Source organism: Musa acuminata, chromosome BXJ1-10 (assembly GCF_036884655.1).
Source record: "Musa acuminata AAA Group cultivar baxijiao chromosome BXJ1-10, Cavendish_Baxijiao_AAA, whole genome shotgun sequence".
NCBI lineage: Eukaryota > Viridiplantae > Streptophyta > Magnoliopsida > Zingiberales > Musaceae > Musa > Musa acuminata.
In genome coordinates, this window is record NC_088336.1 from 17,882,787 (window position 1) to 18,001,442 (window position 118,656).

The 118,656-nt window shown below is 39.5% G+C and overlaps 4 protein-coding genes and 3 pseudogenes across 4 annotated transcripts; 3 read left to right on the forward strand and 4 right to left on the reverse strand.

Moving 5' to 3' along the window:
* The first annotated feature begins 5,470 nt into the window (after positions 1 to 5,470).
* LOC135595129 (glutamyl-tRNA(Gln) amidotransferase subunit B, chloroplastic/mitochondrial-like) lies at positions 5,471 to 20,606 on the forward strand (annotated as a pseudogene).
* Positions 20,607 to 27,966: 7,360 nt separating this feature from the next.
* LOC135594918 (polygalacturonase-like) lies at positions 27,967 to 29,921 on the reverse strand. The gene is made up of 4 exons (XM_065085424.1): positions 29,242 to 29,921; positions 28,872 to 29,161; positions 28,570 to 28,798; positions 27,967 to 28,426 (listed from the first exon to the last, which is right to left on the reverse strand). The coding sequence occupies exons 1-4, from the start codon at positions 29,845 to 29,847 to the stop codon at positions 28,208 to 28,210; spliced, it is 1,344 nt and encodes a 447-aa protein (XP_064941496.1). The 5' UTR covers positions 29,848 to 29,921; the 3' UTR covers positions 27,967 to 28,207.
* A 3,092-nt stretch (positions 29,922 to 33,013) lies between these two features.
* On the forward strand, positions 33,014 to 83,002 carry LOC135595130 (glutamyl-tRNA(Gln) amidotransferase subunit B, chloroplastic/mitochondrial-like; annotated as a pseudogene).
* Positions 67,107 to 69,030, reverse strand: LOC135594919 (polygalacturonase-like). The gene is made up of 4 exons (XM_065085425.1): positions 68,351 to 69,030; positions 67,981 to 68,270; positions 67,679 to 67,907; positions 67,107 to 67,541 (listed from the first exon to the last, which is right to left on the reverse strand). The coding sequence occupies exons 1-4, from the start codon at positions 68,954 to 68,956 to the stop codon at positions 67,323 to 67,325; spliced, it is 1,344 nt and encodes a 447-aa protein (XP_064941497.1). The 5' UTR covers positions 68,957 to 69,030; the 3' UTR covers positions 67,107 to 67,322.
* Positions 83,003 to 86,170: 3,168 nt separating the features above from the next.
* On the reverse strand, positions 86,171 to 88,049 carry LOC135594920 (polygalacturonase-like). Its single transcript, XM_065085426.1, has 4 exons — positions 87,370 to 88,049; positions 87,000 to 87,289; positions 86,698 to 86,926; positions 86,171 to 86,560 (listed from the first exon to the last, which is right to left on the reverse strand). Exons 1-4 carry the CDS (start codon positions 87,973 to 87,975, stop codon positions 86,342 to 86,344), a joined length of 1,344 nt encoding a protein of 447 aa, XP_064941498.1. The 5' UTR covers positions 87,976 to 88,049; the 3' UTR covers positions 86,171 to 86,341.
* A 3,092-nt stretch (positions 88,050 to 91,141) lies between these two features.
* Positions 91,142 to 115,942, forward strand: LOC135595132 (glutamyl-tRNA(Gln) amidotransferase subunit B, chloroplastic/mitochondrial-like; annotated as a pseudogene).
* A 113-nt stretch (positions 115,943 to 116,055) lies between these two features.
* On the reverse strand, positions 116,056 to 117,893 carry LOC135595277 (polygalacturonase-like). The gene is made up of 4 exons (XM_065085998.1): positions 117,219 to 117,893; positions 116,849 to 117,138; positions 116,547 to 116,775; positions 116,056 to 116,409 (listed from the first exon to the last, which is right to left on the reverse strand). Exons 1-4 carry the CDS (start codon positions 117,822 to 117,824, stop codon positions 116,191 to 116,193), a joined length of 1,344 nt encoding a protein of 447 aa, XP_064942070.1. The 5' UTR covers positions 117,825 to 117,893; the 3' UTR covers positions 116,056 to 116,190.
* Between the last annotated feature and the right edge of the window lie 763 nt (positions 117,894 to 118,656).

Here is a 118,656-nt window from a genome sequence, read left to right on the forward strand (position 1 = left end):
AGATTTTCCATTCTTGGTTTTCATATCATCCAATTGTTTCCATTCATTCTAATCATGCGAGAAACATTACTGGCCTCCATGTTCAAATACAAAAATAAAATCACCAAAACTCTTACTTTGATACCAATTGATGCGGATATAAACAGGAATAACCTTTGTATATGAACAAATACTAGAAGACCATAATACGCAGCGGAATTAAATGGAAGCACAATCAAACAGAATACCAAGATATACGTTAAAAACCCCTCCAATGTGAAGGGTAAAAATCACGGGGCAAACTAGAGATAATCCACTATGAGAATAATGAATATACAAATCTCAATCTCTTGCCCTAAACCCTAGTAACAATCTCAAGAGAATAACTGGGATATAAGGATCACGTCACTGCCCACAATATCTAAAACCTCCCTAAGTAATCACAGCAAGAGTCTACTGTAGATTTGATCTAACCTGAGATAGAACACTGCTAGATGATTGAAAACAGCCTCTCTGTGTTGTCCTTGTCTTCTTCCCTTTCTTTCTCTTCCTTTTCTGTCTTGTTTTCCTCCTTTTCTTTGGAATCCCGTGGTTGTTCTCTTCTCCCACGTTGCTGCCCTATTTGTGTCTTTTTCTGCCTCCAAAATGCAGCCTCCACACTCCCCCTAATGTTAATTAGGGTTAGGTTAAGAGGGAGTGAGCTGTGGGCTGCCCAAGCCCACTATGGGTTGAATTTGTGGGCTACCAGCCTAACAACCTCCCCCTTCAGCCCATAAGGGAGGATGTCCCATGACTCCTCAATGTGACGCCATGCCGACCAGTTATCGGCATATCTCCTGTCCTTCTTTTGGTAAAGTTTTTGTCAACATGTCTGCTCCGTTGTCATCTGTGTGAATTTTCTGAAGCTGCAACTACTTCTTTTCAAATACATTTCGAATCCAATGGTATCTGACATCTATATGCTTTGACTTGGAATGAAACATTGGGTTCTTACACAAATGGATGACACTCTGGCTGTCACAATGCACCACATAATTTTTTTGTTTCAGCTCCAATTCTTGTAAGAATTATTTCATCCATAACATTTCTTTGCATACCTCTGTAGCAGTAATATATTCTACTTTTGTGGTGGAGAGAGCAATACACCTTTGCAACCTGGATTGCCATGACACAGCTCCCCCTACAAAAGTAAGTATATAACCTGAAGTAGACTTTCTCGTATCTATATCTCTTGCCATATCTGCATCTGTGTAACCTGTCAACATATGTGGTCCATCTCTAAAGCTTAAACAAACCTTAGAGCTCCCTTTGAGATATCTAAAAATCCACTTCACTGCTGCCTAGTGCTCTTTGCCTGGATTTGCAAGAAATCTGCTAGTAACACCCACTGCATATGCGATGTCTGGCCTCGTACATACCATTGCATACATTAAACTTTCAACTGCTGAAGCATAAGAAACCTTTTGCGTTTTTTCCTTCTCCTCATCACTCGATGGACTCTATTCTGAGCACAACTTGAAGTGACCTGCAAGAGGAGAACCAACTGGATTTGCATTGCTCATACTGAATCTTTCCAATATCTTCTCGATGTATTTCTCCTGTGACAACTAAATCTTCTTATTTTTCTTGTTACGGAAAATCTGCATACCTAGTATTTGCTTTGCTGGCCGCATGTCCTTCATTGTAAAAGACTCACTTAGTTCCTTCTTCAACCTGTCAATTTTAGACATATTTTTCCCAAGAATAAACATATCATCAACATAAAGTAAGAGAATAATAAAATACTCACCAAACCATTTGATATATACACAATGATCTAAAGCCGGTTTTTTGTATCCATTTTCTATCATAAATGAATCAAACTTTCTGTACCACTGTCTTGGAGCTTGCTTTAGCCCATACAAGCTCTTCTTCAACTTGCAGACAAAATTATCTTTACCTTTGACTTTGAAGCCTTCTGGTTGCTTCATATAAATTTCCTCCTCCAAATCACCATGAAGGAAAGCTGTCTTCACATCTAACAGCTCAACCTCCAAGTCCTGTCTAGCAGCAATACCAAGAGCAACACGAATAGAAGACATTTTAACAACAAGAGAGAAAATCTCTTCAAAGTCAATACATTTCTTTTGACCAAAGCCTTTCACAATCAATCTAGCTTTGTACTTCGGTTGAGAACAATATTCTTGAGTCTTCAACCTAAAAATCCACTTGTTCTTTAAGGCCTTGATTCCATTTGGTAGCAGCACCAAATCATAAGTGTGGTTCTTCTGAAGAGCATCCATCTCTTCCTGCATAGCAAGTAAACACTACTCTTTCTACTCACTTTCAAATGCTTCCTGGTAACTCTCTGGTTCACCTGCATCAGTAAGCATCACATACTTATCTGTAGAGTATCTTCTGGAAGGTTGACATTGTCTAGAAGATTTTCTCAACTGAGGTTCTGTTGGAACTTGCTCTCCTACTTCTTCTTGCTCAACATGTCCTGTAGGTATATCAATATCAGGCTCTACACTATCTTCCTGCACACCTCCCCCATCACCGTGATATACTGGAGGAATAACTGGGTCATAATTTATTAATCCTTTGCAGAAGTCTTGGCCGGTGTCTTCTTCTTCAAATCTTCAAAGGTTTGATCCTCAAAGAAGACTATATCTCTGCTTCTGAACACCTTCTGCTTTTCTGGATCGCAAAACCTGTAACCAAAATGATCATATAAGTAGCCAAGAAAAATACATTCTTTAGTCTTACCATCCAGCTTGGACCTCTCATTGTCTGGAATATGTGCAAATGCGCGACAACCAAACACTCTTAAATGCTTGTAGGAAACATCTTTCCCTGACCATACATGCTCTGCAATATCACCATCTAGGGCTGTACATAGTGATAAGTTGATCACATCAACTGTAGTCCTCAAAGCCTCATCCCAAAACCTTTTGGGTAGCTTGACCTGTGAAAGTATACATCTAATCTTTTCCATGATGGTGCGGTTCATCCTCTCTGCAATTGCATTATGCTGAGGTGTACCAGGAACTGTCATCTCATGTTGGATCCCATGTGACCTGCAATAGTCATTAAACAATCCTGTATACTCACCACCATTATATGATCTTATGCATTTCAATTTCCTTTCTGTCTCCCTTTCAACCCTGGCATAAAACTCTTTGAAGACATTAATCACATGATCTTTAGTCTTCAAAGCATAGGCCCAAACTTTCTTGAAAAATCATCTATAAAAGTGACAAAATAAAGTGCACCACTTATACCAAGAACATTAACAGATTCACTAGGAGTTTTTTTCCTCAAAGGACCACATACATCTGTATAAACACGGTCTAAGGCATGCATTTTTCTAGATAAAGCAGCACTAGCAAATGAAACTCTATGTTGTTTACCAGCCAAACAATCAATACAAGGGTTCAGATGTATACCTCTGAGGTCTGGTAATACCTCTCTCTTGGAAAGAGCTTGCAGCCCCTTCTCGCTCATGTGTCTCAATCGCCTATGCCACAACTCCATACTGAAGTCTTTCTCTGTAGCATTTAACTGCTCACCATAAGCTTTAGCCTGCAACCTGTACAAAGTATGACATTTCTTTCCACTAGCTATAACAAGAGAACCCTTACTGAGCTTCCATTGCCCTTTGTGAAATCAGCTTTCATAGTCTTCATCATCTAGTCTTCCAACTGAAATAAAATTCAGCCTCAAGTCAATCACATGCCTCACATCCTTAAGCACCAACTTGCAGTCAATGTTGGTCTTTAAATGGATATCACTCATGCCTATGATGTCTATTGTGCCATAGTTGCCCATCTTGACAACACCGAAATTTTCAGACCTGTATGTAGCAAAAAACTCTCTCTGTGGTGTAGCATGATAAGAAGCACCTGTGTCAATCACCCACTCAAGATCCTGACACACACAAGAAAAAATATCATTAGAAGGAGACAAAATCAAATAATCACCACCCTGCATTATAGCTATGATATTATCTTTAGACTCTATAGACTCCACTTCTTTTCCCTTTTTCTTACTCTTCTTAGGTTGTTTACATTGGTTCTTGTAATGTCCTTTTTCACCACAATTATAGCAAACAATATCTTTTCTTGATCTTGACTTGCTTCTACCCATGCGTGAACTACTTCTAGACTTTGACCTTCCTTTGTTCACTGTGATAAGTGTCTGTGAATCATTCTGAGATGTTGCAGAACTCTTTCTTCTCAACTCCTCATTCAACAAACTGCTTGTTACTTGACTCATAGTGACAACACCATCTGGTGCAGAATTACTGAGGGAAACCACAAGTGTCTCCCAACTTTCTGGTAATGAACTGAGAAGTAACAATGCCTGCAACTCATCATCAAGAGATATTTTCATAGAGGATAACTGGTTAGTAATACTCTGCATTTAATTCAAATGCTCAGCAATAGAAGCACCCTCTCTATATTTTAGGTTCACAAATTTTCAGATCAAAAAAGCTTTGTTGCCAGCTGTTTTTCTTTCATAGAGACTTTCCAAGTTTTTCCAAAGAGAATATATAGAAATTTCAGTAGAAACATAGTGAAAGACACTATCATCAAGCCACTGTCTAATAAACCCAATTGTTTTTCGATCTAACCTCTCCCACTCATCATCTGTCATAGTTGTCGGTTTTGCACTATCCCCCTGTAAAGGTCCATACAAATCTTTGAAATACAAGAGATCTTCCATTCTTGGTTTCCATATCATCCAATTGTTTCCATTCAAACTAATCATGCGAGAAACATTACTGGCCTCCATGTTCAAATACAAAAATTAAATCACCAAAACCCCCTGCTCTGATACCAATTGATGGGGATATAAACAGGAATAACCTTTGTATATGAACAAATACTAGAAGACTATAATACGCAGCGGAATTAAATGGAAGCATAATCAAACAGAACACCAAGATATACATGGAAAACCCCTCCAATGTGAAGGGTAAAAACCACGGGGCAAACAAGAGATAATCCACTATGAGAATAATGCATATACAAATCTCAATCTCTTGCCCTAAACCCTAGCAACAATCTCAAGAGAATAACTGGGATACAAGGATCACGTCACTACCCACAATATCTAAAACCTCCCCAAGTAATCACAGCAAGAGTCTACTGTAGATTTGATCTAACCTGAGATATAACACTGCTAGATGATTGAGAACAACCTCTCTGCGTTGTCCTTGTCTTCTTCCCTTTCTTTCTCTTCCTTTTCTACCTTGTTTTCCTCATTTTCTTTGAAATCTCATGGTTGTTCTCTTCTCCCACGTTGCTACCCTATTTATGTCTTTTTCTGCCTCCAAAACACAGCCTCCATATCCCCCCTAATGTTAATTAGGGTTAGGTTAAGAGGGGGTGAGCTGTGGGCTGCCCAAGCCCACTATGGACTGAATTTGTGGGCTGCCAGCCTAACAATTCCCAGGTCAGTTTCTCTTGTTATACTTGGAACTATTTGTAGTTTGCTAACATGATATATGCATGGTGATATCAAATGCTTTGTGGGGCTGTTTTGGCAGGTGGATTTGAATAGGGCAGGGGTGCCTTTACTGGAGATTGTCTCTGAGCCCGATATGAGGAGTGGACTTACGTCTGCAGAATATGCTGCAGAGATAGAGAGGCTGGTTAGGTATCTTGGAATAAGCATTGGAAATATGCAGGAAGGTTCACTTCGTTGTGATGTAAATATTTTTGTCCGTCCAGTAGGACAATCAATTTTTGGAACAAAGGTACTATTTGCTTATTTCATAATCCACATGGTCTACTGTTAGTCTTTCATATAAATAAAACATAGAGTCCTTGTCATCTAGTGTTGACCGGGGTTTTTCTTCTCTTTCATCGGTAGATAAAAGTAGTTGTAACCTTGCAACATGTCAACATTTCACCATGCAGGAGCATTTTTTTTTGCCAATTTAACTCCTGTTAGTTTAATACTGGTTACCTACTCTTTCACCAGCATTAATCCAGCCTTAACACTCTTTTAAGTCTCACACTGACCGAGTAATTCAAGGGCAATGGTACAGTAACATGGTTTTTGACTTTGTAGGGATATATATAATATATGCAATTTTACATTGGTATATAGAATATGTCATGAAGTTACAGGGTTACACTAGAAAATTTTTCTAAACAAAATTAATATACTGTAATAAAGAAAGATAAACAGAGAAACATAACAATTTATATGTGCTTACAAGCTAACATATGTATAGGTTGCTAAAATGGCTTGTGATATTTATTTTTGAACCCTCATTATTCCATGAAATCCCATGAAAAGTGATTTTGAAACCCTCTAAAATATATGTACTGGTAGTAAAATGTTTTGTCTAACCTATATCATGCCATAGGAAGACCACTGGACGCTAGTTGGGCTTATAATAAGATCGCAAATACTTCCTAAAATAACTACTAAAATGATAAAATTATTCCAAAAATTACAGGAAAAATACTATAAGTATCACCAAGAGTCATTACAATGTAAATATACCTTCTGCTTTCCTAATTTTATTAGGAGTGCAATTTGAAGGTCTTTCCCATCCTGACTTATACTAGGATTGGGCTTCTCTTTTCTATCTTTGTCTGTTTCTTCTAATCTCTGTAAACGTTCTTTTTTTTTTAATTAATAGGCTCTATTGGGCTATAACATGCTGAACCAACCAAAAATGTTGGCCCCTTCAATGATCAAGAAGGCTGATCCATGGCCAATTAGGCCCAGGTTATGCATAAACTTGATTTAAACTGGTCCTCGATAGGGTTCCAGGGTCAATTAACAGTGTATCAGTTTATTATTTCATTTATTAAAGATTTATTATTTGGCCATTCTTAGTGCTTCTATTTGGTTATAACTGTTGCTTGATATAGCACAAATGATCTTAAATTTTTATCACAGAGATTGATGGTTAGCACACTTTTGCTTGTTGCATTCACAGGTTGAAATAAAGAACATGAATTCATTTTCTGCAATGAATAGGGCCATAGATTATGAGATCTCAAGACAGGTTCTTCTTCATAGCCGAGGTCAAAGTGATCAAATTGTACAAGAAACTCGTTTTTGGGAAGAAGGTGCTCAGGTTGTCATCTTCCTTCTAGTACGTAACTCCATCTCCATCAGTTGTACATGTAATTTTTTATATTTAATCGTGACTTTTTCTGTTTGCAGAAAACTTTTACAATGAGGAAAAAGGAAGGACTAGCAGATTACAGATATTTTCCTGAGCTTGACCTACCAGAAGTTATTCTGACAAAAGACTATGTTGACAAAATTCAACAAGTTTTGCCTGAGCTCCCAGAAGCAAAACGCAGACGTTATGAAAAATTGGGTGTCAACATGCAAGATGTTCTCTTTCTTGCCAATGACAATCATGTAAGTATCAATTATGAATGGTAAGTAACTTTAGAAATAGTAGCTATTTTTTGTTAAGCTGGTAAAAGATGGCCACACTGAGCATATAAACTTCTCAGGTTGCTGAATTTTTTGATGCTTCTGTTGAGAATGGAGCTGATGCAAAGTTGGCTACCAACTGGATTATGGGCGACATTGCAGCTTTTCTGAAGAATGAATGACTTTCAATGAATGAAATCAAATTAACACCAGTAGAACTTTTTGAGTTAATAACTTTCAATGAATGGCACATCTGATGTAAATGAAACTGTCGACCTGTAAAGATCACTAACTAGCTACTTGTCTCATCAAGAAAAATGGTTGTGGTCTCCTAATTTTTTTCTTTATTGTCACATTTTCACTACCTGGTGTGTTAAGCTAATTGTTACTTGTTGGCATTCTCACTGGGAATCTGACTTTAATTAAGCATACTATGTTTCTTTTCGGAGAAACAATCAATCGTTGGTTATTTCTCTTTTGCCTTGTGCTTTGACCTTAAATCTTATGTGATATCAAATTTTTAATTGTGTTAAATGCTCTTTCTGATAAGTTTTCTAAGAACATGATAATATCATAAAAGTCATTATATTGATAAATAACTTATATATGATAAAGTCGTTTGGCTTTATATCTGTTGATCACACTGAGTAGCTCTCTCATATATCCTCCTACCAAATAACTCACAAACTACAACCAAACCAACATGACTGCAATTTATTTATTTATGCTCTTACTGTGGTGGCTTTTATATGAAAGGATGCTAGTGTTGTTCCTATGTATGCATTCATGTGTCACATGCTAAAACATCCATACATGGAGTTCAAATAACACATTGTGTGCATCACAAAAGTTTAGTGCTGTCTCATTTTACCCCTTTTTTTCATTTGTTTTATTGATTCAATGTCCGCAGATACTTTTTGAGCTTTATCAAAAGGTGGAACGGTAAAGTCATTGATAGAAGAGAAGGAATGAGGTTGGTGATACTTATAGTATTTTTCCTGTAATTTTTGGAATAATTTTATCATTTTAGTAGTTATTTTAGGAAGTATTTGCGATCTTATTATAAGCCCAACTAGCGTCCAGTGGTCTTCCTATGGCATAATATAGGTTAGACAAAACATTTTACTAATAGTACATATATTTTAGAGGGTTTCAAAATCACTTTTTATGGGATTTCATGGAATAATGAGGGTTCAAAAATAAATATCACAAGCCATTTTAGCAACCTATACATATGTTAGCTTGTAAGCACATATAAATTGTTTTGTTTCTCTGTTTATCTTTCTTTATTACAGTATATTAATTTTGTTTAGAAAAATTTTCTAGTGTAACCCGGTAACTTCATGAAATATCCTATATACCCATGTAAAATTACATATATTTTATATATCCCTACAATGTCAAAAACCATGTTACTGTACCACTGCCCTTGAATTACTCGGTCAGTGTGAGACTTAAAAGATGTTGAATCTCGTATTTTGATTATGAAACTACTTGATATATGTTTATGATTTAATATGCGTTTTGAGTGACGCAGGGTGCTTCGATCAGGATGAGACAATTAAAGCAGGAACATCATGTTGTGCCGGAGGAACATGTCAGAAGATTGGACGTCGGGCCGGTGGATCGGTCGACGTATCGACAGAAGGCTTCGGGTCGTGGACTCGGGCATCGGGCCAAGAAGAGCGGGTATTGTGCCAAGGATATCGGAGTTGCGGAGTCAACTGGCCGATTGGGCAATAGGCTGCAGGAAAGGACGATGCGCCGAAGAATCGGACAAAGCATCGAGGGACCAATGACATGCCGGACAACGTGATTAATGCTTAGTATTAATTGTCTCGATCGAAGTGTTTGTTTTGAGTGTGTAGGATTAACTACGATGGAAGAAAGACATGCAGCAGGAGTTGTGCCGGAGTCAAGTTCATGATCACGTTGGGAGTTCGAGAGTACGATGGAAGTTCGGACGGTCGTCGGAGGTTCTGCGAGAACAAATCCGAGAAGTCCAGAAGCTTGCCAAGCGAAGCTTGTCGGAACTCGCCAAATGGATCGTCGCAAAGTCCAGGAGTTTGCCGGAAGTCCGCAGGAGCATCACCGAGGGTTCATCGGATGATCGACGGAAGTTCACCGGAAACTCGCCGGAAGAAGCGATTGACGCACCGAAGCAAAGCTGCAGAAATTGTCTTAGATCTAATCGTAGTTAGCACGTTGATTAAGTTGGAAAATGGGAGGTGATCCCATTAGCTTAATCTTGGGGCAATTGGGCCCCTGAAAGACTGAAATTGGGCCGAATGGAGCTAACCATTCGGACCCTGATTGCACCAGGAGGTGCAACCACCTAGGCCAGGAGGTGGCACCGCCTGGGCTAAGCCTCCCAGCGAGACTGGGCGGTGCAACCTTCCCAGCCAGGAGGTGGCACCGCCTGAGCTAAGTCTTTGAGCTAGACTGGGCGGTGCAACCTCCCTGACAGAGAGGTGGCACCGCCTGAGCTCAGTCTTCGAGCAAGACTGGGCGGTGCAACCTCCCTGACAGAGAGGTGGCACCGCCTGAGCTCGGTCTTCGAGCTCTGGCAGAGAGGTGCAACCACCTCAGTCAAGAGGTGGCACCGCCTGGGCTCGGTCTTCGAGCTCTGCCAGGCGGTGCAACCTCTCCAGTCAGGAGGTGCAACCGACTGATCCCGGAATTCCGGGATTTGATCGTTTTGAGCTCCAAATTTGAATTGGGTTGGGGCCTATAAATACCCCACCCATTCAGCACTGAAAAGATATAGACCTACACCGAATTCTTGATCTTTTCTGTGATTCTAAGAGCTCAAATTTGTGTAAAATCCTAAAGTTCTCCTCTTTCTGTTCTTCAAGTTTTGAGTTGTAAAGAGAGGAGAGAAAGGTCCTGTAAGGGTTGTCTCCTGAGCCCATCAAAAGGAGTGAATCTGTAAAAGGGCAGTTGGCCTTCGCCTATTGAAGGAAGGCCTCTAGTTGACGTTGGTGAACTATTTATATCTATTTTGATATAAACGGTAAACTCGCATTACGATAAATACAAAAAGCAATGAGGTTGACTCATTTCTTGTCCACAAATAGGTGAGAGTACATCCATCAACTATTTATATCTATTTTGTTAGTATAAATGGTGGCCCAAAATCTTCTTTTTCCTTTTGAAGCCTCAGCGCTGTAAATGTTTAGACGACCAACGCATCGACAGATGCATTTTCATGGTCTATGTTTATAATAGTCTGATGTTTACCCCGGGCATTGCCTCAACACGTTTTCCTTTTGAAGTCTTACGACATGCATTTTCTTAGAATTTACATGTTAATGTCTTGCTAATTGGTGAGGTCTTACGATGATTTGGCAAGCTCATATTGGTTTAATGCAAACTGTTTAACCTTAATTTCAGATTTCTTCTACTGTGGATCCAGGAGTATGCTTCAGAAACAATTAGATGCCGAATCCGAGCTTAATGTACCCTCCTTTTTTTTTGCTTTTTTTGCTTTCATAGGAGAATATTTTCATAGGAGAAGACAAGTAGGCACTAGAAAACGGGTTCTTCGATCCGTCAAAGGAGAAGAAATCCAAGAATACCATGTGCACTTGGTGTTGAAAGTCAACCGAGGTAGGAACACGGTGAGACCATTTCGGTTGCTGCAATCAAGATCTCGATGGCAACTGCTGCTGCCATTCTTGAACTCGGGTTTAGCTTGCAAGTCATCTGATTGGGTTCTGCATTCTTGTTGGAAGAGCTAATCGAGTTTGAGTGGCACGAACTGGTTGATAAGAAAGGCATCAAACCTCGTCATGCACTGTGACAAATTTAGATGAGTGGAGATGAAGGCGGCATTTATTTGAGATGTTAAAGTCAAAGAAGTAACATTTCCGTCAACCATAGGAAATATTGGCCTCTAAGTGTGGTTTTTTGTTCCTTGGTTAATCGGTATACCCCAAAGTCACAAGCCACCAAATGTTAAAGTCAAAGAAGTAACATTTCTCGTAAACCATAGGAAATGTTCCTTTCTTGGCTTAATTGTCATTCACAATTTTGCATGATATCATCATTTACCATCTCATTCTTTTATAAATCATGATACATGTGTGCTATCAAAATGTCTCTCGCCCACAAGATATTCAATTAGTAGACTTCCTCAACAAAGTCTCTCACCCATAACTGATGTGTGATTTAGGTGATTAATCGAGGGAAATCTCTCTATCAAAACTTGTATAAATACTTATTACCTCAATGAATAAAATTCATCTCTTTCACAATCTATTCTTCGATTCTATATTAAACACATATATAACATTGAGGGATGCTCGACATTTTTCTGAAGCTATTCTCTGTCTAAGAAACCCAATTATTTTTCGATCTAACCTCTTCCACTCATCATCTGTCATAGTTGTGGGTTTTGCACTATCCCCATACAAAGGTCAATACAAATCTTTGCAATACAAGAGATCTTTCATTCTTGGTTTCCCTTTCAACCCTGGCATAAAACTCTTTGAAGACATTAATCACATGATATTTAGTCTTCAAAGCATAGGCCCAAACTTTTCTGAGAAAATCATCTATAAAAGTGACAAAATAAAGTGCACCACTTATACCAAGAACATCAACAGATCCACTAGGAGTTTTTGTCCTCAAAGGACCACATACATCTGTATAAACACGGTCTAAGGCATGCATTTTTCTAGATAAAGCAGCACTAGCAAATGAAACTCTATGTTGTTTACCAACCAAACAATCAATACAAGGGTTCAGATGTATACCTCTGAGGTCTGATAATACCTCTCTCTTGGAAAGAGCTTGCAGCCCCTTCTCGCTCATGTGTCTCAATCGCCTATGCCCCAACTCCATACTGAAGTCTTTCTCTGTAGCATTTAACTGCTCACCATAAGCTTTAGCTTGCAACATGTAAAAAGTATGACATTTCTTTCCACTAGCTATAACAAGAGAACCCTTACTGAGCTTCCATTGCCCTTTGTGAAATCTGCTTTCATAGTCTTCATCATCTAGTCTTCCAATTGAAATAAAATTCAGCCTCAAGTCAATCACATGCCTCACATCCTTAAGCACCAACTTGCAGTCAATGTTGGTCTTTAAATGGATATCACCCATTCCTATGATGTCTGTTGTGCCATAGTTGCCCATCTTGACAACACCGAAATTTCCAAACCTGTATGTAGCAAAAAACTCCCTCCGTGGTGTAGCATGATAAGAAGCACCTGTGTCAATCACCCACTCAAGATCCTGACACACACAAGAAAAAATATCATCAGAAGGAGACAAAATCAAATAATCACCACCCTGCATTATAGCTATGATATTATCTTTAGACTCTATAGACTCCATTCTTTTCTCTTTTTCTTGCTCTTCTTAGGTTGTTTACATTGGTTCTTGTAATATCCTTTCTCACCATAATTATAGCAAACAATATCTTTTCTTGATCTTGACTTGCTTCTACCCATGCGTGAACTGCTTCTAGACTTTGACCTTCCTCTGTTCTCTGAGATAAGTGCCTGTGAATCATTCTGAGATGTTGCCGAACTCTTTCTTGTCAACTCCTCATTCAACAAACTGCTTGTTACTTGACTCATAGTGACAACACCATCTGGTGCAGAATTACTAAGGGAAACCACCAGTGTCTCCCAACTTTCTGGTAATGAACTGAGAAGTAACAATGCTTGCAACTCATCATTAAGAGATATTTTCATAGAGGATAACTGGTTAGTAATACTCTGCATTTCATTCAAATGCTCAGCAATAGAAGCACCCTCTCTATATTTTAGGTTCACAAGTTTTCAGATCAAAAAAGCTTTGTTGCTAGTTGTTTTTCTTTTATAGAGACTTTCCAACTTTTTCCAAAGAGAATATGTAGATATTTCAATAGAAACATAGCGAAAGACACTATCATCAAGCCACTGTCTAATAAATCCAATTGTTTTTCGATCTAACCTCTTCCACTCATCATCTGTCATAATTGTGGGTTTTGCACTATCCCCCTACAAAGGTCCATACAAATCTTTCCAATACAAGAGATCTTTCATTCTTGGTTTCCATATCATCCAATTGTTTCCATTCAAACTAATCATGCGAGAAACATTATTGGCCTTCATGTTCAAATACAAAAATTAAATCACCAAAACCCCCTGCTCTGATACCAATTGATGGGGATATAAACAGGAATAACCTTTGTATATGAACAATTACTAGAAGACTATAATACACAGCGGAATTAAATGGAAGCATAATCAAATAGAACACCAAGATATATGTGGAAAAATCCCTCCAATGTGAAGGGTAAAAACCACAGGACAAACTAGAGATAATCCACTATGAGAATAATGAATATACAAATCTCAATCTCTTGCCCTAAACCCTAGCAACAATCTCAAGAGAATAAGTGGGATACAAGGATCACGTCACTGCCCACAATATCTAAAACCTCCCCAAGTAATCACAGCAAGAGTCTACTGTAGATTTGATCTAATCTGAGATAGAACACTGCTAGATGATTAAGAACAGCCTCTCCATGTTGTCCTTGTCTTCTTCTCTTTCTTTCTCTTCCTTTTCTGCCTTGTTTTCCTCCTTTTCTTTGGAATCTCGTGGTTGTTCTCTTCTCCCACGTTGCTGCCTCCAAAATGCAGCCTCCACACTCCCCCTAATGTTAATTAGGGTTAGGTTAAGAGGGAGTGAGCTGTGGGCTACCCAAGCCCGCTATGGGCTGAATTTGTGGGCTGTCAGCCTAACAACCTCCCCCTTCAGCCCATAAGGGAGGCTATCCCATGACTCCTCAATGTGACGCCATGCCGACCAGTTGTCTGCATATCCCCTGTCTTTCTTTTGGTAAAGTTTTTGTCAACATGTCTGCTCCGTTGTCATCAGTGTGAATTTTCTGAAGCTGCAACTGCTTCTCTTAAAATTAATTTCGAATCCAGTGGTATCTGACATCTATATGCTTTGACTTGGAATGAACTTTGGGTTCTTACACAAATGGATGACACTCTGGCTATCACAATGCACTATATAATTTTTCTGTTTCAGCCCCAATTCTTGTAAGAATTATTTCATCCATAACATTTCTATGCATACCTCTGTAGCAGCAATATATTCTGCTTATGTGGTGGAGAGAGCAATACACCTTTGCAACCTGGATTTCCATAACACAGCTCCCCCTACAAAAGTAAGTACATAACCTGAAGTAGACTTTCTCGTATCTATATCTCTTGCCATATCTACATCTGTGTAACCTGTCAACACATGTGGTCCATCTCCAAAGCTTAAACAAACCTTAGAGCTCCCTTTGAGATATCTAAAAATCCACTTCACTGCTGCCTAGTGCTCTTTGCCTGGATTTGCAAGAAATCTACTAGTGACACCCACTGCATATGCGATGTCTGGCCTCGTACATACCATTGCATAGATTAAACTTCCAACTGCTGAAGCATAAGGAACCTTTTGCATTTTCTCCTTCTCCTCATCACTCGATGGACTCTATTCTGAGCACAACTTGAAGTGACCTGCAAGAGGAGAACCAACTGGTTTTGTATTGCTCATACTGAATCTTTCCAATATCTTCTCGATATATTTCTCCTGTGACAACCAAATCTTCTTATTTTTCCTGTTATTGGAAATCTGCATGCCAAGTATTTGCTATGCTGGCCCCATGTCCTTCATTGCAAAAGACTCACTCAGTTCCTTCTTCAACCTGTCAATTTTAGACATATTTTTCCCAAGAATAAGCATATCATCAATATAAAGTAAGAGAATAATAAAATCCTCACCAAACCATTTGATGTATACACAATGATCTAAAGTCGTTCATTTGTATCCATTTTCTATCATAAATGAATCAAACTTTCTGTACCACTGTCTTGGAGCTTGCTTTAGCCTATACAAGCTCTTCTTTAACTTGCAGACAAAATTATCTTTATCTTTGACTTTGAAGCCTTCTGGTTGCTCCATATAAATTTCCTCCTCCAAATCACCATGAAAGAAAGTTGTCTTCACATCTAACTGCTCAACCTCCAAGTCCTATCTAGCAGCAATACCAAGAGCAACACGAATAGAAGACATTTTTACAACAGGAGAGAAAATCTCTTCAAAGTCAATACCTTTCTTTTGACCAAAGCCTTTCACAATCAATCTAGCTTTGTACTTAGGTTGAGAACAATATTCTTGAGTCTTCAACCTAAAAACCCACTTGTTCTTTAAGGCCTTCATTCCATTTGGTAGCAGCACCAAATCATAAGTGTGGTTCTTCTGAAGAGCATCCATTTCTTCCTGCATAGCAAGTAACCACTTTCAACTGCTTCCTGGTAACTCTCTGGTTCACCTATATCAGTAAGCATCACATACTCATCTGTAGAGTATCTTCTGGAAGGTTGACGTTGTCTAGAAGATCTTCTCAACTAGTGTTCTGTTGGAACTTGCTCTCCTACTTCTTCTTGCTCAACATGTCCTGTAGGTAGATCAATATCATGCTCTAAACTATCTTCCTGCACATCTCCCCCATCACCGTGATATACTGGAGGAATAACTGGGTCACAATCTGCTAATCCTTCTACAGAAGTCTTGGCCGGTGTCTTCTTCTTCAAATCTTCAAAGGTTTGATCATCAAAGAAGACTACATCTCTGCTTCTGAACACCTTCTGCTTTTCTGGATCCCAAAGCCTGTAACCAAAATGATCATGTGAGTAGCCAAGAAAAATACATTCTTTAGTCTTACCATCCAGCTTGGACCTCTCATTGTTTGGAATATGTGCAAATGCGCGATAACCAAACACTCTTAAATGCTTATAGGAAACATCTTTCCCTGACCATACATGCTCTACAATATCACCATCTAGGGTTGTACATGGTGATAAGTTGATCACATCAACTGCAGTCCCCAAAGCCTCATCCCAAAACCTTTTGGGTAGCTTGGCTTGTGAAAGCATACATATGATCTTTTCCATGATAGTGCGGTTCATCCTCTCTGCAATTGCATTATGCTGAGGTGTACCAAGAACTGTCATCTCATATTGGATCCCTTGTGACCTGCAATAGTCATTAAACAATCCTGTATACTCACCACCATTATCTGATCTTATGCATTTCAATTTTCTTTCTGTCTCCCTTTCAACCCTAGCATAAAACTCTTTGAAGACATTAATCACATGATCTTTAGTCTTCAAAGCATAGGCCCAAACTTTTCTAGAAAAATAATCTATAAAATTGACAAAATAAAGTGCACCACTTATACCAAGAACATCAACAGATCCACTAGGAGTTTTTGTCCTCAAAGGACCACATACATTTGTATAAACACGGTATAAGGCATGCATTTTTCTAGATAAAGCAGCATTAGCAAATGAAACTCTATGTTGTTTACCAGCCAAACAATCAATACAAGGGTTCAGATGTATACCTCTGAGGTCTGGTAATACCTCTCTCTTAGAAAGAGCTTGCAGCCCCTTCTCGCTCATGTGTCTCAATCGCCTATGCCACAACTCCATACTGAAGTCTTTCTCTGTAGCATTTAACTGCTCACCATAAGCTTTAGCCTGCAACCTGTACAAAGTATGACATTTCTTTCCACTAGCTATAACAAGAGAACCCTTACTGAGCTTCCATTGCCCTTTGTGAAATCAGCTTTCATAGTCTTCATCATCTAGTCTTCCAACTGAAATAAAATTCAACCTCAAGTCAATCACATGCCTCACATCCTTAAGCACCAACTTGCGGTCAAGGTTGGTCTTTAAATGGATATCACCCATGCCTATGATGTCTGTTGTGCCATAGTTACCTATCTTGACAACACCGAAATTTTCAGACCTGTATGTAGCAAAAAACTCTCTCCGTGGTGTAGCATGATAAGAAGCACATGTGTCAATCACCCACTCAAGATCCTGACACACACAAGAAAAAATATCATCAGAAGGAGACAAAATCAAATAATCACCACCCTGCATTATAGCTATGATATTATCTTTAGACTCTATAGACTCCACTTCTTTTCCCTTTTTCTTGCTCTTCTTAGGTTGTTTACATTGGTTCTTGTAATGTCCTTTCTCACCACAATTATAGCAAACAATATCTTTTCTTGATCTTGACTTGCTTCTACCCATGCGTGAACTACTTCTAGACTTTGACCTTCCTATATTCTCTGAAATAAGTGTCTGTGAATCATTTTGAGATGTTGCCGAACTCTTTCTTCTCAACTTCTCATTCAACAAACTACTTGTTACTTGGCTCATAGTGACAACACCATCTGGCGCAGAATTACTGAGGGAAACCACCAGTGTCTCCCAACTTTCTGGTAATGAACTGAGAAGTAACAATGCCTGCAACTCATCATTAAGAGATATTTTTATAGAGGATAACTAGTTAGTAATACTCTGTATTTCATTCAAATGCTCAGCAATAGAAGCACCCTCTTTATATTTTAGGTTCACAAGTTTTCAGATCAAAAAAGCTTTGTTGCCAGCTGAACAAATACTAGAAGACTATAATACGCAGCGGAATTAAATGGAAGCATAATCAAACAGAACACCAAGATATACGTGGAAAACCCCTCCAATGTGAAGGGTAAAAATCACGGGGCAAATAAGAGATAATCCACTATGAGAATAATGAATATACAAATCTCAATCTCTTGCCCTAAACCCTAGCAACAATCTCAAGAGAATAACTGGGATACAAGGATCACGTCACTGTCCGCAATATCTAAAACCTCCCCAAGTAATCACAGCAGGAGTCTACTGTAGATTTGATCTAACCTGAGATAGAACACTACTAGATGATTGAGAACAGCCTCTCTGCGTTGTCCTTGTCTTCTTCCCTTTCTTTCTCTTCCTTTACTACCTTGTTTTCCTCATTTTCTTTGAAATCTCATGGCTGTTCTCTTCTCCCACGTTGCTGCTCTATTTATGTCTTTTTCTGCCTCCAAAACACAGCCTTCATACCCCCCCTAATGTTAATTAGGGTTAGGTTAAGAGGGGGTGAGCTGTGGGCAGCCCAAGCCCACTATTGACTGAATTTGTGGGCTGCCAGCCTAACAATTCCCAGGTCAGTTTCTCTTGTTATACTTGGAACTATTTGTAGTTTGCTAACATGATATATGCATGGTGATATCAAATGCTTTGTGGTGCTTTTTTGGCAGGTGGATCTGAATAGGGCAGGGGTGCCTTTACTGGAGATTGTCTCTGAGCCCGATATGAGGAGTTGTCTTGAGGCTGCAGAATATGCTGCAGAGATACATAGGCTGGTTAGGTATCTTGGAATAAGCAAAGGAAATATGCAGGAAGGTTCACTTCGTTGTGATGTAAATATTTCTGTTCGTCCAGTAGGACAATCAAATTTTGGAACAAAGGTACTATTTGCTTATTTCATAATCCACATGGTCTACTGTTAGTCTTTTATATAAATAAAACACCGAGTCCTTGTCTTCTAGTGTTGATCGGGGTTTTTCTTCTCTTTCATCGGTAGATAAAAGTAGTTGTAACCTTGCAACAGGTCAACATTTGACCATGCAGATGCATTTTTTTTTGCCAATTTAACTCCTGTTAGTTTAATACTGGTTACCTACTCTTTTACTAGCATTAATCTAGCCTTAACACTCTTTTAAGTCTCACACTGATCGTGTAATTCAAGGGCAGTGGTACAGTAACATGGTTTTTGACATTGTAGGGATATATATAATATATGCAATTTTACATGGGTATATAGGATATTTCATGAAGTTACCGGGTTACACTAGAAAATTTTTCTTAACAAAATTAATATACTGTAATAAAGAAAGATAAACAGAGAAACATAACAATTTATATGTGCTTACAAGCTAACATATGTATAGGTTGCTAAAATGGCTTGTGATATTTATTTTTGAACCCTCATTATTCCATGAAATCCCAAAAAAGTGATTTTGAAACCCTCTAAAATATATGTACTATTAGTAAAATGTTTTGTCTAACCTATATTATGCCATAGGAAGACCACTGGATGCTAGTTGGGCTTATAATAAGATCGCAAATACTTCCTAAAATAACTACTAAAATGACAAAATTATTCCAAAAATTACAGGAAAAATACTATAAGTATCACCAAGATTCGTTACAATGTAAATCTGCCTTTTCTTTCCTAATTTTATTAGGAGTGCAATTTGAAGGTCTTTCCCATCTTGACTTATACTAGGATTGGGCTTCTCTTTCCTATTTTTGTCTGCTTCTTCTAATCTCTGTAAACGCCCTATTTTTTTAATTATTAGGCTCTATTGGGCTGTAACATGCTGAACCAACAAAAAATGTTGGCCCCTTCAATGATTAAGAAGGCTGATCCATGGTCAATTAGGCCCAGGTTATGCATAAACTTGATTTAAACTAGTCCTCGATAGGGTTCCAGGGTCAATTAACAGTGTATCAGTTTATTATTTCATTTATTAAAGATTTATTATTTGACCATTCTTAGTGCTTCTATTTGGTTATAACTGTTGCTTGATATAGCACAAATGATCTTAAATTTTTATCACAGAGAATTGATGGTTAGCACACTTTTGCTTGTTGCATTCACAGGTTGAAATAAAGAACATGAATTCATTTTCTGCAATGAATAGGGCCATGGATTATGAGATCTCATGACAGGTTCTTCTTCATAGCCAAGGTCAAAGTGATCAAATTGTACAAGAAACTCCATCTCCATCAGTTGTACATGTAATTTTTTATATTTAATCGTGACTTTTTCTGTTTGCAGAAAACTTTTACAATGAGGAAAAAGGAAGGACTAGCAGATTACAGATATTTTCCTGAGCTTGACCTAACAGAAGTTATTCTGACAAAAGACTATGTTGACAAAATTCAACAAGTTTTGCCTGAGCTCTCCCAGAAGCAAAACGCAGACGATATGAAAAATTGGGTGTCAACATGCAAGATGTTCTCTTTCTTGCCAATGACAATCATGTAAGTATCACTTATGAATGGTAAGTAACTTTAGAAATAGTAGCTATTTTTTGTTAAGCTGGTAAAAGATGGCCACACTGAGCATATAAATTTCTCAGGTTGCTGAATTTTTTGATGCTTCTGTTGAGAATGGTGCTGATGCAAAGTTGGCTGCCAACTGGATTATGGGCGACATTGCAGCTTTTCTGAAGAATGAATGACTTTCAATGAATGAAATCAAATTAACACCAGTAGAACTTTTTGAGTTAATAACTTAAATAAAAAAATGGAACCATTAGTGGGAAGATTGGGAAGGAGGTAAAAGTGTGATCTTTTGCACTTCCTTGGTATGAACATTTTATTCAATACTTTTATTATGGCACATCTGATGTAAATGGAAGATTGAGAAAGTCTACTTCAGGTTATGTACTTATTTTTGTAGGGGGAGCTGTGTCATGGTAATCCAGGTTGCAAAGGTGTATTGCTCTCTCCACCACATAAGCAGAATATATTGCTGTAACAGAGGTATGCAAAGAAATGTTATGGATGAAATAATTCTTACAAGAATTAGGGCTGAAACAGAAAAATTATATGGTGCATTGTGACAGCCAAAGTATCATCCATTTGTGTAAGAACCCAATTATTCATTCCAAGTCAAAGCATATAGATATCAGATACCAATTGATTCAAAATGTATTTGAAGAGAAGCAGTTGCAGCTTCAGAAAATTCACATAGATGACAACGGAGCAGACATGTTGACAAAAACTTTACCAAAAGAAGGACAGGAGATATGCCGACAACTGGTCGGCATGGCGTCACATTGAGGAGTCATGGGACATCCTCCCTTATGGATTGAAGGGGGAGGTTGTTAGGCTGGCAGCCCACAAATTCGGCCCACAGTGAGCTTGGGCAGCCCACAGCTCACCCCCTTTTAACCTAACCCTAATTAACATTAGGGGGGGTGGTGGCTGAGTTTTGGAGGCAGAAAAAGGCATAAATAGGGCAGCAACGTGGGAGAAGGAAACAACCACGAGATTCCAAAGAAAATGAGGAAAACAAGGCAGAAAAGGAAGAGAAATAAAGGGAAGAAGACAAGGACAACACAGAGAGGCTATTCTAAATCATCTAGTAGTGTTCTATCTCAGGTTAGATCAAATCTACAGTAGACTCTTGCTGTGATTACTTGGGGAGGTTTTAGATATTGTGGGCAGTGACGTGATCCTTGTATCCCAGTTGTTCTCTTGAGATTATTGCTAGAGTTTAGGGCAAGAGATTGAGATTTGTATATTCATTATTTTCATAGTGGATTATCTCTAGTTTGCCCCGTGATTTTTACCCTTCACATTGGAGGGGTTTTCCACATATATCTTGGTGTTCTGTTTGATTGTGTTTCCATTTAATTCCGTTGCGTATTATGGTCTTCTAATATTTGTTCATATACAAAGGTTATTCTTGTTTATATCCCTATCAACTGGTATTAGAGCAAAAAGGGGTTTTGGTGATTTAATTTTTGTATTTGAACATTAGGCTAGTAATGTTTCTTGTATGATTAGTTTGAATGGAAATAATTGGATGATATGGAAACCAAGAATGGAAGATCTCTTGTACTGTAAAGATTTGTATGGACCTTTGCAGGGGGATATTGCAAAACCCACAACTATGACAGATGATGAGTGGAAGAGGTTAGATCGAAAAACAATTAGATTTATTCGAAATGGCTTGATGATTGTGTCTTTCACCATGTTTCCACTGAAATTTCTGCATATTCTTTTTGGAAAAAGTTGGAAAGTCTCTATAAAAGAAAAACAGCTAGCAACAAAGCTTTTTTGATCAGAAAACTTGTGAACCTAAAATATAGAGAAGGTGCTTCTATTGTTGAACATTTGAATGAAATGTAAAATATTACTAATCAGTTATCCTCTATGAAAATGTCTCTTGATGATGAGTTGCAGGCATTGTTACTTCTCAGTTCATTACCAGAAAGTTGGGAGACACTGGTGGTTTCCCTCAGTAATTCTGCGCCAGATGGTATTGTCACTATGAGTCAAGTAACAAGCAGTTTGTTGAGAAGAAAGAGTTCGGCTACATCTCAGAATGATTCACAGGCACTTATCTTAGAGAACAGAGGAAGGTCAAAGTCTAGAAGCAGTTCACGCATGGATAGAAGCAAGTCAAGATCAAGAAAAGATATTTTTGCTATAATTGTGGTGAGAAAGGACATTACAAGAACCAATGTAAGGAACCTAAGAAGAGCAAGAAAAAGGGAAAAGAAGTGGAGTCTATAGATTCAAAAGATAATATCACAACTACAATGCAGGCTGGTGATTATTTGATTTTATCTCCTTCTGATGATATTTTTTCTTGTGTGTGTCAAGATCTTGAGTGGGTGTTTGACACAGGTGCTTCTTATCATGCTACACTACAGAGAGAGTTTTTTGCTACATATAGGTCTGGAAACTTTGGTGTTGTCAAGAAGGGCAACTATGGTACAGCAGACATCATAGGCATGGGTGATATCCATTTAAAGACCAACCTTGGCTGCAAGTTGGTGCTTAAAGATGTGAGGCATGTGGTTGACTTGAGGCTGAATCTAATTTCAGTTAGAAGGATAGATGATGAAGACTATGATAGCAGATTTCACAAAAGGCAATGGAAGATCAGTAAGGGTTCTCTTATTATAACTAATGGAAAGAAATGTCATACTTTGTACAAGTTACAGGCTAAAGCTTATGGTGAGCAGTTAAATGCTACAGAAAAAGACTTCAGCATAGAGTTATGGCATAGGCGACTGGGACACATGAGCGAGAAGGGCTGCAAGCTCTTTCTAAGAGAGAGGTATTACCAGACCTCAGAGGTATACATCTGAACCCTTGTAATGATTGTTTAGCAGGTAAACAACATAGAGTTTCATTTGCTAGTACTGCTTTGTCTAGAAAAATGCATGCCTTAGACCGTGTTTATACAGATGTATGTGGTCCTTTGAGAACAAAAACTCCTAGTGGATCTGTTAATATTCTTGGTATAAGTGGTGCACTTTATTTTGTCACTTTTATAGATGATTTTTTCAGAAAAGTTTGGGCCTATGCTTTGAAGACTAAAGATCATGTGATTAATGTCTTCAAAGAGTTTTATGCCAGGGTTGAAAGGGAGACAGAAAGGAAATTGAAATGCATAAGATCATATAATGGTGGTGAGTATACAGGATTGTTTAATGACTATTGGAGGTCACATGGGATCCAACATGAGATGACAGTTCCTGGTACACCTCAGTATAATGCAATTGCAGAGAGGATGAACCGCACCATCATGGAAAAGATCAGATGTATGCTTTCACAGACCAAGCTACCCAAAAGGTTCTAGGATGAGGCTTTGAGGACTGTAGTTGATGTGATCAACTTATCACCATGTACAACCCTAGATGGTGATATTGCAGAGCATGTATGGTCAGGGAAAGATGTTTCCTACAAGCATTTAAGAGTGTTTGGTTATCGCGCATTTGCACATATTCCAGACAATGAGAGGTCCAAGCTGGATGGTAAGACTAAAGAATGTATTTTTCTTGGCTACTCACATGATCATTTTGGTTACAGGCTTTGGGATCCAGAAAAGCAAAAGGTGTTTAGAAGCAGAGATGTAGTCTTCTTTGAGGATCAAACCTTTGAAGATTTGAAGAAGAAGACACCGGCCAAGACTTTTGTAGAAGGATTAGCAGATTGTGACCCAGTTATTCCTCCAGTATATCACGGTGATGGGGGAGATGTATAGGAAGATAGTGTAGAGCCTGATATTGATCTACCTACAGGACATGTTGAGCAAGAAGAAGTAGGAGAGCAAGTTCCAATAGAACCTCAGTTGAGAAGATCTTCTAGACAACGTCAACCTTCCAGAAAATACTCTACAGATGAGTATGTGATGCTTACTGATGCAGGTGAACCAGAGAGTTACCAGGAAGTAGTTGAAAGTGAGCAGAAAGAGAAATGGTTACTTGCTATGCAAGAAGAGATGGATGCTCTTCAAAAGAACCACACTTATGATTTGGTGCTGCTACCAAATGGAATGAAGGCCTTGAAGAACAAGTGGGTTTTTAGGTTGAAGACTCAAGAATATTGTTCTCAATTGAAGTACAAAGCTAGATTGATTATGAAAGGCTTTGGTCAAAAGAAAGGTATTGACTTTGAAGAGATTTTCTCTCATGTTGTTAAAATGTCTTCTATTCGTGTTGCTCTTGGTATTGCTGCTAGACAGGACTTGGAGGTTGAGCAGTTAGATGTGAAGACAGCTTTCCTTCATGGTGATTTGGAGGAGGAAATTTATATGGAGCAACCAGAAGGCTTCAAAGTCAAAGGTAAAGATAATTATGTCTGCAAGTTGAAGAAGAGCTTGTATGGGCTAAAGCAAGCTCTAAGATAGTGGTACAGAAAGTTTGATTCATTTATGATAGAAAATGGATACAAAAAACGGCTTTAGATCATTGTGTATACATCAAATGGTTTGGTGAGGATTTTATTATTCTCTTAGTTTATGTTGATGATATGCTTATTCTTGGGAAAAATATGTCTAAAATTGACAGGTTGAAGAAGGAACTGAATGAGTCTTTTGCAATGAAAGACATGGGGCCAGCAAAGCAAATACTAGGTATGCATATTTCCCGTAATAGGAAAAATAAGAAGATTTGGTTGTCACAGGAGAAATATATCGAGAAGATATTGGAAAGATTCAGTATGAGCAATGCAAAACCAGTTGGTTCTCCTCTTATAAGTCACTTCAAGTTGTGCTCAGAATAGAGTCCATCGAGTGATGAGGAGAAGGAGAAAATGCAAAAGGTTCCTTATGCTTCAGTAGTTGGAAGTTTAATGTATGCAATGGTATGTACGAGGCCAGACATCGCATATGCAGTGGGTGTTACTAGCAGATTTCTTGCAAATCCAGGCAAAGAGCACTGGGCAGCAGTGAAGTGGATTTTTAGATATCTCAAAGGGAGCTCTAAGTTTTGTTTAAGCTTTGGAGATTGACCACATGTGTGACAGGTTACACGGATGCAGATATGGCAAGAGATATAGATACGAGAAAGTCTACTTCAGGTTATGTACTTACTTTTGTAGGGGGAGCTGTGTCATGGCAATCCAAGTTGCAAAGGTGTATTGCTCTCTCCACCATAGAAGCAGAATATATTGCTGCTACAGATATATGCAAGGAAATGTTATGAATGAAAGAATTCTTACAAAAATTGGGGTTGAAACAGAAAAATTATGTGGTGTATTGTGAAAGCCAGAGTGCCATCCATTTGTGTAAGAACCCAATGTTTCATTCTAAGTCAAAGCATATATATGTCAAATACCACTGGATTCGAAATGTATTTGAAGAGAAGTAGTTGCAGTTTCAGAAAATTCACACTGATGAAAACGGAGCAGATATGTTGACAAAAACTTTACCAAAAGAAAGACAGGAGATATGCCGAAAGCTGGTCGGCATGGCTTCACATTGAGGAGTCATGGGATAGCCTCCCTTATGGGCTGAAGGGAGAGGTTGTTGGGTTGGCAGCCCACAAATTCAGCCCATAGTGGGCTTGGGCAGCCCACAGCTCACCCCCTCTTAACCTAACCCTAATTAACATTAAGGGGGGTGTGGTGGCTACGTTTTGGAGTCAGAAAAATGCATAAATAGGGTAGCAACATGGGAGAAGGAAACAACCATGAGATTCCAAAGAAAAGGAGGAAAATAAGGCAAAAAAGGAAGAGAAAGAAAGGGAAGAAGACGAGGACAACGCAGAGAGGCTATTCTCAATCATCTAATAGTGTTCTATCTTAGGTTAGATCAAATCTACAGTAGACTCTTATTGTGATTACTTGGGGAGGTTTTAGATATTGTGGGCAGTGACGTGATCCTTGTATCCCAGTTGTTCTCTTGAGATTGTTGCTAGGGTTTAGGGCAAGAGATTGAGATTTGTATATTCATTATTCTCATAGTGGATTATCTCTAGTTTGCCCTGTGGTTTTTACCCTTCACATTGGAGGGGTTTTCCACGTATATCTTGGTGTTCTGTTTGATTGTGCTTCCATTTAATTCCGCTGTATATTATGATCTTCTAGTATTTGTTCATATACAAAGGTTATTCCTGTTTATATCCCCATCACAAACGACAACTAAAACAAGTGTAGAACAAAAAATTCATGGATATGAAACTATTATTGGTATAGAGACCCATGTGCAACTATTAACCCTTACTAAAGCATTCTGCAGCTGCCCTTACCTCTATGGATAATAACCAAACACTACTGTTTGTCCTGTCTGCATGGGACATCCTGGAACTCTACCAGTTTTGAACTCCAAGGTCATTGAATTTGCTATGAAACTTGGCCTTGCACTCAACTACCGATTGTCCATGACCTCCAAGATTCTCCCTAAAGGATACCAAATATCACAATTTGACATCCCGATAGCAATTAAAGGGTTCATTGATTTGGATCTTCCAGTTGAGTTTGGTGGTGGTCATAGAAGGTTTGGGATAACTAGAGTTCATATGGAAGAAGATGCAGGAAAACTAATTTACTCAGAAACGGGGAGTTATTCCCATGTCAGTTTCTCTCATTATACTTGGAACTATTTGTAGTTTGCTAACATGATATTTGCATGGTGATATCAAATGCTTTGTGGGGCTGTTTTGGCAGGTGGATCTGAATAGGGCAGGGGTGCCTTTACTGGAGATTGTCTCTGAGCCCGATATGAGGAGTGGACTTGAGGCTGTAGAATATGTTGTAGAGATAGAGAGGCTGGTTAGGTATCTTGGAATAAGCATTGGAAATATACATCAAATTCTGACATGTACGTCTTCAACTCTGTTTAAGAGTTTTTTTTTTTTTTTTGTTAAATAACAAGTGATAACTTACGATTTGTGATTATACACGAAACAACTTTTTGATTTGAAAAATAAATGCTAAAATACTAGCACTGCTGAAACATTAAAAAACAAGATAGATGTGTACCTTGCGAAACTTTGTATATCATTTGTGATTTCTTGTTCAAATTACTGTAATTCTCGGTTGAAAACCTCTGTCTTGAATATGGTTTTAAAGTTTTAACCTCGATTTTGAACAAAATCCTCGCTGATAAATTAAATGAAGGGAATCGACAAAAGTTGAAAAGCTTGATGAATTAGTATTTATCTGTCATGCCCATCATCTCGCATTAGTTTTGTGACACAAGTGATGAAAAGAATAGAAGATAAGAACAATTACTGAAGAAGCTTTATTGAAATGAAAAATGCTTCAATACATTAAATGTTTCCTCTCCTATTTATACAGATTAGAATACAAAAAGCAATGAGGTTGACTCATTTCTTGTCCACAAATAGGTGAGAGTACATCCATCAACTATTTATATCTATTTTGTTAGTATAAATGGTGGCCTAAAATCTTCTTTTTCCTTTTGAAGCCTCAAATGTTTAGACGACCAACGTATCGACAGATGCATTTTCATGGTCTATGTTTATAATAGTTTGATGTTTACCCCGGGCATTGCCTCTTACGACATGCATTTTCTTAGAATTTACATGTTAATGTCTTACTAATTGGTGAGGTCTTACGATGATTTGGCAAGCTCATATTGGTTTAATGCAAACTGTTTAACCTTAATTTCAGATTTCTTCTACTGTGGATCCAGGAGTATGCTTCAGAAACAATTAGATGCCGAATCCGAGCTTAATGTACCCTCCGTTTTTTTTGCTTTTATAGGAGAATATTTTCTGTGCTGCTTAATCTGAAGCCTTCCTTTAACATCAGATATTGTAATTTTGGTGAACAAGTGAGCATATATATTGATGTATGCATTAAATTATGTCATCCAAGTAGCCATCTGTGTCTGAGTCGTCTACATGTAGTGCTACAACTGTTATGTATGAGCTGCGTGGTAATGCTGCAACCGGAGTTCGCCATCATAGACAACTTGGCGGCACGACGAAGCCGGAGGCGGTGCCATCGGCGTGCTTACAGGATGATTCCGCCGCCGTGTTCCCGTAGGTGAGCTTGATGTCCTGTAACCCGATTCCGGTGCAGGGGTTGCTGGCGCTGCAGTCGAAGTTGACCGCCACTTCCGATGCAGACGATCCATGAATGTCATTGTACGTCACGCCACTGATCCTGACGCCGGAACTCTGTGGGGAAAGACGGTTAGCTTAACACGACTCATGTCGTCGTTGTTCCTCTCTTATTTCCTTTTTTCTTCAACTGATGAAACATATGCAGAGGTAGGTGATGGCGATGGCGATGGCGATGGCGATAGCGATGGTCAACTCACCTGGTCGGGGCATCCTCTGTCGCCGGGGCAGTAGTTCTGGTCGATGATGATGGGGTTTTCGACGTTCTGCATCACGGCGTGCTCGAACACCACCCCCTTCACGAACCCCTGGCTCGGCCTCCCCCATGTCTTTATCCGCAGCCCATTCTCCGTCCCCGTGAACACCGCCGTGTTCACCGTCACGTTCTCCACCCCCTCCTCGTCGTACTCCTTCCCCAGGCTCCCGATGCTGTGGCCACCGCATCAGGTCAGCTTCGTCTCAGCTAATGGTACACTGGTTTCTGCTTGCAGTGCTTATTTACCTTATGCCGTGGCCTGGGCCGCACGCCACCTGTTCGATCCACAGGTTAGTGGTGCCGGGCCCGACGGAGATGCAGTCGTCGCCGGTCTTGATGCTGGCCCCGGTAATCGTCACGTGGCTCGACCCTTGGACGTGGATGCCGTCGGTGTTGGGGCTGTTCCCCGGTGTCGTGATCTTGACGTTCTGCACTGTCACGCCATCGCAGCCGTCGATCACGATGTGGTATAGCTCGCTGTCCGTCGATGTCAGCCCGCTGATCGTGATGTCCTTCGAGTTCCTGAACGTTAGCGACTGCATAGGCAGAAGACGATCGATTCATCTTTATCATTTATCATTCGAAGTAGATTGCGAGTGTAACATGATTAGCTCACCGAGGCTCCGGCGGCGCAGCTACGTCCGGCGGCCTTGCAGGCCCAGAGGGAGGATCCGCGGCCGTCGACGGTCCCGCCGTACACCGACACGCCCTCGACGTGGTGGAACACGAGCCAGTCGCCAGCCCCGCCGAGATCGGACGGCGAGACGAGCGTCCCGTCGATCTGGACGGTGATCTTGCTGCTGCTGCATGGGCCAGCGAAGGTGGCTTGGCCGACCAAGAAGTCCCCGGCCGGCACGTACATGGTGGCCGACCCCGCCGAGCGGCAGGCCGCTTCCCATGCAGCGAGCAGCGACTTGGCCGAGTCGGTCCGGCCATCTGACTTGGCGCCGTAATCGGCAATGTTGTATGCTGCTTCCCCATACGACACAAGGTCGTCGAAGACGACCACGAGGAGGAGAACGATGAAGCTCCTGAGCTGAGCCATGAAAGCACCGCAGCCTCTACTGAAACCAATACACTCGGTGGAGGTGTTGGAGAGCTTGATGAATGGACTGCTGATATTTATAGGGTTCGTGTGAAGGTGTTTGTGTTGGTGGCTGAAGGATGAAGGACGAAGCAAACACAGCCCGAGATTTACGAGGGAACACTCCCTCAGGTGCATGCATGTGAGAGAATGCTGTATTTTATTAGCATTTCTGCTTTTGGATTCTTGGGTTTGGCATTTTTAGAAGACAAGTAGGCACTAGAAAACGGGTTCTTCGATCCGTCAAAGGAGAAGAAATCCAAGAATACCATGTGCACTTGGTGTTGAAAGTCAACCGAGGTAGGAACACGGTGAGACCATTTCGGTTGCTGCAATCAAGATCTCGATGGCAACTGCTGCTGCCATTCTTGAACTCGGGTTTAGCTTGCAAGTCATCTGATTGGGTTCTGCATTCTTGTTGGAAGAGCTAATCGAGTTTGAGTGGCACGAACTGGTTGATAAGAAAGGCATCAAACCTCGTCATGCACTGTGACAAATTTAGATGAGTGGAGATGAAGGCGGCATTAATTTGAGATGTTAAAGTCAAAGAAGTAACATTTCCGTCAACCATAGGAAATATTGGCCTCTAAGTGTGGTTTTTTGTTCCTTGGTTAATCGGTATACCCCAAAGTCACAAGCCACCAAATGTTAAAGTCAAAGAAGTTACATTTCTCGTAAACCATAGGAAATGTTCCTTTCTTGGCTTAATTGTCATTCACAATTTTGCATGATATCATCATTTACCATCTCATTCTTTTATAAATCATGATACATGTGTGCTATCAAAAAGTCTCTCGCCCACAAGATATTCAATTAGTAGACTTCCTCAACAAAGTCTCTCGCCCATAAGATATTCAATTTCATTGGTCCAATATTAACATCCTTCATACAAGCTCAATCTTACAAGAACATGATAGAAGATCATGATAAAGGCACACATTGAATAGCATTCATGCCTCCTTATATCCTTGATCAATCTATAATTAAGGATCGATCGTAAATTTGAATAACTGATGTGTGATTTGGGTGATTAATCGAGGGAAATCTCTCTATCAAAACTTGTATAAATACTTATTACCTCAATGAATAAAATTCATCTCGTTCACAATCTATTCTTCGATTCTATATTAAACGCATATATAACATAGAGGGATGCTTGGCATTTTTCTGAAGCTATTCTCATGCTTAGAATTTTCTCGGATTTTTCTTGCTTTCTTTAGGTGGGATGCTTGCTTGAAGCTTTTTGTTGGTGGTGGGCTAAATATATCTAGCGATCAAGGGGTGATGATGGCTTTGAACTATCATAGAGGAATTAGAACCAACCATATTTTCCTCAACCAATCAGCTTTGTTCATCAGGACCAGTAGTGCTCTTTTTCGCACATTGTAAGCTTCAAAGACTCGCATCAATGCCCAAGCAGAGAGCACCACTAGCACTTTGAAAGAGGCATCAGTTCAAGCTGTTGGGCTGGCAGCCCACAAATTCAGCCCACAGTGGCCTTGGGCAGCCCACAGCTCACCCCCTCTTAACCTAACCCTAATTAACATTAGGGGGGTGTGGTGGCTGCGTTTTAGAGGCAGAAAAAGGCATAAATAGGGCAGCAACGTGGGAGAAGGAAACAGCCACGGGATTCCAAAGAAAAGGAGGAAAACAAGGCAGAAAAGGAAGAGAAAGAAAGGGAAGAAGACAAGGACAACGCAGAGAGGTTGTTCTCAATCATCTAGCAGTGTTCTATCTCAGGTTAGATCAAATCTACAGTAGACTCTTGCTGTGATTACTTGCGGAGGTTTTAGATATTATGAGTAGTGACGTAATCCTTGTATCCCAGTTGTTCTCTTAAGATTTCGCTAGGGTTTAGGGCAAGAGATTGAGATTTGTATATTCATTATTCTCATAGTGGATTATCTCTAGTTTGCCCCATGGTTTTTACCCTTCACATTGCTAGCAGTGTTCTATCTCAGGTTAGATCAAATCTACAATAGACTCTTGCTGTGATTGCTTGCGGAGGTTTTAGATATTGTGGGCAGTGACGTGATCCTTGTATCCCATTTGTTCTCTTGAGATTGTTGCTAGGGTTTAGGGCAAGAGATTGAGATTTATATATTCATTATTCTCATAGTGGATTATCTCTAGTTTGCCCCGTGGTTTTTACCCTTCACATTGGAGGGGTTTTCCATGTATATCTTGGTGTTCTGTTTGATTGTGCTTCCATTTAATTCCGTTGCGTATTATGGTCTTCTAGTATTTGTTCATATACAAAGTTTATTCTTGTTTATATCCTCACCAATTGGTATCAGAGCAAAGAGGGGTTTTGGTGATTTAATTATTGTATTTTAATATGGAGGCCAGTAATGTTTCTCGCATGATTAGTTTGAATGGAAACAATTGGATGATATGGAAACCAAGAATGGAAGATCTCTTGTATTACAAAGATTTGTATGAACCTTTGTAGGGGGATAGTGCAAAACCCACAACTATGACAGATGATGAGTGGAAGAGGTTAGATCGAAAAACAATTGGATTTCTTCGACAGTGGCTTGATGATAGTGTCTTTCACCATGTTTCTACTAAAATTTCTGCATATTCATTTTGGAAAAAGTTGGAAAGTCTCTATGAAAGAAAAACAGCTAGCAACAAAGCTTTTTTGATCATAAAACTTGTGAACCTAAAATATAAAGAAGGTGCTTCTATTGCTGAACATTTGAATGAAATGCAAAGTATTACTAATCAGTTATCCTCTATGAAAATGTCTCTTGATGATGAGTTGCAGGCATTGTTACTTCTCAGTTCATTACCAGAAAGTTGGGAGATACTGGTGGTTTCCCTCAGTAATTCTGCGCCAGATGGTGTTGTCACTATGAGTCAAGTAACAAGTAGTTTGTTGAATGAGGAGTAGAGAAGAAAGAGTTCGGCAACATCTCAGAATGATTCACAAGCATTTATCTCAGAGAATAGAGGAAGGTCAAAGTCTAGAAGTAGTTCACGCATGGGTAGAAGCAAGTCAAGATCAAGAAAAGATATTGTTTGCTATAATTGTGGTGAGAAAGGACATTACAAAAACCAATGTAAGCAACCTAAGAAGTGCAAGAAAAAGGGAAAAGAAGTGGAGTCTATAGAGTCAAAAGATAATATCACAACTACAATGCAGGGTGGTGATTATTTGATTTTATCTCCTTCTGATGATATTTTTTCTTGTGTGTGTCAAGATCTTGAGTGGGTGATTGACACAGGTGCTTCTTATCATGCTACACCACGGAGGGAGTTTTTTGCTACATATAGGTTTGGAAACTTTGGTGTTGTCAAGATGGGCAACTATGGTACAGCAGACATCAGAGGCATGGGTGATATCCATTTAAAGACCAACCTTGGCTGCAAGTTAGTGCTTAAGGATGTGAGGCATGTGGTTGACTTGAGGCTGAATCTAATTTCAGTTGGAAGGATAGATGATGAAAACTATGATAGCAGATTTCACAAAGGGTAATGGAAGATCAGTAAGGGTTCTCTTGTTATAGCTAATGGAAAGAAATGTCATACTTTGTACAGGTTGCAGGCTAAAGTTTATGGTGAGCAGTTAAATGCTACAGAAAAAGACTTCAGCATGGAGTTGTGGCATAGGCGACTGGGACATATGAGCGAGAAGGGGCTGCAAACTATTTCTGAGAGAGGTATTACCATACCTCAGAGGTATACATCTGAACCCTTGTATTGATTGTTTAGCAGGTAAACAACATAGAGTTTAATTTGTTAGTGCTGCTTTGTCTAGAAAAATGCATGTCTTAGACCATATTTATACATATGTATGTGGTCCTTTGAGGACAAAAACTCATAGTGGATCTGTTGATGTTCTTGGTATAAGTGGTGCACTTTATTTTGTCACTTTTATATATGATTTTTCTAGGAAAGTTTGGGCCTATGCTTTGAAGACTAAAGATCAAGTGATTAATGTCTTCAAAGAGTTTCATGCCAGGGTTGAAAGGGAGATATAAAGGAAATTGAAATGCATAAGATCAGATAATGGTGGTGAGTATATAGGATTGTTTAATGACTATTGCAAGTCACATGGGATCCAACATGAGATGACAGTTTTTGGTACACCTCAGCATAATGCAATTGCAGAGAGAATGAACCGCACCATCATAGAAAAGATCAGATGTATGCTTTCACAGGCCAAGCTACCCAAAAGGTTTTGGGATGAGGCTTTGAGGACTGCAGTTGATGTGATCAACTTATCACCATGTATAGCCTTAGATGGTGATGTTGCAGAGCATGTATGGTCAGGGAAAGATGTTTCTTACAAGTATTTGAGAGTGTTTAGTTGTCGTGCATTTGTACATGTTCCAGATAATAAGAGGTCCAAGCTGGATGGTAAGACTAAAGAATGTATTTTTCTTAGTTACTCACATGATCATTTTGGTTACAGGCTTTGGGATCCAGAAAAGCAGAAGTTGTTCAGAAGCCGAGATGTAGTCTTCTTTGAGGATCAAACCTTTGAAGATTTGAAGAAGAAGACACCAGCCAATACTTCTGTAGAAGGATTAGCAGATTGTGACCCAATTATTCCTCCAGTATATCACGGTGATGGGGGAGATGTGCAGGAAGATAGTGTAGAGCCTGACGTTAATCTACCTTCAGGACATGTTGAGCAAGAAGAAGTTGGAGAGCAACTTCCCGCAGAACCTCAATTGAGAAGATCTTCTAGACAACGTCAACCTTCCAAAAGATACTCTAGAGATGAGTATGTGATGCTTACTGATGCAGGTGAACTAGAGAGTTACCAGGAAGCAGTTGAAAGTGAGCAGAAAGAGAAATGGTTAGTTGCTATGCAGGAAGAGATGGATGCTCTTCAGAAGAACCACACTTATGATTTGGTGCTGCTACCAAATGGAATGAAGGCCTTGAAGAACAAGTGGGTTTTTGTTAGGACTCTAGCTTGGAGAGTCCTAATTGAGAGAGACATTCATGTAAAAATGTTAGGACTCTAGCTAGGAGAGTCCTAATTGAGAGGGACATTCATGTAAAACTGTTAGGACTTTAGCTAGGAGAGTCCTAATTGAGAGGGACATTCTGTTAGGACTCTAGCTAGGAGAGTCCTAATTGAGAGGGACATTCTGTTAGGACTCTAGTTAGGAGAGTCCTAATTGAGAGGGATATTCATGTAGGAGGTTTTTTCTTATAGAAGAATTAGGAGTTGTAAGGCAATAGATGAATCTTTTCTGCAGCCTTTGAGCAGCAACTTGGAGGGAGGAACCCCTATAGAGTTCCAAGGAGGCCGATCCCCTAAAGAGATCAACCCCAAGTTTAGAATCTGCAAGGGTTCTAACACCTGGTATCAGAGCAGCGTTCTTGGCGTCTCGCTGCCCTTCCACAGCCATCCATCAACCCTCTACAACCATCCAAAGCAATTCCCACAATTGCTTAAAAGATCGTCACCGAATTCCGTCATCATCTCCACCACCACGGATCATCCTTTGATCTCCCCGTGAATTGCAACAGGTTCTGGTTTCCTACCTTACTGCTGCTGCAATTTAGTTATCCTTATTCGAAAATCCAAAAAAAAAAAAATCGTTCCTATATTGCTGCATAAACTTTTCGTCACAAAGTTTTCATCTCTACGACGAAAGATACATTGCAGAATTCCAACCACATAGCACCATCTGTTTGATCTTGCTACTGTGCTTTTTCTATCCAAATTTCTACGAAATTTTTATGACATCTTTGACACTTCTTAACAGTGGATTTCCCTTTGGTTTCATCAAAAAAATTCTCAATATAAACTACTGATCTTTTATGTCCAATCTGCTGCACTTGAATTGCAGAATTCAAGCCGCATAGCACCATCTGTTTGATCTTGTTACTGTGCTTTTTCTATCCAAATTTCTACGAAATTTTTATGACATCTTTGACACTTCCTAACAGTAGATTTTCCTTTAGTTTCATTGATAATTTCTCAATATAAACTACTGATCTTTTATGTCCAATCTGCTACACTTGAAAATCTATGCTGCAGAAAATTTCAGCTGCATATCGTTGCCTTAACCCATCTATTTGCAATCTTTTTTGAATGAAATTTCTTATACACTTCATAGATTATCTTGGCTTCCATCTAAGATTGATCTATTAAGAAATTCATCTCTAAAAACGATTTTATGTTGCTGCAAATTTTCATCGTAACCCGCTGAAATTTTTCGACGATAATTCTGCAATTACAACTTGCACCAATTTCCTTGCTGTTATACTGCCGAAATTTTCTTGATTAAATTAGATATCCTTGCTGTCATATAAACTGTGATTTTGCTATCAATTCCCTCCTCAATTCTCTCAAGTTTTTGGTGGAAATTACGTCAAGAAACCGTTGTTTCTTCGACGACAATTCTACTCTTACAAGACAGCACATACTTACTGCAACTTCCACGGATTTCTGTCAAACCTTTGCTACCATCTACCATAGATCCAAAACTTTCAACCACAACCCTAAAACTCTACTAAACCACACCCTCAAACTGCACCCAAAACTGCCACAAAACAAGCCTAAATCGTACCCTACATCCACCAATCCACCAACCCTTTTGACCATCACTTCTCTCAACCTATACATGCCTTTAACCTAACAACAAAAGAGAGATCTTAACATCATAGATTTGGAGGCATATATTATGGCATCTAAGGAGGTAATCAATACTAAATTCGAAGCCTTGGAGGCGCGAATGGAGGATAAGATTCGGATGCTCTTTACCGAACTCAGATTAGGCCGACCACTAAGCCCGAAGAAATTACATCAAGGAGAGAGCTTTGCCCAATCACACCAACCCCAAAGATATGACTTCCAAGAGAGGGGAAGCTCTATGACCAACCCCAACTATCCATGCATGAAAGTGGACTTCCCTAGATGGGAAGAAGGAGACCCGATTGGTTGGATCTCGCGCGCGGAGCGATATTTTCGATACCACAAAACCGAGGATGTATCTATGGTGAAAATTACAGCTATACATCTTAAAGGGGATGCTATACAGTGGTTTGACTGGTTTGAACATACTTATGGAGTCCTTTCATGGCGACAATTCAAAGAAGGACTGCTGATTCGCTTCAGACCAACCGATTACGAGAATATTGACGAACAACTAGCAAAGATCCAACAAACCTCCACCATTCAGGAGTACCAAACCATGTTTGAAAGGTTATCTAATCAAACTCATGATTGGTCTCAAAAACAGCTATTGTGGACCTTCATTGAGGGCTTGAAGCCGGAGATCCGAGGAGAAGTTAAAGCGCGACAACCGTATACGCTTATGGCAGCCATCTCTTTCGCACGACATCAAGAGGAGCAATTGAACCATGAAGCTCGGAGGACTAGGGTCTCTCCTCAACCAGTAATATTGAAGCCCTTAGCCCCCCCTACTGTCGACCAAGTCCCTACACTAAAGAGGTTAACAAGAGAAGAGCTTCGGGAGCGATATGCGAAGGGGTTATGTTGGCATTGTGACGAGCCATGGAGCCGTGAGCATCGCTGTAGTAAAGGGGGACTTCTTATGATTGAACCGATAGAAGAAGAGGTCATTGAACATCCAAAAGAGAGCCTTGAACATGAAGAAGAAGATGCAAAAGAAGAGCCACAACCGACCGAAGTTACGGTACATACACTAGCTAGCTACTCAAACCCGCAAACGATGAAAATTGGAGGCCTTCTCAAACAACAACCAATCACTGTTCTCATCGACACGGGCAATACTACTAACTTCTTAAATAGTAAGCTTGCTGTTCGGATATCATTACCTATCGAGAATCACTGTAGGTTTGATGTTAAGGTCACCGACGGACGGATTTTGAATTGTGATCATAGGCGCTTGCAGGAGAAACTATTGCTGCAGGACCAAGAGATAATTGTAGATTTCTTCCTTCTCCCTCTTAACAATCATGAGGCCATTCTCAGAATTAAATGGTTGACGACATTAGGTGATATTTCTTGGAATTTTATGAAACTAATTATGAAATTTTACAGTAAGGAGAAACAGGTGACATTGCACGGGAAACGTGGGGGTGACATAACTACGATTTGCACACAACAAATGGAGAATGTTTTGCATAAAGCATGCAGCGGCTTTTTAGTACAACTTGAGCAGCAAACTAAGGGAGAGCTAACAGAATTTGAAGATCCAAATCTACTTCCTTTGCTTGCTGAATTTTCAAATATATTTGACGAACCGCGCAACCTACCTCTTACCGGTCGGCATGATCATTGTATAATGATTCTTCCAGGCAAATCTTCAGCAAATGTTCAGCCATATCAGTATCCACATCTCCAGAAGGATGAAATAGAAAGGATTATAAAAGAGATGCTCGAAACAGGAGTTATTCAGCCAAGTTGCAACCTCTACTCTTCGCCGGTGCTACTTGTACGCAAGAAGGATGGAACAAGGCGAATATATGTTGATTACCGAGCTCTCAATGGCATAATCATCAAGGACAAATACTTTATTCAAATAGTAGATGAATTGCTAGATGAAAGGGAGCACAAATCTTTATAAAGCTGGACCTTTGATCCGGGTATCATCAAATACGAGCATGCGAAGAAGACATACGGAAAACCACCTTTTGAACACACAACAACCACAAATTTTTGCTTTCTTCAACAAAAGGTGGAATATCTTGGGCATATCATATCAGAGAAAGGTGTGGCAGTGGACCCCTTCAAAATTGGAGCAATGCAAAACTGGCCGACCTCGAGAAACATAAAATTGCTACATGGCTTTCTGGGTTTAATAGGCTACTACCGCAAGTTCGTGAAAAACTATGGAAAGATCAGTGCACCACTTACTTCCTTACTAGAAAAAAATGTCTTCCAATGGTTGGACAGAGCCTCCGCTGCCTTCGACAAACTTAAGGCAGCCATGACGACGACGCCGGTGCTAACACTACCAGATTTCAACCGACCCTTCATTATTGAGGCCGACACATCTGGAGTCAGAATTGGAGCCATTCTCATGCAAGATGGTCGACCACTCACATACACTAGCAAGGCATTATCTCCCTCCGATCAAAATATGTCAACATATGATAAGGAGATGCTCGCCATTGTGCGCGCAGCAACGAGGTGGAGATTGTACTTGATCAGGCGATACTTTCAAATCAAGACCGACCATAAAAGCCTAAAATATCTCTTGGAGCAGAAGATATCTTCCCCCGAGCAGCAAAAATGGGTAACAAAACTTCTTGGATTTGATTTTGAAATAACTTACAAAAAGGGGAAAGAGAATGTTCTTGCAGATGCGCTTTCGCAGCTACACGAGCAAGTTGAAGTTTCGACCGTTTCACTTCCGACCAGCGACTTCCTTGAGGATATTAAGATGGAATGGCAAGAAGATTCAGATACTAGTAAGATTATAAAAAAATTGGAGGAAGCACCAAGCCCCATGGCTCATTACAATTGGGACTCAAAAGAATTACACTATAAGGGATGCATTGTGCTTGTGACAAATTCTACTTGCATCTTCAATAGCAGATTTTGGACAAAGTTATTCTATATGCAGGGTACTAAATTGAAAAGGAGTACGACATATCACCCACAAACCAACAGCCAACCGGAAGTTTTAAACAGGTGCTTGGAGACAGCCCAAAGCCACCCACCAAATATGACTACCCAAAGAGAACTCCAGACCCAGCCAAGTGCCATTATTGATCGACGGATCGTGACTCGACGACGACGACCCACTAATGAAGTGCTAATACAGTGGGCGAACCTACCAAAAGAAGATGCCACTTGGGAGAACTATGACGACTTGAAGATCAAATTCCCAGAATTCATGAATCATCAGCCTTGAGGACAAGGCTGATTTGAAGAGGGCGGGTCTGTTAGGACTCTAGCTTGGAGAGTCCTAATTGAGAGAGACATTCATGTAAAAATGTTAGGACTCTAGCTAGGAGAGTCCTAATTGAGAGGGACATTCATGTAAAACTGTTAGGACTTTAGCTAGGAGAGTCCTAATTGAGAGGGACATTCTGTTAGGACTCTAGCTAGGAGAGTCCTAATTGAGAGGGACATTCTGTTAGGACTCTAGTTAGGAGAGTCCTAATTGAGAGGGATATTCATGTAGGAGGTTTTTTCTTAGAGAAGAATTAGGAGTTGTAAGGCAATAGATGAATCTTTTCTGCAGCCTTTGAGCAGCAACTTGGAGGGAGGAACCCCTATAGAGTTCCAAGGAGGCCGATCCCCTAAAGAGATCAACCCCAAGTTTAGAATCTGCAAGGGTTCTAACAGTTTTCAGGTTGAAGACTCAAGAATATTGTTCTCAACCAAAGTACAAAGCTAGATTGGTTGTGAAAGACTTTGGTCAAAAGAAAGGTATTGACTTTGAAGAGATTTTTTCTCCTGTTGTTAAAATGTCTTCTATTCGTGTTGCTCTTGGTATTGCTGCTAGCCAGGACTTGGAGGTTGAACAGTTAGATGTGAAGACATCTTTCCTTTATTAGGATTTGGAAGAGGAAATTTATATGGAGCAACCAGAATGCTTCAAAGTTAAAGGTAAAGATAACTTTGTTTGTAAATTGAAGAAGAGCTTGTATGGGCTAAAGCAAGCTCCAAGACAATGGTACAGAAAGTTTGATTCATTTATGATAGAAAATGGATACAAAAGAACGGCTTCAGATCATTGTGTGTACATAAAATGGTTTGGTGAGGATTTTATTATTCTCTTACTTTATATTGATGACATGCTTATTCTTGGAAAAGATATATCTAAAATTGACAGATTGAAGAAAGAACTGAGTGAGTCTTTTGCAATGAAGGACATGGGGCCAGCAAAGCAAATACTAGGTATGCAGATTTCCCGTGACAGGAAAAATAAGAAGATTTGGTTGTCACAGGAGAAATACATCGAGAAGATATTGGAAAGATTCAGTATGAGCAATGCAAAGCCAGTTGGTTCTCCTCTTGCAGGTCACTTCAAGTTATGCTCAGAACAGAGTCCGTCAAGTGATGAGGAGAAGGAGAAAATGCAAAAGGTTTCTTATGCTTCAGCAGTTGGAAGTTTAATGTATGCAATGGTATGTACGAGGCCAGACATCGCATATGCAGTTGGTGTTACTAGCAGATTTCTTGCAAATCCAAGCGAAGAGCACTGGGCAGCAGTGAAGTGGATTTTTAGATATCTCAGAGGGAGCTTTAAGGTTTGTTTAAGCTTTGGAGGTGGACAACATGTGTTGATAGGTTACACAGATGCAGATATGGCAAGAGATATAGATACGAGAAAGTCTACTTCAGGTTATGTACTTACTTTTGTAGGGGGAGCTTTGTCATGACAATCCAGGTTGCAAAGGTGTATTGCTCTCTCCACCACGGAAGCATAATATATTGCTGCTACAGAGGTATGCAAAGAAATGTTATGGATGAAAGAATTCTTACAAGAATTGGGGTTGAAACAAAAAAATTATGTGGTGCATTGTGACAGCCAGAGTGCCATCCATTTGTGTAAGAACCCAATGTTTCATTCCAAGTCAAAGCATATAGATATCAGATACCACTGGATTCGAAATGTATTTGAAGAGAAGTAGTTGTAGCTTCAGAAAATTCACACAGATAAAACCGGAGCAGACATGTTGATAAAAAATTTACCAAAAGAAAGACAGGAGATATACCGACAGCTGGTCGGCATGGCTTCACATTGAGGAGTCATGGGACAGCCTCCCTTATGGGCTGAGGGGGGAGGTTGTTGGGCTGGCAGCCCACAAATTCAGCCCATAGTGGGCTTGGGCAGCCCACAGCTCACCCCTTCTTAACCTAACCCTAATTAACATTAGGGGGGGTGTGGTGGCTGCGTTTTCGAGGCAGAAAAAGGCATAAATAGGGCAGCAACGTGGGAGAAGGAAACAGCCACGAGATTCCAAAGAAAAGTAGGAAAACCAGGCAGAAAAGGAAGAAAGAAAGGGAAGAAGACAAGGACAACGCGAGAGGTTGTTCTCAATCATCTAGTAGTGTTCTATCTCAGGTTAGATCAAATCTACAGTAGACTCTTGCTGTGATTACTTGGGGAGGTTTTAGATATTGTGGGCAGTGATGTGATCCTTGTATCCCAGTTGTTCTCTTGAGATTGTTGCTAGGGTTTAGGGCAAGAGATTGAGATTTGTATATTCATTATTCTCATAGTGGATTATCTCTAATTTGCCCCGTGGTTTTTACCCATCACATTGGAGGGGTTTTCCACATATATCTTGGTGTTCTGTTTGATTGTGCTTTCATTTAATTCCGCTACGTATTATGGTCTTATAGTATTTGTTCATATACAAAGGTTATTTCTATTTATATCCCCATCACAAGCGACAACTAAAACAAGTGTAGAACAAAAAATTCTTGGATATGAAACTATTATTGGTATAGAGACCCATGTGCAACTATCAACCCTTACCAAAGCATTCTGCAGCTGCCCTTACCCCTATGGATCACAACCAAACACTACTGTTTGTCCTGTCTGCATGGGACATCCTAGTACTCTACTAGTTTTGAACTCCAAGGTCATTGAATTTGCTGTGAAGCTTGGCCTTGCACTCAACTACAGATTGTCCATGACCTCCAAGTTTGACAGAAAGCAATACTTTTACCAAGATCTCCCTAAAGGATACCAAATATCACAATTTGACATCCCGATAGCAATTAGAGGGTTCATTGATTTGGATCTTCCAGTTGAGTTTGGTGGTGGTCATAGAAGGTTTGGGATAACTAGAGTTCATATGGAAGATGATGCAGGAAAACTAATTCACTCAGAAACCGGGAGTTATTCCCAGGTCAGTTTCTCTCATTATACTTGGAACTATTTGTAGTTTGCTAATATGATATTTGCATGATGATATCAAATGCTTTGTGGGGCTGTTTTGACAAGTGGATCTGAATAGGGCAGGGGTGCCTTTACTGGAGATTGTCTCTAAGCCCGATATGAGGAGTGGACTTGAGGTTGCAGAATATGCTGCAGAGATAGAGAGGCTGGTTAGGTATCTTGGAATAAGCATTGGAAATATGCAGGAAGGTTCACTTCGTTGTGATGTAAATATTTTTGTCCGTCCAGTAGGACAATCAAATTTTGGAACAAAGGTACTATTTGCTTATTTCATAATCCACATGGTCTACTGTTAGTCTTTCATATAAATAAAACACAGAGTCCTTGTCATCTAGTGTTGACCGGAGTTTTGCTTCTCTTTCATCGGTAGATAAAAGTAGTTGTAACCTTGCAACAGGTCAACATTTCACCATGCAGAAGCATTTTTTTTTTGCCAATTTAACTCCTGTTAGTTTAATACTAGTTACCTACTCTTTCACCAGCATTAATCCAGCCTTAACACTCTTTTAAGTCTCACACTGACCGAGTAATTCAAGGGCAGTGGTACAGTAACATGGTTTTTTACTTTGTAGGGATATATATAATATATACAATTTTACATGAGTATATAGGATATTTCATGAAGTTACAGGGTACACTAGAAAATTTTTCTAAACAAAATTAATATACTGTAATAAAGAAAGATAAATAGAGAAACATAACAATTTATATGTGCTTACATGCTAACATATGTATAGGTTACTAAAGTGGCTTGTGATATTGAAACCATCTAAAATATATGTACTGTTAGCAAAATGTTTTGTCTAACCTATATCATGCCATAGGAAGACCACTGGACGCTAGTTGGGCTTATAATAAGATCGCAAATACTTCCTAAAATAATTACTAAAATGACAAAATTATTCCAAAAATTACAGGAAAAATGCTATAAGTATCACTAAGAGTCGTTACAATGTAAATCTGCCCTCTTCTTTCCTAATTTTATTAGGAGTGCAATTTGAAGGTCTTTCCCATCCTGACTTATATTAGGATTGGGCTTCTCTTTCCTATCTTTGTCTGCTTCTCCTAATCTTTATGAACGCCCTTTTTTTTTAATTATTAGGCCCTATTGGGCTGTAATATGCTGAACCAACCAAAAATGTTGGCCCCTTCAATGATTTAAACTGGTCCTTGATAGGGTTCCAGGGTCAATTAACAGTGCATCAGTTTATTATTTCATTTATTAAAGATCTATTATTTGACCGTTGTTAGTGCTTCTATTTGGTTATAACTGTTGCTTGATATTACACAAATGATCTTAAATTTTTATCACAGAGATTGATGGTTAGCACACTTTTGCTTGTTGCATTCACAGGTTGAAATAAAGAACATGAATTCATTTTCTGCAATGAATAAGGCCATAGATTATGAGATCTCAAGACAGGTTCTTCTTCATAGCCAAGGTCAAAGTGATCAAATTGTACAAGAAACTCGTTTATGGGAAGAAGGTTGTCATCTTCCTTATAGTACGTAACTCCATCTCCATCAGTTGTACATGTAATTTTTTATATTTAATCGTGACTTTTTCTGTTTGCAGAAAACTTTTACAATGAGGAAAAAGGAAGGACTAGCAGAGTACAATATCTTGTAATTTTTTATATTTAATCGTGACTCTATAGACTCCACTTCTTTTCCCTTTTTCTTGCTCTTCTTATGTTGTTTACATTGATTCTTGTAATGTCCTTTCTCACCACAATTATAGCAAACAATATCTTGTAAGAATTCTTTCATCCATAACATTTCTTTGCATACCTCTGTAGCAACAATATATTATGCTTCTGTGGTGGAGAGAGCAATACACCTTTGCAACCTGGATTGCCATGACACAGCTCCCCCTACAAAAGTAAGTACATAATCTGAAGTAGACTTTCTCGTATCTATATCTCTTGCCATATCTGCATCTGTGTAACCTGTCAACACATGTGGTCCATCTCCAAAGCTTAAACAAACCTTAGAGCTCCCTTTGAGATATCTAAAAATCCACTTCACTGCTGCTCAATGCTCTTTGCCTGGATTTGCAAGAAATCTGCTAGTAACACCCACTACATATGCGATGTCTGGCCTCGTATATACAATTGCATACATTAAACTTTCAACTGTTGAAGCATAAGGAACCTTTTGCATTTTCTCCTTCTCCTCATCACTCGATGGACTCTATTCTAAGCACAACTTGAAGTGACCTGCAAGAGGAGAACCAACTGGTTTTGCATTGCTCATTCTGAATCTTTCCAATATCTTCTCGATATATTTCTCCTGTGACAACCAAATCTTCTTATTTTTCCTGTTATGGGAAATCTGCATGCCTAGTATTTGCTTTGCTGGCCCCATGTCCTTCATTGCAAAAGACTCACTCAGTTCCTTCTTCAACCTGTCAATTTTAGACATATTTTTCCTAAGAATAAGCATATCATCAATATAAAGTAAGAGAATAATAAAATCCTCACCAAACCATTTGATGTACACACAATGATCTAAAGTCGTTCTTTTGTATCCATTTTCTATCATAAATGAATCAAACTTTCTGTACCACTGTCTTAGAGCTTGCTTTAGCCTATACAAGCTCTTCTTCAACTTGTAGACAAAATTATCTTTACTTTTGACTTTGAAGCCTTCTGGTTGCTCCATATAAATTTCCTCCTCCAAATCACTATGAAGGAAAGCGATCTTCACATCTAACTGCTCAACCTCCAAGTCCTGTCTAGCAGCAATACCAAGAGCAACACGAATAGAAGACATTTTAACAATAGGAGAGAAAATATCTTCAAAGTCAATACCTTTCTTTTGACCAAAGCCTTTCACAATCAATCTAGCTTTGTACTTAGGTTGAGAACAATATTCTTGAGTCTTCAACTTAAAAACCCACATGTTCTTCAAGGCCTTCATTCCATTTGGAAGCAGCACCAAATCATAAGTGTGGTTCTTCTGAAGAGCATCCATCTCTTCCTGCATAGCAAGTAACCACTTCTCTTTCTGCTCACTTTCAACTGCTTCCTGGTAACTCTATGGTTCACCTATATCAGTAAGCATCACATACTCATCTATAGAGTATCTTTTGGAAGGTTGACGTTGTCTAGAATATCTTCTCAACTGAGGTTCTGTTGGAACTTGCTCTCCTACTTCTTCTTGCTCAACATGTCCTGTAGGTAGATCAATAGCAGGCTCTACACTATCTTCCTGCACATCTCCCCCATCACCGTGATATACTTGAGAAATAACTGGGTCACAATCTGCTAATCCTTCTGCATAAGTCTTGGCCAGTGTCTTCTTCTTCAAATCTTCAAAGGTTTGATCTTCAAAGAAGACTACATCTCTGCTTCTGAACACCTTCTGCTTTTTTGGATCCCAAAGCCTGTAACCAAAATGATCATGTGAATAGCCAAGAAAAATATATTCTTTAGTCTTACCATCTAGCTTGAACCTCTCATTGTCTGGAATATGTGCAAATGCACGATAACCAAACACTCTTAAATGCTTATAGAAAATATCTTTCCCTGACCATACATGCTCTGCAATATCACCATCTAGGGTTGTACATGGTGATAAGTTGATCACATCAACTGCAGTCCTCAAAGCCTCATCCCAAAACCTTTTCCATGATGGTGCGGTTCATCCTCTCTGCAATTGCATTATGCTGAGGTGTACCAGGAACTGTCATCTCATGTTGGATCCCATGTGACCTGCAATAGTCATTAAACAATCCTGTATACTCACCACCATTATATGATCTTATGCATTTCAATTTCCTTTCTGTCTCCCTTTCAACCCTGGCATAAAACTCTTTGAAGACATTAATCACATGATCTTTAGTCTTCAAAGCATAGGCCCAAACTTTCTTGAAAAATCATCTATAAAAGTGACAAAATAAAGTGCACCACTTATACCAAGAACATTAACAGATTCACTAGGAGTTTTTTTCCTCAAAGGACCACATACATCTGTATAAACACGGTCTAAGGCATGCATTTTTCTAGATAAAGCAGCACTAGCAAATGAAACTCTATGTTGTTTACCAGCCAAACAATCAATACAAGGGTTCAGATGTATACCTCTGAGGTCTGGTAATACCTCTCTCTTGGAAAGAGCTTGCAGCCCCTTCTCGCTCATGTGTCTCAATCGCCTATGCCACAACTCCATACTGAAGTCTTTCTCTGTAGCATTTAACTGCTCACCATAAGCTTTAGCCTGCAACCTGTACAAAGTATGACATTTCTTTCCACTAGCTATAACAAGAGAACCCTTACTGAGCTTCCATTGCCCTTTGTGAAATCAGCTTTCATAGTCTTCATCATCTAGTCTTCCAACTGAAATAAAATTCAGCCTCAAGTCAATCACATGCCTCACATCCTTAAGCACCAACTTGCAGTCAATGTTGGTCTTTAAATGGATATCACTCATGCCTATGATGTCTATTGTGCCATAGTTGCCCATCTTGACAACACCGAAATTTTCAGACCTGTATGTAGCAAAAAACTCTCTCTGTGGTGTAGCATGATAAGAAGCACCTGTGTCAATCACCCACTCAAGATCCTGACACACACAAGAAAAAATATCATTAGAAGGAGACAAAATCAAATAATCACCACCCTGCATTATAGCTATGATATTATCTTTAGACTCTATAGACTCCACTTCTTTTCCCTTTTTCTTGCTCTTCTTAGGTTGTTTACATTGGTTCTTGTAATGTCCTTTTTCACCACAATTATAGCAAACAATATCTTTTCTTGATCTTGACTTGCTTCTACCCATGCGTGAACTACTTCTAGACTTTGACCTTCCTTTGTTCACTGTGATAAGTGTCTGTGAATCATTCTGAGATGTTGCGGAACTCTTTCTTCTCAACTCCTCATTCAACAAACTGCTTGTTACTTGACTCATAGTGACAACACCATCTGGTGCAGAATTACTGAGGGAAACCACAAGTGTCTCCCAACTTTCTGGTAATGAACTGAGAAGTAACAATGCCTGCAACTCATCATCAAGAGATATTTTCATAGAGGATAACTGGTTAGTAATACTCTGCATTTAATTCAAATGCTCAGCAATAGAAGCACCCTCTCTATATTTTAGGTTCACAAATTTTCAGATCAAAAAAGCTTTGTTGCCAGCTGTTTTTCTTTCATAGAGACTTTCCAAGTTTTTCCAAAGAGAATATATAGAAATTTCAGTAGAAACATAGTGAAAGACACTATCATCAAGCCACTGTCTAATAAACCCAATTGTTTTTCGATCTAACCTCTCCCACTCATCATCTGTCATAGTTGTCGGTTTTGCACTATCCCCCTGTAAAGGTCCATACAAATCTTTGAAATACAAGAGATCTTCCATTCTTGGTTTCCATATCATCCAATTGTTTCCATTCAAACTAATCATGCGAGAAACATTACTGGCCTCCATGTTCAAATACAAAAATTAAATCACCAAAACCCCCTGCTCTGATACCAATTGATGGGGATATAAACAGGAATAACCTTTGTATATGAACAAATACTAGAAGACTATAATACGCAGCGGAATTAAATGGAAGCATAATCAAACAGAACACCAAGATATACATGGAAAACCCCTCCAATGTGAAGGGTAAAAACCACGGGGCAAACAAGAGATAATCCACTATGAGAATAATGCATATACAAATCTCAATCTCTTGCCCTAAACCCTAGCAACAATCTCAAGAGAATAACTGGGATACAAGGATCACGTCACTACCCACAATATCTAAAACCTCCCCAAGTAATCACAGCAAGAGTCTACTGTAGATTTGATCTAACCTGAGATATAACACTGCTAGATGATTGAGAACAACCTCTCTGCGTTGTCCTTGTCTTCTTCCCTTTCTTTCTCTTCCTTTTCTACCTTGTTTTCCTCATTTTCTTTGAAATCTCATGGTTGTTCTCTTCTCCCACGTTGCTACCCTATTTATGTCTTTTTCTGCCTCCAAAACACAGCCTCCATATCCCCCCTAATGTTAATTAGGGTTAGGTTAAGAGGGGGTGAGCTGTGGGCTGCCCAAGCCCACTATGGACTGAATTTGTGGGCTGCCAGCCTAACAATTCCCAGGTCAGTTTCTCTTGTTATACTTGGAACTATTTGTAGTTTGCTAACATGATATATGCATGGTGATATCAAATGCTTTGTGGGGCTGTTTTGGCAGGTGGATTTGAATAGGGCAGGGGTGCCTTTACTGGAGATTGTCTCTGAGCCCGATATGAGGAGTGGACTTACGGCTGCAGAATATGCTGCAGAGATAGAGAGGCTGGTTAGGTATCTTGGAATAAGCATTGGAAATATGCAGGAAGGTTCACTTCGTTGTGATGTAAATATTTTTGTCCGTCCAGTAGGACAATCAATTTTTGGAACAAAGGTACTATTTGCTTATTTCATAATCCACATGGTCTACTGTTAGTCTTTCATATAAATAAAACATAGAGTCCTTGTCATCTAGTGTTGACCGGGGTTTTTCTTCTCTTTCATCGGTAGATAAAAGTAGTTGTAACCTTGCAACATGTCAACATTTCACCATGCAGGAGCATTTTTTTTTGCCAATTTAACTCCTGTTAGTTTAATACTGGTTACCTACTCTTTCACCAGCATTAATCCAGCCTTAACACTCTTTTAAGTCTCACACTGACCGAGTAATTCAAGGGCAATGGTACAGTAACATGGTTTTTGACTTTGTAGGGATATATATAATATATGCAATTTTACATTGGTATATAGAATATGTCATGAAGTTACAGGGTTACACTAGAAAATTTTTCTAAACAAAATTAATATACTGTAATAAAGAAAGATAAACAGAGAAACATAACAATTTATATGTGCTTACAAGCTAACATATGTATAGGTTGCTAAAATGGCTTGTGATATTTATTTTTGAACCCTCATTATTCCATGAAATCCCATGAAAAGTGATTTTGAAACCCTCTAAAATATATGTACTGGTAGTAAAATGTTTTGTCTAACCTATATCATGCCATAGGAAGACCACTGGACGCTAGTTGGGCTTATAATAAGATCGCAAATACTTCCTAAAATAACTACTAAAATGATAAAATTATTCCAAAAATTACAGGAAAAATACTATAAGTATCACCAAGAGTCATTACAATGTAAATATACCTTCTGCTTTCCTAATTTTATTAGGAGTGCAATTTGAAGGTCTTTCCCATCCTGACTTATACTAGGATTGGGCTTCTCTTTTCTATCTTTGTCTGTTTCTTCTAATCTCTGTAAACGTTCTTTTTTTTTTAATTAATAGGCTCTATTGGGCTATAACATGCTGAACCAACCAAAAATGTTGGCCCCTTCAATGATCAAGAAGGCTGATCCATGGCCAATTAGGCCCAGGTTATGCATAAACTTGATTTAAACTGGTCCTCGATAGGGTTCCAGGGTCAATTAACAGTGTATCAGTTTATTATTTCATTTATTAAAGATTTATTATTTGGCCATTCTTAGTGCTTCTATTTGGTTATAACTGTTGCTTGATATAGCACAAATGATCTTAAATTTTTATCACAGAGATTGATGGTTAGCACACTTTTGCTTGTTGCATTCACAGGTTGAAATAAAGAACATGAATTCATTTTCTGCAATGAATAGGGCCATAGATTATGAGATCTCAAGACAGGTTCTTCTTCATAGCCGAGGTCAAAGTGATCAAATTGTACAAGAAACTCGTTTTTGGGAAGAAGGTGCTCAGGTTGTCATCTTCCTTCTAGTACGTAACTCCATCTCCATCAGTTGTACATGTAATTTTTTATATTTAATCGTGACTTTTTCTGTTTGCAGAAAACTTTTACAATGAGGAAAAAGGAAGGACTAGCAGATTACAGATATTTTCCTGAGCTTGACCTACCAGAAGTTATTCTGACAAAAGACTATGTTGACAAAATTCAACAAGTTTTGCCTGAGCTCCCAGAAGCAAAACGCAGACGTTATGAAAAATTGGGTGTCAACATGCAAGATGTTCTCTTTCTTGCCAATGACAATCATGTAAGTATCAATTATGAATGGTAAGTAACTTTAGAAATAGTAGCTATTTTTTGTTAAGCTGGTAAAAGATGGCCACACTGAGCATATAAACTTCTCAGGTTGCTGAATTTTTTGATGCTTCTGTTGAGAATGGAGCTGATGCAAAGTTGGCTACCAACTGGATTATGGGCGACATTGCAGCTTTTCTGAAGAATGAATGACTTTCAATGAATGAAATCAAATTAACACCAGTAGAACTTTTTGAGTTAATAACTTTCAATGAATGGCACATCTGATGTAAATGAAACTGTCGACCTGTAAAGATCACTAACTAGCTACTTGTCTCATCAAGAAAAATGGTTGTGGTCTCCTAATTTTTTTCTTTATTGTCACATTTTCACTACCTGGTGTGTTAAGCTAATTGTTACTTGTTGGCATTCTCACTGGGAATCTGACTTTAATTAAGCATACTATGTTTCTTTTCGGAGAAACAATCAATCGTTGGTTATTTCTCTTTTGCCTTGTGCTTTGACCTTAAATCTTATGTGATATCAAATTTTTAATTGTGTTAAATGCTCTTTCTGATAAGTTTTCTAAGAACATGATAATATCATAAAAGTCATTATATTGATAAATAACTTATATATGATAAAGTCGTTTGGCTTTATATCTGTTGATCACACTGAGTAGCTCTCTCATATATCCTCCTACCAAATAACTCACAAACTACAACCAAACCAACATGACTGCAATTTATTTATTTATGCTCTTACTGTGGTGGCTTTTATATGAAAGGATGCTAGTGTTGTTCCTATGTATGCATTCATGTGTCACATGCTAAAACATCCATACATGGAGTTCAAATAACACATTGTGTGCATCACAAAAGTTTAGTGCTGTCTCATTTTACCCCTTTTTTTCATTTGTTTTATTGATTCAATGTCCGCAGATACTTTTTGAGCTTTATCAAAAGGTGGAACGGTAAAGTCATTGATAGAAGAGAAGGAATGAGGTTGGTGATACTTATAGTATTTTTCCTGTAATTTTTGGAATAATTTTGTCATTTTAGTAGTTATTTTAGGAAGTATTTGCGATCTTATTATAAGCCCAACTAGCGTCCAGTGGTCTTCCTATGGCATAATATAGGTTAGACAAAACATTTTACTAATAGTACATATATTTTAGAGGGTTTCAAAATCACTTTTTATGGGATTTCATGGAATAATGAGGGTTCAAAAATAAATATCACAAGCCATTTTAGCAACCTATACATATGTTAGCTTGTAAGCACATATAAATTGTTTTGTTTCTCTGTTTATCTTTCTTTATTACAGTATATTAATTTTGTTTAGAAAAATTTTCTAGTGTAACCCGGTAACTTCATGAAATATCCTATATACCCATGTAAAATTACATATATTTTATATATCCCTACAATGTCAAAAACCATGTTACTGTACCACTGCCCTTGAATTACTCGGTCAGTGTGAGACTTAAAAGATGTTGAATCTCGTATTTTGATTATGAAACTACTTGATATATGTTTATGATTTAATATGCGTTTTGAGTGACGCAGGGTGCTTCGATCAGGATGAGACAATTAAAGCAGGAACATCATGTTGTGCCGGAGGAACATGTCAGAAGATTGGACGTCGGGCCGGTGGATCGGTCGACGTATCGACAGAAGGCTTCGGGTCGTGGACTCGGGCATCGGGCCAAGAAGAGCGGGTATTGTGCCAAGGATATCGGAGTTGCGGAGTCAACTGGCCGATTGGGCAATAGGCTGCAGGAAAGGACGATGCGCCGAAGAATCGGACAAAGCATCGAGGGACCAATGACATGCCGGACAACGTGATTAATGCTTAGTATTAATTGTTTCGATCGAAGTGTTTGTTTTGAGTGTGTAGGATTAACTACGATGGAAGAAAGACATGCAGCAGGAGTTGTGCCGGAGTCAAGTTCATGATCACGTTGGGAGTTCGAGAGTACGATGGAAGTTCGGACGGTCGTCGGAGGTTTTGCGAGAACAAATCCGAGAAGTCCAGAAGCTTGCCAAGCGAAGCTTGTCGGAACTCGCCAAATGGATCGTCGCAAAGTCCAGGAGTTTGCCGGAAGTCCGCAGGAGCATCACCGAGGGTTCATCGGATGATCGACGGAAGTTCACCGGAAACTCGCCGGAAGAAGCGATTGACGCACCGAAGCAAAGCTGCAGAAATTGTCTTAGATCTAATCGTAGTTAGCACGTTGATTAAGTTGGAAAATGGGAGGTGATCCCATTAGCTTAATCTTGGGGCAATTGGGCCCCTGAAAGACTGAAATTGGGCCGAATGGAGCTAACCATTTGGACCTTGATTGCACCAGGAGGTGCAACCACCTAGGCCAGGAGGTGGCACCGCCTGGGCTAAGCCTCCCAGCGAGACTGGGCGGTGCAACCTTCCCAGCCAGGAGGTGGCACCGCCTGAGCTAAGTCTTTGAGCTAGACTGGGCGGTGCAACCTCCCTGACAGAGAGGTGGCACCGCCTGAGCTCAGTCTTCGAGCAAGACTGGGCGGTGCAACCTCCCTGACAGAGAGGTGGCACCGCCTGAGCTCGGTCTTCGAGCTCTGGCAGAGAGGTGCAACCACCTCAGTCAAGAGGTGGCACCGCCTGGGCTCGGTCTTCGAGCTCTGCCAAGCGGTGCAACCTCTCCAGTCAGGAGGTGCAACCGACTGATCCCGGAATTCCGGGATTTGATCGTTTTGAGCTCCAAATTTGAATTGGGTTGGGGCCTATAAATACCCCACCCATTCAGCACTGAAAAGATACAGACCTACACCGAATTCTTGATCTTTTCTGTGATTCTAAGAGCTCAAATTTGTGTAAAATCCTAAAGTTCTCCTCTTTCTGTTCTTCAAGTTTTGAGTTGTAAAGAGAGGAGAGAAAGGTCCTATAAGGGTTGTCTCCTGAGCCCATCAAAAGGAGTGAATCTGTAAAAGGGCAGTTGGCCTTCGCCTATTGAAGGAAGGCCTCTAGTTGACGTTGGTGAACTATTTATATCTATTTTGATATAAACGGTAAACTCGCATTACGATAAATACAAAAAGCAATGAGGTTGACTCATTTCTTGTCCACAAATAGGTGAGAGTACATCCATCAACTATTTATATCTATTTTGTTAGTATAAATGGTGGCCCAAAATCTTCTTTTTCCTTTTGAAGCCTCAGCGCTGTAAATGTTTAGACGACCAACGCATCGACAGATGCATTTTCATGGTCTATGTTTATAATAGTCTGATGTTTACCCCGGGCATTGCCTCAACACGTTTTCCTTTTGAAGTCTTACGACATGCATTTTCTTAGAATTTACATGTTAATGTCTTGCTAATTGGTGAGGTCTTACGATGATTTGGCAAGCTCATATTGGTTTAATGCAAACTGTTTAACCTTAATTTCAGATTTCTTCTACTGTGGATCCAGGAGTATGCTTCAGAAACAATTAGATGCCGAATCCGAGCTTAATGTACCCTCCTTTTTTTTTGCTTTTTTTGCTTTCATAGGAGAATATTTTCATAGGAGAAGACAAGTAGGCACTAGAAAACGGGTTCTTCGATCCGTCAAAGGAGAAGAAATCCAAGAATACCATGTGCACTTGGTGTTGAAAGTCAACCGAGGTAGGAACACGGTGAGACCATTTCGGTTGCTGCAATCAAGATCTCGATGGCAACTGCTGCTGCCATTCTTGAACTCGGGTTTAGCTTGCAAGTCATCTGATTGGGTTCTGCATTCTTGTTGGAAGAGCTAATCGAGTTTGAGTGGCACGAACTGGTTGATAAGAAAGGCATCAAACCTCGTCATGCACTGTGACAAATTTAGATGAGTGGAGATGAAGGCGGCATTAATTTGAGATGTTAAAGTCAAAGAAGTAACATTTCCGTCAACCATAGGAAATATTGGCCTCTAAGTGTGGTTTTTTGTTCCTTGGTTAATCGGTATACCCCAAAGTCACAAGCCACCAAATGTTAAAGTCAAAGAAGTTACATTTCTCGTAAACCATAGGAAATGTTCCTTTCTTGGCTTAATTGTCATTCACAATTTTGCATGATATCATCATTTACCATCTCATTCTTTTATAAATCATGATACATGTGTGCTACCAAAAAATCTCTCGCCCACAACATATTCGATTAGTAGACTTCCTCAACAAAGTCTCTCGCCCATAAGATATTCAATTTCATTGGTCCAATATTAACATCCTTCGTAGAAGCTCAATCTTACGAGAACATGATAGAAGATCATGATAAAGGCACACATTGAATAGCATTCATGCTTCCTTATATCCTCGATCAATCTATAATTAAGGATCAATCATATATTTGAATAACTGATGTGTGATTTGGGTGATTAATCGAGGGAAATCTCCCTATCAAAACTTGTATAAATACTTATTACCTCAATGAATAAAATTCATCTCTTTCACAATCTATTCTTCAATTCTATATTAAACATATATATAACATAGAGGGATGCTTGGCATTTTTCTGAAGTTATTCTCTGTCTAATAAACCCAATTATTTTTCGATCTAACCTCTTCCACTCATCATCTGTCATAGTTGTGGGTTTTGCACTATCCCTCTGCAAAGGTCGATACAAATCTTTACAATATAAGAGATCTTCCATTCTTGGTTTCCACATCATCCAATTGTTTCCATTCAAACTAATCATGCGAGAAACATTACTGGCCTCCATGTTCAAATACAAAAATTAAATCACCAAAACCCCTTGCTCTGATACCAATTGATGGGGATATAAACAGGAATAACCTTTGTATATGAACAAATATTAGAAGACCATAATACGCAGCGGAATTAAATGGAAGCATAATCAAATAGAATACCAAGATATACGTGGAAAACCCCTCCAATGTGAAGGGTAAAAACCATGGGGCAAACTAGAGATAATCCACTATGAGAATAATGAATATACAAATCTCAATCTCTTGCCCTAAACCCTAGCAACAATCTCAAGAGAATAACTAGGATACAAGGATCATGTCACTGTCCACAATATCTAAAACCTCCCCAAGTAATCACAGCAAGAGTCTATTGTAGATTTGATCTAATCTGAGATAGAACACTACTAGATGATTGAGAACAGCCTCTCTGTGTTGTCCTTGTCTTCTTCCCTTTCTTTCTCTTCCTTTTCTGCATTGTTTTCCTCCTTTTCTTTGGAATCTCGTGGTTGTTCTCTTCTCCCACATTACTACCCTATTTATGTCTTTTACTGCTTCCAAAATGCAGCCTCCACACTCCCCCTAATGTTAATTAGGGTTAGGTTAAGAGGGAGTGAGCTGTGGGCTGTCCAAGCCCGCTATAGGCTGAATTTGTGGGCTGCCAGCCTAACAACCTCCCCCTTAAGCCCATAAGGGAGGCTGTCCCATGACTCCTCAATGTGACACCATGCCGACCAGTTATCGGCATATCTCCTGTCTTTCTTTTGGTAAAGTTTTTGTCAACATGTCTGCTCCGTTGTCATCTGTGTGAATTTTCTGAAGCTGCAACTGCTTCTCTTAAAATACATTTCGAATCCAGTGGTATCTGACATCTATATGCTTTGACTTGGAATGAAACATTGGGTTCTTACACAAATGGATGACACTCTGGCTGTCACAATACACCACATAATTTTTCTGTTTCAGCCCCAATTCTTATAAGAATTATTTCATCCATAACATTTCTTTGCATACCTCTGTTGTAGCAATATATTCTGCTTATGTGGTGGAGAGAGCAATACACCTTTGCAACCTGGATTGCCATGACACAGCTCCCCCTACAAAAGTAAGTACATAACCTGAAGTAGACTTTCTCGTATCTATATCTCTTGCCATATCTGCATCTGTGTAACCTGTCAACACATGTGGTCCATCTCCAAAGCTTAAACAAACCTTAGAGCTCCCTTTAAGATATCTAAAAATCCACTTCACTGCTGCCCAGTGCTCTTTGCTTGGATTTGCAAGAAATCTGCTAGTAACACCCACTGCATATGCGATGCCTGGCCTCGTACATACCATTGCATATATTAAACTTCCAACTGCTGAAGCATAAGGAACCTTTTGCATTTTCTCCTTCTTCTCATCACTCGATGGACTCTATTCTGAGCACAACTTGAAGTGACCTACAAGAGGAGAACCAACTGGTTTTGCATTGCTCATACTGAATCTTTCCAATATCTTCTCGATATATTTCTCCTTTGACAACCAAATCTTCTTATTTTTCCTGTTATGGGAAATTTGCATGCCTAGTATTTGCTTTGCTGGCCCCATGTCCTTCATTGCAAAAGACTCACTCAGTTCCTTCTTCAACCTGTCAATTTTAGACATATTTTTCCCAAGAATAAGTATATCATCAATATAAAGTAAGAGAATAATAAAATCCTCACCAAACCATTTGATGTATACATAATGATCTAAAGTCGTTCTTTTGTATCCATTTTCTATCATAAATGAATCAAACTTTCTGTACTACTATCTTTGAGCTTGCTTTAGCCCATACAAGCTCTTCTTCAACTTACAGACAAAATTATCTTTATCTTTGATTTTGAAGCCTTCTGGTTGCTCCATATAAATTTCCTCCTCCAAATCACCATGAAGGAAAGCTGTCTTCACATCTAACTGCTTAACCTCCAAGTCCTATCTAGCAGCAATACCAAGAGCAACACGAATAGAAGACATTTTAATAACAGGAGAGAAAATATCTTCAAAGTCAATACCTTTCTTTTGACCAAAGCTTTTCACAATCAATCTAGCTTTGTACTTAGGTTGAGAACAATATTCTTGAGTCTTCAACCTAAAAACCCACTTGTTCTTCAAGGCCTTCATTCCATTTGGTAGCAGCACCAAATCATAAGTGTGGTTCTTCTGAAGAGCATCCATCTCTTCCTGTATAGCAAGTAACCACTTCTCTTTCTGCTCACTTTCAACTGCTTCCTGGTAACTCTATGGTTCACCTATATCAGTAAGCATCACATACTCATCTGTAGAGTATCTTCTGGAAGGTTGACGTTGTCTAGAAGATCTTCTCAACTGAGGTTCTATTGGAACTTGCTCTCCTACTTCTTCTTGCTCAACATGTCCTGTAGGTAGATCAATATCAGGCTCTACACTATCTTCCTGCACATCTCCCCCATCACCGTGATATACTGGAGGAATAACTGGGTCACAATCTGCTAATCCTTATGCAGAAGTCTTGGTCGGTGTCTTCTTCTTCAAATCTTCAAAGGTTTGATCCTCAAAGAAGACTACATCTCTGCTTCTGAACACCTTCTGTTTTTCTGGATCCCAAAGCCTGTAATCAAAATGATCATGTGAGTAGCCAAGAAAAATACATTCTTTAGTCTTACCATGCAGCTTGGACCTCTCATTGTCTGGAATATGTGCAAATACACGATAACCAAACACTCTTAAATGCTTATAGGAAACATCTTTTCCTGACCATACATGCTCTGCAATATCACCATCTAGGGCTGTACATGGTGTTAAGTTGATCACATCAACTGCAGTCCTCAAAGCCTCATCCCAAAACCTTTTGGGTAGCTTGGCCTGTGAAAGCATAGATCTGATCTTTTCCATGATGGTGCGGTTAATCCTCTCTGCAATTGCATTATGCTGAGGTGTACCAAGAACTGTCATCTCATGTTGGATCCCCTGTGACCTGCAATAGTCATTAAACAATCCTGTATACTCACCACCATTATCTGATCTTATGCATTTCAATTTCTTTTATGTCTCCCTTTCAACCCTGGCATAAAACTCTTTGAAGACATTAATCATATGATCTTTAGTCTTCAAAGCATAAGCCCAAACTTTTCTGAAAAAATCATCTATAAAAGTGACAAAATAAAGTGTACCACTTATACCAAGAACATCAACAGATCCACTAGGAGTTTTTGTCCTCAAAGGACCACATACATCTGTATAAACACGGTCTAAGGCATGCATTTTTCTAGATAAAGCAGCACTAGCAAATGAAACTCTATGTTGTTTACCAGCCAAACAATCAATACAAAGGTTCAGATGTATACCTCTGAAGTCTGGTAATACCTCTCTCTTGGAAAGAGCTTGCAGCCTCTTCTCGCTCATGTGTCTCAATCGCCTATGCCACAACTCCATACTGAAGTCTTTCTCTGTAGCATTTAACTGCTCACCATAAGCTTTAGCCTGCAACTTATACAAAGTATGACATTTCTTTCCACTAGCTATAACAAGAGAACCCTTACTGAGCTTCCATTGCCCTTTGTGAAATATGCTTTCATAGTCTTTATCATCTAGTCTTCCAACTGAAATAAAATTTAGCCTCAAGTCAATCACATGCCTCACATCCTTAAGCACCAACTTGCAGTCAAGGTTGGTCTTTAAATGGATATCACCCATGCCTATGATGTCTGTTGTGCCATAGTTGCCCATCTTGACAACACCGAAATTTCCAGACCTGTATGTAGCAAAAAACTCTCTCCATGGTGTAGCATAATAAGAAGCACCTATGTCAATCACCCACTCAAGATCCTGACACATACAAGAAAAAATATCATCAGAAGGAGACAAAATCAAATAATCACCACACTGCATTATAGCTATGATATTATTTTTAGACTCTATAGACTCCACTTCTTTTCCCTTTTTCTTGCTCTTCTTAGGTTGTTTACATTGGTTCTTGTAATGTCCTTTCTCACCACAATTATAGCAAACAATATCTTTTCTTGATCTTGACTTGCTTCTACCCATGCGTGAACTACTTCTAGACTTTGACATTCCTCTGTTCTCTGAGATAAGTTTCTGTGAATCATTCTGAGATTTGCCGAACTCTTTCTTCTCAACTCCTCATTCAACAAACTGCTTGTTACTTGACTCACAAGTTTTAGGTTCACAAGTTTTCAGATCAAAAAAGCTTTGTTGCCAACTGTTTTTGTTTCATAGAGACTTTCCAAGTTTTTCCAAAGATAATATGTAGAAATTTCAGTAGAAACATAGTGAAAGACACTATCATCAAGCCACTGTCTAATAAACCCAATTGTTTTTCGATCTAACCTCTTCCACTCATCATCTGTCATAGTTGTCGGTTTTCCACTATCCCCCTATAAAGGTCCATACAAATCTTTGAAATACAAGAGATCTTCCATTCTTGGTTTCCATATCATCCAATTGTTTCCATTCAAACTAATCATGCGAGAAACATTACTGGCCTCCATGTTCAAATACAAAAATTAAATCACCAAAACCCCCTACTCTTATACCAATTGATGGGGATATAAACAGGAATAACCTTTGTATATGAACAAATACTAGAAGAATATAATACGCAGTGGAATTAAATGGAAGCATAATCAAACAGAACACCAAGATATACGTGAAAAACCCCTCCAATATGAAGGGTAAAAACCACGGGGCAAACAAGAGATAATCCACTATGAGAATAATGAATATACAAATCTCAATCTCTTGCCCTAAACCCTAGCAACAATCTCAGGAGAATAATTGGGATACAAGGATCATGTCACTGCCCATAATATCTAAGACCTCCCCAAGTAATCACAGCAAGAGTCTACTGTAGATTTGATCTAACCTGAGATAGAACACTACTAGATGATTGAGAACAGCCTCTCTGCGTTGTCCTTGTCTTCTTCCCTTTCTTTCTCTTCCTTTTCTACCTTGTTTTCCTGATTTTCTTTGAAATCTCATGGCTGTTCTCTTCTCCCACGTTGCTGCCCTATTTATGTCTTTTTCTGCCTCCAAAACATAGCCTCCATACCCCCCCTAATGTTAATTAGGGTTAGGTTAAGAGGGGGTGAGCTGTGGGCTGCCCAAGCCCACTATGGACTGAATTTGTGGGCTGCCAGCCGAACAATTCCCAGGTCAGTTTCTCTTATTATACTTGGAACTATTTGTAGTTTGCTAACATGATATATGCATGGTGATATCAAATGCTTTGTCGTGCTTTTTTGGCAGATGAATCTGAATAGGGCAGGGGTGCCTTTACTAGAGATTGTCTCTGAGCCCGATATGAGGAGTTGACTTGAGGCTGCAGAATATGCTGCAGAGATACAGAGGCTGGTTAGGTATCTTAGAATAAGCAATGGAAATATGCAGGAAGGTTCACTTCATTGTGATGTAAATATTTCTGTTCGTCCAGTAGGACAATCAAATTTTGGAACAAATGTACTATTTGCTTATTTCATAATCCACATGGTCTACTGTTAGTCTTTCATATAAATAAAACACCGAGTCCTTGTCATCTAGTGTTGATCGGGGTTTTTCTTCTCTTTCATCGGTAGATAAAAGTAGTTGTAACCTTGCAACAGGTCAACATTTCACCATGCAGGAGCATTTTTTTTTGCCAATTTACTCCTGTTAGTTTAATACTGGTTACCTACTCTTTCACCAGCATTAATCCAGCCTTAACACTCTTTTAAGTCTCACACTGATCGAGTAATTCAAGGGCAGTGGTACAGTAACATGGTTTTTGACTTTGTAGGGATATATATAATATATGTAATTTTACATTGGTATATAGGATATTTCATGAAGTTACAGGGTTACACTAGAAAAATTTTCTAAAAAAAATTAATATACTGTAATAAAGAAAGATAAACAGAGAAACATAACAATTTATATGTGCTTACAAGCTAACATATGTATAGGTTGCTAAAATGGCTTGTGATATTTATTTTTGAACCCTCATTATTCCATGAAATCCCACGAAAAGTGATTTTGAAACCCTCTAAAATATATGTACTGTTAGTAAAATGTTTTGTCTAACCTATATCATGCCATAGGAAGACCACTGGACACTAGTTGGGCTTATAATAAGATCGCAAATACTTCCTAAAATAACTACTAAAATGATAAAATTATTCCAAAAATTACAGGAAAAATACTATAAGTATCACCAAGATTCGTTACAATGTAAATCTGCCTTCTTCTTTCCTAATTTTATTAGGAGTGCAATTTGAAGGTCTTTCCCATCCTGACTTATATTAGGATTAGGCTTCTCTTTCCTATCTTTGTCTGCTTCTTCTAATCTATGTAAACGCCCTATTTTTTTAATTACTAGGCTTTATTGGGCTGTAACATGCTGAACCAACCAAAAATGTTGGCCCCTTCAATGATCAAGAAGGTTTATCCATGGCCAATTAGGCCCAGGTTATGCATAAACTTGATTTAAACGGGTCCTCGATAGGGTTCCAAGGTCAATTAACAGTGTATCAATTTATTATTTTATTTATTAAAGATGTATTATTTGACCATTGTTAGTGCTTCTATTTGGTTATAACTGTTGCTTGATATAGCACAAATGATCTTAAATTTTTATCACAGAGATTGATGGTTAGCACACTTTTGCTTGTTGCATTCACAGGTTGAAATAAAGAACATGAATTCATTTTCTGCAATGAATAGGGCCATAGATTATGAGATCTCAAGACAGGTTCTTCTTCGTAGCCGAGGTCAAAGTGATCAAATTGTACAAGAAACTCGTTTATGGGAAGAACGTGCTCAGGTTGTTATCTTCCTTCTAGTACATAACTCCATCTCCATCAGTTGTACATGTAATTTTTTATATTTAATCGTGACTTTTTCTGTTTGCAGAAAACTTTTACAATGAGGAAAAAGGAAGGACTAGCAGAGTACATATATTTTCCTGAGCCTGACCTACCTGAAGTTATTCTGACAAAAGACTATGTTGACAAAATTCAACAAGTTTTGCCTGAGCTCCCAGAAGCAAAACGCAGACGATATGAAAAATTGGGTCTCAACATGCAAGATGTTCTCTTTCTTGCCAATGACAATCATGTAAGTATCAATTATGAATGGTAAGTAACTTTAGAAATAGTAGCTATTTTTTGTTAAGCTGGTAAAAGATGGCCACACTGAGCATATAAATTTCTTTAGTAGACCTTTAATTAAGCAGTTACACAATTTGTTTTTATTTTCAATTGTCTGTAGTAGACCTTTAATTGTTTCCATTTTAGATTTTTTTGCTTCTTATGTAGTAGTAGACGAGGATGAGTGCTAGGCATGTTCTAACAATTATTTCAAGTCAAAAACTGTGTTCCACATGCAATGAGACGTGTGTCTGGACATGTGATAGGCCTTATAAATATTGGTTTAAAGGGATACTTTTGAAATCCATGTATTAGCTCGATTAATGCATGCAGCCGTCTCCTTTTTCATCAAATTCTGACATGTACATCTTCAACTCTGTTTAAGAGTTTTTTTTTGGTTAAATAACAAGTGATAACTTATGATTTGTGATTATACTTGAAACAACTTCTTGATTTGAAAAATAACTGCTAAAGTACTAGCACTGCTGAAACATTAAAAAACAAGATAGATGATTTTATCTAATTAATAGAGTTTTTGACAAGAATATTACATGTTAGTGGACATCCATTTGACTTGATATTCTTCTTCCTGCTCCATATCCTACTTGTCCCGCATGCAGGGGTTAGTTACTTTGACCCATGTCCAGACCTGATATCTCTAACTTGGCCTAGCTATAAAGATATTCTTCTTCCTGCTGCAGTGGTTCGAACTGCTATCTCTAACTTGGCCTAGCTATAAAGATATCTCTATGAATGTGTAGATTGTAGTTATTGAATTCATTGTGATTTACTAGCATGACTATTGTTAACCATCAGCAGATTCCTTTATGGTCTGAAAACTACAGATAGTGAATCCAGCTGCAATAGAAGCACTTGTTGATAAAGTGCTTGCTGCAAATCCCAAGCAACTTCAACAATATCGTGGTAGGGCTGCCATCACATAATTTGAGTGATTCAAGGAGTGGCAACTTCTTTCGCATCCTGCATATTTATCTTTGATAATAAGTCTTGAATATACTTTCTCTATGAGAGGAGAAGACCTGAGGATGTAAATGTTGCTTCCATTCCTAGAAAGTAGCTCAAGGGTCCTAAATCTTTGAGGGAGAATCGATTAGCCAATTGCTTTAAAAATGTCTGAATCTCTAAGGGATCATTGCTTGTAACAATAATATCATCTACATATACTAGAAGATATATTGTATTTCCATGTTGTTCTCGTAGGAATAAAGAGGTATCAAACTTGGAGTTGATGAAGCCAACTGATATTAGAAATGATCCAAGTTCAGTATACCAAGCTCGTGGAGCTTGACAGAGTCCATAAATGGCTTTTTGTAATTTGCAGACATATCTCGGATACTGGTGATGAACAAAGTCAGGGGGTTGCTGCATAAAGACATCTTCAGTTAAAGTCCCTTGTAAAAAGGCATTGTTAACGTCTAGTTATCGTAAGTGCCAGTCTCTGGAGATGGCCAAACTTAGAATAAACTGAATTGTTGTGGGTTTAACTACAGGACTAAAAGTCTTTGTGAAGTCAACTCTAGGTCGTTGATGAAACCCTTTGGCTACTAATCATGCTTTATATCGATTAACATCATCGAGTGTAAAAGTTGTGATAGGTGAATTAAGCATTGTGGAACCAGTATGAGTAATAAGAAGTCCTTTACCATCACCGATGATGATGTCGTCATGTCCACTATAGTTATTGTGGATCGATAAGTTCTGTAGATCAGAGGTAATGTGGTGTGACGCGCTAGAGTCCACGATCCAATTATGATTAGTAGTGTTTGGAGTAGTTGCAAGATTTGCTTGAGGCCAATGTGATTGTGTAGGAAGTCGGGGTCGAGATCGACAGACCTTTGCAGAGTGACCGACTTTATCACATAATTAGTAGACAACTCTTCGTTGATTTGTGTGTTGAGGGTGCCAGGTCTGCTGATGATTGAAGTAGCCACCTTGGTTGTCGTGATTGAAATATTGATGATGTGGAGGAGGGGTTTGGTTGAAGCTCAAAGGTTCAGAAGGCATCTTGGTCGAACCTTTATTGATAGTCTTGTTATACCGATAGCCCCTCCTTGTGGATTTTTTATTGACTTGAGCCATGATGGATGGTCCTAACAATTTATCCTCACGTTTGAGATATATCTCAAAATCAGTCAACTTGTCGTAGAGTTCCTCGAACGACACTAGTGAATCATGTGCCCGTATTGCTGCTGCTAGTTCCTTGTACTCGTCTCCTAGGCCGTTGAAGATATGGACAATAACTTCTTCATCACTGAGGGAATGACCTATCAAGGCCAAGTTATCGATAATAATCTTTATGTTGTGCAGATAATCAGTAACAGTACTTCCCTCTTGTTTTGTTTTCATAAGTCCGGATAGGAGACTAAGCAAGCGAGTTCATGAAGGATTTGCTAGGGTGGTTTGCAACTTGCACCAGGCTTCGACAGCAGTGTCACACGAAGATATGAGTGGGGCGAGGGATCCAGCGACCGAAGCTTGAATTGCTTGAAGAATGAGACGATCCTAGCGTAACCATAGTTTGTGGTCCGGATTTGATACTGGACTGGATGCTCCTGGGATGTTGATCATCGCTGGTGGACAAGGAAGAGAGCCATCAACATAGCCTAGAAGGTCATAGCCAAATAGAAGATTAGAAAATTGAGCACGTCAGTATGCGTAGTTGCCACCTTTGGATAATTTGAAGGGGATGAGGGTTGCCGCATTTATGGAGATAAGATTTGTATGTGGGAAAGTACTATGATTCCCTATTGGAACAATAAGTGGAGTAACAGAGGTAGATGATGAAGACATGGAAGATATGGACTACTATGTGGGAGCAAGTAAAAATATGTAGCAATAACAAGGATCAAAAGAAAAATAAAAAGAAAGAAGTGTTGGTACTTCTGCATTGAGAAGCCAGGAAGAATGAACAAGTTCAACAGTAAAGAGGAAGAAAAAGTAAGAAGTGTTGGTACTTTTCTACGGTAAGGAGGGAGGAAGAATAAAAAAAAATTATGCAGTAAGGAGGAACCAAGAGTGCGTGCTCCCTACGATGCAAAGTCACCAAATGCGTTGACTGGACCCAACAAATGCTTGTGCTGCACCATAGGCTTGGAACTTGGTGCGGTAGTCGTGGTCGAGATTGGAAGCAGGGAAGTTGCCGTCGAACGACCGATTGTGGGCGGCGAATGGGGGGCAGCTCCGCTTAGGATCTGGAGAGGGGGGACTGCCGCATACGAGGAAAAATTTGGCAGCGGTGTGATGTCGGACAGCAAGAATTTTTCTCGGCGTCGATTCGATAGGGGTGCTGCAATAGCAGTGATGGCTCCTCATAATTTTCGCTCTGATACCATGATTGAAAAGAATAGAAGATAAGAACAATTACTGAAGAAGTGAAGAAGCTTTATTAAAGAAATGAAAAATGCTTCAATGCATTAACATGTTCCCTCTCCTATTTATACATATTAGGATAATATCTTCTATCATGCCCTCGTAAGATGGTGCTCCTGATAAGGATACCAATCTTGGATCGATGCAAAGAATGGTTTACAAGCGAGAGACTTCGTGAGTAGGGCAAGAGCATATCGCTGCTACTGTTGCGATTGCTGTTGCTGTGAGGGCATAGGCGTTCCCTTCATTCTCCTTAAGTCCACCCTTCATTCTCCTTCAGTCCACCCTTCATTCTTCTTAAGTCCACAGACTGTTGACAGATCAGCGAAGGCTACCGCGGTGAGGAAGATGAGGATTGGCCTTGGAGCCTCTTAGGAATGTGGCTGCAGCGGCGTTGGTCGCTGGCCGAAGACAAGGGCAAAACTTCGCTTTTCTCAACGAAGTTGGTCGCTAGCCAAAGGCAAGAGCGAAGCTTCGCTTTTCTCACTGCTCTGATACCATGAAGAAATGAGAGAATGAAGAAAATCACACTTCAATTAGTATCATATGAAGTCTATTTATACATGGGGAAAGATAATATTTCTTTAACAGAACAGAGAGATTGCCTCATACAATTGAGGAAATCTCATCTGCTATACAGTTGAGGAAATCTCTTTGTTATCAAAGGAAATCTCTCTGTTATCAGTTTTAAAATTTTAACCTCTGGTTCTCCAGGTAATGAAGGAGTCCAAGGGCAAGGCAAATCCATTGGTTTTGAACAAAATCCTCGCTGATAAATTAAATGGAGGGAACTGACAAAAGTTGAAAAGCTTGATGAATTAGTATTTGTCTGTCGTGTCCATGTTCTCGCAATAGTTTGGTGACACAAGAAACTATGAATACAAAAAGCAATGAGGTTGACTCATTTCTTGTCCATAAATAGGTGAGAGTACATCCATCAACTATTTATATCTATTTTGTTAGTATAAATGGTGGCCCAAAATCTTCTCTTTCCTTTTGAAGCCTCAGCGCTATAAATGTTTAGACGACCAACGCATCGACAGATGCATTTTCATGGTCTATGTTTACAATAGTATGATGTTTACTCCGGGCATTGCCTCAACACGTTTTCCTTTTGAAGTCTTACGACATGCATTTTCTTAGAATTTACATGTTAATGTCTTGCTAATTGGTGAGGTCTTACGATGATTTGGCAAGCTCATATTGGTTTAATGCAAACTGTTTAACCTTAATTTCATATTTCTTCTACTGTGGATCCAGGAGTATGCTTCAGAAACAATTAGATGCCGAATCCGAGCTTAATGTACCCTCCTTTTTTTTTTGCTTTTTTTGCTTTTATAGGAGAATATTTTCTGTGCTGCTTAATCTGAAGCCTTCCTTTAACATCAGATATTGTAATTTTGGTGAACAAGTGAGCATATATATTGATGTATGCATTAAATTATGTCATCCAAGTAGCCATCTGTGTCTGAGTCGTCTACATGTAGTGCTACAACTGTTATGTATGAGCTGCGTGGTAATGCTGCAACCGGAGTTCGCCATCATAGACAACTTGGCGGCACGACGAAGCCGGAGGCGGTGCCATCGGCGTGCTTACAGGATGATTCCGCCGCCGTGTTCCCGTAGGTGAGCTTGATGTCCTGTAACCCGATTCCGGTGCAGGGGTTGCTGGCGCTGCAGTCGAAGTTGACCGCCACTTCCGATGCAGACGATCCATGAATGTCATTGTACGTCACGCCACTGATCCTGACGCCGGAACTCTGTGGGGAAAGACGGTTAGCTTAACACGACTCATGTCGTCGTTGTTCCTCTCTTATTTCCTTTTTTCTTCAACTGATGAAACAGATGCAGAGGTAGGTGATGGTGATGGCGATGGCGATAGCGATGGTCAACTCACCTGGTCGGGGCATCCTCTGTCGCCGGGGCAGTAGTTCTGGTCGATGATGATGGGGTTTTGGACGTTCTGCATCACGGCGTGCTCGAACACCACCCCCTTCACGAACCCCTGGCTCGGCCTCCCCCATGTCTTTATCCGCAGCCCATTCTCCGTCCCCGTGAACACCGCCGTGTTCACCGTCACGTTCTCCACCCCCTCCTCGTCGTACTCCTTCCCCAGGCTCCCGATGCTGTGGCCACCGCATCAGGTCAGCTTCGTCTCAGCTAATGGTACACTGGTTTCTGCTTGCAGTGCTTATTTACCTTATGCCGTGGCCTGGGCCGCACGCCACCTGTTCGATCCACAGGTTAGTGGTGCCGGGCCCGACGGAGATGCAGTCGTCGCCGGTCTTGATGCTGGCCCCGGTAATCGTCACGTGGCTCGACCCTTGGACGTGGATGCCGTCGGTGTTGGGGCTGTTCCCCGGTGCCGTGATCTTGACGTTCTGCACTGTCACGCCATCGCAGCCGTCGATCACGATGTGGTATAGCTCGCTGTCCGTCGATGTCAGCCCGCTGATCGTGATGTCCTTCGAGTTCCTGAACGTTAGCGACTGCATAGGCAGAAGACGATCGATTCATCTTTATCATTTATCATTCGAAGTAGATTGCGAGTGTAACATGATTAGCTCACCGAGGCTCCGGCGGCGCAGCTACGTCCGGCGGCCTTGCAGGCCCAGAGGGAGGATCCGCGGCCGTCGACGGTCCCGCCGTACACCGACACGCCCTCGACGTGGTGGAACACGAGCCAGTCGCCAGCCCCGCCGAGATCGGACGGCGAGACGAGCGTCCCGTCGATCTGGACGGTGATCTTGCTGCTGCTGCATGGGCCAGCGAAGGTGGCTTGGCCGACCAAGAAGTCCCCGGCCGGCACGTACATGGTGGCCGACCCCGCCGAGCCGCAGGCCGCTTCCCATGCAGCGAGCAGCGACTTGGCCGAGTCGGTCCGGCCATCTGACTTGGCGCCGTAATCGGCAATGTTGTATGCTGCTTCCCCATACGACACAAGGTCGTCGAAGACGACCACGAGGAGGAGAACGATGAAGCTCCTGAGCTGAGCCATGAAAGCACCGCAGCCTCTACTGAAACCAATACACTCGGTGGAGGTGTTGGAGAGCTTGATGAATGGACTGCTGATATTTATAGGGTTCGTGTGAAGGTGTTTGTGTTGGTGGCTGAAGGATGAAGGACGAAGCAAACACAGCCCGAGATTTACGAGGGAACACTCCCTCAGGTGCATGCATGTGAGAGAATGCTGTATTTTATTAGCATTTCTGCTTTTGGATTCTTGGGTTTGGCATTTTTAGAAGACAAGTAGGCACTAGAAAACGGGTTCTTCGATCCGTCAAAGGAGAAGAAATCCAAGAATACCATGTGCACTTGGTGTTGAAAGTCAACCGAGGTAGGAACACGGTGAGACCATTTCGGTTGCTGCAATCAAGATCTCGATGGCAACTGCTGCTGCCATTCTTGAACTCGGGTTTAGCTTGCAAGTCATCTGATTGGGTTCTGCATTCTTGTTGGAAGAGCTAATCGAGTTTGAGTGGCACGAACTGGTTGATAAGAAAGGCATCAAACCTCGTCATGCACTGTGACAAATTTAGATGAGTGGAGATGAAGGCGGCATTTATTTGAGATGTTAAAGTCAAAGAAGTAACATTTCCGTCAACCATAGGAAATATTGGCCTCTAAGTGTGGTTTTTTGTTCCTTGGTTAATCGGTATACCCCAAAGTCACAAGCCACCAAATGTTAAAGTCAAAGAAGTAACATTTCTCGTAAACCATAGGAAATGTTCCTTTCTTGGCTTAATTGTCATTCACAATTTTGCATGATATCATCATTTACCATCTCATTCTTTTATAAATCATGATACATGTGTGCTATCAAAATGTCTCTCGCCCACAAGATATTCAATTAGTAGACTTCCTCAACAAAGTCTCTCACCCATAACTGATGTGTGATTTAGGTGATTAATCGAAGGAAATCTCTCTATCAAAACTTGTATAAATACTTATTACCTCAATGAATAAAATTCATCTCTTTCACAATCTATTCTTCGATTCTATATTAAACACATATATAACATTGAGGGATGCTCGACATTTTTCTGAAGCTATTCTCTGTCTAAGAAACCCAATTATTTTTCGATCTAACCTCTTCCACTCATCATCTGTCATAGTTGTGGGTTTTGCACTATCCCCATACAAAGGTCAATACAAATCTTTGCAATACAAGAGATCTTTCATTCTTGGTTTCCCTTTCAACCCTGGCATAAAACTCTTTGAAGACATTAATCACATGATATTTAGTCTTCAAAGCATAGGCCCAAACTTTTCTGAGAAAATCATCTATAAAAGTGACAAAATAAAGTGCACCACTTATACCAAGAACATCAACAGATCCACTAGGAGTTTTTGTCCTCAAAGGACCACATACATCTGTATAAACACGGTCTAAGGCATGCATTTTTCTAGATAAAGCAGCACTAGCAAATGAAACTCTATGTTGTTTACCAACCAAACAATCAATACAAGGGTTCGGATGTATACCTCTGAGGTCTGATAATACCTCTCTCTTGGAAAGAGCTTGCAGCCCCTTCTCGCTCATGTGTCTCAATCGCCTATGCCCCAACTCCATACTGAAGTCTTTCTCTGTAGCATTTAACTGCTCACCATAAGCTTTAGCTTGCAACATGTAAAAAGTATGACATTTCTTTCCACTAGCTATAACAAGAGAACCCTTACTGAGCTTCCATTGCCCTTTGTGAAATCTGCTTTCATAGTCTTCATCATCTAGTCTTCCAATTGAAATAAAATTCAGCCTCAAGTCAATCACATGCCTCACATCCTTAAGCACCAACTTGCAGTCAATGTTGGTCTTTAAATGGATATCACCCATTCCTATGATGTCTGTTGTGCCATAGTTGCCCATCTTGACAACACCGAAATTTCCAAACCTGTATGTAGCAAAAAACTCCCTCCGTGGTGTAGCATGATAAGAAGCACCTGTGTCAATCACCCACTCAAGATCCTAACACACACAAGAAAAAATATCATCAGAAGGAGACAAAATCAAATAATCACCACCCTGCATTATAGCTATGATATTATCTTTAGACTCTATAGACTCCATTCTTTTCTCTTTTTCTTGCTCTTCTTAGGTTGTTTACATTGGTTCTTGTAATATCCTTTCTCACCATAATTATAGCAAACAATATCTTTTCTTGATCTTGACTTGCTTCTACCCATGCGTGAACTGCTTCTAGACTTTGACCTTCCTCTGTTCTCTGAGATAAGTGCCTGTGAATCATTCTGAGATGTTGCCGAACTCTTTCTTGTCAACTCCTCATTCAACAAACTGCTTGTTACTTGACTCATAGTGACAACACCATCTGGTGCAGAATTACTAAGAGAAACCACCAGTGTCTCCCAACTTTCTGGTAATGAACTGAGAAGTAACAATGCTTGCAACTCATCATTAAGAGATATTTTCATAGAGGATAACTGGTTAGTAATACTCTGCATTTCATTCAAATGCTCAGCAATAGAAGCACCCTCTCTATATTTTAGGTTCACAAGTTTTCAGATCAAAAAAGCTTTGTTGCTAGTTGTTTTTCTTTCATAGAGACTTTCCAACTTTTTCCAAAGAGAATATGTAGATATTTCAATAGAAACATAGCGAAAGACACTATCATCAAGCCACTGTCTAATAAATCCAATTGTTTTTCGATCTAACCTCTTCCACTCATCATCTGTCATAATTGTGGGTTTTGCACTATCCCCCTGCAAAGGTCCATACAAATCTTTCCAATACAAGAGATCTTTCATTCTTGGTTTCCATATCATCCAATTGTTTCCATTCAAACTAATCATGCGAGAAACATTATTGGCCTTCATGTTCAAATACAAAAATTAAATCACCAAAACCCCCTGCTCTGATACCAATTGATGGGGATATAAACAGGAATAACCTTTGTATATGAACAATTACTAGAAGACTATAATACACAGCGGAATTAAATGGAAGCATAATCAAATAGAACACCAAGATATATGTGGAAAAATCCCTCCAATGTGAAGGGTAAAAACCACAGGACAAACTAGAGATAATCCACTATGAGAATAATGAATATACAAATCTCAATCTCTTGCCCTAAACCCTAGCAACAATCTCAAGAGAATAAGTGGGATACAAGGATCACGTCACTGCCCACAATATCTAAAACCTCCCCAAGTAATCACAGCAAGAGTCTACTGTAGATTTGATCTAATCTGAGATAGAACACTGCTAGATGATTAAGAACAGCCTCTCCATGTTGTCCTTGTCTTCTTCTCTTTCTTTCTCTTCCTTTTCTGCCTTGTTTTCCTCCTTTTCTTTGGAATCTCGTGGTTGTTCTCTTCTCCCACGTTGCTGCCTCCAAAATGCAGCCTCCATACTCCCCCTAATGTTAATTAGGGTTAGGTTAAGAGGGAGTGAGCTGTGGGCTGCCCAAGCCCGCTATGGGCTGAATTTGTGGGCTGTCAGCCTAACAACCTCCCCCTTCAGCCCATAAGGGAGGCTATCCCATGACTCCTCAATGTGACGCCATGCCGACCAGTTGTCTGCATATCCCCTGTCTTTCTTTTGGTAAAGTTTTTGTCAACATGTCTGCTCCGTTGTCATCAGTGTGAATTTTCTGAAGCTGCAACTGCTTCTCTTAAAATTAATTTCGAATCCAGTGGTATCTGACATCTATATGCTTTGACTTGGAATGAACTTTGGGTTCTTACACAAATGGATGACACTCTGGCTATCACAATGCACTATATAATTTTTCTGTTTCAGCCCCAATTCTTGTAAGAATTATTTCATCCATAACATTTCTATGCATACCTCTGTAGCAGCAATATATTCTGCTTATGTGGTGGAGAGAGCAATACACCTTTGCAACCTGGATTTCCATAACACAGCTCCCCCTACAAAAGTAAGTACATAACCTGAAGTAGACTTTCTCGTATCTATATCTCTTGCCATATCTACATCTGTGTAACCTGTCAACACATGTGGTCCATCTCCAAAGCTTAAACAAACCTTAGAGCTCCCTTTGAGATATCTAAAAATCCACTTCACTGCTGCCTAGTGCTCTTTGCCTGGATTTGCAAGAAATCTACTAGTGACACCCACTGCATATGCGATGTCTAGCCTCGTACATACCATTGCATAGATTAAACTTCCAACTGCTGAAGCATAAGGAACCTTTTGCATTTTCTCCTTCTCCTCATCACTCGATGGACTCTATTCTGAGCACAACTTGAAGTGACCTGCAAGAGGAGAACCAACTGGTTTTGTATTGCTCATACTGAATCTTTCCAATATCTTCTCGATATATTTCTCCTGTGACAACCAAATCTTCTTATTTTTCCTGTTATTGGAAATCTGCATGCCAAGTATTTGCTATGCTGGCCCCATGTCCTTCATTGCAAAAGACTCACTCAGTTCCTTCTTCAACCTGTCAATTTTAGACATATTTTTCCCAAGAATAAGCATATCATCAATATAAAGTAAGAGAATAATAAAATCCTCACCAAACCATTTGATGTATACACAATGATCTAAAGTCGTTCATTTGTATCCATTTTCTATCATAAATGAATCAAACTTTCTGTACCACTGTCTTGGAGCTTGCTTTAGCCTATACAAGCTCTTCTTTAACTTGCAGACAAAATTATCTTTATCTTTGACTTTGAAGCCTTCTGGTTGCTCCATATAAATTTCCTCCTCCAAATCACCATGAAAGAAAGTTGTCTTCACATCTAACTGCTCAACCTCCAAGTCCTATCTAGCAGCAATACCAAGAGCAACACGAATAGAAGACATTTTTACAACAGGAGAGAAAATCTCTTCAAAGTCAATACCTTTCTTTTGACCAAAGCCTTTCACAATCAATCTAGCTTTGTACTTAGGTTGAGAACAATATTCTTGAGTCTTCAACCTAAAAACCCACTTGTTCTTTAAGGCCTTCATTCCATTTGGTAGCAGCACCAAATCATAAGTGTGGTTCTTCTGAAGAGCATCCATTTCTTCCTGCATAGCAAGTAACCACTTTCAACTGCTTCCTGGTAACTCTCTGGTTCACCTATATCAGTAAGCATCACATACTCATCTGTAGAGTATCTTCTGGAAGGTTGACGTTGTCTAGAAGATCTTCTCAACTAGTGTTCTGTTGGAACTTGCTCTCCTACTTCTTCTTGCTCAACATGTCCTGTAGGTAGATCAATATCATGCTCTAAACTATCTTCCTGCACATCTCCCCCATCACCGTGATATACTGGAGGAATAACTGGGTCACAATCTGCTAATCCTTCTACAGAAGTCTTGGCCGGTGTCTTCTTCTTCAAATCTTCAAAGGTTTGATCATCAAAGAAGACTACATCTCTGCTTCTGAACACCTTCTGCTTTTCTGGATCCCAAAGCCTGTAACCAAAATGATCATGTGAGTAGCCAAGAAAAATACATTCTTTAGTCTTACCATCCAGCTTGGACCTCTCATTGTTTGGAATATGTGCAAATGCGCGATAACCAAACACTCTTAAATGCTTATAGGAAACATCTTTCCCTGACCATACATGCTCTACAATATCACCATCTAGGGTTGTACATGGTGATAAGTTGATCACATCAACTGCAGTCCCCAAAGCCTCATCCCAAAACCTTTTGGGTAGCTTGGCTTGTGAAAGCATACATCTGATCTTTTCCATGATAGTGCGGTTCATCCTCTCTGCAATTGCATTATGCTGAGGTGTACCAAGAACTGTCATCTCATATTGGATCCCTTGTGACCTGCAATAGTCATTAAACAATCCTGTATACTCACCACCATTATCTGATCTTATGCATTTCAATTTTCTTTCTGTCTCCCTTTCAACCCTAGCATAAAACTCTTTGAAGACATTAATCACATGATCTTTAGTCTTCAAAGCATAGGCCCAAACTTTTCTAGAAAAATAATCTATAAAATTGACAAAATAAAGTGCACCACTTATACCAAGAACATCAACAGATCCACTAGGAGTTTTTGTCCTCAAAGGACCACATACATTTGTATAAACACGGTATAAGGCATGCATTTTTCTAGATAAAGCAGCATTAGCAAATGAAACTCTATGTTGTTTACCAGCCAAACAATCAATACAAGGGTTCAGATGTATACCTCTGAGGTCTGGTAATACCTCTCTCTTAGAAAGAGCTTGCAGCCCCTTCTCGCTCATGTGTCTCAATCGCCTATGCCACAACTCCATACTGAAGTCTTTCTCTGTAGCATTTAACTGCTCACCATAAGCTTTAGCCTGCAACCTGTACAAAGTATGACATTTCTTTCCACTAGCTATAACAAGAGAACCCTTACTGAGCTTCCATTGCCCTTTGTGAAATCAGCTTTCATAGTCTTCATCATCTAGTCTTCCAACTGAAATAAAATTCAACCTCAAGTCAATCACATGCCTCACATCCTTAAGCACCAACTTGCGGTCAAGGTTGGTCTTTAAATGGATATCACCCATGCCTATGATGTCTGTTGTGCCATAGTTACCTATCTTGACAACACCGAAATTTTCAGACCTGTATGTAGCAAAAAACTCTCTCCGTGGTGTAGCATGATAAGAAGCACATGTGTCAATCACCCACTCAAGATCCTGACACACACAAGAAAAAATATCATCAGAAGGAGACAAAATCAAATAATCACCACCCTGCATTATAGCTATGATATTATCTTTAGACTCTATAGACTCCACTTCTTTTCCCTTTTTCTTGCTCTTCTTAGGTTGTTTACATTGGTTCTTGTAATGTCCTTTCTCACCACAATTATAGCAAACAATATCTTTTCTTGATCTTGACTTGCTTCTACCCATGCGTGAACTACTTCTAGACTTTGACCTTCCTATGTTCTCTGAGATAAGTGTCTGTGAATCATTTTGAGATGTTGCCGAACTCTTTCTTCTCAACTTCTCATTCAACAAACTACTTGTTACTTGGCTCATAGTGACAACACCATCTGGCGCAGAATTACTGAGGGAAACCACCAGTGTCTCCCAACTTTCTGGTAATGAACTGAGAAGTAACAATGCCTGCAACTCATCATCAAGAGATATTTTTATAGAGGATAACTAGTTAGTAATACTCTGTATTTCATTCAAATGCTCAGCAATAGAAGCACCCTCTTTATATTTTAGGTTCACAAGTTTTCAGATCAAAAAAGCTTTGTTGCCAGCTGAACAAATACTAGAAGACTATAATACGCAGCGGAATTAAATGGAAGCATAATCAAACAGAACACCAAGATATACGTGGAAAACCCCTCCAATGTGAAGGGTAAAAATCACGGGGCAAATAAGAGATAATCCACTATGAGAATAATGAATATACAAATCTCAATCTCTTGCCCTAAACCCTAGCAACAATCTCAAGAGAATAACTGGGATACAAGGATCACGTCACTGTCCGCAATATCTAAAACCTCCCCAAGTAATCACAGCAGGAGTCTACTGTAGATTTGATCTAACCTGAGATAGAACACTACTAGATGATTGAGAACAGTCTCTCTGTGTTGTCCTTGTCTTCTTCCCTTTCTTTCTCTTCCTTTACTACCTTGTTTTCCTCATTTTCTTTGAAATCTCATGGCTGTTCTCTTCTCCCACGTTGCTGCTCTATTTATGTCTTTTTCTGCCTCCAAAACACAGCCTTCATACCCCCCCTAATGTTAATTAGGGTTAGGTTAAGAGGGGGTGAGCTGTGGGCAGCCCAAGCCCACTATTGACTGAATTTGTGGGCTGCCAGCCTAACAATTCCCAGGTCAGTTTCTCTTGTTATACTTGGAACTATTTGTAGTTTGCTAACATGATATATGCATGGTGATATCAAATGCTTTGTGGTGCTTTTTTGGCAGGTGGATCTGAATAGGGCAGGGGTGCCTTTACTGGAGATTGTCTCTGAGCCCGATATGAGGAGTTGTCTTGAGGCTGCAGAATATGCTGCAGAGATACATAGGCTGGTTAGGTATCTTGGAATAAGCAAAGGAAATATGCAGGAAGGTTCACTTCGTTGTGATGTAAATATTTCTGTTCGTCCAGTAGGACAATCAAATTTTGGAACAAAGGTACTATTTGCTTATTTCATAATCCACATGGTCTACTGTTAGTCTTTTATATAAATAAAACACCGAGTCCTTGTCTTCTAGTGTTGATCGGGGTTTTTCTTCTCTTTCATCGGTAGATAAAAGTAGTTGTAACCTTGCAACAGGTCAACATTTGACCATGCAGATGCATTTTTTTTGCCAATTTAACTCCTGTTAGTTTAATACTGGTTACCTACTCTTTTACTAGCATTAATCTAGCCTTAACACTCTTTTAAGTCTCACGCTGATCGTGTAATTCAAGGGCAGTGGTACAGTAACATGGTTTTTGACATTGTAGGGATATATATAATATATGCAATTTTACATGGGTATATAGGATATTTCATGAAGTTACCGGGTTACACTAGAAAATTTTTCTTAACAAAATTAATATACTGTAATAAAGAAAGATAAACAGAGAAACATAACAATTTATATGTGCTTACAAGCTAACATATGTATAGGTTGCTAAAATGGCTTGTGATATTTATTTTTGAACCCTCATTATTCCATGAAATCCCAAAAAAGTGATTTTGAAACCCTCTAAAATATATGTACTATTAGTAAAATGTTTTGTCTAACCTATATTATGCCATAGGAAGACCACTGGATGCTAGTTGGGCTTATAATAAGATCGCAAATACTTCCTAAAATAACTACTAAAATGACAAAATTATTCCAAAAATTACAGGAAAAATACTATAAGTATCACCAAGATTCGTTACAATGTAAATCTGCCTTTTCTTTCCTAATTTTATTAGGAGTGCAATTTGAAGGTCTTTCCCATCTTGACTTATACTAGGATTGGGCTTCTCTTTCCTATTTTTGTCTGCTTCTTCTAATCTCTGTAAACGCCCTATTTTTTTAATTATTAGGCTCTATTGGGCTGTAACATGCTGAACCAACAAAAAATGTTGGCCCCTTCAATGATTAAGAAGGCTGATCCATGGTCAATTAGGCCCAGGTTATGCATAAACTTGATTTAAACTGGTCCTCGATAGGGTTCCAGGGTCAATTAACAGTGTATCAGTTTATTATTTCATTTATTAAAGATTTATTATTTGACCATTCTTAGTGCTTCTATTTGGTTATAACTGTTGCTTGATATAGCACAAATGATCTTAAATTTTTATCACAGAGAATTGATGGTTAGCACACTTTTGCTTGTTGCATTCACAGGTTGAAATAAAGAACATGAATTCATTTTCTGCAATGAATAGGGCCATGGATTATGAGATCTCATGACAGGTTCTTCTTCATAGCCAAGGTCAAAGTGATCAAATTGTACAAGAAACTCCATCTCCATCAGTTGTACATGTAATTTTTTATATTTAATCGTGACTTTTTCTGTTTGCAGAAAACTTTTACAATGAGGAAAAAGGAAGGACTAGCAGATTACAGATATTTTCCTGAGCTTGACCTAACAGAAGTTATTCTGACAAAAGACTATGTTGACAAAATTCAACAAGTTTTGCCTGAGCTCTCCCAGAAGCAAAACGCAGACGATATGAAAAATTGGGTGTCAACATGCAAGATGTTCTCTTTCTTGCCAATGACAATCATGTAAGTATCACTTATGAATGGTAAGTAACTTTAGAAATAGTAGCTATTTTTTGTTAAGCTGGTAAAAGATGGCCACACTGAGCATATAAATTTCTCAGGTTGCTGAATTTTTTGATGCTTCTGTTGAGAATGGTGCTGATGCAAAGTTGGCTGCCAACTGGATTATGGGCGACATTGCAGCTTTTCTGAAGAATGAATGACTTTCAATGAATGAAATCAAATTAACACCAGTAGAACTTTTTGAGTTAATAACTTAAATAAAAAAATGGAACCATTAGTGGGAAGATTGGGAAGGAGGTAAAAGTGTGATCTTTTGCACTTCCTTGGTATGAACATTTTATTCAATACTTTTATTATGGCACATCTGATGTAAATGGAAGATTGAGAAAGTCTACTTCAGGTTATGTACTTATTTTTGTAGGGGGAGCTGTGTCATGGTAATCCAGGTTACAAAGGTGTATTGCTCTCTCCACCACATAAGCAGAATATATTGCTGTAACAGAGGTATGCAAAGAAATGTTATGGATGAAATAATTCTTACAAGAATTAGGGCTGAAACAGAAAAATTATATGGTGCATTGTGACAGCCAAAGTGTCATCCATTTGTGTAAGAACCCAATTATTCATTCCAAGTCAAAGCATATAGATATCAGATACCAATTGATTCAAAATGTATTTGAAGAGAAGCAGTTGCAGCTTCAGAAAATTCACATAGATGACAACGGAGCAGACATGTTGACAAAAACTTTACCAAAAGAAGGACAGGAGATATGCCGACAACTGGTCGGCATGGCGTCACATTGAGGAGTCATGGGACATCCTCCCTTATGGATTGAAGGGGGAGGTTGTTAGGCTGGCAGCCCACAAATTCGGCCCACAGTGAGCTTGGGCAGCCCACAGCTCACCCCCTTTTAACCTAACCCTAATTAACATTAGGGGGGGTGGTGGCTGAGTTTTGGAGGCAGAAAAAGGCATAAATAGGGCAGCAACGTGGGAGAAGGAAACAACCACGAGATTCCAAAGAAAATGAGGAAAACAAGGCAGAAAAGGAAGAGAAATAAAGGGAAGAAGACAAGGACAACACAGAAAGGCTATTCTAAATCATCTAGTAGTGTTCTATCTCAGGTTAGATCAAATCTACAGTAGACTCTTGCTGTGATTACTTGGGGAGGTTTTAGATATTGTGGGCAGTGACGTGATCCTTGTATCCCAGTTGTTCTCTTGAGATTATTGCTAGAGTTTAGGGCAAGAGATTGAGATTTGTATATTCATTATTTTCATAGTGGATTATCTCTAGTTTGCCCCGTGATTTTTACCCTTCACATTGGAGGGGTTTTCCACATATATCTTGGTGTTCTGTTTGATTGTGTTTCCATTTAATTCCGTTGTGTATTATGGTCTTCTAATATTTGTTCATATACAAAGGTTATTCTTGTTTATATCCCTATCAACTGGTATTAGAGCAAAAAGGGGTTTTGGTGATTTAATTTTTGTATTTGAACATTAGGCTAGTAATGTTTCTTGTATGATTAGTTTGAATGGAAATAATTGGATGATATGGAAACCAAGAATGGAAGATCTCTTGTACTGTAAAGATTTGTATGGACCTTTGCAGGGGGATATTGCAAAACCCACAACTATGACAGATGATGAGTGGAAGAGGTTAGATCGAAAAACAATTAGATTTATTCGAAATGGCTTGATGATTGTGTCTTTCACCATGTTTCCACTGAAATTTCTGCATATTCTTTTTGGAAAAAGTTGGAAAGTCTCTATAAAAGAAAAACAGCTAGCAACAAAGCTTTTTTGATCAGAAAACTTGTGAACCTAAAATATAGAGAAGGTGCTTCTATTGTTGAACATTTGAATGAAATGTAAAATATTACTAATCAGTTATCCTCTATGAAAATGTCTCTTGATGATGAGTTGCAGGCATTGTTACTTCTCAGTTCATTACCAGAAAGTTGGGAGACACTGGTGGTTTCCCTCAGTAATTCTGCGCCAGATGGTATTGTCACTATGAGTCAAGTAACAAGCAGTTTGTTGAGAAGAAAGAGTTCGGCTACATCTCAGAATGATTCACAGGCACTTATCTTAGAGAACAGAGGAAGGTCAAAGTCTAGAAGCAGTTCACGCATGGGTAGAAGCAAGTCAAGATCAAGAAAAGATATTTTTGCTATAATTGTGGTGAGAAAGGACATTACAAGAACCAATGTAAGGAACCTAAGAAGAGCAAGAAAAAGGGAAAAGAAGTGGAGTCTATAGATTCAAAAGATAATATCACAACTACAATGCAGGCTGGTGATTATTTGATTTTATCTCCTTCTGATGATATTTTTTCTTGTGTGTGTCAAGATCTTGAGTGGGTGTTTGACACAGGTGCTTCTTATCATGCTACACTACAGAGAGAGTTTTTTGCTACATATAGGTCTGGAAACTTTGGTGTTGTCAAGAAGGGCAACTATGGTACAGCAGACATCATAGGCATGGGTGATATCCATTTAAAGACCAACCTTGGCTGCAAGTTGGTGCTTAAAGATGTGAGGCATGTGGTTGACTTGAGGCTGAATCTAATTTCAGTTAGAAGGATAGATGATGAAGACTATGATAGCAGATTTCACAAAGGGCAATGGAAGATCAGTAAGGGTTCTCTTATTATAACTAATGGAAAGAAATGTCATACTTTGTACAAGTTACAGGCTAAAGCTTATGGTGAGCAGTTAAATGCTACAGAAAAAGACTTCAGCATAGAGTTATGGCATAGGCGACTGGGACACATGAGCGAGAAGGGCTGCAAGCTCTTTCTAAGAGAGAGGTATTACCAGACCTCAGAGGTATACATCTGAACCCTTGTAATGATTGTTTAGCAGGTAAACAACATAGAGTTTCATTTGCTAGTACTGCTTTGTCTAGAAAAATGCATGCCTTAGACCGTGTTTATACAGATGTATGTGGTCCTTTGAGAACAAAAACTCCTAGTGGATCTGTTAATATTCTTGGTATAAGTGGTGCACTTTATTTTGTCACTTTTATAGATGATTTTTTCAGAAAAGTTTGGGCCTATGCTTTGAAGACTAAAGATCATGTGATTAATGTCTTCAAAGAGTTTTATGCCAGGGTTGAAAGGGAGACAGAAAGGAAATTGAAATGCATAAGATCATATAATGGTGGTGAGTATACAGGATTGTTTAATGACTATTGGAGGTCACATGGGATCCAACATGAGATGACAGTTCCTGGTACACCTCAGTATAATGCAATTGCAGAGAGGATGAACCGCACCATCATGGAAAAGATCAGATGTATGCTTTCACAGACCAAGCTACCCAAAAGGTTCTGGGATGAGGCTTTGAGGACTGCAGTTGATGTGATCAACTTATCACCATGTACAACCCTAGATGGTGATATTGCAGAGCATGTATGGTCAGGGAAAGATGTTTCCTACAAGCATTTAAGAGTGTTTGGTTATCGCGCATTTGCACATATTCCAGACAATGAGAGGTCCAAGCTGGATGGTAAGACTAAAGAATGTATTTTTCTTGGCTACTCACATGATCATTTTGGTTACAGGCTTTGGGATCCAGAAAAGCAAAAGGTGTTTAGAAGCAGAGATGTAGTCTTCTTTGAGGATCAAACCTTTGAAGATTTGAAGAAGAAGACACCGGCCAAGACTTTTGTAGAAGGATTAGCATATTGTGACCCAGTTATTCCTCCAGTATATCACGGTGATGGGGGAGATGTATAGGAAGATAGTGTAGAGCCTGATATTGATCTACCTACAGGACATGTTGAGCAAGAAGAAGTAGGAGAGCAAGTTCCAATAGAACCTCAGTTGAGAAGATCTTCTAGACAACGTCAACCTTCCAGAAAATACTCTACAGATGAGTATGTGATGCTTACTGATGCAGGTGAACCAGAGAGTTACCAGGAAGCAGTTGAAAGTGAGCAGAAAGAGAAATGGTTACTTGCTATGCAAGAAGAGATGGATGCTCTTCAAAAGAACCACACTTATGATTTGGTGCTGCTACCAAATGGAATGAAGGCCTTGAAGAACAAGTGGGTTTTTAGGTTGAAGACTCAAGAATATTGTTCTCAATTGAAGTACAAAGCTAGATTGATTATGAAAGGCTTTGGTCAAAAGAAAGGTATTGACTTTGAAGAGATTTTCTCTCATGTTGTTAAAATGTCTTCTATTCGTGTTGCTCTTGGTATTGCTGCTAGACAGGACTTGGAGGTTGAGCAGTTAGATGTGAAGACAGCTTTCCTTCATGGTGATTTGGAGGAGGAAATTTATATGGAGCAACCAGAAGGCTTCAAAGTCAAAGGTAAAGATAATTATGTCTGCAAGTTGAAGAAGAGCTTGTATGGGCTAAAGCAAGCTCTAAGATAGTGGTACAGAAAGTTTGATTCATTTATGATAGAAAATGGATACAAAAAACGGCTTTAGATCATTGTGTATACATCAAATGGTTTGGTGAGGATTTTATTATTCTCTTAGTTTATGTTGATGATATGCTTATTCTTGGGAAAAATATGTCTAAAATTGACAGGTTGAAGAAGGAACTGAATGAGTCTTTTGCAATGAAAGACATGGGGCCAGCAAAGCAAATACTAGGTATGCATATTTCCCGTAATAGGAAAAATAAGAAGATTTGGTTGTCACAGGAGAAATATATCGAGAAGATATTGGAAAGATTCAGTATGAGCAATGCAAAACCAGTTGGTTCTCCTCTTACAAGTCACTTCAAGTTGTGCTCAGAATAGAGTCCATCGAGTGATGAGGAGAAGGAGAAAATGCAAAAGGTTCCTTATGCTTCAGTAGTTGGAAGTTTAATGTATGCAATGGTATGTACGAGGCCAGACATCGCATATGCAGTGGGTGTTACTAGCAGATTTCTTGCAAATCCAGGCAAAGAGCACTGGGCAGCAGTGAAGTGGATTTTTAGATATCTCAAAGGGAGCTCTAAGTTTTGTTTAAGCTTTGGAGATTGACCACATGTGTGACAGGTTACACGGATGCAGATATGGCAAGAGATATAGATACGAGAAAGTCTACTTCAGGTTATGTACTTACTTTTGTAGGGGGAGCTGTGTCATGGCAATCCAAGTTGCAAAGGTGTATTGCTCTCTCCACCATAGAAGCAGAATATATTGCTGCTACAGATATATGCAAGGAAATGTTATGAATGAAAGAATTCTTACAAAAATTGGGGTTGAAACAGAAAAATTATGTGGTGTATTGTGAAAGCCAGAGTGCCATCCATTTGTGTAAGAACCCAATGTTTCATTCTAAGTCAAAGCATATATATGTCAAATACCACTGGATTCGAAATGTATTTGAAGAGAAGCAGTTGCAGTTTCAGAAAATTCACACAGATGAAAACGGAGCAGATATGTTGACAAAAACTTTACCAAAAGAAAGACAGGAGATATGCCGAAAGCTGGTCGGCATGGCTTCACATTGAGGAGTCATGGGATAGCCTCCCTTATGGGCTGAAGGGAGAGGTTGTTGGGTTGGCAGCCCACAAATTCAGCCCATAGTGGGCTTGGGCAGCCCACAGCTCACCCCCTCTTAACCTAACCCTAATTAACATTAAGGGGGGTGTGGTGGCTACGTTTTGGAGTCAGAAAAATGCATAAATAGGGTAGCAACATGGGAGAAGGAAACAACCATGAGATTCCAAAGAAAAGGAGGAAAATAAGGCAAAAAAGGAAGAGAAAGAAAGGGAAGAAGACGAGGACAACGCAGAGAGGCTATTCTCAATCATCTAATAGTGTTCTATCTTAGGTTAGATCAAATCTACAGTAGACTCTTGTTGTGATTACTTGGGGAGGTTTTAGATATTGTGGGCAGTGACGTGATCCTTGTATCCCAGTTGTTCTCTTGAGATTGTTGCTAGGGTTTAGGGCAAGAGATTGAGATTTGTATATTCATTATTCTCATAGTGGATTATCTCTAGTTTGCCCTGTGGTTTTTACCCTTCACATTGGAGGGGTTTTCCACGTATATCTTGGTGTTCTGTTTGATTGTGCTTCCATTTAATTCCGCTGTATATTATGATCTTCTAGTATTTGTTCATATACAAAGGTTATTCCTGTTTATATCCCCATCACAAACGACAACTAAAACAAGTGTAGAACAAAAAATTCATGGATATGAAACTATTATTGGTATAGAGACCCATGTGCAACTATTAACCCTTACTAAAGCATTCTGCAGCTGCCCTTACCTCTATGGATAATAACCAAACACTACTGTTTGTCCTGTCTGCATGGGACATCCTGGAACTCTACCAGTTTTGAACTCCAAGGTCATTGAATTTGCTATGAAACTTGGCCTTGCACTCAACTACCGATTGTCCATGACCTCCAAGATTCTCCCTAAAGGATACCAAATATCACAATTTGACATCCCGATAGCAATTAAAGGGTTCATTGATTTGGATCTTCCAGTTGAGTTTGGTGGTGGTCATAGAAGGTTTGGGATAACTAGAGTTCATATGGAAGAAGATGCAGGAAAACTAATTTACTCAGAAACGGGGAGTTATTCCCATGTCAGTTTCTCTCATTATACTTGGAACTATTTGTAGTTTGCTAACATGATATTTGCATGGTGATATCAAATGCTTTGTGGGGCTGTTTTGGCAGGTGGATCTGAATAGGGCAGGGGTGCCTTTACTGGAGATTGTCTCTGAGCCCGATATGAGGAGTGGACTTGAGGCTGTAGAATATGCTGTAGAGATAGAGAGGCTGGTTAGGTATCTTGGAATAAGCATTGGAAATATACATCAAATTCTGACATGTACGTCTTCAACTCTGTTTAAGAGTTTTTTTTTTTTTTTTGTTAAATAACAAGTGATAACTTACGATTTGTGATTATACACGAAACAACTTTTTGATTTGAAAAATAAATGCTAAAATACTAGCACTGCTGAAACATTAAAAAACAAGATAGATGTGTACCTTGCGAAACTTTGTATATCATTTGTGATTTCTTGTTCAAATTACTGTAATTCTCGGTTGAAAACCTCTGTCTTGAATATGGTTTTAAAGTTTTAACCTCGATTTTGAACAAAATCCTCGCTGATAAATTAAATGAAGGGAATCGACAAAAGTTGAAAAGCTTGATGAATTAGTATTTATCTGTCATGCCCATCATCTCGCATTAGTTTTGTGACACAAGTGATGAAAAGAATAGAAGATAAGAACAATTACTGAAGAAGCTTTATTGAAATGAAAAATGCTTCAATACATTAAATGTTTCCTCTCCTATTTATACAGATTAGAATACAAAAAGCAATGAGGTTGACTCATTTCTTGTCCACAAATAGGTGAGAGTACATCCATCAACTATTTATATCTATTTTGTTAGTATAAATGGTGGCCTAAAATCTTCTTTTTCCTTTTGAAGCCTCAAATGTTTAGACGACCAACGTATCGACAGATGCATTTTCATGGTCTATGTTTATAATAGTTTGATGTTTACCCCGGGCATTGCCTCTTACGACATGCATTTTCTTAGAATTTACATGTTAATGTCTTACTAATTGGTGAGGTCTTACGATGATTTGGCAAGCTCATATTGGTTTAATGCAAACTGTTTAACCTTAATTTCAGATTTCTTCTACTGTGGATCCAGGAGTATGCTTCAGAAACAATTAGATGCCGAATCCGAGCTTAATGTACCCTCCGTTTTTTTTGCTTTTATAGGAGAATATTTTCTGTACTGCTTAATCTGAAGCCTTCCTTTAACATCAGATATTGTAATTTTGGTGAACAAGTGAGCATATATATTGATGTATGCATTAAATTATGTCATCCAAGTAGCCATCTGTGTCTGAGTCGTCTACATGTAGTGCTACAACTGTTATGTATGAGCTGCGTGGTAATGCTGCAACCGGAGTTCGCCATCATAGACAACTTGGCGGCACGACGAAGCCGGAGGCGGTGCCATCGGCGTGCTTACAGGATGATTCCGCCGCCGTGTTCCCGTAGGTGAGCTTGATGTCCTGTAACCCGATTCCGGTGCAGGGGTTGCTGGCGCTGCAGTCGAAGTTGACCGCCACTTCCGATGCAGACGATCCATGAATGTCATTGTACGTCACGCCACTGATCCTGACGCCGGAACTCTGTGGGGAAAGACGGTTAGCTTAACACGACTCATGTCGTCGTTGTTCCTCTCTTAATTCCTTTTTTCTTCAACTGATGAAACATATGCAGAGGTAGGTGATGGCGATGGCGATGGCGATAGCGATGGTCAACTCACCTGGTCGGGGCATCCTCTGTCGCCGGGGCAGTAGTTCTGGTCGATGATGATGGGGTTTTGGACGTTCTGCATCACGGCGTGCTCGAACACCACCCCCTTCACGAACCCCTGGCTCGGCCTCCCCCATGTCTTTATCCGCAGCCCATTCTCCGTCCCCGTGAACACCGCCGTGTTCACCGTCACGTTCTCCACCCCCTCCTCGTCGTACTCCTTCCCCAGGCTCCCGATGCTGTGGCCACCGCATCAGGTCAGCTTCGTCTCAGCTAATGGTACACTGGTTTCTGCTTGCAGTGCTTATTTACCTTATGCCGTGGCCTGGGCCGCACGCCACCTGTTCGATCCACAGGTTAGTGGTGCCGGGCCCGACGGAGATGCAGTCGTCGCCGGTCTTGATGCTGGCCCCGGTAATCGTCACGTGGCTCGACCCTTGGACGTGGATGCCGTCGGTGTTGGGGCTGTTCCCCGGTGTCGTGATCTTGACGTTCTGCACTGTCACGCCATCGCAGCCGTCGATCACGATGTGGTATAGCTCGCTGTCCGTCGATGTCAGCCCGCTGATCGTGATGTCCTTCGAGTTCCTGAACGTTAGCGACTGCATAGGCAGAAGACGATCGATTCATCTTTATCATTTATCATTCGAAGTAGATTGCGAGTGTAACGTGATTAGCTCACCGAGGCTCCGGCGGCGCAGCTACGTCCGGCGGCCTTGCAGGCCCAGAGGGAGGATCCGCGGCCGTCGACGGTCCCGCCGTACACCGACACGCCCTCGACGTGGTGGAACACGAGCCAGTCGCCAGCCCCGCCGAGATCGGACGGCGAGACGAGCGTCCCGTCGATCTGGACGGTGATCTTGCTGCTGCTGCATGGGCCAGCGAAGGTGGCTTGGCCGACCAAGAAGTCCCCGGCCGGCACGTACATGGTGGCCGACCCCGCCGAGCGGCAGGCCGCTTCCCATGCAGCGAGCAGCGACTTGGCCGAGTCGGTCCGGCCATCTGACTTGGCGCCGTAATCGGCAATGTTGTATGCTGCTTCCCCATACGACACAAGGTCGTCGAAGACGACCACGAGGAGGAGAACGATGAAGCTCCTGAGCTGAGCCATGAAAGCACCGCAGCCTCTACTGAAACCAATACACTCGGTGGAGGTGTTGGAGAGCTTGATGAATGGACTGCTGATATTTATAGGGTTCGTGTGAAGGTGTTTGTGTTGGTGGCTGAAGGATGAAGGACGAAGCAAACACAGCCCGAGATTTACGAGGGAACACTCCCTCAGGTGCATGCATGTGAGAGAATGCTGTATTTTATTAGCATTTCTGCTTTTGGATTCTTGGGTTTGGCATTTTTAGAAGACAAGTAGGCACTAGAAAACGGGTTCTTCGATCCGTCAAAGGAGAAGAAATCCAAGAATACCATGTGCACTTGGTGTTGAAAGTCAACCGAGGTAGGAACACGGTGAGACCATTTCGGTTGCTGCAGTCAAGATCTCGATGGCAACTGCTGCTGCCATTCTTGAACTCGGGTTTAGCTTGCAAGTCATCTGATTGGGTTCTGCATTCTTGTTGGAAGAGCTAATCGAGTTTGAGTGGCACGAACTGGTTGATAAGAAAGGCATCAAACCTCGTCATGCACTGTGACAAATTTAGATGAGTGGAGATGAAGGCGGCATTAATTTGAGATGTTAAAGTCAAAGAAGTAACATTTCCGTCAACCAAAGGAAATATTGGCCTCTAAGTGTGGTTTTTTGTTCCTTGGTTAATCGGTATACCCCAAAGTCACAAGCCACCAAATGTTAAAGTCAAAGAAGTAACATTTCTCGTAAACCATAGGAAATGTTCCTTTCTTGGCTTAATTGTCATTCACAATTTTGCATGATATCATCATTTACCATCTCATTCTTTTATAAATCATGATACATGTGTGCTATCAAAAAGTCTCTCGCCCACAAGATATTCAATTAGTAGACTTCCTCAACAAAGTCTCTCGCCCATAAGATATTCAATTTCATTGGTCCAATATTAACATCCTTCATACAAGCTCAATCTTACAAGAACATGATAGAAGATCATGATAAAGGCACACATTGAATAGCATTCATGCCTCCTTATATCCTTGATCAATCTATAATTAAGGATCGATCGTAAATTTGAATAACTGATGTGTGATTTGGGTGATTAATCGAGGGAAATCTCTCTATCAAAACTTGTATAAATACTTATTACCTCAATGAATAAAATTCATCTCGTTCACAATCTATTCTTCGATTCTATATTAAACGCATATATAACATAGAGGGATGCTTGGCATTTTTCTGAAGCTATTCTCATGCTTAGAATTTTCTCGGATTTTTCTTGCTTTCTTTAGGTGGGATGCTTGCTTGAAGCTTTTTGTTGGTGGTGGGCTAAATATATCTAGCGATCAAGGGGTGATGATGGCTTTGAACTATCATAGAGGAATTAGAACCAACCATATTTTCCTCAACCAATCAGCTTTGTTCATCAGGACCAGTAGTGCTCTTTTTCGCACATTGTAAGCTTCAAAGACTCGCATCAATGCCCAAGCAGAGAGCACCACTAGCACTTTGAAAGAGGCATCAGTTCAAGCTGTTGGGCTGGCAGCCCACAAATTCAGCCCACAGTGGCCTTGGGCAGCCCACAGCTCACCCCCTCTTAACCTAACCCTAATTAACATTAGGGGGGTGTGGTGGCTGCGTTTTAGAGGCAGAAAAAGGCATAAATAGGGCAGCAACGTGGGAGAAGGAAACAGCCACGGGATTCCAAAGAAAAGGAGGAAAACAAGGCAGAAAAGGAAGAGAAAGAAAGGGAAGAAGACAAGGACAACGCAGAGAGGTTGTTCTCAATCATCTAGCAGTGTTCTATCTCAGGTTAGATCAAATCTACAGTAGACTCTTGCTGTGATTACTTGCGGAGGTTTTAGATATTATGAGTAGTGACGTAATCCTTGTATCCCAGTTGTTCTCTTAAGATTTCGCTAGGGTTTAGGGCAAGAGATTGAGATTTGTATATTCATTATTCTCATAGTGGATTATCTCTAGTTTGCCCCATGGTTTTTACCCTTCACATTGCTAGCAGTGTTCTATCTCAGGTTAGATCAAATCTACAATAGACTCTTGCTGTGATTGCTTGCGGAGGTTTTAGATATTGTGGGCAGTGACGTGATCCTTGTATCCCAATTGTTCTCTTGAGATTGTTGCTAGGGTTTAGGGTAAGAGATTGAGATTTATATATTCATTATTCTCATAGTGGATTATCTCTAGTTTGCCCCGTGGTTTTTACCCTTCACATTGGAGGGGTTTTCCATGTATATCTTGGTGTTCTGTTTGATTGTGCTTCCATTTAATTCCGTTGCGTATTATGGTCTTCTAGTATTTGTTCATATACAAAGTTTATTCTTGTTTATATCCTCACCAATTGGTATCAGAGCAAAGAGGGGTTTTGGTGATTTAATTATTGTATTTTAATATGGAGGCCAGTAATGTTTCTCGCATGATTAGTTTGAATGGAAACAATTGGATGATATGGAAACCAAGAATGGAAGATCTCTTGTATTACAAAGATTTGTATGAACCTTTGTAGGGGGATAGTGCAAAACCCACAACTATGACAGATGATGAGTGGAAGAGGTTAGATCGAAAAACAATTGGATTTCTTCGACAGTGGCTTGATGATAGTGTCTTTCACCATGTTTCTACTAAAATTTCTGCATATTCTTTTTGGAAAAAGTTGGAAAGTCTCTATGAAAGAAAAACAGCTAGCAACAAAGCTTTTTTGATCATAAAACTTGTGAACCTAAAATATAAAGAAGGTGCTTCTATTGCTGAACATTTGAATGAAATGCAAAGTATTACTAATCAGTTATCCTCTATGAAAATGTCTCTTGATGATGAGTTGCAGGCATTGTTACTTCTCAGTTCATTACCAGAAAGTTGGGAGATACTGGTGGTTTCCCTCAGTAATTCTGCGCCAGATGGTGTTGTCACTATGAGTCAAGTAACAAGTAGTTTGTTGAATGAGGAGTAGAGAAGAAAGAGTTCGGCAACATCTCAGAATGATTCACAAGCATTTATCTCAGAGAATAGAGGAAGGTCAAAGTCTAGAAGCAGTTCACGCATGGGTAGAAGCAAGTCAAGATCAAGAAAAGATATTGTTTGCTATAATTGTGGTGAGAAAGGACATTACAAAAACCAATGTAAGCAACCTAAGAAGTGCAAGAAAAAGGGAAAAGAAGTGGAGTCTATAGAGTCAAAAGATAATATCACAACTACAATGCAGGGTGGTGATTATTTGATTTTATCTCCTTCTGATGATATTTTTTCTTGTGTGTGTCAGGATCTTGAGTGGGTGATTGACACAGGTGCTTCTTATCATGCTACACCACGGAGGGAGTTTTTTGCTACATATAGGTCTGGAAACTTTGGTGTTGTCAAGATGGGCAACTATGGTACAGCAGACATCAGAGGCATGGGTGATATCCATTTAAAGACCAACCTTGGCTGCAAGTTAGTGCTTAAGGATGTGAGGCATGTGGTTGACTTGAGGCTGAATCTAATTTCAGTTGGAAGGATAGATGATGAAAACTATGATAGCAGATTTCACAAAGGGTAATGGAAGATCAGTAAGGGTTCTCTTGTTATAGCTAATGGAAAGAAATGTCATACTTTGTACAGGTTGCAGGCTAAAGTTTATGGTGAGCAGTTAAATGCTACAGAAAAAGACTTCAGCATGGAGTTGTGGCATAGGCGACTGGGACATATGAGCGAGAAGGGGCTGCAAACTATTTCTGAGAGAGGTATTACCATACCTCAGAGGTATACATCTGAACCCTTGTATTGATTGTTTAGCAGGTAAACAACATAGAGTTTAATTTGTTAGTGCTGCTTTGTCTAGAAAAATGCATGTCTTAGACCATATTTATACATATGTATGTGGTCCTTTGAGGACAAAAACTCATAGTGGATCTGTTGATGTTCTTGGTATAAGTGGTGCACTTTATTTTGTCACTTTTATATATGATTTTTCTAGGAAAGTTTGGGCCTATGCTTTGAAGACTAAAGATCAAGTGATTAATGTCTTCAAAGAGTTTCATGCCAGGGTTGAAAGGGAGATAGAAAGGAAATTGAAATGCATAAGATCAGATAATGGTGGTGAGTATATAGGATTGTTTAATGACTATTGCAAGTCACATGGGATCCAACATGAGATGACAGTTTTTGGTACACCTCAGCATAATGCAATTGCAGAGAGAATGAACCGCACCATCATAGAAAAGATCAGATGTATGCTTTCACAGGCCAAGCTACCCAAAAGGTTTTGGGATGAGGCTTTGAGGACTGCAGTTGATGTGATCAACTTATCACCATGTATAGCCTTAGATGGTGATGTTGCAGAGCATGTATGGTCAGGGAAAGATGTTTCTTACAAGTATTTGAGAGTGTTTAGTTGTCGTGCATTTGTACATGTTCCAGATAATAAGAGGTCCAAGCTGGATGGTAAGACTAAAGAATGTATTTTTCTTAGTTACTCACATGATCATTTTGGTTACAGGCTTTGGGATCCAGAAAAGCAGAAGTTGTTCAGAAGCCGAGATGTAGTCTTCTTTGAGGATCAAACCTTTGAAGATTTGAAGAAGAAGACACCAGCCAATACTTCTGTAGAAGGATTAGCAGATTGTGACCCAATTATTCCTCCAGTATATCACGGTGATGGGGGAGATGTGCAGGAAGATAGTGTAGAGCCTGACGTTAATCTACCTTCAGGACATGTTGAGCAAGAAGAAGTTGGAGAGCAACTTCCCGCAGAACCTCAATTGAGAAGATCTTCTAGACAACGTCAACCTTCCAAAAGATACTCTAGAGATGAGTATGTGATGCTTACTGATGCAGGTGAACTAGAGAGTTACCAGGAAGCAGTTGAAAGTGTGCAGAAAGAGAAATGGTTAGTTGCTATGCAGGAAGAGATGGATGCTCTTCAGAAGAACCACACTTATGATTTGGTGCTGCTACCAAATGGAATGAAGGCCTTGAAGAACAAGTGGGTTTTTGTTAGGACTCTAGCTTGGAGAGTCCTAATTGAGAGAGACATTCATGTAAAAATGTTAGGACTCTAGCTAGGAGAGTCCTAATTGAGAGGGACATTCATGTAAAACTGTTAGGACTTTAGCTAGGAGAGTCCTAATTGAGAGGGACATTCTGTTAGGACTCTAGCTAGGAGAGTCCTAATTGAGAGGGACATTCTGTTAGGACTCTAGTTAGGAGAGTCCTAATTGAGAGGGATATTCATGTAGGAGGTTTTTTCTTAGAGAAGAATTAGGAGTTGTAAGGCAATAGATGAATCTTTTCTGCAGCCTTTGAGCAGCAACTTGGAGGGAGGAACCCCTATAGAGTTCCAAGGAGGCCGATCCCCTAAAGAGATCAACCCCAAGTTTAGAATCTGCAAGGGTTCTAACACCTGGTATCAGAGCAGCGTTCTTGGCGTCTCGCTGCCCTTCCACAGCCATCCATCAACCCTCTACAACCATCCAAAGCAATTCCCACAATTGCTTAAAAGATCGTCACCGAATTCCGTCATCATCTCCACCACCACGGATCATCCTTTGATCTCCCCGTGAATTGCAACAGGTTCTGGTTTCCTACCTTACTGCTGCTGCAATTTAGTTATCCTTATTCGAAAATCCAAAAAAAAAAAAAATCGTTCCTATATTGCTGCATAAACTTTTCGTCACAAAGTTTTCATCTCTACGACGAAAGATACATTGCAGAATTCCAACCACATAGCACCATCTGTTTGATCTTGCTACTGTGCTTTTTCTATCCAAATTTCTACGAAATTTTTATGACATCTTTGACACTTCTTAACAGTGGATTTCCCTTTGGTTTCATCAAAAAAATTCTCAATATAAACTACTGATCTTTTATGTCCAATCTGCTGCACTTGAATTGCAGAATTCAAGCCGCATAGCACCATCTGTTTGATCTTGTTACTGTGCTTTTTCTATCCAAATTTCTACGAAATTTTTATGACATCTTTGACACTTCCTAACAGTAGATTTTCCTTTAGTTTCATCGATAATTTCTCAATATAAACTACTGATCTTTTATGTCCAATCTGCTACACTTGAAAATCTATGCTGCAGAAAATTTCAGCTGCATATCGTTGCCTTAACCCATCTATTTGCAATCTTTTTTGAATGAAATTTCTTATACACTTCATAGATTATCTTGGCTTCCATCTAAGATTGATCTATTAAGAAATTCATCTCTAAAAACGATTTTATGTTGCTGCAAATTTTCATCGTAACCCGCTGAAATTTTTCGACGATAATTCTGCAATTACAACTTGCACCAATTTCCTTGCTGTTATACTGCCGAAATTTTCTTGATTAAATTAGATATCCTTGCTGTCATATAAACTGTGATTTTGCTATCAATTCCCTCCTCAATTCTCTCAAGTTTTTGGTGGAAATTACGTCAAGAAACCGTTGTTTCTTCGACGACAATTCTACTCTTACAAGACAGCACATACTTACTGCAACTTCCACGGATTTCTGTCAAACCTTTGCTACCATCTACCATAGATCCAAAACTTTCAACCACAACCCTAAAACTCTACTAAACCACACCCTCAAACTGCACCCAAAACTGCCACAAAACAAGCCTAAATCGTACCCTACATCCACCAATCCACCAACCCTTTTGACCATCACTTCTCTCAACCTATACATGCCTTTAACCTAACAACAAAAGAGAGATCTTAACATCATAGATTTGGAGGCATATATTATGGCATCTAAGGAGGTAATCAATACTAAATTCGAAGCCTTAGAGGCGCGAATGGAGGATAAGATTCGGATGCTCTTTACCGAACTCAGATTAGGCCGACCACTAAGCCCGAAGAAATTACATCAAGGAGAGAGCTTTGCCCAATCACACCAACCCCAAAGATATGACTTCCAAGAGAGGGGAAGCTCTATGACCAACCCCAACTATCCATGCATGAAAGTGGACTTCCCTAGATGGGAAGAAGGAGACCCGATTGGTTGGATCTCGCGCGCGGAGCGATATTTTCGATACCACAAAACCGAGGATGTATCTATGGTGAAAATTACAGCTATACATCTTAAAGGGGATGCTATACAGTGGTTTGACTGGTTTGAACATACTTATGGAGTCCTTTCATGGCGACAATTCAAAGAAGGACTGCTGATTCGCTTCAGACCAACCGATTACGAGAATATTGACGAACAACTAGCAAAGATCCAACAAACCTCCACCATTCAGGAGTACCAAACCATGTTTGAAAGGTTATCTAATCAAACTCATGATTGGTCTCAAAAACAGCTATTGTGGACCTTCATTGAGGGCTTGAAGCCGGAGATCCGAGGAGAAGTTAAAGCGCGACAACCGTATACGCTTATGGCAGCCATCTCTTTCGCACGACATCAAGAGGAGCAATTGAACCATGAAGCTCGGAGGACTAGGGTCTCTCCTCAACCAGTAATATTGAAGCCCTTAGCCCCCCCTACTGTCGACCAAGTCCCTACACTAAAGAGGTTAACAAGAGAAGAGCTTCGGGAGCGATATGCGAAGGGGTTATGTTGGCATTGTGACGAGCCATGGAGCCGTGAGCATTGCTGTAGTAAAGGGGGACTTCTTATGATTGAACCGATAGAAGAAGAGGTCATTGAACATCCAAAAGAGAGCCTTGAACATGAAGAAGAAGATGCAAAAGAAGAGCCACAACCGACCGAAGTTACGGTACATACACTAGCTAGCTACTCAAACCCGCAAACGATGAAAATTGGAGGCCTTCTCAAACAACAACCAATAACTGTTCTCATCGACACGGGCAATACTACTAACTTCCTAAATAGTAAGCTTGCTGTTCGGATATCATTACCTATCGAGAATCACTGTAGGTTTGATGTTAAGGTCACCGACGGACGGATTTTGAATTGTGATCATAGGCGCTTGCAGGAGAAACTATTGCTGCAGGACCAAGAGATAATTGCAGATTTCTTCCTTCTCCCTCTTAACAATCATGAGGCCATGCTCAGAATTAAATGGTTGACGACATTAGGTGATATTTCTTGGAATTTTATGAAACTAATTATGAAATTTTACAGTAAGGAGAAACAGGTGACATTGCACGGGAAACGTGGGGGTGACATAACTACGATTTGCACACAACAAATGGAGAATGTTTTGCATAAAGCATGCAGCGGCTTTTTAGTACAACTTGAGCAGCAAACTAAGGGAGAGCTAACAGAATTTGAAGATCCAAATCTACTTCCTTTGCTTGCTGAATTTTCAAATATATTTGACGAACCGCGCAACCTACCTCTTACCGGTCGGCATGATCATTGTATAATGATTCTTCCAGGCAAATGTTCAGCCATATCAGTATCCACATCTCCAGAAGGATGAAATAGAAAGGATTATAAAAGAGATGCTCGAAACAGGAGTTATTCAGCCAAGTTGCAACCTCTACTCTTCGCCGGTGCTACTTGTACGCAAGAAGGATGGAACAAGGCGAATATATGTTGATTACCGAGCTCTCAATGGCATAATCATCAAGGACAAATACTTTATTCCAATAGTAGATGAATTGCTAGATGAAAGGGAGCACAAATCTTTATAAAGCTGGACCTTTGATCCGGGTATCATCAAATACGAGCATGCGAAGAAGACATACGGAAAACCACCTTTTGAACACACAACAACCACAAATTTTTGCTTTCTTCAACAAAAGGTGGAATATCTTGGGCATATCATATCAGAGAAAGGTGTGGCAGTGGACCCCTTCAAAATTGGAGCAATGCAAAACTGGCCGACCTCGAGAAACATAAAATTGCTACATGGCTTTCTGGGTTTAATAGGCTACTACCGCAAGTTCGTGAAAAACTATGGAAAGATCAGTGCACCACTTACTTCCTTACTAGAAAAAAATGTCTTCCAATGGTTGGACAGAGCCTCCGCTGCCTTCGACAAACTTAAGGCAGCCATGACGACGACGCCGGTGCTAACACTACCAGATTTCAACCGACCCTTCATTATTGAGGCCGACACATCTGGAGTCAGAATTGGAGCCATTCTCATGCAAGATGGTCGACCACTCACATACACTAGCAAGGCATTATCTCCCTCCGATCAAAATATGTCAACATATGATAAGGAGATGCTCGCCATTGTGCGCGCAGCAACGAGGTGGAGATTGTACTTGATCAGGCGATACTTTCAAATCAAGACCGACCATAAAAGCCTAAAATATCTCTTGGAGCAGAAGATATCTTCCCCCGAGCAGCAAAAATGGGTAACAAAACTTCTTGGATTTGATTTTGAAATAACTTACAAAAAGGGGAAAGAGAATGTTCTTGCAGATGCGCTTTCGCAGCTACACGAGCAAGTTGAAGTTTCGACCGTTTCACTTCCGACCAGCGACTTCCTTGAGGATATTAAGATGGAATGGCAAGAAGATTCAGATACTAGTAAGATTATAAAAAAATTGGAGGAAGCACCAAGCCCCATGGCTCATTACAATTGGGACTCAAAAGAATTACACTATAAGGGATGCATTGTGCTTGTGACAAATTCTACTTGCATCTTCAATAGCAGATTTTGGACAAAGTTATTCTATATGCAGGGTACTAAATTGAAAAGGAGTACGACATATCACCCACAAACCAACAGCCAACCGGAAGTTTTAAACAGGTGCTTGGAGACAGCCCAAAGCCACCCACCAAATATGACTACCCAAAGAGAACTCCAGACCCAGCCAAGTGCCATTATTGATCGACGGATCGTGACTCGACGACGACGACCCACTAATGAAGTGCTAATACAGTGGGCGAACCTACCAAAAGAAGATGCCACTTGGGAGAACTATGACGACTTGAAGATCAAATTCCCAGAATTCATGAATCATCAGCCTTGAGGACAAGGCTGATTTGAAGAGGGCGGGTCTGTTAGGACTCTAGCTTGGAGAGTCCTAATTGAGAGAGACATTCATGTAAAAATGTTAGGACTCTAGCTAGGAGAGTCCTAATTGAGAGGGACATTCATGTAAAACTGTTAGGACTTTAGCTAGGAGAGTCCTAATTGAGAGGGACATTCTGTTAGGACTCTAGCTAGGAGAGTCCTAATTGAGAGGGACATTCTGTTAGGACTCTAGTTAGGAGAGTCCTAATTGAGAGGGATATTCATGTAGGAGGTTTTTTCTTAGAGAAGAATTAGGAGTTGTAAGGCAATAGATGAATCTTTTCTGCAGCCTTTGAGCAGCAACTTGGAGGGAGGAACCCCTATAGAGTTCCAAGGAGGCCGATCCCCTAAAGAGATCAACCCCAAGTTTAGAATCTGCAAGGGTTCTAACAGTTTTTAGGTTGAAGACTCAAGAATATTGTTCTCAACCAAAGTACAAAGCTAGATTGGTTGTGAAAGACTTTGGTCAAAAGAAAGGTATTGACTTTGAAGAGATTTTTTCTCCTGTTGTTAAAATGTCTTCTATTCGTGTTGCTCTTGGTATTGCTGCTAGCCAGGACTTGGAGGTTGAACAGTTAGATGTGAAGACATCTTTCCTTTATTAGGATTTGGAAGAGGAAATTTATATGGAGCAACCAGAATGCTTCAAAGTTAAAGGTAAAGATAACTTTGTTTGTAAATTGAAGAAGAGCTTGTATGGGCTAAAGCAAGCTCCAAGACAATGGTACAGAAAGTTTGATTCATTTATGATAGAAAATGGATACAAAAGAACGGCTTCAGATCATTGTGTGTACATAAAATGGTTTGGTGAGGATTTTATTATTCTCTTACTTTATATTGATGACATGCTTATTCTTGGAAAAGATATATCTAAAATTGACAGATTGAAGAAAGAACTGAGTGAGTCTTTTGCAATGAAGGACATGGGGCCAGCAAAGCAAATACTAGGTATGCAGATTTCCCGTGACAGGAAAAATAAGAAGATTTGGTTGTCACAGGAGAAATACATCGAGAAGATATTGGAAAGATTCAGTATGAGCAATGCAAAGCCAGTTGGTTCTCCTCTTGCAGGTCACTTCAAGTTATGCTCAGAACAGAGTCCGTCAAGTGATGAGGAGAAGGAGAAAATGCAAAAGGTTTCTTATGCTTCAGCAGTTGGAAGTTTAATGTATGCAATGGTATGTACGAGGCCAGACATCGCATATGCAGTTGGTGTTACTAGCAGATTTCTTGCAAATCCAAGCGAAGAGCACTGGGCAGCAGTGAAGTGGATTTTTAGATATCTCAGAGGGAGCTTTAAGGTTTGTTTAAGCTTTGGAGGTGGACAACATGTGTTGATAGGTTACACAGATGCAGATATGGCAAGAGATATAGATACGAGAAAGTCTACTTCAGGTTATGTACTTACTTTTGTAGGGGGAGCTTTGTCATGACAATCCAGGTTGCAAAGGTGTATTGCTCTCTCCACCACGGAAGCATAATATATTGCTGCTACAGAGGTATGCAAAGAAATGTTATGGATGAAAGAATTCTTACAAGAATTGGGGTTGAAACAAAAAAATTATGTGGTGCATTGTGACAGCCAGAGTGTCATCCATTTGTGTAAGAACCCAATGTTTCATTCCAAGTCAAAGCATATAGATATCAGATACCACTGGATTCGAAATGTATTTGAAGAGAAGTAGTTGCAGCTTCAGAAAATTCACACAGATAAAACCGGAGCAGACATGTTGATAAAAACTTTACCAAAAGAAAGACAGGAGATATACCGACAGCTGGTCGGCATGGCTTCACATTGAGGAGTCATGGGACAGCCTCCCTTATGGGCTGAGGGGGGAGGTTGTTGGGCTGACAGCCCACAAATTCAGCCCATAGTGGGCTTGGGCAGCCCACAGCTCACCCCTTCTTAACCTAACCCTAATTAACATTAGGGGGGGTGTGGTGGCTGCGTTTTCGAGGCAGAAAAAGGCATAAATAGGGCAGCAACGTGGGAGAAGGAAACAGCCACGAGATTCCAAAGAAAAGTAGGAAAACCAGGCAGAAAAGGAAGAAAGAAAGGGAAGAAGACAAGGACAACGCGAGAGGTTGTTCTCAATCATCTAGTAGTGTTCTATCTCAGGTTAGATCAAATCTACAGTAGACTCTTGCTGTGATTACTTGGGGAGGTTTTAGATATTGTGGGCAGTGATGTGATCCTTGTATCCCAGTTGTTCTCTTGAGATTGTTGCTAGGGTTTAGGGCAAGAGATTGAGATTTGTATATTCATTATTCTCATAGTGGATTATCTCTAATTTGCCCCGTGGTTTTTACCCATCACATTGGAGGGGTTTTCCACATATATCTTGGTGTTCTGTTTGATTGTGCTTTCATTTAATTCCGCTACGTATTATGGTCTTATAGTATTTGTTCATATACAAAGGTTATTTCTATTTATATCCCCATCACAAGCGACAACTAAAACAAGTGTAGAACAAAAAATTCTTGGATATGAAACTATTATTGGTATAGAGACCCATGTGCAACTATCAACCCTTACCAAAGCATTCTGCAGCTGCCCTTACCCCTATGGATCACAACCAAACACTACTGTTTGTCCTGTCTGCATGGGACATCCTAGTACTCTACTAGTTTTGAACTCCAAGGTCATTGAATTTGCTGTGAAGCTTGGCCTTGCACTCAACTACAGATTGTCCATGACCTCCAAGTTTGACAGAAAGCAATACTTTTACCAAGATCTCCCTAAAGGATACCAAATATCACAATTTGACATCTCGATAGCAATTAGAGGGTTCATTGATTTGGATCTTCCAGTTGAGTTTGGTGGTGGTCATAGAAGGTTTGGGATAACTAGAGTTCATATGGAAGATGATGCAGGAAAACTAATTCACTCAGAAACCGGGAGTTATTCCCAGGTCAGTTTCTCTCGTTATACTTGGAACTATTTGTAGTTTGCTAATATGATATTTGCATGATGATATCAAATGCTTTGTGGGGCTGTTTTGACAAGTGGATCTGAATAGGGCAGGGGTGCCTTTACTGGAGATTGTCTCTAAGCCCGATATGAGGAGTGGACTTGAGGTTGTAGAATATGCTGCAGAGATAGAGAGGCTGGTTAGGTATCTTGGAATAAGCATTGGAAATATGCAGGAAGGTTCACTTCGTTGTGATGTAAATATTTTTGTCCGTCCAGTAGGACAATCAAATTTTGGAACAAAGGTACTATTTGCTTATTTCATAATCCACATGGTCTACTGTTAGTCTTTCATATAAATAAAACACAGAGTCCTTGTCATCTAGTGTTGACCGGAGTTTTGCTTCTCTTTCATCGGTAGATAAAAGTAGTTGTAACCTTGCAACAGGTCAACATTTCACCATGCAGAAGCATTTTTTTTTTGCCAATTTAACTCCTGTTAGTTTAATACTAGTTACCTACTCTTTCACCAGCATTAATCCAGCCTTAACACTCTTTTAAGTCTCACACTGACCGAGTAATTCAAGGGCAGTGGTACAGTAACATGGTTTTTTACTTTGTAGGGATATATATAATATATACAATTTTACATGAGTATATAGGATATTTCATGAAGTTACAGGGTACACTAGAAAATTTTTCTAAACAAAATTAATATACTGTAATAAAGAAAGATAAATAGAGAAACATAACAATTTATATGTGCTTACATGCTAACATATGTATAGGTTACTAAAGTGGCTTGTGATATTGAAACCATCTAAAATATATGTACTGTTAGCAAAATGTTTTGTCTAACCTATATCATGCCATAGGAAGACCATTGGACGCTAGTTGGGCTTATAATAAGATCGCAAATACTTCCTAAAATAATTACTAAAATGACAAAATTATTCCAAAAATTACAGGAAAAATGCTATAAGTATCACTAAGAGTCGTTACAATGTAAATCTGCCCTCTTCTTTCCTAATTTTATTAGGAGTGCAATTTGAAGGTCTTTCCCATCCTGACTTATATTAGGATTGGGCTTCTCTTTCCTATCTTTGTCTGCTTCTCCTAATCTTTATGAACGCCCTTTTTTTTTAATTATTAGGCCCTATTGGGCTGTAATATGCTGAACCAACCAAAAATGTTGGCCCCTTCAATGATTTAAACTGGTCCTTGATAGGGTTCCAGGGTCAATTAACAGTGCATCAGTTTATTATTTCATTTATTAAAGATCTATTATTTGACCGTTGTTAGTGCTTCTATTTGGTTATAACTGTTGCTTGATATTACACAAATGATCTTAAATTTTTATCACAGAGATTGATGGTTAGCACACTTTTGCTTGTTGCATTCACAGGTTGAAATAAAGAACATGAATTCATTTTCTGCAATGAATAAGGCCATAGATTATGAGATCTCAAGACAGGTTCTTCTTCATAGCCAAGGTCAAAGTGATCAAATTGTACAAGAAACTCGTTTATGGGAAGAAGGTTGTCATCTTCCTTATAGTACGTAACTCCATCTCCATCAGTTGTACATGTAATTTTTTATATTTAATCGTGACTTTTTCTGTTTGCAGAAAACTTTTACAATGAGGAAAAAGGAAGGACTAGCAGAGTACAATATCTTGTAATTTTTTATATTTAATCGTGACTCTATAGACTCCACTTCTTTTCCCTTTTTCTTGCTCTTCTTATGTTGTTTACATTGATTCTTGTAATGTCCTTTCTCACCACAATTATAGCAAACAATATCTTGTAAGAATTCTTTCATCCATAACATTTCTTTGCATACCTCTGTAGCAACAATATATTATGCTTCTGTGGTGGAGAGAGCAATACACCTTTGCAACCTGGATTGCCATGACACAGCTCCCCCTACAAAAGTAAGTACATAATCTGAAGTAGACTTTCTCGTATCTATATCTCTTGCCATATCTGCATCTGTGTAACCTGTCAACACATGTGGTCCATCTCCAAAGCTTAAACAAACCTTAGAGCTCCCTTTGAGATATCTAAAAATCCACTTCACTGCTGCTCAATGCTCTTTGCCTGGATTTGCAAGAAATCTGCTAGTAACACCCACTACATATGCGATGTCTGGCCTCGTATATACAATTGCATACATTAAACTTTCAACTGTTGAAGCATAAGGAACCTTTTGCATTTTCTCCTTCTCCTCATCACTCGATGGACTCTATTCTAAGCACAACTTGAAGTGACCTGCAAGAGGAGAACCAACTGGTTTTGCATTGCTCATTCTGAATCTTTCCAATATCTTCTCGATATATTTCTCCTGTGACAACCAAATCTTCTTATTTTTCCTGTTATGGGAAATCTGCATGCCTAGTATTTGCTTTGCTGGCCCCATGTCCTTCATTGCAAAAGACTCACTCAGTTCCTTCTTCAACCTGTCAATTTTAGACATATTTTTCCTAAGAATAAGCATATCATCAATATAAAGTAAGAGAATAATAAAATCCTCACCAAACCATTTGATGTACACACAATGATCTAAAGTCGTTCTTTTGTATCCATTTTCTATCATAAATGAATCAAACTTTCTGTACCACTGTCTTAGAGCTTGCTTTAGCCTATACAAGCTCTTCTTCAACTTGTAGACAAAATTATCTTTACTTTTGACTTTGAAGCCTTCTGGTTGCTCCATATAAATTTCCTCCTCCAAATCACTATGAAGGAAAGCGATCTTCACATCTAACTGCTCAACCTCCAAGTCCTGTCTAGCAGCAATACCAAGAGCAACACGAATAGAAGACATTTTAACAATAGGAGAGAAAATATCTTCAAAGTCAATACCTTTCTTTTGACCAAAGCCTTTCACAATCAATCTAGCTTTGTACTTAGGTTGAGAACAATATTCTTGAGTCTTCAACTTAAAAACCCACATGTTCTTCAAGGCCTTCATTCCATTTGGAAGCAGCACCAAATCATAAGTGTGGTTCTTCTGAAGAGCATCCATCTCTTCCTGCATAGCAAGTAACCACTTCTCTTTCTGCTCACTTTCAACTGCTTCCTGGTAACTCTATGGTTCACCTATATCAGTAAGCATCACATACTCATCTATAGAGTATCTTCTGGAAGGTTGACGTTGTCTAGAATATCTTCTCAACTGAGGTTCTGTTGGAACTTGCTCTCCTACTTCTTCTTGCTCAACATGTCCTGTAGGTAGATCAATAGCAGGCTCTACACTATCTTCCTGCACATCTCCCCCATCACCGTGATATACTTGAGAAATAACTGGGTCACAATCTGCTAATCCTTCTGCATAAGTCTTGGCCAGTGTCTTCTTCTTCAAATCTTCAAAGGTTTGATCTTCAAAGAAGACTACATCTCTGCTTCTGAACACCTTCTGCTTTTTTGGATCCCAAAGCCTGTAACCAAAATGATCATGTGAATAGCCAAGAAAAATATATTCTTTAGTCTTACCATCTAGCTTGAACCTCTCATTGTCTGGAATATGTGCAAATGCACGATAACCAAACACTCTTAAATGCTTATAGAAAATATCTTTCCCTGACCATACATGCTCTGCAATATCACCATCTAGGGTTGTACATGGTGATAAGTTGATCACATCAACTGCAGCCCTCAAAGCCTCATCCCAAAACCTTTTGGGTAGCTTGGCCTGTGAAAGCATAGATCTGATCTTTTCCATGATGGTGCGGTTCATCCTCTCTGCAATTACATTATGCTGAGGTGTACCAGGAACTGTCATCTCATGTTGGATCCCATGTGACCTGCAATAGTCATTAAACAATCCTGTATACTCACCACCATTATCTGATCTTATGCATTTTAATTTCCTTTATGTCTCCCTTTCAACCCTGGCATAAAACTCTTTGAAGACATTAATCACATGATCTTTAGTCTTCAAAGCATAAGCCCAAACTTTTCTAGAAAATCATCTATAAAAGTGACAAAATAAAGTGTACCACTTATACCAAGAATATCAACAGATCCACTAGGAGTTTTTGTCCTCAAAGGACCACACACATCTGTATAAACACGGTCTAAGGCATGCATTTTTCTAGATAAAGCAGCACTAGCAAATGAAACTCTATATTGTTTACCAGCCAAACAATCAATACAAGGGTTCAGATGTATACCTCTGAAGTCTAGTAATACCTCTCTCTTGGAAAGAGCTTGCAGTCCCTTCTCGCTCATGTGCCTCAATCGCCTATGCCACAACTCCATACTGAAGTCTTTCTCTGTAGCATTTAACTACTCACCATAAGCTTTAGCCTGCAACCTGTACAAAGTATGACATTTCTTTCCACTAGCTATAACAAGAGAACCCTTACTGAGCTTCCATTGCCCTTTGTGAAATATGCTTTCATAGTCTTCATCATCTAGTCTTCCAACTGAAATAAAATTTAGCCTCAAGTCAATCACATCCTTAAGCACCAACTTGCAGTCAAGGTTGGTCTTTAAATGGATATCACCCATGCCTATGATGTCTGTTGTGCCATAGTTGCCCATCTTGACAACACCGAAATTTCCAGACATGTATGTAGCAAAAAACTCTCTCCGTGGTGTAGCATGTTAAGAAGCACCTGTGTCAATCACCCACTCAAGATCCTGACATACAAAAGAAAAAATATCATCAGAAGGAGACAAAATCAAATAATCACCACCCTGCATTATAGCTATGATATTATCTTTAGACTCTATAGACTCCACTTCTTTTCCCTTTTTCTTGCTCTTCTTATGTTGTTTACATTGATTCGTGTAATGTCCTTTCTCACCACAATTATAGCAAACAATATCTTTTCTTGATATTGACTTACTTCTACCCATGCGTGAACTACTTCTAGACTTTGACCTTCCTTTGTTCTCTGAGATAAGTGTATGTGAATCATTCTGAGATGTTGCCGAACTCTTTCTTCTCAACTCCTCATTCAACAAACTGCTTGTTACTTGACTCATAGTGACAACACCATCTGGCGCAGAATTACTGAGAGAAACCACCAGTGTCTCCCAACTTTTTGGTAATGAACTGAGAAGTAACAATGCCTGTAACTCATCATCAAGAGATATTTTCATAGAGGATAACTGGTTAGTAATACTCTGCATTTCATTCAAATGCTCAGCAATAGAAGCACCCTCTCTATATTTTAGGTTCATAAGTTTTCAGATCAAAAAAGCTTTGTTGCCAGCTGTTTTTCTTTCATAGAGACTTTCCAAGTTTTTCCAAAGAGAATATGTAGAAATTTCAGTAGAAACATAGTGAAAGACACTATCATCAAACCACTGTCTAATAAACCCAATTGTTTTTCGATCTAACCTCTTCCACTCATCATCTGTCATAGTTGTCGGTTTTGCACTATCCCCCTGTAAAGGTCCATACAAATCTTTGAAATACAAGAGATCTTCCATTCTTGGTTTCCATATCATCCAATTATTTCCATTCAAACTAATCATGCGAGAAACATTACTGGCCTCCATGTTCAAATACAAAAATTAAATCACCAAAACCTCCTGCTCTGATACCAATTGATGGGGATATAAACAGGAATAACCTTTGTATATGAACAAATACTAGAAGACTATAATACACAGCGGAATTAAATGGAAGCATAATCAAACAGAACACCAAGATATACGTGGAAAACCCCTCTAATGTGAAGGGTAAAAACCACGGGGCAAACTATAGATAATCCACTATGAGAATAATGAATATACAAATCTCAATCTCTTGCCCTAAACCCTAGCAACAATCTCAGGAGAACAACTGGGATACAAAGATCACGTCACTGCCCACAATATCTAAAACATCCCCAAGTAATCATAGCAAGAGTCTACAGTAGATTTGATCTAACCTGAGATAGAACACCGCTAGATGATTGAGAACAGCCTCTCTTCATTGTCCTTGTCTTCTGCCCTTTCTTTCTCTTCCTTTTCTACCTTGTTTTCCTGATTTTCTTTGAAATCTCATGGTTGTTCTCTTCTCCCACGTTGCTGCCCTATTTATGTCTTTTACTGCCTCCAAAATGCAGCCTCCACACTCTCCCTAATGTTAATTAGGGTTAGGTTAGGAGAGAGTGAGCTGTGGGCTGCCCAAGCCCGCTATGGGCTGAATTTGTGGGCTGCCAGCCAAACAACCTCCCCCTTAAGCCCATAAGGGATGCTGTCCCATGACTCCTCAATGTGACACCATGTCGACCAGTTGTCGGCATATCTCCTGTCTTTCTTTTGGTAAAGTTTTTGTCAACATGTCTGCTCCGTTGTCATCTGTGTGAATTTTCTGAAGCTGCAACTACTTCTCTTAAAATACATTTCGAATCCAGTGGTATCTGACATCTATATGCTTTGACTTGGAATGAAACATTGGGTTCTTACACAAATGGATGACACTTTGGCTGTCAAAATGCTCCATATAATTTTTCTGTTTCAGCCCCAATTCTTGTAAGAATTATTTCATCCATAACATTTCTTTGCATACCTCTATTGCAGCAATATATTCTGCTTATGTGGTGGAGAGAGCAATACACCTTTGCAACCTGGATTGCCATGACACAGCTCCTCCTACAAAAGTAAGTACATAACCTGAAGTAGATTTTCTCGTATCTATATCTCTTGCCATATCTGCATCTGTGTAACCTGTCAACACATGTGGTCCATCTTCAAAGCTTAAACAAACCTTAGAGCTCCCTTTGAGATATATAAAAATCTACTTCACTGCTGCCCAGTGCTCTTTGTCTGGATTTGCAAAAATCTGCTAGTAACACCCACTACATATGCGATGTCTGACCTCGTATATACAATTGCATACATTAAACTTCCAACTGTTGAAGCATAAGGAACCTTTTGCATTTTCTCCTTCTCCTCATCACTCGATGGACTCTATTCTAAGCACAACTTGAAGTGACCTGCAAGAGGAGAACCAACTGGTTTTGCATTGCTCATTCTGAATCTTTCCAATATCTTCTCGATATATTTCTCCTGTGACAACCAAATCTTCTTATTTTTCCTGTTATGGGAAATCTGCATGCCTAGTATTTGCTTTGCTGGCCCCATGTCCTTCATTGCAAAAGACTCACTCAGTTCCTTCTTCAACCTGTCAATTTTAGACATATTTTTCCTAAGAATAAGCATATCATCAATATAAAGTAAGAGAATAATAAAATCCTCACCAAACCATTTGATGTACACACAATGATCTAAAGTCGTTCTTTTGTATCCATTTTCTATCATAAATGAATCAAACTTTCTGTACCACTGTCTTAGAGCTTGCTTTAGCCCATACAAGCTCTTCTTCAACTTGTAGACAAAATTATCTTTACCTTTGACTTTGAAGCCTTCTGGTTGCTCCATATAAATTTCCTCCTCCAAATCACTATGAAGGAAAGCTATCTTCACATCTAACTGCTCAACCTCCAAGTCCTGTCTAGCAGCAATACTAAGAGCAACACGAATAGAAGACATTTTAACAATAGGAGAGAAAATATCTTCAAAGTCAATACCTTTCTTTTCACCAAAGCCTTTCACAATCAATCTAGCTTTGTACTTAGGTTGAGAACAATATTCTTGAGTCTTCAACTTAAAAACCCACATGTTCTTCAAGGCCTTCATTCCATTTGGAAGCAGCACCAAATCATAAGTGTGGTTCTTCTGAAGAGCATCCATCTCTTCCTGCATAGCAAGTAACCACTTCTCTTTCTGCTCACTTTCAACTGCTTCCAGGTAACTCTATGGTTCACCTATATCAGTAAGCATCACATACTCATCTATAGAGTATCTTCTGGAAGGTTGACGTTGTCTAGAATATCTTCTCAACTGAGGTTCTGTTGGAACTTGCTCTCCAACTTCTTCTTGCTCAACATGTCATGTAGGTAGATCAATATCAGGCTCTACACTATCTTCCTGCACATCTCCCCCATCACCGTGATATACTTGAGGAATAACTGGGTCACAATCTGCTAATCCTTCTGCATAAGTCTTGGCCAGTATCTTCTTCTTCAAATCTTCAAAGGTTTGATCTTCAAAGAAGACTACATCTCTACTTCTGAACACCTTCTGCTTTTCTGGATCCCAAAGCCTGTAACCAAAATGATCATGTGAATAGCCAAGAAAAATACATTCTTTAGTCTTACCATCTAGCTTGAACCTCTCATTGTCTGGATTATGTGCAAATGCACGATAACCAAACACTCTTAAATGCTTATAGAAAATATCTTTCCCTGACCATACATGCTCTGCAATATCACCATCTAGGGCTGTACATGGTGATAAGTTGATCACATCAACTGCAGTCCTCAAAGCCTCATCCCAAAACCTTTTGGGTAGCTTGGCCTGTGAAAGCATAGATCTGATCTTTTCCATGATGGTGCGGTTCATCCTCTCTGCAATTACATTATGCTGAGGTGTACCAGGAACTGTCATCTCATGTTGGATCCCATGTGACCTGCAATAGTCATTAAACAATCCTGTATACTCACCACCATTATCTGATCTTATGCATTTTAATTTCCTTTATGTCTCCCTTTCAACCCTGGCATAAAACTCTTTGAAGACATTAATCACATGATCTTTAGTCTTCAAAGCATAAGCCCAAACTTTTCTGGAAAATCATCTATAAAAGTGACAAAATAAAGTGTACCACTTATACCAAGAATATCAACAGATCCACTAGGAGTTTTTGTCCTCAAAGGACCAAACACATCTGTATAAACACGGTCTAAGGCATGCATTTTTCTAGATAAAGCAGCACTAGCAAATGAAACTCTATATTGTTTACCAGCCAAACAATCAATACAAGGGTTCAGATGTATACCTCTGAAGTCTAGTAATACCTCTCTCTTGGAAAGAGCTTGCAGTCCCTTCTCGCTCATGTGCCTCAATCGCCTATGCCACAACTCCATACTGAAGTCTTTCTCTGTAGCATTTAACTACTCACCATAAGCTTTAGCCTGCAACCTGTACAAAGTATGACATTTCTTTCCACTAGCTATAACAAGAGAACCCTTACTGAGCTTCCATTGCCCTTTGTGAAATATGCTTTCATAGTCTTCATCATCTAGTCTTCCAACTGAAATAAAATTTAGCCTCAAGTCAATCACATCCTTAAGCACCAACTTGCAGTCAAGGTTGGTCTTTAAATGGATATCACCCATGCCTATGATGTCTGTTGTGCCATAGTTGCCCATCTTGACAACACCGAAATTTCCAGACATGTATGTAGCAAAAAACTCTCTCCGTGGTGTAGCATGTTAAGAAGCACCTGTGTCAATCACCCACTCAAGATCCTGACATACACAAGAAAAAATATCATCAGAAGGAGACAAAATCAAATAATCACCACCTTGCATTATAGCTATGATATTATCTTTAGACTCTATAGACTCCACTTCTTTTCCCTTTTTCTTGCTCTTCTTATGTTGTTTACATTGATTCTTGTAATGTCCTTTCTCACCACAATTATAGCAAACAATATCTTTTCTTGATATTGACTTGCTTCTACCCATGCGTGAACTACTTCGAGACTTTCCAAGTTTTTCCAAAGAGAATATGTAGAAATTTCAGTAGAAACATAGTGAAAGACACTATCATCAAGCCACTGTCTAATAAACCCAATTGTTTTTCGATCTAACCTCTTCCACTCATCATCTGTCATAGTTGTCGGTTTTGCACTATCCCCCTGTAAAGGTCCATACAAATCTTTGAAATACAAGAGATCTTCCATTCTAGGTTTCCATATCATCCAATTGTTTCCATTCAAACTAATCATGCGAGAAACATTACTGGCATCCATGTTCAAATACAAAAATTAAATCACCAAAACCCCCTACTCTGATACTAATTGATGGGGATATAAACAAGAATAACCTTTGTATATGAACAAATACTAGAAGACTATAATACGCAGCGGAATTAAATGGAAGCATAATCAAACAGAACATCAAGATATACGTAGAAAACCCCTCCAATGTGAAGGGTAAAAACCACGGGACAAACTAGAGATAATCCACTATGAGAATAATGAATATACAAATCTCAATCTCTTGCCCTAAAGCCTAGCAACAATCTCAGGAGAATAACTGGGATACAAGGATCACGTCACTGTCCACAATATCTAAAACCTCCCCAAGTAATCACAGCAAGAGTCTACTGTAGATTTGATCTAACCTGAGATAGAACACTGCTAGATGATTGAGAACAGCCTCTCTTCGTTGTCCTTGTCTTCTTCCCTTTCTTTCTCTTCCTTTTCTACCTTGTTTTCCTGATTTTCTTTGAAATCTCTTGGTTGTTCTCTTCTCCCACGTTGCTGCCCTATTTATGTCTTTTTCTGCCTCCAAAACACAACCTCCATACAACCCCTAATGTTAATTAGGGTTATGTTAAAAGGGGGTGAGCTGTGGGCTGCCCAAGCCCACTATGGACTGAATTTGTGGGCTGCCAGCCTAACAATTCCCAGGTCAGTTTCTCTTGTTATACTTGGAACTATTTGTAGTTTGCTAACATGATATATGCATGGTGATATCAAATGCTTTGTCGTGCTTTTTTGGCAGGTGGATCTGAATAGGGCAGGGGTGCCTTTACTGGAGATTGTCTCTGAGCCCGATATGAGGAGTTGACTTGAGGCTGCAGAATATGCTGCAGAGATACAGAGGCTGGTTAGGTATCTTAGAATAAGCAATGGAAATATGCAGGAAGGTTCACTTCATTGTGATGTAAATATTTCTGTTCGTCCAGTAGGACAATCAAATTTTGGAACAAATGTACTATTTGCTTATTTCATAATCCACATGGTCTACTGTTAGTCTTTCATATAAATAAAACATCGAGTCCTTGTCATCTAGTGTTGATCGGGGTTTTTCTTCTCTTTCATCGGTAGATAAAAGTAGTTGTAACCTTGCAACAGGTCAACATTTCACCATGCAGGAGCATTTTTTTTTGCCAATTTAACTCCTGTTAGTTTAATACTGGTTACCTACTCTTTCACCAGCATTAATCCAACCTTAACACTCTTTTAAGTCTCACACTGACCGAGTAATTCAAGGGCAGTGGTACAGTAACATGGTTTTTGACATTGTAGGGATATATATAATATATGTAATTTTACATGGGTATATAGGATATTTCATGAAGTTACCGGGTTACACTAGAAAATTTTTCTAAAAAAAATTAATATACTGTAATAAAGAAAGATAAACAGAGAAACATAACAATTTATATGTGCTTACAAGCTAACATATGTATAGGTTGCTAAAATGGCTTGTGATATTTATTTTTGAACCCTCATTATTCCATGAAATCCCACGAAAAGTGATTTTGAAACCCTCTAAAATATATGTACTGTTAGTAAAATGTTTTGTCTAACCTATATCATGCCATTGGAAGACCACTGGACGCTAGTTGGGCTTATAATAAGATCGCAAATACTTCCTAAAATAACTACTAAAATGATAAAATTATTCCAAAAATTACGGGAAAAATACTATAAGTATCACCAAGATTCGTTACAATGTAAATCTGCCTTCTTCTTTCCTAATTTTATTAGGAGTGCAATTTGAAGGTCTTTCCCATCCTGACTTATATTAGGATTGGGCTTCTCTTTCCTATCTTTGTCTGCTTCTTCTAATCTATGTAAACGCCCTATTTTTTTAATTATTAGGCTCTATTGGGCTGTAACATGTTGAACCAACAAAAAATGTTGACCCCTTCAATGATCAAGAAGGCTGATCCATGGCCAATTAGGCCCAGGTTATGCATAAACTTGATTTAAACTGGTCCTCGATAGGGTTCCAGGGTCAATTAACAGTGTATCAGTTTATTATTTCATTTATTAAAGATTTATTATTTGACCGTTGTTAGTGCTTCTATTTAGTTATAACTGTTGCTTGATATAGCACAAATGATCTTAAATTTTTATCACAGAGATTGATGGTTAGCACACTTTTGCTTGTTGCATTCACAGGTTGAAATAAAGAACATGAATTCATTTTCTGCAATGAATAGGGCCATAGATTATGAGATCTCAAGACAGGTTCTTCTTCATAGCCGAGGTCAAAGTGATCAAATTGTACAAGAAACTCGTTTATGGGAAGAAGGTGCTCAGGTTGTCATCTTCCTTCTAGTACGTAACTCCATCTCTATCAGTCGTACATGTAATTTTTTATATTTAATCGTGACTTTTTCTGTTTGCAGAAAACTTTTACAATGAGGAAAAAGGAAGGACTAGCAGAGTACATATATTTTCCTGAGCCTGACCTACCTGAAGTTATTCTGACAAAAGACTATGTTGACAAAATTCAACAAGTTTTGCCTGAGCTCCCAGAAGCAAAACGCAGACGATATGAAAAATTGGGTCTCAACATGCAAGATGTTCTCTTTCTTGCCAATGACAATCATGTACGTATCAATTATGAATGGTAAGTAACTTTAGAAATAGTAGCTATTTTTTGTTAAGCTGGTAAAAGATGGCCACACTGAGCATATAAATTTCTCAGGTTGCTGAATTTTTTGATGCTTCTGTTGAGAATGGTGCTGATGCAAAGTTGGCTGCCAACTGGATTATGGGCGACATTGCAGCTTTTCTGAAGAATGAATGACTTTCAATGAATGAAATCAAATTAACACCAGTAGAGCTTTCTGAGTTAATAACTTCAATAAAAAATGGAACCATTAGTGGGAAGATTGGGAAGGAGGTAAAAGTGTGATCTTTTGCACTTCCTTGGTATGAACATTTTATTCAATACTTTTATTATGGCACATCTGATGTAAATGAAACTGTCGATAACTAACTAGCTACTTGTCTCATCAAGAAAAATGGTTGTGGTCTCCTAATTTTTTTCTTTATTGTCACATTTTCACTACCTGGTGTGTTAAGCTAATTGTTACTTGTTGGCATTCTCACTGGGAATCTGACTTTAATTAAGCATACTATGTTTCTTTTCGGAGAAACAATCAATCGTTGGTTATTTCTCTTTTGCCTTGTGCTTTGACCTTAAATCTTATGTGATATCACATTTTTAATTGGGTTCAATGCTCTTTCTGATAAGTTTTCTAAGAACATGATAATATCATAAAAGTCATTATATTGATAAATAACTTATATATGATAAAGTCGTTTGGCTTTATATCTGTTGATCACACTGAGTAGCTCTCTCATATATCCTCCTACCAAATAACTCACAAACTACAACCAAACCAACATGACTGCAATTTATTTATTTATGGTCTTACTGTGGTGGCTTTTATAGGAAAGGATGCTAGTGTTGTTCCTATGTATGCATTCATGTGTCACATGCTAATACATCCATACATGGAGTTCAAATAACACATTGTGTGCATCACAAAAGTTTAGTGATGTCTCATTTTACCCCTTTTTTTCATTAGTTTTATTGATTCAATGTCCGCAGATACTTTTTTGAGCTTTTATCAAAAGGTGGAACGGTAAAGTCATTGATAGAAGAGAAGGATTTAGTTCAGGCAAGTATAGTTTACACTTCATGCATGATAACATTAAATAATTTACTGATGCGAACAATTCCAGTTAAATTCTAAGCTTCTTTTCTATATATTTTGACATATTTTTATGCCTTTTACACTTATGCTCTGATGCATGATAACATTAGATAATTTACTGATGCGAACAATTCCATTTAACTTCTAAGCTTCTTTTCTGCATATTTTGACATATTTTCATGCCTTTTACATTTCTGTTCAGATGCATGATAACATTAGATAATTTACTGATGCGAACAATTCCAGTTAACTTCTAAGCTTCTTTTTTGCATATTTTGACATATTTTCATGCCTTAAATAGTGAGTCACTGAAACAAGTGATCTTTTCTACATATTTTGACATATTTTCATGCCTTAAATAGTGAGTCACTGAAACAAGTGATACACTTAGCACGTGTAGTTTTTGTGTATGCCCCACAATCCAACTAAGGAGCTTATATGATTTTGGAAATCATTGTTCTTCTCAATATTAAAGAGAGATGATGTAATCCGTGCATATGCATCTGGTTATCAACCAAATGATAACTAAGTCTAGTATTTCTTAGTCTCTTCAGGATTTTAAGCACCGAAACTATTAGATGTGGTAAAGTTGCTTTACACATTTAAGTTCTAGTAATTCTGAACAGATAGCGCTTGTTAATGCTTTTTTTTTTATTGTAAGCAGTTACACAATTTGTTTTTATTTTCAATTGTCTGTAGTAGACCTTTAATTGTTTCCATTTTAGATTTTTTTGCTTCTTATGTAGTAGTAGACGAGGATGAGTGCTAGGCATGTTCTAACAATTATTTCAAGTCAAAAAATGTGTTCCACATGCAATGAGACTGTCTGGACATGTGATAGGCCTTATAAATATTGGTTTAAAGGGATACGTTTGAAATCCATGTATTAGCTCGATTAATGCATGCAGCCGTCTCCTTTTACATCAACTTCTGACATGTACGTCTTCAACTCTGTTTAAGAGTTTTTTTTTTTTGTTAAATAACAAGTGATTACATACGATTTGTGATTATACTCGAAACAACTTTTTGATTTGAAAAATAACTGCTAAAGTACTAGCACTGCTGAAACATTAAAAAACAAGATAGATGTGTACCTTGCGAAACTTTGTATATCATTTGTGATTTCTTGTTCAAATTGCTGTAATTCTCGGTTGAAAACCTCTGTTTTGAATATGGTTTTAAAGTTTTAACCTCGGTTTTGAACAAAATCCTCGCTGATAAATTAAATGAAGGGAACTGACAAAAGTTGAAAAGCTTGATGAATTAGTATTTGTTTGTCGTGCCCATCTTCTCGCATTAGTTTCGTGACACAAGTGATGAAAAGAATAGAAAATAAAAATAATTACTTTATTGAAGAAGTGAAGAAGTTTTATTGAAGTAATTAAAAATGCTTCAATACATTAACATTTTTCGTCTCCTATTTATACAGATTAGAATACAAAAAGCAATGAGGTTGATTCATTTTTTGTCCACAAATAGGTGAGAGTACATCCATCAACTATTTATATCTATTTTGTTAGTATAAATGGTGGCCCAAAATCTTCTTTTTCCTTTTGAAGCCTCAAATGTTTAGACGACCAACGTATCGACAGATGCATTTTCATGGTCTATGTTTATAATAGTTTGATGTTTACCCCGGGCATTGCCTCTTACGACATGCATTTTCTTAGAATTTACATGTTAATGTCTTACTAATTGGTGAGGTCTTACGATGATTTGGCAAGCTCATATTGGTTTAATGCAAACTGTTTAACCTTAATTTCAGATTTCTTCTACTGTGGATCCTGGAGTATGCTTCAGAAACAATTAGATGCCGAATCCGAGCTTAATGTACCCTCCGTTTTTTTTGCTTTTATAGGAGAATATTTTCTGTGCTGCTTAATCTGAAGCCTTCCTTTAACATCAGATATTGTAATTTTGGTGAACAAGTGAGCATATATATTGATGTATGCATTAAATTATGTCATCCAAGTAGCCATCTGTGTCTGAGTCGTCTACATGTAGTGCTACAACTGTTATGTATGAGCTGCGTGGTAATGCTGCAACCGGAGTTCGCCATCATAGACAACTTGGCGGCACGACGAAGCCGGAGGCGGTGCCATCGGCGTGCTTACAGGATGATTCCGCCGCCGTGTTCCCGTAGGTGAGCTTGATGTCCTGTAACCCGATTCCGGTGCAGGGGTTGCTGGCGCTGCAGTCGAAGTTGACCGCCACTTCCGATGCAGACGATCCATGAATGTCATTGTACGTCACGCCACTGATCCTGACGCCGGAACTCTGTGGGGAAAGACGGTTAGCTTAACACGACTCATGTCGTCGTTGTTCCTCTCTTATTTCCTTTTTTCTTCAACTGATGAAACAGATGCAGAGGTAGGTGATGGTGATGGCGATGGCGAAAGCGATGGTCAACTCACCTGGTCGGGGCATCCTCTGTCGCCGGGGCAGTAGTTCTGGTCGATGATGATGGGGTTTTGGACGTTCTGCATCACGGCGTGCTCGAACACCACCCCCTTCACGAACCCCTGGCTCGGCCTCCCCCATGTCTTTATCCGCAGCCCATTCTCCGTCCCCGTGAACACCGCCGTGTTCACCGTCACGTTCTCCACCCCCTCCTCGTCGTACTCCTTCCCCAGGCTCCCGATGCTGTGGCCACCGCATCAGGTCAGCTTCGTCTCAGCTAATGGTACACTGGTTTCTGCTTGCAGTGCTTATTTACCTTATGCCGTGGCCTGGGCCGCACGCCACCTGTTCGATCCACAGGTTAGTGGTGCCGGGCCCGACGGAGATGCAGTCGTCGCCGGTCTTGATGCTGGCCCCGGTAATCGTCACGTGGCTCGACCCTTGGACGTGGATGCCGTCGGTGTTGGGGCTGTTCCCCGGTGCCGTGATCTTGACGTTCTGCACTGTCACGCCATCGCAGCCGTCGATCACGATGTGGTATAGCTCGCTGTCCGTCGATGTCAGCCCGCTGATCGTGATGTCCTTCGAGTTCCTGAACGTTAGCGACTGCATAGGCAGAAGACGATCGATTCATCTTTATCATTTATCATTCGAAGTAGCTTGCGAGTGTAACTTGATTAGCTCACCGAGGCTCCGGCGGCGCAGCTACGTCCGGCGGCCTTGCAGGCCCAGAGGGAGGATCCGCGGCCGTCGACGGTCCCGCCGTACACCGACACGCCCTCGACGTGGTGGAACACGAGCCAGTCGCCAGCCCCGCCGAGATCGGACGGCGAGACGAGCGTCCCGTCGATCTGGACGGTGATCTTGCTGCTGCTGCATGGGCCAGCGAAGGTGGCTTGGCCGACCAAGAAGTCCCCGGCCGGCACGTACATGGTGGCCGACCCCGCCGAGCCGCAGGCCGCTTCCCATGCAGCGAGCAGCGACTTGGCCGAGTCGGTCCGGCCATCTGACTTGGCGCCGTAATCGGCAATGTTGTATGCTGCTTCCCCATACGACACAAGGTCGTCGAAGACGACCACGAGGAGGAGAACGATGAAGCTCCTGAGCTGAGCCATGAAAGCACCGCAGCCTCTACTGAAACCAATACACTCGGTGGAGGTGTTGGAGAGCTTGATGAATGGACTGCTGATATTTATAGGGTTCGTGTGAAGGTGTTTGTGTTGGTGGCTGAAGGATGAAGGACGAAGCAAACACAGCCCGAGATTTACGAGGGAACACTCCCTCAGGTGCATGCATGTGAGAGAATGCTGTATTTTATTAGCATTTCTGCTTTTGGATTCTTGGGTTTGGCATTTTTAGAAGACAAGTAGGCACTAGAAAACGGGTTCTTCGATCCGTCAAAGGAGAAGAAATCCAAGAATACCATGTGCACTTGGTGTTGAAAGTCAACCGAGGTAGGAACACGGTGAGACCATTTCGGTTGCTGCAGTCAAGATCTCGATGGCAACTGCTGCTGCCATTCTTGAACTCGGGTTTAGCTTGCAAGTCATCTGATTGGGTTCTGCATTCTTGTTGGAAGAGCTAATCGAGTTTGAGTGGCACGAACTGGTTGATAAGAAAGGCATCAAACCTCGTCATGCACTGTGACAAATTTAGATGAGTGGAGATGAAGGCGGCATTTATTTGAGATGTTAAAGTCAAAGAAGTAACATTTCCGTCAACCATAGGAAATATTGGCCTCTAAGTGTGGTTTTTTGTTCCTTGGTTAATCGGTATACCCCAAAGTCACAAGCCACCAAATGTTAAAGTCAAAGAAGTAACATTTCTCGTAAACCATAGGAAATGTTCCTTTCTTGGCTTAATTGCCATTCACAATTTTGCATGATATCATCATTTACCATCTCATTCTTTTATAAATCATGATACATGTGTGCTATCAAAAAGTCTCTCGCCCACAAGATATTCAATTAGTAGACTTCTTCAACAAAGTCTCTCGTTCATAAGATATTCAATTAGTAGACTTCCTCAACAAAGTCTCTCGCCCATAACTGATGTATGATTTAGGTGATTAATCGAGGGAAATCTCTCTATCAAAACTTGTATAAATACTTATTACCTCAAATA

Bases quoted from the DNA above. Each gene is read 5' to 3' on its own strand.
- LOC135594918 (XM_065085424.1), bottom strand. From the start codon at position 29,847: ATGCACCTGAGGGAGTGTTCCCTCGTAAATCTCGGGCTGTGTTTGCTT. The intron at 28,799-28,871 runs GTAAATAAGCAC...CGGTGGCCACAG, and splicing joins GGCCCAGGCCACGGCATAAG to CATCGGGAGCCTGGGGAAGG. The intron at 28,427-28,569 runs GTGAGTTGACCA...CTTTCCCCACAG, and splicing joins ACAGAGGATGCCCCGACCAG to AGTTCCGGCGTCAGGATCAG.
- LOC135594919 (XM_065085425.1), bottom strand. From the start codon at position 68,956: ATGCACCTGAGGGAGTGTTCCCTCGTAAATCTCGGGCTGTGTTTGCTT. The intron at 67,908-67,980 runs GTAAATAAGCAC...CGGTGGCCACAG, and splicing joins GGCCCAGGCCACGGCATAAG to CATCGGGAGCCTGGGGAAGG. The intron at 67,542-67,678 runs GTGAGTTGACCA...CTTTCCCCACAG, and splicing joins ACAGAGGATGCCCCGACCAG to AGTTCCGGCGTCAGGATCAG.
- LOC135594920 (XM_065085426.1), bottom strand. From the start codon at position 87,975: ATGCACCTGAGGGAGTGTTCCCTCGTAAATCTCGGGCTGTGTTTGCTT. The intron at 86,927-86,999 runs GTAAATAAGCAC...CGGTGGCCACAG, and splicing joins GGCCCAGGCCACGGCATAAG to CATCGGGAGCCTGGGGAAGG. The intron at 86,561-86,697 runs GTGAGTTGACCA...CTTTCCCCACAG, and splicing joins ACAGAGGATGCCCCGACCAG to AGTTCCGGCGTCAGGATCAG.
- LOC135595277 (XM_065085998.1), bottom strand. From the start codon at position 117,824: ATGCACCTGAGGGAGTGTTCCCTCGTAAATCTCGGGCTGTGTTTGCTT. The intron at 116,776-116,848 runs GTAAATAAGCAC...CGGTGGCCACAG, and splicing joins GGCCCAGGCCACGGCATAAG to CATCGGGAGCCTGGGGAAGG. The intron at 116,410-116,546 runs GTGAGTTGACCA...CTTTCCCCACAG, and splicing joins ACAGAGGATGCCCCGACCAG to AGTTCCGGCGTCAGGATCAG.